Source organism: Eleutherodactylus coqui, chromosome 10, assembly GCF_035609145.1.
Source record: "Eleutherodactylus coqui strain aEleCoq1 chromosome 10, aEleCoq1.hap1, whole genome shotgun sequence".
Taxonomy (NCBI): domain Eukaryota; kingdom Metazoa; phylum Chordata; class Amphibia; order Anura; family Eleutherodactylidae; genus Eleutherodactylus; species Eleutherodactylus coqui.
Genome location: NC_089846.1, coordinates 19,505,005 through 19,611,114, shown reverse-complemented (window position 1 = coordinate 19,611,114; position 106,110 = coordinate 19,505,005). Strand labels below are relative to the sequence as shown.

Sequence of the window (106,110 nt, the reverse complement as noted above, 5' to 3'; positions counted from 1 at the left end):
GCATCTCAGCTAGTAGTTCAGGACTGATATTGAATTGTGGACAAGGCCCGGGGACATCTCCTCTTTAAATTCTGTATAGTGCTGTTGAGAAGTACATAAAAGGTTACTTATTAATATTACGTCGTCTTCTATGGAAATTCTCACTAAAAACTCCCCAAATCCAAAACATTGATATTGTGTAAAACAAATATACAGCAAAAAGTGAAAGAACCGACCTTCACCTGGTTGGGTAAATACACAATGATCACCCGTCGGTGGCATCCTAGATTAGCATTTCCCTTTGATTGTGAAATGGTCATTGGGGGAGGTTGGAGGGGTCACTTGGGCATTACGGGAAGTGCGGTCAATATTAGGATACTCTCTCTGTTTGCAGCAAGGTTAGGGATTAATAAGCTTTGCAGGTATCGGCGGACGGAAGACAGAAAGCACTATGCAGGTGTTATCGCAATTTACACTGTATGTCTTCAGTGGGATCCTGATTGTGTCTTGTCAGGAAGATGCCTCATGTCCAGGTAAGAATAGTTCCAATATCTCCATGTATATGAAAGGAGAGTGAGGGGTAGATAGGGATATATGGGAACCGAGAGAGATCTGAGAAGGAAAGATCTAAGAAAGAAGGATCGAGAGATCTGAGAAAGATCGATCGATGAGAGACAGAGATGATAAGATAAATACAGTACTTTTAGGCAGCTGTGGAAAAAATGCTATAAAATAAAGCCCCATTTACAAGCAAAGATGATCGCTCAAAATCATTCAAAAGATAGGGTGATTGAAAGCTTGAGCAATCATTTTGCATAAGCTGCTAATGCCCATTAGCAGATTATTAGCTTCATTTGCATGTAAATGAGCCTCCCTTCGCTGTATGCAGATAACAGAAGGTGGTCTGTTATCTGCATACAGCCCATTTGTTCTCCCACTGGACTGCAGCTGAATACAATATGTGGTCCCTGCAATCAGCTGCCTGGCCGAACGATGGATTTTAGACTCAACTAAAAATCATCGTTCGGACGAAAAGACAACAATGGTAGCATTTATACGCAACGATTATTGCTCAAAAGGCATTGTTTGAGCGAATTTTGAGCGATAATCGTTGTGTGTAAATGGGGCTTTAGAATGCTTTCAAAATTAGAAGTCGTAATTGTTTATTTTTGTCAATTACCAAACTGCAAAGTGACTGAACAAAAGAGAAATGTAAATTACATCAATATTTGGTGCGATCGTCCTTCACCTTCACAACAGCAGCAGTTCTTCTAGGTACACTTGTACAGAGTCGGGGATTTGGCAGGATTATAATCAGGAGGTATGATTTACCAATTATACTAACACGTGATAATGATCATTTTTATAGGTAAGTTGAAATACAGTCAATAAAGGGTTGTTCAAGTTATGTAATGGCATCTTAACAGGCCCCCCATGGTGTAAAATAACAAGCAGCTGAAACCGCTTCCCACTCGTCCTCCGCCGGCAGCTATGGTCTCCAATGTGCTGTCAGCCTGTGACGTCCCGTAAACCTGCTGCTGCAGCCAATGACAGCGTTCAGCGACTATTGCCAAATACTGATGTGATTTGGATTTCTCTCTTATTCTGTTACTTTGCATTTTAATTGACAAAAATAAACTATTAACTGCTCATTTACACGAGCGTAATATGCAGCGTAATACGCAGTGAATACAACCCTTAGATTTCAATGGGTTCATTCACAGCTGCAAACTTTTATGCGACTTTCGGTCGCATGCAAAAAAGCACAGGATGTCCTATCTTGTTGCATATTATACACCGCAATAGCCCATCAATGGGATTTCGTGTTTTTTCTGACATGCCTAAAAAGATTGCAGATAAACAGAAAAACGCAGGGCAGCAGCTCATGAATATACTGCATATTTATGGACCGAAATATGTAACAAGAGGACATCCGTTATGTTTAGAGGAAAGCAGGTTTCATCACCAACACAGAAGGGGATTCTTTACTGTAAGAGCAGTGAGACTGTGGAACTCTCTGCCTGAGGAAGTGGTGATGGCAAAATCCATAGAGGAGTTTAAAAGGGGACTAGATGTCTTTCTGGAGAGGAAGGATATTACAGGATATAAATCTTAGGTTAATTGTTAATCCGGGTTTACAGGCAGGTAGGAACTATTAGGGGTTGATCCAGGGATTAGTCTGATTGCCATTAGGGAGTCGGGAAGGAATTTTTCCCCCAAAATGCTAATTGGCTTCTGCTCTTAGGGGTTTTTTTGCCTTCCTCTGGATCAACAACACAGGAGGATAGACAGGCTGGACTAGATAGATATTGTCTTCATTCGGCCTTACGAACTATGTTACTATGTTTCTATGCATACGCCCGTGTAAAGCACCCTAACGCCTCTATTTTTGAAAGCATTCTTGTTTTGCTGCACTTTTCCCACACCTGCCTAAGACTTTTGCACAGAACGATGGATGGATTAGATGTAAGCCCAGGTTGTTTTCCCGCAGGTATGACACCTATACAGTAATATTGTACCTCTATGGTATTATTAGGATATGTTCAGGCCGCAGAATCTGCTGTGGATTTTTCTGCGTGGCAGACATCTTCCATTGCAGATTTTTGACAACGTTATATTAATTTTTGGCCGCAGATTCGCACATGGATCTAGCCTTTTTCAGACCCGGATTCCGCGCACATGCGACATGTCACTTCTCTATTTTTTTGACAATGCGGATTTCAAATCCAGAGTGGGAAAATTTGAATCGAATGAATAGGATGTGAATTTGGTGCAGATTGTGTTACGGCACTCTGCCCCCCCGAGTGCCAAGTGGGATGCCCTGATCTTCCCGCACCCCACTGTCCCTGCCTACTTGCCTCGGCCCTGGCTAACCCCAGGCGGACAACTGGACGGCGGTCCCTGCTCTGGCTAGGGACCTGGCGGCTGACAAGCAGGAAACTACCTAATGGGGGGGACAGAGTGCCGACAGAGGAGGCAGATGAATCAGACCAACAAAACTGACAAGGCTGGAGATGGAACTCGTAGGCCAACTGGCAGGGTGCTGGATAGCAACTAGTACTGACTGGGCCAGACTAGATTAGAGGCAAACAGAACCAACACAAACAGACAGAGTGATAGGGGACCAGAGGGAGCTGACCGACAACTAGGGACTGACTGAGGGGAACCACAGACAGACTGGCTAGGTGCATGCAGAACCAATAACTGGCAATGAGCTCAGTTCACTGCCAGTCTTTTAACCACAAGGTTCCGCCCAGGGGCGGAGAGTGGGAGGAGGCAACTCCACCCACTGCTGTATAAGAAGCACAGAGGAGTGCGGGCGGCACCCTACGGGCGGGCACGCCCACGCCGCCGCCCACTGGCCAACCCAAGCTGCTGGGATGACCTCGACACAGGGCTCCAGGCTGCTGGAGCCGACGCCGGAGCGACGCGCGCCGACCGCGGGACCCCATGCCGCACTGTATGGTAACATTACCCCCCCTCTGACGGGGGACCTCCGGGCCCCCGGAAACTCGACCAGGCTTATCCAGGCAAAGGCTGTGAAAACGCTGTACCAACCCGAGAATGTGACCCTCCTGAGCGGACACCATGGACTGATCCTCAGGACCATGACTTCGGTAGTCTGTGGCTGCCCCATTTCCTTCAGGGCCAACCATTGACATATCGTCATGTTTCAGGTCGTCTTCCGAGTCAATGTCCAACCATTCGCCACTGTCTTTTGACCCATCCTCGCTACCAATGACGCTGCCTTCAAAATCTGAGGCATCTCTAACTTTACAATCACTGTCATCTGAGCTATCATACTCCAAAAAACTCTTCCGGGCCACCAAATATTGTACGGTTCCTGGACCCCGGCAAGAATCCAGGACCTCCTGGGCCTTGTGTTCAACTTCATCACAGACCAGGGTGGGCGGCGGGGGACCGGAGGTGGGCATCACCGAAGAGACAACAGGTTTCGACAAAGACTTATGGCACCCCGTGCGACCCCTCCTTTTGCGATTGCCAGAGGACCGGTACCCCTTCTGTTCGACTGAGCAGGGGGGAGGGGGAGCACGATGGCTATGGCAGGACGGCCCCCACTGGGTTAGCTCCCCAGTGGCCCAATCGAATTGGGGGTTGTGCAACGCCAGCCACGGCCTCCCTAGTACCATGTCTACCGACATTTTCTCCATCACCAGGAATGATAGACCTTCCAAATGGCAACCCCCCACCATGAGTTGTAACACTGGGGTCCTCCATCGTACCAAGCCCGAAGCAAGAGGAGTAGCATCAATGCTAGCAAAACGAATTGGCGTCTTCAGCGCCACAAATTCAGCCCTCAGGGGCTCAACGAGACGCATGCTTATCAGGTTAGCAGCTGCTCCGGAATCAATAAACGCCTGCCCTAGGCGGGAGAAGTTCCGGAATCTAACCTGGCAGGGTATCAGAAGTCTAGGACGTACCTGAGGTCCTAGGCGACCCTCCCTGCAATCGCCTAGGACTGGAAGTCTTTCTGCCGTTTCAGACTGTGGACGCTGAGGCCTCCAGGGGCAAGTTATCACCCGATGTCCAGCTTTCCCGCAGTAGAGACAGAGATTATGTAATAACCGAATCCGGCGTCGCTCCTTGGGGTCCAGCGGGTCCAGTTCCATAGGTTCGGGAACAGAGACTGGTACGGACGGGGAGGGAACAGGACAAATGACCTCCCTGACTCTATGGGTCGGTCTATCTTGCTTCCCAGCCCTGAGCCTCCTATCTGCCTTCACTGCTAGCTCCATAGCCTCCTTTAAGGACCCGGGAACGGGATGGGAGATCAACAGTTCTTTGACCGCGTCTGAGAGACCTTGCATAAAAACGTCTTTCAGGGCGCTATCGTTCCATGCAGTATCACCCGCATAGCGTCTGAAATTGGAGCAATAATCCTCCACACAAAGCGACCCCTGATGCAGCGCCAGCAACCGCGCAACCGCCAACCCCACTCGGTCTGGTTCATCGAAGATACCCCCGAGTTCCTGAAAAAAGGAGTCCACCGACTGCAGGGAGGGGGAACCCTCGGGAATGGAAAAGGCCCAAGTCTGGGCAGAGCCCCGCAGCAGGGACATTATAAGCCCGACCCTCTGGACCTCCGAGCCGGAAGAACGGGGACGCATCCGAAAAAACAGGCGACACGCCTGTTGGAAAACGAAAAACTTGTTCCTCTCCTCAGAGAACACCTCGGGAAGAGGGCACTTGGGTTCGGGACAGGTAGAGGCGTTCTGCTCCTGCGACAACGCCCACTGCTCCTGGGCCACCATGCGGGCTGACAAATCCCAGATCACCAGCACCAGGTCTTGCAGCTGGTTTGCAAGGGCGCTGATCGCCGCCATGAAAAGAAAAACAATATTTTAAGGGCCAGTTATTATGTTACGGCACTCTGCCCCCCGAGTGCCAAGTGGGATGCCCTGATCTTCCCGCACCCCACTGTCCCTGCCTACTTGCCTCGGCCCTGGCTAACCCCAGGCGGACAACTGGACGGCGGTCCCTGCTCTGGCTGGGGACCTGGCGGCTGACAAGCAGAAAACTACCTAATGGGGGGGACAGAGTGCCGACAGAGGAGGCAGATGAATCAGACCAACAAAACTGACAAGGCTGGAGATGGAGCTCACAGGCAAACTGGCAGGGTGCAGGATAGCAACTAGTGCTGACTGGGCCAGACCAGGTTAGAGGCAAACAGAACCAACACAAACAGACAGAGTGATAGGGGACCAGAGGGAGCTGACTGACTGAGGGGAACCACAGACAGACTGGCTAGGTGCATGCAGAACCAATAACTGGCAATGAGCTCAGTTCACTGCCAGTCTTTTAACCACAAGGTTCCGCCCAGGGGCGGAGAGTGGGAGGAGGCAACTCCACCCACTGCTGTATAAGAAGCACAGAGGAGTGCGGGCGGCATCCTACGGGCGGGCACGCCCACGCCGCCACCCACTGGCCAACCCAAGCTGCTGGGATGACCTCGACACAGGGCTCCAGGCTGCTGGAGCCGACGCCGGAGCGACGCGCGCCGACCGCGGGACCCCATGCCGCACTGTATGGTAACAGATTGAGGTGCAGAATCTGCACCAAAATCCACTGTGTGAACATACCCATCATGGTATAGTATTTCTATTATATCTTTGCTTATCTAGCTAATACCTATGCTCTGCCACGTAACAGCAGTAACTTAAGGAACACCATTCTCTCCTTAGAAGTAAAGGTCTTCGAGATCGGGGATCTCAACCGGCTAACTGTTCTGCAAGGATGTCCTGGACCTCAGGGTTTACCGGGTTTGCGTGGACCACCGGGACCCATTGGAGTCAAAGGTATCCTGATACAGTACATAAATGCTGCCTTATTTGTAGATATGCTTAGTGTGATATTTGACCCGCTGGTTATATCCGTTTTTATGACATTGTATTGTAGAACCCTGAAGTGATCTCAGTTTCGGGGTCAGTAGAAAACCATGGTGCCCATGCCCTAAAATGCTGCCATACATTTTTATTATAGGTGAGGACACATTTCATGAAATGACAACTATTAATATGGATTCTGTTTTATTTAGGACAGGAGGGGTTAGTTGGAGACCCAGGACCCCGGGGAGATAAAGGTAAAAACGACTGATGGAAAACTGCTTGGCTTTGGTTCAATAGGTCTAATGATATATGTTTTACTCTTAGGTGAAAAGGGGGATCCTGGTGAACCAGGGGCTCAGGGACCCCCAGGAAATCAAGGTAATGTGAACCATAATAGATCCTTACCTACCTAGACTGGACACAACCCTAGAGTGAATGCCTGCACCAATGGTCTCCATCATATAACCCTCCAGCTGTCACAATTACCGATCCCCGAATGGATGGAAGTTGCAGTTTTGTAAGATCTAGAACTCTAGGGATCTAGATCTTATATCTGCTCTATACTCTGGCACATACAGGAATTCCATAAAGTCAGGTCTGGATTATAGGATGGATAAATGGGGGTAAACATTCCTAGGCCTCAACCTTCAAGAGGCCTCCACCACACTCATCAAGACAAGGCAACTACTGTTATTACTGTGCCAACATTTAAGTAAAGATCTGACATAATGGGGGACATTCATGTAACTGTTCACACTGGCTTCTGGTGTTTAAAAAAAAAAGGCTTCTTTGCACAAAACTTTTGCACCATTTGGTGGTTTGTGCCACCTGACACTTTCCTGAAAAGGGTGTGTGGCTTGTCGGAGGGGGCACGGCCACCCTAGATTAACATTTTTTAAAACTGGACCGGCATACACTTCTGTGAAGGCACACACAGATGCCAAGATACACCTAATATATAAAGAACAGGAGTGAACCTAAGAAGGCATTGGTACCTTAACCCATTCCCGCCACAGGACGTAACTGTATGTCCTGGCAGAGGGGTACTTAACGCAACAGAACGTACATTTACGTCCTGGGGATAGCATGAGATCTCTTATGATCCCCGCTGTTAACCCCTTCCCTGCCACGATCTATGTAAATCGCGGCATGTAAAGGGCTCACAGAGGGAGCCTTGCAATGAAATCGCAGAGAGCCCGATGGGTTGCAATGGCAACAGGATGCCAGATACAGGCGTCCTGCATTGCCAGTGCCTATGATTACTAATACAAGCAATAAGGCATTGCAGGACAGAAGTCCTGCAATGCTTTATCATAGGCATCATAGGTGTTATTGTACAAATTCCCTACAGGGACATAAAAAAGTGTTAAAAAAAAGATAAAACTAATGTAAAAAAATTAAAAAAAAACCTTTTTGGTGCATTTTCCAATATTAGCATAATTTTAAAAAAAAATTAGAATCCAACACATTTTTGGTATCGTTGTAATCGTACCGACCCGCAGAAAAAAATTATTGTGTCATTTATGCAGCATTATTAATGCTGTAAAAAAAATCTATGGCAGAATTGATGCGTTTTCTCTCCCTGCTATTATAAAAAAATTTATAACAGTTTTACAATATAGTCTTATGTACCCAAAAATAGCACCAATAAAAACTACAATTTGCCACGCAAAAAACAAGCCCACCTCAATGGAAAGATTTAAAAAATTATGGCTTTTGAAAAATGCAGATGAAAATCTGCCAAAAATCATCGCACTGATCATGTGAGCAGCCCTGGCCAATCAGAGAGCAGGTATAGTGCATTGAAAGACTGGGAATTAGGTAGTCTGAAGGTTGTCAGCCATCTTGGACAGCTGAATACAGAACCCAGAACCAGTGGATCAGAGGGTCACCAAAGAAAAACAAGTGCAGGTAATATACCCCCACCCTGGTCCTGGGACGAAAACTTTGTCATGAAACCAGAAGGTTGCTTTAACAGATCAGTCACACATATTGACATGTCTACCAAGTTCCAACCTCCTAGCTGTTTTAGTTTTTTAGTTTGGCTATTCTAGCCATCTTCACCTCACAGGAGTTGTGGTGAGCCCATTTTCTGACTCCCAAAAAGGCAGCCTGGAAAGTTCCCTTAATCAAATTGACACTGTTGTATGAATTTCTCCCACTGCCACCTCTTGGGGTCAGACCTTCCAGAGTTTTACTGTAAAGAACCCTTTCCCATAGTGGTAATATAGGTTCCTTTCCTTAACACGTCGATGATCTATTTCTTGATTGGGGTCTTTAGATATAGATAATAGGAAAACTAAATTATCACTCTCCACACTGCAAGCTTAAATTGTACTCGAATTTTCAACAAGTTTTCTAAAATGCACAAGGTTCTCCTTACTTGCTCATTTGCTGCTGTTTGCACCCTGCTTCACATCTGTTAGATCTGATTTTCAGGTAGTCTTCCCCATTTTTCTGTTGCCCTGCTGTCTGTAATCCACTTTCATGTAGAAAAGCTAGCATTCAACCAGTAGTTCACTGTCCTGCACTTTCTTGCCCTTACTTCCCTTGCAGCATTGCACAGTCTGTGATCCAATCAGCAGGGGGGCAGTAACTGAATGCCCATCCTTCTGTTCTCCCAGGACTATTTAGACATTCTCATTTTCACAGTGACTGCAGATGTCAGCCTGCAGCCTCTGAGTGCACAGGAGTGCCCCTGTGAAGATAGCTCCTCCCCCCATTGCCAAGGAAACATCTCTGCATCCTTGTTCCTAAGAAGCTCTGTACCTAACAACAGGCAATTGATTGCAAAGGAGCTGGAAGTTTCGGCATCTAGTTGCAGCCACTTCAAATGTGATTTACTGTGTTAAAACAAGTAAACTTTTAATGCAAGTATATGACGGAAATAACAAGACTGACACAAGCTAGTAGATGAGCAGAAGTTGTCTGAAACGTTAGTGTCCCTTTAAGTGAATACCTTTCCAGGCTGGCTGTACATTTTGTAGTACTTACTTCTTTTTATTTGTGCGCAGGAGACAGAGGACCTCCCGGAAAACCAGGAGTACCAGGTACAGATGTCGGGGGTCATGTATAGGTAACGGAGGAGGGAAATCTCAGGTTACTGACGTGTTTGACATTTTACATTGTTTTGTATGCTTCAGACAAAGTTTGCCTATTTTATGTGGTTATTTGCTGTGTCTGTGCTCACTGAGCCTTGCAGTCACATACTAGATGTTTATAGCAGTTTTAAGGGAGTTGGTCAGCTGGAACATGCTGTCCAAACTGCAGGCATCATGTGATGTAGTAGGAGGGCCTGAGCAAATTGATATATAGCTTTATGGGGAAAGATTCAGCATAACTTGTTTTATGCATTTATATCCCTGCCCATTCTGAGCTGAACAGTCCAGTGGGCGGTCCTATCAGTGATTGGCAGCTGTGTATGGCTGGGGCAGCTGCCAATCACTGATAGCTCCGCCCACTGGACTGTTCAGCTCACAATGAGCAGAGATATAAATGCATAAAACACAAGTTCTACTGAATCTTTCTCTATAAAACTATATATCAATTTTCTCAGCTTCTCCTGCTCTATAACATCATGCCTGCAGTTGGCACAGTAGGTTCCAGCTGACAGACTCCCTTTAACACCCCATTTCAGGTGGGTCTTATAGCTCATGCATCTTTTTATAGTCAATCGGAACAGTAAAATTCTCTATGCTGCCAGCTCCCCCTAGTGCCAGTTGACAACAGGCTTTACAAGAGATACATCTGCTTTGCCTATTTCTAGAGACTTCCATACAATCTGGGAAAATAGGCAAGTATTGTGCAGATGTGTATGATCATGTATGAGCCTTCCACCAAGTTCTGCTATGAACCTTCAACATACAAGCCTTCCAAAACCCAAATGATTTAGTGGTTTGCCAACACGAACAATTAGGATGGATAAGTACGCAGTATGTCATGGTGGCATTGATATCTGTTTATGTGGTTTTCACACTTCCTCCAGGTGAAAAGGGTGACAAGGGTGCCACGTGCCCAAAGGAATTTAGTGGTAAGTTCCTGACATTGATGGCATCTGTTGCCAGCCAACTGGCAGAAGAGTTCTTGTTCTGGATGTGCGTGACCACAGTGACCCTATCTGTCCATCCGCTATGTAGGGGCCAAGAACTGTAAAGAGCTGAAGGACATCGGCTTACACCTGACAGGATGGTATACAATATACCCTGACGGCAGGCGACCCTTGGCAGTTCTGTGTGACATGGATACAGATGGGGGAGGCTGGATTGTAAGTTATTCATACACTCGGGCACATTTATTAAAACTGGCCTTTCAAAAAATGTACCATAGTAAGATGCATCTAATGTAAGAAGGGGCCATGATTCAATACATTAGGCGCATCTTGAGCCATCCATGTACCATAGAAAGAAATCTATGTCAACTATGAGTTGGAGTAAATTTCTGGTATACTTGGTATTAATCATACTTAATCTTTTTGGGTCAGGTGGACATGCCCACAGCTGATTAACCACGCCCATATATACACAAAAAAGATTGTAAAGATGCAATAAAAAGCAAAAAGTACCAAAAGTGTGACTTTTATTTTTAACACTGAAAGTCTGGGGCAATTGGGGTAATAAATCCCTCCCCCTCCCCTACAATGTCTTTATATAGGATACTTGCTAAGTTTTTCATGTGCTCAAATTGGGTCCAATGATGCTTTGCAGCTTCTCCTTTTAGCGGAGCTTCTGCCCTGGGTAGACAATTTTATTTCCATCTCACTCCTGTCCACATATTACCATCGCCTGTAATGGAACCATCCCCTTTGTACATAACTTATAATACTACATGTAGTGCAGTGTGAATCTCGCCTTGATGTCTACCTGCCCTTTATCTTCCCAGGTGTTTCAGAGACGTGTTGATGGTTCGGTGGACTTTAATCGTGACTGGAACACCTATCAGGTGGGGTTTGGTAGTCAGCTGAGTGAATTTTGGCTTGGAAATGAACATCTCCATCGCCTCACAAACTCAGGTAAACTCATTGGTGGGTGAAGGACATGATTAAAAGTGTGTTGTATCTTCTGTAGTAATTTGGTGCTCAGGGACACCAGTAACAGGTCATCAGATGACTATTGGAAGTGCAGTATAGTGCAAACTTTTATCACAACTCCCTTTTTAGATGGCCGCCAGCAAATTTTAAGTGGTTCTCTACTTGTCATCGAAAGACTGCGTCACGGGTAGTTGGTGCCGTGATTCAGGATGTGATGCAGCAGATGGAGTTACAAAAAATTACAATATTTATTTACAAATGAATGAAAGTGAATACTATTCTAATAATAAAAAAGTAAGTAACGTGTTCTGCAGACTCACCTACAGCTAACGAAATGCTAGGATTTATAATACATTAGACACAATATGAACTAACAGTAATGCAGGAAACAGCATCAATAATGCTGTAAGGAGTTCAATTCTGGTAAACAGAAATACAAATCACATAGTCCATACTTTACGAGGTTAACGCTTTACTACTCGCAACACGGTCCACTTAGAACACCATGTTTGCATGGTGAGCTTCCATTTCCAGCACCTGGAACTCCTTCTTCTCTCTCCTGCTGGGCCATGACACAGTCATAGAGTTGGGCTTAGTCGTGGCACTTGGAGCGCCAAAGCACCTCACCCCTGAACAACCCACCTGCCTTGTCCATGGCAAGAGATAGAGCTGAAAGCGGTGGAAGTGGCTGCTGTCACTAGTGAGACGAGGTGCGGGGTAGCACTCTTCCCTCTTACAACTGGACCAAACAGAACCCAATGGACTTGGTTGGGACTGGGCAATGAAAAAAACAATGGAACTTTAAGCAGCTGTGATTATTTCTTGCAGGGTCATATCAACTCCGGTTTGACTTGGAAGACTTTGAAGGCAACCGAACCTACGCCACATACAGCCATTTCAAAATTGAGTCAGAGTCTGACCAATATATTCTGCGGTACGGTTCTTACACTGAAGGAACAGCAGGTAAGAGCAACTTCCAGTCCCGTTCACGTATAACTGTGCTGGAGATTTACCTTATGAATCTGTTATTTCAATATCCTTAGTAGATGCATTGAGGGTTTGGTCATAATTGATGAGGAATTTGGGGCTATAAACCAGCAGCCTCTCATTGTGGAAAAGTGAAGGAATGGTCTAGCAGTAAACAATTAAAATCCAATTCTTTATTACATCACAGTTAAAACCATGTAGTCATCTCTAATCTTACGTGTTTCAAGCCAGTACGGCTCCTAATCCTAATGGATGGTCGTCAGTATAGAGCTGTATTGGGGTGATGGCTTCTTGCTATGGTGCCGTTTTATTAATGAGCCTGAGTTTAGAGAAAATAGAGATGGATTTGAAATGAATACAAATCTCAATATTTTCCCACAATGCTTTCTGGTGACATTTTCAATTGGTTTTAACCAAACAGGCATTCTCAAAATGAAATATTTTGATACACATATTAAAAGGATTTTCAAGGAAAAATATTATTGATGATGTATCCTCAGGATAGTTCATCAATAGTTCATCGACTGTGGTCTGCCGTTCCTGACCCTGCCTGATCAGCTGATCGGGCGCCTGCTGACAGCGCCGTAAATACACAGGGGTCGGAGCGGAAGTGTCTCGTTCTTTTGGACTCAAACACCCTAGTCCTTTAGCGGTTAATTATTCTGATGTTTCCCTTTTTCCAGGTGATTCCCTAGAAACACAGAAGGATCAGGCCTTCTCCACCCGCGACCAGAACAATGACAAGTCTAGTCGAGCTGAACAAAGCTGCGCCGAATACTACAAAGGAGGCTGGTGGTTTGAGTCCTGCCATTTCTCCAACCTGAATGGGGAATACCTGAGGGGCAAACACTCCACCAAAGGAAAAGGGATCATCTGGTACCACTTCAGAGGAAACTTTTACTCCCTCAAGTCCTCAGAAATTAAGTTTCGACCCATTCAAAAATAATCGGCCCTCGTCTGGACAGTGCGGTCAGATTCTGGTTAATGTGTAGATTAGTGAGCATGTAGAGACCACAGAGATACTCTGTACAAAGACATATCAGTATCGTCGCCCCTAAGACGGCTATGGGCATCAGGACGGGGGTGAAGAAGTGCAAGGGCAAGCAAGTAGCGGGCAACTACTTCTCACTTAGGAGGCTTGTGAAGCCTTTTTGCCATAGGTGCTGTGTGTCCCTCTCCCCTTTATGTGCTGTAGTCAGTAAGGTTGACAGATACATGGGACACGGTATATAACCAGGTGAATAAATTGTATGACATGCATTTAACATTCCCACCCGTGTGCTTGATTCAGTTTTCTATTGGAACAGAATCATAATTGTGCTTCATTTATAATATGTCTCTTTGTTGACCCCAGCAACCAATCACAGCGCAGCTTTCACTTTACCACAAGAGTTTAAGAAATGAAAGCTGCACTGTGATTGGTTGCTATGGGCAGCAGGCAGTCTTCAGGCTGATTTACACGCAACGATTATCGCTCAAAATTCGTCCAAACGACAGCTTTTGAGCGATAGCTATTGCGTGTAAATGTGTGCTCATCGTGTACTTACTTGCACTCGTCGTCCATCACTGAGTTTAGCATAAAAGTAGTTGTCCCTGATAAGAGGGACGGCATGCTGCTTTCTCCGCAGGCAGCGCTGACAGCATTGTAAGCAGCCTGCTGCCTGCGGCAGAACAAAAGCAATGTATTTAGAGAACAGGCCACCTGCTGTTCTCTAAATACATGCAAATGAAGCTAGTTAGCTACTAATGGGCTGATTAGGCCGTTAGTAGCTAATGCAAAATAATCTCTCAAAACTGTCAGTTTCTGATGAATTTTGAGCGATCATCTGAGTGTGTAAATGGACCTTTAGACTGCTTTGATGAATGAGTGTCAATCAGATTACTCATAACTGTCTAAAAGAAAATCTGACTTTGTAGCCCGCAGCAACCAATCACAGCACAGATTTCATTTTGTATTCTGCTTTTAAAAAATTGTTGCTATGGGCAACAAAGGCAGGTTTTCTTTTCGACAGTTTCATAAATCTGCTATTATGTGGAGAATTTACAAAGTCTTGGGTCTCGAATGCCATACTTAAAAAGGGATTTTCCATGGCGATCAGTGCCGGGATACAAGAGGGTTGGAGTGAAAGCCGCTACTTTGACCCCTGTGTAGCGGTCGGCACATGTAATTGCAGGCGGGGATCCCATTGATTTCAATGAGAGATGTGCCTGCAATTACAAGTGCTGGCCACTACATCAGGGTTGGAGCAGCGAGCTGCATCTGAAATTACGAGTGCCGGCCACTACACAGGGACTGGAGGGTCATTCTAAGGGTGGTTTCACATCTGCGCTCTGGGTTCTCCTTTCCTGCTACATTCAAGGAATAGAAAAGAGGAATCCCCACGGCCGAACACCTCTGTCTTTGGACAGAACCGAACAGCATCGGGCGGACCCCATTGACTATAATATGGTCTATCCACTTTCCGACTAGCTGCCTGGCTTTTGGGCAGAAGGAAAAGTTTTGCATGCAGCGCTTTTTCTTCTGGTGTTTTCAGTCGGATCAGTGGTGAACTCTCCAGCGGGATGCTCCAACGCAGAGGTTCACCTGGGTTACGCCGGTTTCACCATTGATTTAAATGAATTCTGCCATCCAATAGGTGGCGCTGCAGAGGTATTGTTCCATCTTCCTTACTTGCATATATTTCGAGAAGAGCATGCATGGCCTTATAAGTCCTCTCACTCACCTCTTAGGTGTCTACACCTCTTTTAGGTGCTCTCCTATAGGAGAGATGAAACCCCTCCCGAGTACATCCCACAGCACAGCTTTGATGATTAAATATATTGATTGCATATCCATTCATTCAAGTCTACAACTGTTATATGCAACAAAACCATAAAACACAACAAACATGAAGAAAGACGTGCACACCCAAGATATCATATAATATGTAATGGCTTAGTAACCAAAAAGAAGCTACGCACAAAGAACAAAAGGGAGGCTGGAACCGGAGCCCGCAGGACAATAGGTGGAGGCGAACATGACGGGGTTAACGGGGAGGAAGGGGTTAATAGTTTTAAAAGTAAACAGGAGAGTATGGGGTAAAAGGGGAGGGGCTAAAAGGGGGGCAGTGAAGGATTATGGGTAAGAAAGAGTGCGAAAAGAGCGGGTGGAGTCATTCCGGGTGCAGCAGAGGAAGAAGAAGGACCTGGAGCCGGACAGAAAGAAGAGTGAAGACCTGAGACGAGTAAAGTAAGACCAGCGGGAGAAAGGAGAAGGACAGCGGGAGAAGACCGGAGGAAGAAGACTGTCGGGAGACCGGCGCCGCACAAGGAGCCCAGCAATGGTACCTCCAGCCGGGTTGCCCCCCGCAACGGCAGGCGGGGGGGAGCAGGGCTGTGAGGAATCCTGCCCGGCTGAGTAGCACAGCGTGCAGCTCAGGTGCCCGTGCTGGAAGGGGGGCGGGGCCTGCGGCTGCACAGTCGGCTCCAGGAGCAGTGAGAGGGGGGGGCCGTTCCAGCATCGAGAGTAGCAGAGAGGAGCGCCCCTGCCCCGGCTCGTCGAGGGGATCGGGGGAAGCAGTTAGCCGGGAGTCCAGAGCTGCAGGTGTGGAGCAGTGTGGACTTAGTGGGGGGGCCGGCCAGGAGGCCAGGGAGCAGAATAGGGAGCAGAGGATGGAGCACAGAGGGGGACAGCGGCAGGCTGGTCCGGGAGATGTTCCTAATGCCGGTTTTTTGAGTTCCAGCGGGGCGGCTGCGCGCGCAGCAGAGAGGCAGCAGTCGGCAGAGGAATCGGATGGACTGAGCGGGACGTGGATGGACTCCAGGACGAGACGCCAGGAAGACGGATCGGCGGCTGGTGGGCGGACAGCACCTATGCAGCCCGGTGAGTTACCCATGCTACAAAACACTTGCAATGTGGTTACTAGATCTGTGCCCGCCGGGGAGAATTTGGGGGTAGGCAGTGGTGGCGTCAATTTTTCCGGGGCGCGTGGGGGGGACAGTGAGATGAGGGCACTGTTAGGTTGCATGTGGGAATTTCTGCGGAGCAGGAAGTGTGGCCTGCCGGATTGCCTGTTTCGGCGTATAGCACGCCGTGTAGTGCGTCGACCGGTAGGGAGGTCTCAGTGACGGGAGCCCCCGCCGGGGGGACTGGGGGAGAACAGGCAAGGGGTAGTGGGGGGCCAGGCATTGGACCGTCGCCGGTTGTGGCTTGGAGTAGCTCGCTGCCAGCAACATCCAGTAGGGTGAGTACTCTGTGTGGGAGCTCGGTAGGGGTAGAGGAGTCGGCGTCGGGGGTGGCGGTTGCAGTTCAAACAGAAAAAGACGGGGAAGCGGTGCGGTTGGATGATAGGGCAAAGGGTGAAGTATATGTGTGCTTCGAGGGCCCCTTAGGGGCCCATTTAAAAAAGGAGGTTAGAGAGAAGATATGGAGGGATGAATATGTTGAAATATTCTCCCTCCTGCCTTTGGAAAAATTCAATTTGGACAAAGGCAAAAGGACGGAATACAAAAAGGAGGAGGAAGAAAAACGCAGGTGGCGTTTAATTCCTCAGACTTTCAACAACTGGTTACAGGCTTTCGCCATCTTGGCGAGTGTGATAGGTGAAAAGGCGCCGGATAACTGCTCGGGCCTTTTCTGTTATTTAGACTCAATAGGCGAAGCATATCGAGTGTACGGGGGTCAAACCTGGCTTAGATACGATGAGCAGTTTAGGCAACGGAAGGCAATAAGGCCGTCAATCCGATGGGACCAGAAGGATATCGGTTTATGGTTATGGGTTATGGCGCCTAGTCGATATGGACAGTCCTTTCATGGGGGAGCCGGGCCATCAGGCCTGGACTCTATCTCTCATGGAGGAAACCAAGGGGGACAGTCAGGGAGTAATAGGGTCGGTTTGTGTTGGCAATTTAATGAGGGCCAATGCAAATTCGGGCAAGGTTGCAGATTTAAGCATATCTGCTCCCATTGTAATGCCGGGTCGCATGGAGCATCAAAATGCTTCAAGAAAGGAAAAGGAAAAGCCCCAGGGGGGTTTGGAAAAAGGGACGACGCTGGTGAAACTGGAAGGGATGGTCAGGTTCCTAAATAGGTATCCTGACAGGGAGAAGGCCACATTACTACTGGAGGGTTTTCGGGACGGGTTTCACATTCCGCCCCCGTTGCACGAAATTCCATTCTCGACGAGGAATTTACTTTCGGCCATGAGGAATCCGGAGGTGGTTTCGGAAAAACTCGCGAAAGAAGTTAGTTTAGGTAGGATGGCAGGTCCTTTTCAGGAGCCTCCCTTGACGGATTTTGTGGTGTCTCCTCTTGGAGTAGTCCCCAAGAGGGAACCGAACAAGTTTCGGTTAATACACCATCTTTCTTATCCAAAAGGGGCATCAGTGAATGATGGCATAGACCCCGAGATTTGTTCGGTAGTTTACACATCGTTCGACGCGGCGGTACACTGGGTGAGAAGATATGGGAGAGGGGTGCTGTTAGCGAAGGCTGACATTGAGTCAGCTTTTCGCCTCTTGCCAGTGGCCCCGGACAGCATTCGCTTACTGGGCTGCTTTTGGGATGGAAAGTACTTCGCTGATAGGTGTTTGCCCATGGGATGCTCAATCTCGTGTGCATACTTTGAAGCCTTCAGCACATTTCTGGAATGGGTAGTGAAGGACACTGCAGAGTCGCAGTCAGTAATCCACTACCTTGATGACTTCTTGTGTATTGGACCAGGGGAGTCGCCAGTGTGTGCGACTTTGCTGGGAACATTACAGTGGGTGGCCGAGCGCTTTGGAGTACCATTGGCACCTGGTAAGACGGAGGGACCCACGACTTCCCTTCAGTTTTTGGGTATCTTGATTGATACCGAGGCGATGGTGTGCCAGTTACCGGAGGACAAGCTGAAGGACTTAAAAAGTGAGGTGGAAAGACCCCGGGGATTGCAGAAAATTACGCTGAAAGGGCTCCAGTCATTATTGGGCAAGTTCAATTTTGCTTGCAGGATAATGCCTATGGGGCGGATTTTTTGTCGGAGAATGGCGTCGGCCACAGCGGGGGTTCGAGCCCCGCATCACTACATTAGATTGGGGAGGAATGTAAAAGGGGATTTGGCAGTATGGTCGTCATTTTTAAGGAAATATAATTGGAGGTCCATGATCATCTCAGAGGTGAGTGAGAACGTGGATTATGAGCTTTTCACGGACGTGGCGGGGAGTGCTGGATTCGGAGTATATTGCCAAGGGCAATGGTGCGCTGGGGAATGGCCAGAGAGATGGAAGGTGGAGGGTATCATAAAGAATCTTGTGCTGTTGGAATTGTTTCCAATAGTGGTGGCCGTTGCGCTTTGGGGCGCTCGTCTTTAGAATATGAAGGTGAGGTTCCATTGCGACAATATGGGGGTGGTACAGGTGATTAATTCCTTGACTGCTTCCTCCCCCCCGGGTGGTGAATTTGTTACGCCACTTGGTTTTGGAGGGCCTGAAGCTGAATATTTGGATTGTGGCGGTGCACGTACCAGGGATAAAGAATTCAATTGCGGATGCTCTTTCTCGTTTTCAGTGGGAGCGATTCAGGACCCTGGCCCCAGAAGCGGAGGAGCAGGGGAGGACGTGCCCGTCTCATCTCTGGAGTGTGGTAAGAGAGCAGTGGGGCACCTGATTGAGAGGTCACTGACTCATGGTACCAGAGCTGCTTATATCGCGGCATGGCAGAAGTGGGAAGGTTGGTTGGGACATCTTAGGTCAGGAGAATCGGAGGAGGATAGAGTGGGGGCGTTGTTGAGGTGGTTGGGAAAGGTAGAGCAGGACAATATTTCGGTGTCGCGTGTTAATCACTTTATGGCAGGGGTGGCGTTCGGGTGTAAATTAAGGGGTTTGGGGGACATAACTAAGAACTTTTTAGTTAAGCAAGTGTTAAAGGGTTTTAAGAAGGGAAAGGAAAGGGTTGATTCTCGTATGCCAGTTTCGTTTGAATTATTAGAAAAGATTGGGTTGGTGCTGGAAAGCATTTGTGGTGAATTATTTGAAAGATTGTTATTCAGGTTAGCATTTTCATTAGCCTTTTTTGGGGCATTAAGGGTGGGGGAGTTGGTTTCACCCAGTAAACTGATTGGGGGAGGTTTACAGATGGCGGACGTAACAGAAGTTGATGACCATCTGGAGTTGTTTATTCGGCGATCGAAAACAGATCAGGCAGGGCGGGGGCAGTTGGTTGGGTTGGGGAGGGTTCATGGTGCAACTATGTGCCCCGTGAAGGCGTGGAAGAATTATATTAGGGTAGCGAGCGAGAGATTGGGCCCTTTACTGCAGCACGAGAGGGGTCAGTTTTTGTCACGTTTCCTGTTTGCAGCGGTCTTTAAGAAGGCGCTGCTACAGTTGGGTCTGGATGGCTCACAATTTGGGACTCGTTTAGAGTGGGGGCAGCTACGGAGGCAAGGGTACAAGGGTTACCGGGAGAATCGATTAGGAGGATAGGCAGGTGGCAATCAGGGTGGTATAAATTGTATGTGCGTCCTCAGTTGTTGTAAAAGTTTTTGTGGAGGGGGGGTAGTTTTTTAAAAGGGGAACTGTTCAATATTGTTTTTCTTTTGTTGCAGGTCCACAATCGGCGTTAGTGTGGATTATGGGGCACTCCTATGTGCATTGGGGGGCAGAGAGAGCTAGCGTTAGGCAAGATGGGAGGCAGTTGAGGTTCCCTAGGTCTGAGGCGGTGTTGAGGTGGATGGGAATTAGAGGGATGTCGTGGTGCAAGGTTTTACACGAATTTCAGAGGATGGTTAGCCTGGACAGGGTCCCGGACATAGTCGTGGTGCACGCCGGGGGTAATGATTTGGGTAAGAGACCATTTAGGGACTTGTCGAGAGATATCAGGTATGATATCTTAAGACTATTGGCGTCGCATCGAAAATTGGTAGTTGTTTGGTCAGAGATAGTGCCAAGGAGGATTTGGAAGTTCGTTCCGTCAGCAAAAGGTTTGGACAAGGCGAGAATCAAACTTAACAGAGAGGTTTCTCGCTTTGTCGGTAGGAACGGGGAAGTGGCAGTGCGACACATTGATTTGGAGGCTGGCACTGGGAATTATTGGAGGCAGGATGTGGTTCATCTAAATGAAATTGGGCTGGATTTGTGGCTAGAGGCGGTGCAGGAGGGAATTGAGCGCGCCTTGGTCTTGTGGAGGGCGGCGCAGGCTTGAGGGCTCAAGCCGTGCTGGCTGTGGCGGTTAGGGAGGGGTCCTTGGAGTCAATATAGGAGGGGGGGGGGGAGGCAGGGGTAGTAGAGTTACCTCCTCCCCCCTCCGGTTCGGATTAAGTAGTAGGTGGGCAGGTCGCCTCTTGGTTTGACAGGGGGTTCCCTGCAAAAGTGGTTGTTGTTGCTAGCCGGGGTATGGCTAGATAGCCCCGGGGTCGGGAGGTAGGCAACTCGAGGCGAAGTGGCGAGTCTCCTGAGTCAGGTGATTAGAGACGGGAGGCGTGGTTTAGGAAAAATAGGGTCTCCCGAGTCAGGTGTTAGGAGACGGGAGGCAGTTACACCTATTTTTCCTTGGTTGGTGAGGCGACAGATAGTTTTAGTTGGGAGCTCCAAGGATCTCTCCAAAATAGTTTCGGAATAGGGTTAAAAAAGTGTATTTATGTTATAATGTTATGTTGTAATAAATTGGCTGCTGTGGCCAAAAAATTAATCCAAAAAGAAGTTGTCGGTGGTTATTTTAGATAAGTGGGGAAAAAAAGGGGGTAATGGGCTACAGCAGACGACTCCGTTGTACCAAGTCAAGCACTTGAAGTGGTCCTACTGCAGTATTTGCCCATAATAAGACTTTCAGGGCAAATTAATAGTTATGGGGTGTTGAGAAGACAATGTAGATGTGATTATAATACCACAAGGACATGCTCTGGATGTGATTATGAGTGAGCGTACTCGCTAAGGTAAACTACCCGAGCGAGTAGTGCCTTATGGAAGTACCTGCCCGCTCGTCTCTAAAGATTCGGGTGCCGGCGGGCGAGAGAGGGGAGGAATGGGGGGGATTATAAAAATAAATTACAAAAACATAACTGACCGAGTCCATCTTAAAATTTCCTTTGCCTATCTTGTCGCATGGTTTGTCTCTAATGCATCAAACGATCTCCTAAGAATTAACCATATAAGTGCAGGCTTATCTTCATTTATAGATTATATTGTTCTTGGCTCCAAGATAAATGGAGAAAAAAAAACTGCACAAGAAAAGAAAAAGAAGAAGGAAAAAGAAAACGGGGTTGCTGAGAAGAGGTCAGGTATAACCATTCCATGGTCAGTCCGATGTGTCTACCACTTTGTAGATAATTTCAATCTTAGTTTCCCTCTTGTTGAGCTATTAAAGTTTATGCAAGTTTATGGAATTTCATGAAAACAGGGTCTCGAACTCCGTGGAGGACACAAAGTCCAGCCAAGACTGCCATATTATTAGGAATTTCTCTGTCTCTCTATGACGTTCTTCCATGTGGCATAGTTGTGCCATTTCCTGGTGCCATTCACTCATGGAAGGCACATGAGTCGTTCGCCAGGGACGTGGGCTGGATGTGATTATAATACCAGAAGGGGGCATTCTGGAAGCTGATTATTATATTGCAAGGGAACACTCTGGGTGTGATTACTATACCAAGAGGGGAAGAATGTGAATCTGAAATGACAAAAGAATGCAGAATACATAAGCGACCACCTCAGCTAAAGAAATGCTTAGATCCAGGAGTGAGTACTCAAGAAATCTTAATTGTGACCTAATTAACATGATGAAAACAGAAAATCAACTTAGGGCCTCATTTACATGGGCGATGCGTTTTTCGACCAGCCACATTGCGGCTGAAAAATGTATGTATGAGAAAAAGCTGCAACTAACTCCCGGCCAGATCTTTCATTTTCTCACTCATTCACATGGCCGGGTGCGGCGTCTGTGCGCCGTGGCCCGGCATTCTGTTGGCCAGGGAGAAATCTACTAAACTTCCTCCCCCTACTTTGCCGGCAGCTCCTGGCAATAGAAGCTCCTATAGAAGCTCCCTATGGGAGCTGCCAGCAAAGGGAGGAGGAGGGAGTTTAGCAGTGCTAGCCGTGCTGATCGCAGTCAAAAGATAGGGCACGGCCTGTCTTTTCTGGCCACGTATGAAATGCTAGATTCAGCAGCGTATGTGCTATTTTTTCTGGTCGTCCGATTTTATGTGGCTAAACATCGCCCATCTGAATGAATGCACTGAAATCCTACACTTCAGATGGTCGGGATTTTAGGCCAATATTGTTACGGCACTCTGACCCCCGAGCGCCAGGTGGGGTGCCCTGAACTTACCGCACCCCACTGTCCCTGCCTACTTGCCTCGACCCTGGCTAACCCCAGGCGGACAACTGGACGGCGGTCCCTACCCTGGCTAGGGACCTGGCGACTGCACAGATGAAACTAACTAACGGGGGACAGAGTGCCGACAGAAAAGGCAGATGGAGTGACCAAACCGAAAATACAGAGCACAAGGCAAGCTGGGAGAGGAAGCTGACGAGCAAACTAGAGAACTGACTGAAAGAACTGCAGACAGGACTGACTAGAAGCTGACAGAACCAATAACTGGCAGTGAGCTCAGGTCACTGCCAGCCTTATAACTACAAGACTCCGCCCAGGGGCGGAGAGTGGGAGGAGCCAACTCCCCACTACTTCACAAGAGAGGTGGAGGAGTGCAGGCGGCACCCTACGGGCGGACACGCCCACGCCGCCGCACACCGGCCGCCCCACGTCGCCGGGAGAGACCTGACGTCAGAGCTCCAGGACGCCGTAGCCGACGCCGGAGCGGCGCGCGCTGACTGCGGGACCCCGCGCCGCCCTGCATGGTAACAGACATTTATACAAATAGCCGCGAAAAAATGCTTATCTGAATAAGGGCTTAAAAGAACCTGCAGCACTATGAGCGTCATAAACTAAGTTATAGGGCTCAAAGGTGGTGACATGTTCCCTTTAAACAAACAGAAAGTGTTGCTTTTTGTTTTGTTCAATGGTGTAATAGAGAAATTTTGTGATTTACAGGAATACTAAAGTTGACACAGTACAAAGTGCAGAAGATCAGGGAGGACTGCCAAGAATGAAGAACAAATAAGTCCTAGTGCAGTTTATAAAAGTTTTCATTTCGTGAAAAAAAGTAAAATAATGAGACAGTGGGTATCACTTATGCACAATCCGAATATCATTTATGAATGAGGACAGTGTGGCTAATAATTATGGGGACGGTGCTGCTGACATATATGAAAACACTGTGACTATCACTTATGACGGTAGTGTGAATGAGGGCAGTATCGCTATCGCTTATGGGGGCAGTGCAGCTGGCACAAATTGTGGCTATCACTTATGAAAGAAGTGTGGCTGGTACATATGAGGACAATGTAGGTAACAGTTGTGAGGGGGTCCTGCTATCTGGCGCAGGGTTTCTACAGTGATCTGGGACAGTGTTGATAGCACAGAGTTTACGAGAATTTCTCATATAGGATCGAGCCCACGTATGCTTTTAGTAACAAATTTTAATGACATGTAAAAAGAAAACAGATAAACAGTTTAAGTCCCATTCTGGAGAGGAGTTTGCCAAAAGTCCAGCAACCACATATCGGATCTATTAAAATCCTTAGCCAGCAACCAGAGTTTCAGTAAAAGTTCTCATTGCCTGTGTAACGAGTTTCTCAAAAATGCCACAAGTAATGTAGTCTCTCACCGAAGGGACAAAGGGTTTCAACAAGGACTTGTGGAAAACCCTATGCACTTTCCACGTGGCTGGCAACTCAAGTTCGTAAGCGAGCGGGTTAATTACACGCGTGATGGTAAAAGGGCCTACAAAGAGCAGCGCAAGCTTTAACCCCTTAATGACGCGGGCATTTTTCTTTTTCCATTTTCGTTTTTTCCTCCCCCCTTTAAAAAAATCATAACTCCTTTATTTATCCATCCACGTCGCTGTATGAGGGCTTGTTTTTTGCGGGACGAGTTGTATTTTTCAATGGTGCTATTTAAAGTACCATATAATGTACTGAAAAACTTTTAAAAAATTCTAAGTGGAGTAAAATGAAAAAAAAACGACATTTTGCCATCTTTTAGTGCGTCTTGCTTCTACGGCGCACAAATGGCAACAAAAACGACATGATAACTTTATTCTATGGGTCGGTACGATTACTACGATGCCAAACTTGTATAGGTTTTTTTTACTATACTCCTCTTTTTTTTTTAAAGACATAAAAATTTTTTCAATTATTTTCTGCGGTCATTTTGTGCGCGCAATAACTTTTTTATTTTTTCGTCGACGTAGTTGAGCAAGGTTTCATTTTTTGCGGGATGTCCTGTAGTTTCTGATAGTACCATTTTGGAATACATACGACTTTTTGATCGCTTTTTATTGCGTTTTTTCTGGGAGACAGGGTAACTAAAAAAATGCATTTCTGGCGTTCTTCATTTCTTTTTTCGAACGACGTTCACCGTGCGGGAAAAATTATGTGGTACTTTGATAGTTCGGACTTTTACGGACGCGGTGATACCAAATACATATTTTTAATTTATTATTTAGATTTTTTAATAATAGATATGGCAAAAGGGGGGTGATTTAAACTTTTACAACTTTTTTTTTTTTTCAATTAAAAAAAAACTTTATTGATTTTTTTTTTACTTTACTTTGAAGTCCCCCTGGGGGACTTTAAGATGCGATGCTTTGATCGCTCCTGCAGTATGACGTAATGCTATAGCATTACGTCATATTGCTTTTTGACAGGCAGCCTATGAAGCCACCCCACGGGGACGGCTTGATAGGCAGTCTGCTAAGGCAGCCCTGGGGCCTTTCATTAGGCCCCCGGCTGCCATGACACATGCACGGCTCTCCCGATCTCACCGCGGGGGGGCCGTGCGGGACCCCCGAACATCGTTCGGGGGATTTAAATGCCGCTGTCAGAATTGACAGCGGCATTTAAATGGTTAATAGCCGCGATCGGCCGCGCGGCCGCTCGCGGCTATTGCCCACGGATGTCAGCTGTTATAAACAGCTGATGCCCGCACTGTATGAAGAGAGGTTGCATCGCAACCTCTCTTCATACATACCCCGACGCTCCATGACGTACCAGGTACGTCATTGGTCGTTAAGGGGTTAAGGACGGGACCTTCAACTTTAGGTTCCTGGATGACAGATACACCTTCTGACCCACCCTGTAAGGTTCAGAAACTGAGAGACTTCTCCTACTGCGTAGCTGCATGCGAGACCCCACTACCTCTAGATTCTTTTGTACTTCCTTCCATACCCCCTGCAGCACATCAGTGGCGACATCAGCTGCAGGACAGGCAGACGGGGTAGGAAGAGAAGTCAGGAAACAAGGATGCTGGCCATAAACTCAGAAAAATGGAGAAACCCCAGTGGAAGAACTGGTGCGGTTGTTCAGCGCAAACTCAGCCAACGGCAGAAATTCAACCCACCGATGAGCCTTCTCGCTTGCAAACAGTCTTAAATATTGCACCAAATCCTGGTTCTTCCGCTCAGTTTGACCATTAGTCTGCGGGTGGAATGCTGAAGAGAATGAAAGCGAAGTCCCAAGGTTTCTGCAGAAAGCCCGCCAAAACTGCGCCACGAACTGAACCCCGCGATTGGAAACAATGTTCTCAGGAACTCCATGGAGGCGAACAATTTCTTTAACGAAGACCTGGGCAAATTCAATCGCCGAAGGAAGTTTCTCCAACGCCACAAAATGGGCCATCTTAGAAAAACGGTCCACCACCACCAGAACGGTGGTGAACCCTTGTGACTCTGGCAAGTCAGTAACAAAATCCACCGAAAGGTGTGACCAGGGGCGCGACGGCACAGGCAACGGTCTCAGAGGACCCTCCGGACGCCGCCGGCGATTCTTGCCACGAGCGCAAATAGAGCACCCCCTTACGAAGTCACGTATCTGACGAGACATGCCACGCCACCAGTAGAGCCTGGAGCAGAGATCCAGAGTCCCTTGCACTCCCGGATGACCCGCGAAAACTGACGAGTGGGACTCTTCAATAACCATGAGACGTAATGATTCTGGCACAAACCATCTGCCCTCTGGAACCCCTGGTGAAGCGTCCTGCTGAGCACTCTGAAGGCGGGGAATGATACCAGAGTTCACAGCCGCAACCACAACCCTAGGTTCCAGGATATTTTCGGGAGGCAGCGACTCACATTCTGGCAACCCAAAACTCCGCAAGAGAGCATCAGCCTTGACATTCTTAGCCCCCGGGAGATACGTCACTACGAGGTTAAATCTAGAGAAAAACAGTGCCCACCTGGCCTGACGTGCAATGAGTCGCTTAGCGTTGGCGAGATATACTAGGTTCTTATGATCAGTGTACACCGTGACGGGATGTCTAGTGCCCTCAAGATGGTGACGCCACTCTTCTAAGGACCACTTGATTGGCAATAGCTCTCGATTGCCTACGTTGTAATTACGCTCTGCCAAACTGAACTTTCGTGAGAAGAATGCAAATGGACTGTAGCCAGCCCTCCCGCTAACCACCTGAGACAACACAGAGCCAGCCCCCACCTCAGATGCATCAACCTCCACGAAGAAGGGGCATAGCGGGTCAGGTTGGACGAGCACCGGGGCGGCCGAGAACGCCCTTTTGAGATGATCGAACGCCTCCAGGGCCTCAGGTGACCATCTTACCAAGTCAGCCCCCTTCCTGGTAAGGTCGGTCAACGGTTGAGCGATGACTGAGTAGTTTCTAATGAACTTGCGATAGAAATTCGCAAAACCTAAGAACCGTTGAAGTGCTTTCAGATTACCTGGTCGGACCCACTGAGAGATAGCTGCCACCTTATCCGACTCCATTTGCACGGAAGTCGGCAAAATTACGTACCCCAGAAAGGACACTTGTTGAGTGCCAAACAGAAATTTCTCCAATTTGACAAACAGCTGGTACTCACGTAACCGGGTTAGTACCAACCTAAGGTGCTGCACATGAGAGTCCCAGTCAGGAGAATATACCAGGATGTCGTCGAGGTAGATGACTAAAAACGCCCCCAGGACGTCGTGAAAGACCGCATTCATAAACCCCTGGAAGACAGCAGGGACGTTACAAAGACCAAATGGCATCACAAGACATTCAAAGTGTCCCAACGGGGTATTGAAAGCCGTCTTCCACTCATCCCCCTCGCGGATACGGATCAAACTATAAGCCCCTCTTAAATCTAGTTTAGAAAACCAGTGGGCTCCCACCACCTGATTCAGGAGGTAAGGAATCAGAGGCAGAGAGCACTGGTTCTTGACTGTGATCTGATTCAAGGCCCGATAATCTACACAAGGCCTCAATGTCCCATCCTTCTTCTCGACAAAGAAGAGACCCGCCCCAGCAGGGGAACGGGATGACCTAATATGATGTTTGGCCAGGGACTCCGTAATATAGACCTTAAGAGCTTCGTGCTCCCGCCTGGATAAGTTAAAAATGGCTCCCTTAGGGATGGGCTTATTTGGAATAAGGTCTATCCCACAATCCCACGCTCTGTGGGGAGGCAGGGTCTCTGATAGGCTTTTAGAAAACACATCCCGGAAGTCAGACAAGTATTCCGGAATGAGCACGTTATCTACTGAGCAGAGAGGAAGGGGAGCAAGATGGCTATGGCAGGATGGTCCCCAATGAGTCAGTTCCCGGGTGGTCCAATTGAATTGGGAGTTGTGCAACGCCAACCACGGCATCCCTAGTACCATGTCTACCGACATTTTCTCCATCACCAGGAAGGATTGTTCTTCCGAGTGGAGAATCCCCACCGTGAACTGTAACACTTGGGTACTCCATCGTACCAGGCCCGTAGAGAGAGGGGTAGCATCAATACTAGTAAAACGAATTGGCGTCTTCAGCACCACCAATTCAGCCATTAGGGGTCTAACGAAACACATGCTTATCAGGTTAGCGGCTGCTCCGGAATCAATAAACGCCTGCCCTGGTCGGGAAAAATTCCGGAATCTATCCTGACAAGGTACCAGAAGCTTAGGAAGTACCTGAAGTCCTAGGCGATCCTCCCTACAATCGCCTAGGACTCGGAGTTTTCCGCCGGTTCGGACTGCGAGCGCTGAAGTCTCAGGGGGCAGGTTATCACTCGATGTCCAGCTTTCCCGCAGTAGAGGCAGAGATGATGCAACAATCGAATCCGGCGTCGCTCTTTGGGGTCCAGCGGGTCCACCTCCATTGGCTCGGGAACAGAGACTGGTAAGGAAGAAGAGGGAACAGGACAAACGACCTCCCTGACTCTACGGGCCTGTCTATCTTGCTTCCTAGATCTGAGCCTCCTATTTGCCTTCACCGCTAGCTCCATAGCCTCCTTTAAGGACCCGGGAACGGGATGGGAAATTAACAGGTCTTTTACCGCGTCCGAGAAGCCCTGCAGGAAAACGTCTTTCAGAGCGCTATCGTTCCATGCCGTATCACCCGCATAGCGTCTGAAGTTGGAGCAATAATCCTCCACACAAAGTGACCCCTGATGCAACGCCAACAGCCGAGAAACCGCCAACCCTGCTCGGTCTGGTTCATCAAAGATACCCCCGAGTTCCTGAAAAAAGGAGTCCACCAACTGCAGGCAGGGGGAACCCTCGGGAATGGAAAAAGCCCAGGTCTGGGCAGAGCCCCGCAGCAGGGACATTATAAGCCCGACCCTCTGGGCCTCCGACCCGGAAGAACGGGGGCGCATCCGAAAAAACAAGCGACAAGCTTGTTGGAAAACAAAAAATTTGTTCCTCTCCCCAGAAAACACCTCGGGAAGAGGGCACTTGGGGTCTGGACTGGTCGAGGCGTCCGGACCCTGCGACAACCCCCGCTGCTCCTGGGCTGCCATACGAGCTGATAAATCCTGGACCACCGGCACCAGGGCTTGCAGCTGGTTCGCGAGGGAGCTGATCGCCTCCATAGAAAACAGTTTTAAGGGCCAGTTATTATGTTACGGCACTCAGCCCCCCGAGCGCCAGATGGGGTGCCCTGAACTTACCGCACCCCACTGTCCCTGCCTACTTGCCTCGACCCTGGCTAACCCCGGGCGAACAACTGGACGGCGGTCCCTACCCTGGCTAGGGACCTGGCGACTGCACAGATGAAACTAACTAACGGGGGACAGAGTGCCGACAGAAAAGGCAGATGGAGTGACCAAACCGAAAATACAGAGCACAAGGCAAGCTGGGAGAGGAAGCTGACAAGCAAACTAGAGAACTGACTGAAAGAACTGCAGACAGGACTGACTAGAAGCTGACAGAACCAATAACTGGCAGTGAGCTCAGGTCACTGCCAGCCTTATAACTACAAGACTCTGGCCAGGGGCGGAGAGTGGGAGGAGCCAACTCCCCTACTACTGCACAAGAGAGGTGGAGGAGTGCGGGCGGCACCCTACAGGCCTACACGCCCACGCCGCCGCACACCGGCCGCCCCACGTCGCCGGGAGAGACCTGACGTCAGAGCTCCAGGACGCCGTAGCCGACGCCGGAGCGGCGCGCGCTGACCGCGGGACCCCGCGCCGCCCTGCATGGTAATAGACATTTATACAAATAGCCGTGAAAAAATGCTTATCTGAATAAGGGCTTAAAAGAACCTGCAGCACTATGAGCGTCATAAACTAAGTTATAGGGCTCATAGGTGGTGACATGTTCCCTTTAAACAAACAGAAAGTGATGCTTTTTGTTTTGTTCAATGGTGTAATAGAGAAATTTTGTGATTTACAGGAATACTAAAGTTGACACAGTACAAAGTGCAGAAGATCAGGGAGGACTGCCAAGAATGAAGAACAAATAAGTCCTAGTGCAGTTTATAAAAGTTTTCATTTTGTGAAAAAAAGTAAAATAATGAGACAGTGGGTATCACTTATGCACAATCCGAATATCATTTATGAATGAGGACAGTGTGGCTAATAATTATGGGGACGGTGCTGCTGACATATATGGAAACACTGTGACTATCACTTATGACGGCAGTGTGAATGAGGGCAGTATCGCTATCGCTTATGGGGGCAGTGCAGCTGGCACATATTGTGGCTATCACTTATGAAAGAAGTGTGGCTGGTACATATGAGGACAATGTAGGTAACAGTTGTGAGGGGGTCCTGCTATCTGGCGCAGGGTTTCTACAGTGATCTGGGACAGTGTTGATAGCACAGAGTTTACGAGAATTGCTCATATAGGACCGAGCCCACGTATGCTTTTAGTAACAAATTTTAATGACATGTAAAAAGAAAACAGATAAACAGTTTAAGTCCCATTCTGGAGAGGAGTTTGCCAAAAGTCCAGCAACCACATATCGGATCTATTAAAATCCTTAGCCAGCAACCAGAGTTTCAGTAAAAGTTCTCATTGCCTGTGTAACAAGTTTCTCAGATCCAACTCAGATCCAATCCATAAGCCTGAAGAAGAACCCTGCATTGGTTCGGAAGCTCGCTATTATTACATCATGTTGTGAGGGTATATGTACACTACCGTTCAAAAGTTTGTGGTCACCCAAACAATTTTGTGTTTTCCATGAAAAGTCACACTTATTCACCACCATGCGTTGTGAAATGAATAGAAAATAGAGCCAAGACATTGACAAGGTTAGAAATAATGATTTGTATTTGAAATAACATTGTTTTTACATCAAACTTTGCTTTCGTCAAAGAATCCTCCTTTTGCAGCAATTACAGCATTGCACACCTTTGACATTCTAGCTGTTAATTTGTTGAGGTAAGCTTGTGAAATTGCACCCCACGCTTCTAGAAGCATCTCCCACAAGTTGGATTGGTTGGATGGGCACTTCTGGCGTACCATACGGTCAAGCTGCTCCCACAACAGCTCAATGGGGTTCAGATCTGGTGACTGCGCTGGCCACTCCATTACCGATAGAATACCAGCTGCCTGCTTCTGCTGTAAATAGTTCTTGCACAATTTGGAGGTGTGTTTAGGGTCATTGTCCTGTTGTAGGATGAAATTGGTTCTAATCAAGCGCTGTCCACTGGGTATGGCATGGCGTTGCAAAATGGAGTGATAGCCTTCCTTATTCAGAATCCCTTTTACCCTGTACAAATCTCCCACCTTACCAGCACCAAAGCAACCCCAGACCATCACATTACCTCCACCATGCTTAACAGATGGCGTCAGGCATTCTTCCAGCATCTTTTCATTTGTTCTGCGTCTCACAAACGTTCTTCTTTGTGATCCAAACACCTCAAACTTGGATTCATCCGTCCACAACACTTTTTTCCAGTCTTCCTCTGTCCAATGTCTGTGTTCTTTTGCCCATCTTAATCTTTTTCTTTTATTGTCCAGTCTCAGATATGGCTTTTTCTTTGCCACTCTGCCCTGAAGCCCAAAATCCCGCAGCCGCCTCTTCACTGTAGATGTTGACACTGGTGTTTTGCGGGTACTATTTAATGAAGATGCCAGTTGGGTACCTGTGAGGCGTCTGTTTCTCAAACTAGAGACTCTAATGTGCTTATCTTCTTGCTTAGTTGTGCAACGCGGCTTCCCACTTCTTTTTCTACTCTGGTTAGAGCCTGTTTGTGCTGTCCTCTGAAGGGAGTAGTACACACCGTTGTAGGAAATCTTCAATTTCTTAGCAATTTCTCGCATGGAATAGCCTTCATTTCTAAGAACAAGAATAGACTGTCGAGTTTCAGATGAAAGTTCTCTTTTTCTGGCCATTTTGAGCGTTTAATTGACCCCACAAATGTGATGCTCCAGAAACTCAATCTGCTCACAGGAAGGTCAGTTTTGTAGCTTCTGTAACGAGCTAGACTGTTTTCAGATGTGTGAACATGATTGCACAAGGGTTTTCTAATCATCAATTAGCCTTCTGAGCCAATGAGCAAACACATTGTACCATTAGAACACTGGAGTGATAGTTGCTGGAAATGGGCCTCTATTCACCTTTGTAGATTTTGCACAAAAAAACAGGCATTTGCAGCTAGAATAGTCATTTACCACATTAGCAATGTATAGAGTGCATTTGTTTAAAGTTAGGACTAGTTTAAAGTTATCTTCATTGAAAAGTACAGTGCTTTTCCTTCAAAAATAAGGACATTTCAATGTGACCCCAAACTTTTGAACGGTAGTGTATATATTGCCATATGTTCTTTATGCTTTTATACCTGTATGCAAGTTCTATTCAAAGCTAAAATGAGAAAAACTTATATGTCGCCTTACATCAGATATTCCAAAGGCCTTGCCAGGCGAAGACAAAATGTACAGCAAAGAAGAATCGGACAAGGCCGCGTGTACTTGGCCGTTTTCCCAGAAGCGCCATATCAAGATGTTCAACTATGCATCTGAACTTTCACTGTCTCAGGCCGGAAATACGGACTTCCCATATATGGTTATGCTGTGAATTTTAGCCAATGAGCCCATCACCCATTTCTAGTGATGAGACCAAAGGGTATAAGATCTCATGTAATCTGTAATAAAGGCGCAGCGCAGTCATGTCCCCGTGTAAGGAATTATACCAGACCTCCGTGTGGTGTTTTCTTCTTTACCGCCGGCAGCGGGGCAAGTGGGGTGGGCCTGATTGGTGCTGTACTTAGAATTTCTCTGACATTTGGTGCCGAAACCCGGGACGACAAAACCGGAGCCGTGCAGCCCCGTCCATCCAGATCCATGCCACGGAGAAGCCGTCCTGCTGCAAACCGAGCCTGATCAAATCACAGAACTCCAGGTAAGACCAGCATATATTTATGTTGTGTTTTACACTGCGAGTCTTGCAGCAGGAGGGACTATCTGTGTTTTGTGACCGGACGGGTTGGGTTAAGAATTCTACACGGTAACTCGTGTGGGCTTCGGGTTTGCCGTCATGGACCACTGACCGTGATTTGCGCACCAATCGCTCACCCAGAAACTAGTCTGTAGTCTATTTGTTGCTAAAGTCCGTAGCGTTTTAACGATAGTGAAGGTTGTTTGTTGTATCTGCAGAATTTTTTTTTCTCTTTCTTTTCATTTAGTCTCACAAGAGAAGGGACCCTCGGTTGTTTTTCCAGTATATAAGGGGCTAACAATTTGAAAATTAAGAGAGATGCATTCTGTGAGGCTGGTTCCATAGGAGAAGGGACCCTCGGTTGTTTTGCCGGTATATAAGGGGCTGACAATTTGAAAATTAAGAGGGATGCATTCTATGGAGCATGTTATTATTATTATTGTTGTTGTTGTTCTAATATGCGTAAGACCTTATTAAAGAAGACAGAGCCCCTCAAGGGCTGCCGCCGTGCGGATCAATTGGTGGAGGAGAGACAGGAGTTCCAATGTGTAAAATGTAAGAAAACTTATGAAAATGTGTGACATCGACCCGCACGGTAGATTACAGTATGGTGTCTGGGAGGAGGTCTTTAGGACCAAGAGGCGCCTTGAAAGACCAAGGTTTGCTAGAAAGTGCTGGAGTGAGAGAGAGAGAGAGAGAGACAGTCAGAGAAAGTTAAGTATGTACACGTATTAAGAAAGTATCCGTAAGTGAAATGTTGGAAAGTACAGTAAGTGATCAAGAGGGTGACGGGAGAGTGTCTATTGAAGGTTATATTGGCAGCTAGGTAGGGAGAGAAGTATGGGAAACAAGCAAAGTCGAGAGGAAAGTTACAAAGCATGTGATTTGTTGGCAGAGAGAAAGAAGAAAAGGTGTATAATACAAGATAGATAATAGATATAGATATATATGTGTGTATATATGTATATACTGTATGTGCAAATAGTTAACTGAGCTTGCTTTTAGAAGAGAAGGGTTTGTTTACATGTAGCTACAGTCTGTGTCTCGTTTTCAAGGTCAAGCGATAACAAAGCAGAGAAAATGAAATACTGACCCTGGAAAATATCTTTGCTTGCTTAAAATGAATTGAAATGAATTTAATTAATTATACTGTCTTAGTAGGCAGGAAATATAGCAATTTCTAAGATATATTCTTACTTATACAGGGGTTGAAAATGAATGTTGCAAGGTCCCAGCATATGTGTTATTTATGAGTTCAAATGCAGGCAATAGTTAAGCTAAAACAACTCTATTCAGTCTGTGTTTCATATTCGTAGAGAGATAACACATGTTTTGAAAAGGTGGGAGCTTTCAGACTTCACTTTTTGTTCAGGGTCACAGACTGGGAAGGAAGAAAGGCAGGGGGGCTGAAAGATACCCACAGATTCTAAAATACTTCAGCGTTTAATACAGCATATAATAGCTTCAGTACATAAGAAAGATAGAATGTCTCAGTCACTCAGCAAACTTTTTTTCACATAATTTGTCAAAGATAGCGCTCATTCACAATCTCATCTCAATAGAATCATGTACTTTATAACATTATAGCACTCACCTCAATGTTTTTCAACTGATGTATGTTTGTTTATCAGTTTTTTTTTTGTCTGTGTATCTGTATGTACTGGTACACCTTCAATAGGGGGTGACGGAGCAGACTTGAGCGCATGGATGGATGAGAGTTAGTGACCCGTGTTCGGGCTATGGTGAGTGTGTGATGCAGATATTGACTAGGGATGGAGGTCCCCCCCATGCATGGGACTTTGCTTGGTTGTGGTGTAGATGCTTAGACTGTACAGATGAAATGAAGCTGTGAAAAAAGACGCAAGGAGCCAATATCGAAGGGGTGGAGCTAGATGATGTAAAGGACGTAATGTTTCATCCCTCTTGTCCACCAGGGAGGGGGTGAGGATCTTGAGCAGCTAGTAAAAGTTTTTTTTTGTTTTTGTTTTTTTTCTCTCTTAAATTTGATAAGACATTGCAGGCAGGATCAGACTAATAATGAATTTGCTTAAAGGGATATCACATTTCCAATATTAATAGGTGTTTGTAGATTATTCTGCCCTGATGTAACTCATGTCTCTGTTATTGGTGCTAGCATTTTACAGGCCTTATCTGCATCCATCAAATATTTTTACAATGTTATACTACCTTGAAACCGGGTACTCTTGTTCCAATTGAGTACCCTGGTTTAAAGGGGGGGAGGAGAAGGCATAGGTGATCTAGTTATTGCAAATCAGCCATTTTTAAATTTTTTGCAAGCCATTTTTAAATTTTTTGCAACAAGGTTCTAATCTTTTTGAAATAGAATATCAGCCTGATTGTCTAGCAGTGATGCAACAAGAAAATTTAAGTTTTAAAAAGTTACTGAAAGCCCTTGTTAATAATGCATATTTTGAGTTGTTTTTTATAGATGGTACCAGAGGTGATTGACGACTCCACACTGGATATGCAGTGGTCACACAACAAGATGTCCTAAAAGCAGAATGCCTCCGCATGTCGCAGTACAAGAAGCGGAACTAAAAGCACTCACGGAGGCGTGTAGAGTGGCCACAGGTAAGACGGCAAACATTTACACTGATTCCCGGTATGCATTTGGTATAGCTCATGATTACGGCCCAACATGGAAGGCCAGACGTTTTTTTTACCTCAGCAGGACAGCCAATTCCTACACCGGAGAAACAAGAGGCAACGCCATCACAGGCCACACAGCAAAGGCAGTGGCCCACAAGCCGTGGAAGAAAAGAAGAAAAGAATTTGACAAGAACTTTGGACTTTAACAATAACTTTGGACTTTGACTAAACTTTGGACTTTGATAAAAACTTTGGACTTTGATAAAAACTTGGACTTTGATAAAAACTTGGACTTTGATAAAAACTTGGACTTTGATAAAAACTTGGACTTTGATATGCTAAAGACTTTACAGTTACAAGCCAGCAAGGAAGAAAAGGAAAAATTGACTAAAAAGGGACGGCGTATGGTGAACAGTCAACAGAACTTGCTTACCATAGTCCCTGTGCCCCATGATGGCCCAGCTGACGCACGGAAAGACACACCGCTCAAAGCAGCAATGATGTCGACGCTTGAACAAGGACAGGTGGCTCCTGGGTTTTCTGTAGCTGCTGCATCATTTGTCCAATTTTTGCATGATCTTTGCCGTAAAGCAACAGGGCAGAAGTAAATTTGCCCCATAACACTTGCCTAGACCACTCTACCCATTTCAGGGATTGCAAATTGGCTACACTCAGCTCCCACTTGTTGGGAAGTTTTGAATATGTGCTTGTTGTTGTTGATGTTTTTCAGGTTGAAGACCTACTCTGTTACCAAAGTAAATAAGCAGGTAAACGCATAGAAGCTCATGAATAAGGTAATCTGCAGATACGGGGTACCGGAAGTGATTAAGTCAAACAAAGGTACACACTTCACAGGTGAAATAATGCAACACATCATGTCTGCTTTGGGTATATTTCAGGCTTTTCACACACCCTACCATCCGCGGAGTAGTGGGAAAGTAGATACAAAAGACAATAGAGGAAATGGGTAAATCTTGAATTGAGTGTCTCCCATTAGTTTTTCTTTTCTCCGGAGGGTACATGCCACAGTAACTGAGTTTGGGGAATGATTTTCTTGTTAATTTTGTCATAGGCCTCTCCAAGGAATTGTCAATAATGTATCCTGCAGTCTCTGCTTTTCTCCCAGGTCCTACAGATGAGTGTCACAATCTGAAACCAGGTGACAGGGTCTATGTGAAAAAGTTTGAGAGAGAAACCCTGTTTGAAAGGTCCTTACCAGATGTTGCTTACCACCCCAACTGCAGTCAAGCTCGAAGGAAAGCCCACTTGGATCCACACCTCGCACTGCAAAACGGCCCTGTATATCCTTTACATGCTATAATGTGGTACAATTCCTCTAACACACACTTTTGACTACTGTACACTAGCCACCTGTATCAGGGATCAGAACAAATTAATACAAGCAAATGTGCAATATGAAGACTACACTGAGGGTGAGAATCCAACACTGCATCATGCTAAGAGAGAAGTTGATGCTCCAGGTGACAGGTTTGATCCACATATATACATAGATGCAATAGGAGTGCCAAGGGGGGTGCCAGATAAATTTAATTCTAGAGATCAGGTTAAAACAGGTTTTGATTTCTTATTTTCTATTGTCACTGTTAATAATAATGTAGATTGGATGAATTATATCTATTACAATCAGCAGAGGTTTGTAAACTACACCAGGGATGCTTTGAAAGGGTTAGCTGACCAGTTAGGGCCCACTGCATCCATGGCGTTCCAAAATAGAGTGGCCCTGGATATGATTTTAGCAGAAAGAGGTTGGGTATGTAATTTCCTTTATGTGTATTATCCCTTTGATCAAAAAGAGTATGAGTAAGGGACTGGACAATATGACACCAACATTTCCCTTGCTTGAAAAAGATGAAGAGCCAGTTCCGATAGTGCCAACCACGTACGTTACCAGAAGAATGGAGAAATGTACTAGTGCTGCGCCTGCCCCGGTCTCATAAGATGGACTGTCAGTGGACTTCCCATTTGCCTAGGGATAGTGCAGAAGACCTTAGGTTCCGGCGAGGGCACACCCTGTGGGGTGTTAACTCGTACAGATAGAGGGTATGGATGCCTGGAAATAAGCCCAGGGAATCCATGGCCTCCTTCTGAGGTGAGGTAGGGATCCCCCCCTCCTAGGAGTAGGGCCTTATGGGCAGTGGAGAAACCCTGACGCAAGGGAGAGGCGACCGAGGAAGAGTGCAAGGTCTGATGCTTGATCTCCATATAAGTTTTTAGGGGGGTTTGTGAGGGTATATGTATATATTGCCATATGTTCTTTATGCTTTTATACCTGTATGCAAGTTCTATTCAAAGCTAAAATTAGAAAAACTTATATGTCGCCTTACATCAGATATTCCAAAGGCCTTGCCAGGCGAAGACAAAATGTACAGCAAAGAAGAATCGGACAAGGCCGCGTGTACTTGGCCGTTTTCCCAGAAGCGCCATATCAAGATGTTCAACTATGCATCTGAACTTTCACTGTCTCAGGCCGGAAATCCGGACTTCCCATATATGGTTATGCTGTGAATTTTAGCCAATGAGCCCATCACCCATTTCTAGTGATGAGACCAAAGGGTATAAGATCTCATGTAATCTGTAATAAAGGCGCAGCGCAGTCATGTCCCCGTGTAAGGAATTATACCAGACCTCCGTGTGGTGTTTTCTTCTTTACCGCCGGCAGCGGGGCAAGTGGGGTGAGCCTGATTGGTGCTGTACTTAGAATTTCTCTGACAATGTATTTTTGTTAGCCATTAAAAGGTATCATATCTACAAGATTACGTTGTTTCTCTTGCTGAGAACAATCACGAGTTTCTCAAAAATGCCACAAGTAATGTAGTCTCTGGTAGCTCTGTATAACATCAACATTGTTGGGCAAAAGGGAGGGGAACAAGAAGGCAGAAGTCTCTCCAATGCCTGTATTCTACTCAGCTTTTATTCTAAAAAAAAGTCTTTGCTGTCAAGGAACTCATACCCATAGGGCTAATCCTGCAGACTGTGATTTTTCTCACACCAGGGAGTATCCCCTGATTTTCACTCCACAGCATGGTTGCACAGACTCAGGGGACAATCCCCAGCTACACACAGACACAAAGGACTATCCTCAGCTCCCTACAGTGCAGCATAGCTGCACAGACACAAAGGAGTATCCTGAGCTCCCTACTATTAGGAGGAGGCTCACCGCTGGGGACGTTGGTCCTCGGCGTGGGCATGCTGGCTGTCCTAATGCTGTTGGTGGTCGTGCGGGAGTCGCTGCTAGGGGTTCCCATGTGCTAGTGGGTGCTCGGGCTGTTGTGCAGTGCGGGTCCTGCCGCGGGCGAGTCTGCACTGGCCGGGCTTGGGGTTCCCCTGTTAGGAGGCGTGGTTGGAGAGAAGCCAGATTTGTAGCATCACCGACTGGCGCCTCATCACGCTCTGCCCCGCCGTAGGTGGGGACTTCTGTATTTAGCTCGGCTGACATTGGAGCCCAGTGCCAGTGTTTGATTTGGTCCTGTCCAGCTAACACCCACTACATCTGTCTGTCCCCAGTTCTTTGACTCGGCTATTCCCTAACTCTGAGGTTTTGTGTTTGTCAGTTGTTTTTGTTGTTAGTTGGTCTTCTCTGTCCCTTCTGTCACGGGGTTCCCCTTAGTGCAGAGTAGGGACCCAGTTGTCACCCTGGGGTTTAGCCCAGGGGGGCAAATAAGCAGGGACAGAGGAGATGGCTGATGTAGAGACTTCCGTGCCCCCTGGTTCCTAACCAGTCCTGACACCTACACTACAACATAGCTGCACAGACACAAAGGAGTATCGTCAGATCGACACACTGCAGCATAGCTGCACAGACACAAAGGAGTATCCTGAGCTCCCTGCACTACAACATAGCTGCACAGACATAAAGGAGTATCCTAGGCTCGACACACTTCAGCATAGCTGTACAGACAAAAAGGAGTATTGTAAGCTCCCTACACTGCAGCATAGCTGCACAGACACAAAAGAGTATCATTAGTTGGACACACTGCAGCATAGCTGTACAGACACAAGGGAGTATCCTCAGCTTCCTACACTACAACATAGCTGCACAGACACAAAGAAGTATCCTCAGCTCGACACACTTCAGCATAGCTGTACAGACAAAAAGGAGTATTCTCAGCTCCCTATACTGCAGCATAGCTGTACAGACACAAAGGAGTATCCTCAGTTCCCTACACTACAACATAGCTGCACAGACACAAAGGAGTATCCTAAGCTCCCTACACTACAACATAGCTGCACATACTAGCTATTTCCTGTGTTTTCTTCATGCTCTTGTTTCCTCTCCTTTTTAAAGTCACAAAAAAGGACAAATATCTGACCCAGCAGAACATCAAATGAACAATAAAACAGTCAGCAACAACCATACCCCTCTTACACTTACCCCCTCCTTTTGCCTTTCCCATCCTCAGGCAAGGTGCCCAAGTACTTGAACAACGAACATTAACATTAAGTATAAAACAACATTTACACTGGATTATCAATGCTTGGGCTGCCTTGGCTTTCCAAAGGAGACACGAGGCTCTATATATTCTGGTGATCTGACCACCCTGCTGCTTGGCAGCGAATACTGCGGCATTCCAGCTATGTAGGGTGGGGTTACCATCCCCATCTTTTGACCATTCTTGCGCAGCAGGGTCTATAATTTCACGTTTCTGGAATTGGTCAGTCATCCATCCATTGTCTAAGCAATAGCTCCGGCTCCGGGTCCTTAGTTTTAGTGGCAGCTGATTTCATTTTGTCCATCTTCGGGGGCCATGAACAGTCAAAATAACAGTATCAAACTCCCATTACACTATTAAGAGGGCAATATAGTTAGTACATATGAGGACAATGTAAGTAACAATTATGGGGGGAGTGTGGCTAATAATTCTGAAGACAGTGAAGCTGGCACTTTTTGGGTGCAGGCATTTATGAGTATAATGCATCGGTGGAAGCCAGGAGTTGTACTTATTTAAGGTTTCAGGATGTTGGAATGCTTACTGACTCATAATTGTATATCTTTTTCTTCAAGTGTTGGGGCGAAATACTGGGAATCATTGGCGCAACTATAGGGGGTGCAGGGGATGCGGTTGCACCTGGGCCGTAGAGCCTTAGGGGGCCAATAAGGCCTCTCTTCTGTATATAGGGAGCCCACTACTATGAATAAAGCATTATAGTTGGGGGCCCTGTTACAGGTTTTGCATTGGGGCCCAGGAGCTTCAAGTTACGCTTCTGTGTTAAGGGGTTAAGAGAAGTTGGTTGGCCCCAAGATAAGCTTTTGCACCCCGGCCGATGATCCTTCAGCTACGCCTCTGCTGGGAATTGTTGAGGTTTCACCACCAAGCTGATAGCCTATGGTATGTATGCTAACAGAGGAGTCAGTTTATCTGACCTTGTTATGTCTCTAAAGATCAACACAGGTTGTTGGTCTTTTGTCATCAGTTTCCACCTAACGAAAAGCTTAGTGTTTTCCAGTAGAAGGGGTCAGAGAGCACTGGTCAGTCCTATAAAATCTGCCATGCCACAAGCTAAAATCAGACGAACTCAAAGAAGGAGCCATGATCCTCTCACCACAAAACCTACTGTGCCTCCTACTTGGTACAGTCTTTATCTGCAGCCGGGCAGAAGACTCCTGCCCAGGTAAGCGCCATTCACGTGCCTACTTCTTAATGACATAAGTTTTATGCATATGTGGCTCCCTGTATTTATGTGGACTGAAACTGTTCCATTAACCCCTTGAGTGGCACGCCCGGAAGTTTTCCAGGACGAGCTCCACTGCCCATAGTGATATAGCCCGGAAGATTTCCGGGCTATGTATCACTATGGGAGCTACAGAGCACAATGCCACACGCTGTGGCATTGTGCTCTGCCTGCACAGACCCACACAGAGCAGTCAGGCAATTTGAAATAAGAAGCAGGGAGATACTGCCGATCTGCCCGCAATCTCCCGTTTTTAATTTCAAACCCCTGCACTAGTCTGTTTACAGGTTGCCATAGAGACCATCGGCTTGTCAGAAGCAAGCAGATGGTCTCTGTGGCAGGGAGAGCTGGTGCTTGGTTGTCAGAGGACAGCCAGGCACCAGCTCTTACAGCAGAGATCAGAGAAAACCTCCGATCTCTGCTGTGTTAACCCTTTACATGCCACGGTCTATGTGACTGCAGCATGTAAAGGGCTGACAGACGGAGGGGGCTCCCTCTGTCAGAGGCCAGCCAGGCACCAGCTCTTATAGCAGAGATCAGAGAAAACCTCTGATCTCTGCTGATGGGTCTCTGTAGAAGTCCCCTAAAAGGACAAAAAAAAAAAATTTTTTTTTAAAAGTTAAAAAATTATTTAAAAAAATTAAAAACACTTGTCTCCCTTTACTTTGTAAAAAATAAAAAATAAAATTACACATGTGGATTTTGAAATAAGAAGCTGAGAAATATTGCCGATCTGCTGGCAATCTCCCGCTTTTAATTTTAAACTCCTGCACTGGTTTGTATACAGTTTGCCATAGAGACCATCGGCTTGTCAGAAGCAAGCCGATGATCTCTGTGGCAGGGAGAGCTGGTGCTTGGCTGTTAGAGGACAGCCAGGCACCAGCTCTTACAGCAGAGATCAGAGAAAACCTCCGATCTCTGCTGTGTTAACCCTTTACATGCCGCAGTCTATGCAACTGCAGCATGTAAAGGGCTGACAGAGGGAGGGGGTTCCCTCTGTCGGAGGACAGCCAGGCACCAGCTCTTATAGCAGAGATCAGAGAAAACCTCTGATCTCTGTTGTGTTAACCCTTTACATGCTGCAGTGTATGTGACTGCAGCATGTAAAGGGCTGTCAACATTGGACCCCCGGAATGTGAACAGGGGGTCCTGATGGGTCTCTGTGGAAGTCCCCTAAAAGGACAAAAAAAAAGTTAAAAAATTATTAAAAAAATAAAAAACACTTGTCTCCCTCTACTTTGTAAAAAATAAAAAATACAATTACACATGTGGTATCCCTGCATCGTAATGACCCAGAGAAGGAAGTTAGTACATTATTTAACCCCTTATGGACACGGCCCTTTTTTCTTTTTTCCACATTTCTTTTTTTCCTCCCCCTGTTTAAAAAATCATAACTCCTTTATTTATCCATCGATGTCGCTGTATGAGGGCTTGTTTTTTGCGGGACAAGTTATATTTTTCAATGGTGCTACTTAAAGTACCATATAATGTACTGAAAAACTTCTACAAAATTCTAAGTGGAGTAAAATGAAAAAAAAATTACATTCCGCCATATTTCAGTGCGTTTTGTTTCTACAGCGCACAAACTGCAATAAAAGCGACATGATAACTTTATTCTATGGGTCAGAACGATTACTGCGATACCAAACTTGTATAGTTTTTTTTTTGCTGTAGTACTTGTATTTTTTTACAAAGACATTTCATTTTTTAAAATTATTTTCTGCTGCATCTTCTGCGCAATAACTTTTTTATTTTTCCGTCGATGTAGTTAAGTGAGGGCTCATTTTTTGCAGGATGTCCTGTAGTTTACGTTAGTACTAATTTAGAATACATACCACTTTTTGATCGCTTTTGATTGCATTTTTTCTGGTAGACAGGGTGACTGAAAAAGTGCATTTGTGGCGTTCTTTATTTTTTTTCGGACTACGTTCACCGTGCGGGAAAAATAATGCACTACTTTGATAGATCGGACATTTACGGACGCGGTAATACCAAACATGTATTTTCTTTTATGATTTAGATATTTTTTTATTATAGATATGGCAAAAGGAGGGTGATTTAAACTTTTATTACTTTTTTTTAAAGTGTGAAAAAGTCGTGAAAAAGAAAACAACTATTACATTTTGGTATTGACATTATCGTACTGGCCTGTAGAATTACTTTGAGGCCTCGGTCACACAGGCGTTTTTTACCGCGATTTGCGGATCGCATGACAGATGTGCATCCGCAAATCGCGTGACCGGGGTCGAAAAATCGCCCGAAAAAAATGCTCCTAGCCGCGTTGCATTAGAAACAATACAGCCGGCTCCATTGAAAGCAATGGGCTGCGGGCGATCTCACGATGAATTTTCGGGAAGGGCTTAAAAATATAAGCCCTTCCCTGAAATTCATCCAGAAATGTGTAAAAAGTAAAAAAAAAATATACTCATCTTGTCCCGGCAGATGGAGTTCAGCCGCGGCCGGCCGGCAGTTCTCCTGAACTGCTATGAGTAGTATTCAGCAGCCGGGGATTTAAAATCCCCGCCTGCTGAATGAGCTGACTCTGATTGGTCACAGCCCTCACCAATCAGAGGCAGCTCTCACTCACCCATTCATGAATTCCTGAATGGGTGAGTGAGTGCTGCCTCTGATTGGCTCAGCGCAGGGACCAATCAGGGGCAGCTCTCAGCTGTCATTCAAAATTGTACATGTTCCAAAAAATTAGATAAATGAAGACTGGAGTTCATCCCACAAAAAACACGGCCTTCTAGAGCTCTGGCAATGGAAAAATAAAATTAATACGGCTTTTGGAATGTGGCGACACAAAAGCAAACCTTTAAGAAAAAAAAATGTTTTAAATGTACAAAAATAGCAAAACTTAAAAACCTGTATAAACTTGGTATCGCCGGAATCGTGCTGACTCAGAGAATAATGTTATCACACTATTTATTCTGCACACTAAGCGCCGTAAAAATGAAATCCAAAAAACAAATAGCAGAATTTTGTTTTTTTCCCCCAATCTCCCTACACATTGTTTTTACAAAAGTTATGCAATACATTATATATACCCAAAAATTATGCTATCAAAAAGTACAACTTGTCCTCCAAAAATAAAGCCCTCATATGGCCGTGTCAATGGAAAAATAAAAATGTTATGGCTCTTGGAACGCGACTGCAAAATTAGTTGAAATTAAATGATTGGCCCATTTAAAAACCTGCCCTGGTGGGTCTGACAGGGGGGTAAGAAACCCGCCACTCAAGGGGTTAAACTGTCATGCAGTGTTCTAGACAGAAGAGCTTACATCCAACATAACAGCAGCCAGTAACGTCACTGCAAGCGGATAAACAGATTTGTCTATTCTTACATTCACTGTTTAAAAAAAAAACAGTTGCAACTTGATTCAGTCCCTCCCCATTGTCAAGATCTAGACTAGACAATCTTGAAATCCGCAAGATTTAACTCTGCTGCATGTTAAATCTGTTGAATTTCAGGATGATCCAGTCTAACTTTCTAACACCTTTTAGTTGGCTTAGTTTTTGACAAAAAGTGCATCATTTTGGGTGAATTTTAGCGCATAGTGTCACATTTAAGTCATGCCCCCTTTTCTATAAAAGGACGCCCCATTGTGGGACACAACTAAAAAAGAGTCCAAAAGTGTTTAGAACACAGTAAATGTCAGGCAAAGCACGTTTGACAGTTTTCTTGCCCAATTTGCGCAAGAAAACTGTTGAATTTTCAATAGTAAATAAGCTCTTCTTTGTAACCGCCATCTTCCCTGGGTAGTATATGAAGGTCTTTAATGTAGGAGGGTCAGAGGGCTTCCTTCTACTAACTTAGGATATCTTAATATTGAGTATTGGAAATGGACTTCAATTCAGTCAGTACCAGCCTTAGGTTAGATGGTTAGATGATTTGTTTCTGGTGCCCCCTGTCATAAGAGAAAAAAAACATATAATGCACTGATAGCAGCATATAAGTAGACTGCCTTGTACAGAAAATCTGCGGGCCAATAAAAATGCCTTTTTTAACTTTAGCATTACTGAGCTATGGAAATTGGCTTCTGAGTGTTACATTCATGTGGGCAAACAAGCACAGGGCCCACATAAACGTGACCCAATGAGTACCAATTGGGTACCAACAGAAAACTGACAGATGGACAGACTGTGAGGTAATAGACAGAGCTGGCACTCAAAATATGGAAGGGGAAACTGAACCTGTGCTGAAGGGAAGATGGGGAGGCCCTACCTAACAGCGGAGCGATCACTCCGATAAAGGCGGCCCCATGCTCGAACCTCAGCCCTGGCTCACCCAGAATAAGTGGTACACGGAACCAGGACAAGTACGGACAATCCAAATGCACAAACAGGAAACTGACAGATGGCAAATACACTTGCCACTCAACCTGGCACGCTAAAGCAGATGATGAAAACGACCGATTAGTTTGTGCATTGTCCAATGAACTTAAGCTGCAAGCCTAGCGATCAAGGGTCCTTGTGTCTTGCGGTCCCTTCTCTAGCAGGACATATAATCAGGCAGCACAGGATGCAAAACACACCGCAAGCTGCAAAGCAAGATGTCTAGACACTACATACACAGCAAGCTACAGGGAGAGATGACACATACACAGGCAGAAAAGACTGAGGAGATCCAGCTTCCTCTTGCAGAGGGGCTGGAGTATATATATACACTCAGACCCAGGGGATTGGCTGACCAGAGCAACCACACCCAGCCAGCTCAATTAACCCCTCACCTGTGAAGGTGTGCACCAGGAAGCCTGTATAACAACAGGTCCCAGATACACAACCTAACACTAAGGTACTGAAAAGCTTCTCCACCCTGGTTCATCCCCTTCACAAAGTTCTTGAGTCCAAGTTTTATGTGTAGAGGGGGCAAAAGAATTTAGTTTCTTTCTATCATGCTGGACATTTGTCTCTCCGGGGCAGAGATTTTCCCTTGGGAGACAGACTTTTATCTTGTAGTGAGAAGACCTATCCCGATTGTCCCACTGACACAGGAAACAGCAGTACTTTAGTGTATCCCAACTGCATGCCCAACAGTATTGCAATGACCTTCGAGTCTCCACAGATCTGCATTTTTTTATTGTAATATATACATATCAATTCTAAGATTTAAGCATTACGGTATCTGATTTACATTTTAGTTATTGAACTATTTTACTATATATACTTCTGTTTATTTAATGATTTCACGCATCTAACCTTGTGGATCTGAATAAAGGTACATATATTTAATAGGGATGAGCGAGTATACTCGGTAAAGCACTACTCGTCCGAGTAATGTGCTTTATCCGAGTATCTGTTTGCTCGTCCCTGAAGATTCGGGTGCCGCTGCGGCTGACAGGTGAGTCGCAGCGGGGAGCAGGGGAGAGCGACCAGGAGAGAGGGAGAGAAAGATCTCCCCTCCGTTCCTCCCCGCTCTCCCCTGCAGCTTCCCACTCCGCGGCGGCACCCGAATCTTTCAGGACAAGCAGAGAGATACTCGGATAAAGCACATTACTCGGACGAGTAGTGCTTTACCGAGTATGCTCGCTCATCCTTAATATTTAACTTAAATGGACTACATCTCACAGTCAAAAGCTAATTCAAAGTTTTCAATGTCATTTTAATTTCTTCCACGATGAAATACCTATTTTCAAGTCGGAAAGCTTTTCACTGTTGACCAGTGTAATTGGGTGCTGCCTTAGCAGATAGACCAAAACCCAAAGCCCAACAGTAGTGAGGCAAGAGGAGATCACATCTGCCTGCCTGACAAGAACCAAACTCAGAACATAAATAGCAATTGCGCTATAAGATATAATGTGGGTGTAGTGTCTTACTGGCTTTGAATAGGAGCCACGGGTATAGTAGCCGAGCGGAACTGGGGAGTAGTCAGGAGGAAGCTGGAGGTCATCAGCAGGTAGGCACAGTTGCAGTACAATGGATGAGGCGGAAAGCGTAGTCAGGTGGAAGCCAGGAGTCGTTATCGGGTAGTCTTTGAAGAAATAGCAAAGGAACAGGTAACGTGGAGCTTGACTATATGATGCTATGAAGCAGAATAATCACACAAGGTAGGAGTGGCAAGGCCCAGCTTTTATAGAGTCTCAATTAGTGGCAGGGTGGGGCCAGGACAGAGAGGCAGGAACTAGATTAGGAGAAATACAGAACAAGGCTAGGTTTCAGTAAAGGAACTGTCGATGGCCTAGTGGAGAGAGCTTCCGACTGGTTATAGGTTCGAGCCCTGACAGTGAGTGCCAAATTAGGTGTAGTTGGTACGAACTCGAAAAATCAATACACGTAACACATGACATGTGTTCACCAATATGATTCTATCCAAGTTTATCGTTCAACTGTTTATATATTATTTTGAGGAGAAACAACACCCTACAGAATGCCAATCACAAGAATAGCAAGATTTGTGATAACAAACAACCAATTGCAACTAGTCTTCATATCAATCTATTAGTATTTAACCAATTAACGTTAACCCATGCACAAGCGGTTTGTTCTCAGCTAATATTTCAGCTCAAGGCTCCCATGTTATCTGGCATCTGTTTATGGCTAAGGAATGTCAATAGACAGGCACATTTCAGTGTGCCAAATTATTCTTAGATAACTACTTATTCCTGTTTTCACTACATAAGCATAATATGAGCCCAGTGTGTATGTGGGGGAGATTTCTGTAGATCTTCTCAGTATGTCTTATAAGTGAGTTTTTACTGAAATACAAAAAAAAACACATTAATATAAAATATAGTTTCCTTCACACTCATAACATAAATACAGCACCAGAACCAAGCTCATAACATCAAAGCAGTAGTAGAACTATGGGATTGTGTCGTGGGGGCTCCAATGGGCTGACAGTGGCACCTTGGAACATGAGAGGGGACATGACAGAGCCAAGAGGAGAATGATTCATGTAGCTCCACAAGATGTTGCTGTACAGAGGAAAAAGATAATTTGGCTGAGAGAACCTAAGGGGAACAAATGCCCCTATCCTACATCTGCTTGGTATTTCCTCTACAATATAGTGGCCAGTGCCATGTGCAACAACAGGGACCGCACATAGAAAAGGCCAGCCGTGCTTTCAATATTGGAAAATTTGACAACCCTTATGTTTTATCTCCTAACAGATGTGCAACTTGTTGGTTTTGGGGAATCAGACAAGTTGGCTATTCTACGGGGATGCCCTGGGCCACCAGGACCTCCAGGGCCACCAGGGCCACCAGGAATACCAGGATTTCCAGGATTTCCAGGACCTATAGGACAGAATGGTAAATTAAGTAAATAAGTAAACCAGTCAAGAAGAAAAGTAACCTGTTTATTTTTTATAGTTTGGATGTACACCTTATCTGCACATTGGAAAGTCCCTGTGTTCTCGGCATTCACTGTTACTGTATGGTTTCTACATGTGGCAGCTAGTGACTGTTATTACTATGACCTATATTTTCCACATTAAACTCCTCCTTTATGTCCCAAAAAAGAAAAAATACACCAATGGGTGCTGCTTCCCAGTGCCACAGGATAGTGTACCCTCTATCGGATACATGTTAGTATGTAAGGTGCCCTGGAAGCCACATGGCCACTGTCCAAGCAGCTGAGGGATCAGCATTCACCTTCCTGACACCCCTTCCCCCTAACTAGGGAGAAAATATTTTTTTCTCTACCCTCGACCACCAGTGATGTTTTCATTAACGTCTTTACTGCCCTAGACTACCAGGAATATTGACATTAACCCATTCACTAAAAAACTATTAAATATATTAACCCGTTCACTACAGAAGACTATCAGATGAAATTGATATTAGTGATTACAATAACGTTATATTCGGTAGCTCACATGTGACATGCCCTCTGACTGGAGTCATTCATTTTTCCTTTTCTTCTCCATCTGTACCACCATGGCGACTTCTCCCAGCCACAAACTGTTTCCGCGGAATTTGGCTGCTTGCTTTTACAGAAATCTAAACCAATAATGTAATCACACGCTACATGGTTCATTACCACTGTACCCAATTCCTGACCGCAGACACTGATGCCAGGGACTTGAAGTGAAGAATGGATAGACAGGAACACAGAGGGGATTGAAAGAAACGACGAGACAGAATCTGCACCAAGAAGCGACAAGTGACATCTTTTCTTTCCGAAAAGTTCCAAACATTATAGACTTTAGCGCAGATTCCCCTTGAATGTAATGACATGTGGATTTGCCATAGACTTTGACACGGAATCATTGGCAAATTCAGCAGCAAAAATCCTCCATGTGAACAAACCCTTAAGGTACCTTTATATGGGACAATTATTGACCGAGTACTTGCTTGAAGAAGAGAAAGCAAACAACAGTCGTCTCATGTAAACACGGTCTCACTTACGATTTGTCGCAGAAGTAATAATGAACGATCCTCACTCGTGTGAAGGCTTGCAACCAACACTCTTCAACGCTTCGGTCTGTTGAAGCTCCTGCAGTTGTCACATGCCCGCTGAAGTCAATGGCTGCCCTCTGTGGTCACGTGCTGTTCACACACCCAAAACAGCTGAAGTCAGCGATTAATTTCAGTGGTCACGTGAGCGATGAACAGCACATGACCATTACAGAAGTTTCTGAAAATTGCATGGTTTTGTAATCCATTATGAGAAATATATGGTCACTGATATTTAATATTACAGTTTATGTACAATGATTGTTTTTTTTAATTAGGTCTTCCAGGACTGACTGGGCCACAAGGGATAAAAGGTTAGTGTCATGTGGTCGCCTTCAGAGTGCATTGATAAGTGCTTCAAAGACATGTCGACTTCCTATAAGGACCTCGCTATAACAGCTACCACAATCATGGAATCATAAAATGGTAGAGTTGGAAGGGACCTCCAGGCTCATCAGGTCCAACCCCCGGCTAAGTGCAGGATCACTAAATCATCCCAGACAGATATTTGTCAAGCCTTTGTTTGAACACTTCAATTGAAGGAGAACTCACCACCTCATGTGGTAACTAGAGATGAGCGAACGTACTCGTTTCGAGTACTTACGCACCCGAGTACCGCCATTTTCGAGTACTTCAGTACTCGGGTGAAAAGATTCGGGGGGCGCCGGGGGGCGGGGAGAGGCGTGGCGGTGCGGGGGGTAGCAGCGGGGAACAGGGGGGAGCCCTCTCTCTCTCCCTCTCCCCCTCACTCCCCACTGCTACCCCCCGTGCCGCCACGGCGCCCCCCGAATTTTTTCGCCCGAGTACGGAAGTACTCGGAAATCGCGGTATTCGGGCGAAAAAGGGGCGTGGCCGAGCACTTTCGCTCATCTCTAGTGGTAACCTGTTCCACTCATTGATCACCCTCACTATCTAATATCTAATCTGTGTCTCCTCCCTTTCAGTTTCATCCCATTGGTTCAAGTCTTTCCTTGTACAAATGAGAATAGGGCTGATCCCTCTGCACTGTGACAGCCCTTCAAATATTTGTAGACAGATATTACGTCTCCTCTCAGCCTTCTTTTTTGCAAGCTAAACATTCCCAGATCCTTTAACCGTTCCTCATAGGACATGATTTGCAGACTGCTCACCATCTTGGTAACTCTTCTCTGAATTTGCTCCAGTTTGTCTATGTCTTTTTTAAAGTGGGGTGCCCAGAACTGGACACAGTATTCCAGATGAGGTCTGACTAAGGAAGAGTAGAGGGGGATAATGACCTCACGTGATCTAGACTCTATGCTTCTCTTAATACATCCCAGAATTGAGTTTGCCTTTTTGGCTGCTGCATCACATTGTTGACGCATGTTCAGTCTATGATCTATTAGTATACCCAAGTGTTTTTCACATGTACTGCTGCTTAGCCCAATTCCTCCCATTCTGTATGTGCTTTTTTCATTTTTTTTGCCTAGATGTAGGACTTTGCATTTCTTCTTGTTAAATACCATTCTGTTAGTCGCTGCCCACTGTGCAAGCTTTTCTAGATCTTTTCGAATCCTCTCTCTCTTCCCTAGTGTTAGCTATCCCTCCTAGCTTTGTGTCGTCTGCAGATTTGATCAGTTTCCCATCAATTCCCTCCTCCAGATCATTTACAAAAATGTATACCAGCACTGGGCCTAGGACAGAGCCTTGTGGATCCCCACTTGATACATTCTTCCATTGGATGTGAAGCAATTTATGACCACTCCTTGAGTACGATCACTCAGCCAGTTGTAAATCCACCTAACAGTTCCCTTATCAATCCCATATTTGGTCATTTTTTTCAATAAGTATGGTATGAGGTACTTTGTCAAATGTTTTAATAAAGTCAAGATATACTATATCTACTGCATTTCCCTGATCAACCCAGTCGGTGATTCTGTCATAGAAGGAAATTAGATTAGTCTGGCATGACTTATTTGTTACAAACCCATGCTGGCTCTGGTTAATTACTCCATTTTCATCCATTTCATTTTCCTCTAATCATTTTCCACAATAATCCTCTAATCCTTGTGAAAGTATTAGGGTGCATTCAGAAGAACGTATATCGGCTCGGTTTTCACGCCGAGCCAATATACGTCCTCTTGTGCATGGGGGGGGGGGGGGATGGAAGAGCCAGAAGCAGGAACTGAGCTCCCGCCCCCTCTCTGCCTCCTCTCCGCCCCTCTGCACTATTTGCAATGAGAGGAGGTGGGTGGGGGCGGAGCTAAGGTCCAAGAATTAGCCCCGCCCCCATTCCGCATCTCCCCATTGCAAATAGTGCAGAGGGGTGGAGAGGAGGCAGAGAGGGGGCGGGATCACAGTTCCTGCCCCTGGCTCTTCCATCCTCCCCCCCCCCATGCACAAGAGGACGTATATTGGCTCGGCGTGAAAACCGAACCGATATACGTTCATGTGAACGCATCCTTAAGATGACATGTGTTACACCTGTTATTCAAGGATCACTATAGTTGAGTCCGAAGCTTGTGAAGGCCCATTTACACGTAACGACTATTGCTCAAAATTCGTTCAAACAACCAAAAATGACTGATAATCGTTACATGTAATTGCGAGCATCGTGCACTTTTCGTTTGAACGATGATTTTAAAGTATACTTAAAATCCATCGTTCAGCTACTAGGAGATAAAAAAAAACACATTTATCTCTCAATAGACTGCACGCTGTTATCTACAAGAGTGTTAGCAGATAACAGTGTAATCTGCTGTCAGCTGTAAGCAAAACAATGCAGCTGTTTGCATAGCTAGGCATGTGATTAATCACACACTGGGCTCTGCAAACAGCTCCTGGAGGCCCCTTTACATGCAAATGAAGATGATAAAGTGTTAATGGCCATTAACACTTTATGCAAATAGATTGCTAAATCTTTCAATCTTTCAGTCATTTAAAAAATTATCTTTGCGTGTACGTGGGCTTTAAAGCCACATGTCCTTGTTAGTGAGCTTTCAGAATTTTTTAGAGACTAGATTTAGTCATTGTATCCACATTCCTTACTCTTATCAATGTAGTTATTGTAGGCACAGGTCACATTATGTATTCATTCATCAGAATTCAACTGTTGTGTTCCAGGGATTCAGAGACTAAAAGGTAAAGTCATAGACTGATATTTTGCATTTGCAAAGATTGTCTGTTATACTCACTTTCTTTGTACTATTGTATAATGTAACCAATATCAAATGAAGAGAGACTAAAATGTTATCTTTCTCCTTGTGCACAGGAGATAAAGGAGATCCCGGCTCTCCGCAAGATTTGCATAGTAAGTGGCTGATTTCTCGTTAGGTACTCTGTCGGGTCCCGTGTTTACACAAGTCAGCGATTCCTTAAAAATCGGTCATTTGAGTGATTTTTCGGCCAAAAGTTGGCCCGTCTTAAAGTGCCTTAAAGATGCAGATTAGTGAAGGTCCAGGTTAAAGCCAATGTAAAGATGGACAGAGAGCTGAGACAGTAGATCAATGTATGAATCAACCAACCAAATTAGGGTGATTTCATATCTCTTCTGGAACTTCTGGAGACAGGGCTAACATTCAGTGACTGGTACAATATATACCCTGAAGGAAGTCAAAGTCCCTCAGCATGATGGTCTAAAATTGCCAAGCATTAAACCATTATCATCCATAAAAAAAAAGTAAACTTTATGGTTTGAGCAAACTGGGCTCCCCCCTTACACATGATCCAGGAAAGCTTAGTCTGGTGCAGTGTTCCCCAACTCCAGTCCTCAGGGCACCCCAACAGGTCATGTTTCTTGGATTTCCTCAGTAATGCACAGGTGATATAATTATAGTCAGTGCCTCAGACATTGCCATAGGTTTTCGTACTATAGGATATCCTGATAACATGACTTGTTGGGGTACCTTGAGGACTGGAGTTGGGAAACACTGTACTGGTGTAATGAACCAAGCTAGAAAATTACGTTTCCACATTAAACTCCTCCTTTATGTCCCAAAAAAGAAAAAATACACCAATGGGTGCTGCTTCCCAGTGCCACAGGATAGTGTGCCCTCTATTGGATACATGTTAGTATGTAAGGTGCCCTGGAAGCCACATGGCCACAGTCCAAGCAGCTGAGGGATCAGCATTCACCTTCCTGACACCCTTTCCCCCTAACTAGGGAGAAAATATTTTTTTCTCTACCCTCGACCACCAGTGATGTTTTCATTAACGTCTTTACTGCCCTAGACTACCAGGAATATTGACATTAACCCATTCACTACAAAACTCTATTAAATATATTAACCCGTTCACTACAGAAGACTATCAGATGAAATTGATATTCGTGATTACAATAACGTTATATTCGGTAGCTCACATGTGACATGCCCTCTGACTGGAGTCGTTCACTTTTCCTTTTCTTCTCCATCTGTACCCCCATGGCGACTTCTCCCAGCCACAAACTGTTTCCGCGGAATTTGGCTGCTTGCTTTTACAGAAATCTAAACCAATAATGCAATCACACGCTACATGGTTCATTACCACTGTACCCAATTCCTGACCGCAGACACTGATGCCAGGGACTTGAAGTGAAGAATGGATAGACAGGAACACAGAGGGGATTGAAAGAGACGACGAGACAGAATCTGCACCAAGAAGCGACAAGTGACATCTTTTCTTTCCAAAAAGTTCCAAACATTATAGACTTTAGCGCAAATTCCCCTTGAATGTAATGACATGTGGATTTGCCATAGACTTTGACACGGAATCATTGGCAAATTCAGCAGCAAAAATCCTCCATGTGAACAAACCCTTAAGGTACCTTTATATGGGACAATTATTGACCGAGTACTTGCTTGAACGAGAGAAAGCAAACAACAGTCGTCTCATGTAAACACGGTCTCACTTACGATTTGTCGCAGAAGTAATAATGAACGATCCTCACTCGTGTGAAGGCTTGCAACCAACACTCTTCAACGCTTCGGTCTGTTGAAGCTCCTGCAGTTGTCACATGCCCGCTGAAGTCAATGGCTGCCCTCTGTGGTCACGTGCTGTTCACGCACCCAAAACAGCTGAAGTCAGCGATTAATTTCAGTGGTCACGTTAGCGATGAACAGCACATGACCATTACAGAAGTTTCTGAAAAAGGCATGGTTTTGTAATCCATTATGAGAAATATATGGTCACTGATATTTAATATTACAGTTTATGTACAATGATTATGTTTTTTTTAATTAGGTCTTCCAGGACTGACTGGGCCACAAGGGATAAAAGGTTAGTGTCATGTGGTCGTCTTCAGAGTGCATTGATAAGTGCTTCAAAGACATGTCGACTTCCTATAAGGACCTCGCTATAACAGCTACCACAATCATAGAATCATAAAATGGTAGAGTTGGAAGGGACCTCCAGGCTCATCAGGTCCAACCCCCGGCTCAGTGCAGGATCACTAAATCATCCCAGACAGATATTTGTCAAGCCTTTGTTTGAACACTTCAATTGAAGAAGAACTCACCACCTCATGTGGTAACCTGTTCCACTCATTGATCACCCTCACTATCTAATATCTAATCTGTGTCTCCTCCCTTTCAGTTTCATCCCATTGGTTCAAGTCTTTCCTTGTACAAATGAGAATAGGGCTGATACCTCTGCACTGTGACAGCCCTTCAAATATTTGTAGACAGATATTACGTCTCCTCTCAGCCTTCTTTTTTGCAAGCTAAACATTCCCAGATCCTTTAACCGTTCCTCATAGGACATGATTTGCAGACTGCTCACCATCTTGGTAACTCTTCTCTGAATTTGCTCCAGTTTGTCTATGTCTTTTTTAAAGTGGGGTGCCCAGAACTGGACACAGTATTCCAGATAAGGTCTGACTAAGGAAGAGTAGAGGGGGATAATGACCTCACGTGATCTAGACTCTATGCTTCTCTTAATACATCCCAGAATTGAGTTTGCCTTTTTGGCTGCTGCATCACATTGTTGACGCATGTTCAGTCTATGATCTATTAGTATACCCATTGTTTTTCACATGTACTGCTGCTTAGCCCAATTCCTCCCATTCTGTATGTGCTTTTTTCATTTTTTTTGCCTAGATGTAGGACTTTGCATTTCTCCTTGTTAAATACCATTCTGTTAGTCGCTGCCCACTGTGCAAGCTTTTCTAGATCTTTTTGAATCCTCTCTCTCTCTCTTCCCTAGTGTTAGCTATCCCTCCTAGCTTTGTGTCGTCTGCAGATTTGATCAGTTTCCATCAATTCCCTCCTCCAGATCATTTACAAAAATGTATACCAGCACTGGGCCCAGCACAGAGCCTTGTAGATCCCCACTTGATACATTCTTCCATTGGATGTGAAGCCATTTATGACCACTCCTTGAGTACGATCACTCAGCCAGTTGTAAATCCACCTAACAGTTCCCTTATCAATCCCATATTTGGTCATTTTTTCAATAAGTATGGTATGAGGTACTTTGTCAAATGTTTTAATAAAGTCAAGATATACTATATCTACTGCATTTCCCTGATCAACCCAGTCGGTGATTCTGTCATAGAATAAATTAGATTAGTCTGGCATGACTTATTTGTTACAAACCCATGCTGGCTCTGGTTAATTACTCCATTTTCATCCATTTCATTTTCCTCTAATCATTTCCCAAAATAATCCTCTAATCCTTGTGAAAGTATTAGGGTGCATTCAGAAGAACGTATATCGGCTCGGTTTTCACGCCGAGCCGATATACGTCCTCCTCTTGTGCAGGGCGGGGCGGGGATGGAAGAGCCAGGGGCAGGAACTGTGCTCCCACCCCCTCTCTGCCTCCTCTCCACCCCTCTGCACTATTTGCAATGGGGAGATGCGGAATGGGGGCGGGGCTAGTTCTCGGACCTTAGCCCCGCCCCCGTCCTCCTCCTCTCATTGCAAATAGTGCAGAGGGGCGTAGAGGAGGCAGAGAGGGGGCGGAAGCTCAGTTCCTGCTTCTGGCTCTTCCATCCTCCCCCCCTGCACACGAAGATGGCGTATATCGGCTCTGCGTGAAAACCGAGCCGATATACGTTCATGTGAATGCACCCTTAAGATGACGTGTTACACCTGTTATTCAAGGATCACTATAGTTGAGTCCGAAGCTTGTGAAGGCCCATTTACACGTAACGACTATTGCTCAAAATTCGTTCAAACAACCAAAAATGACTGATAATCGTTACATGTAATTGCGAGCATTGTGCACTTTGCGTTTGACTGATGATTTTAAGGTATACTTAAAATCCATCGTTCAGCTACTAGGAGATAAAAAAAACACATTTATCTCTCAATAGACTGCACGCTGTTATCTACAAGAGTGTTAGCAGATAACAGTGTAATCTGCTGTCAGCTGCAAGCAAAACAATGCAGCTGTTTGCATAGCTAGGCATGTGATTAATCACACACTGGGCTCTGCAAACAGCTCCTGGAGGCCCCTTTACATGCAAATGAAGATGATAAAGTGTTAATGGCCATTAACACTTTATGCAAATAGATTGCTAAATCTTTCAATCTTTCAGTCATTTGAAAAATTATCTTTGCGTGTACGTGGGCTTTAAAGCCACATGTCCTTGTTAGTGAGCCTTCAGAATTTTTTAGAGACTAGATTTAGTCATTGTATCCACATTCCTTACTCTTATCAATGTAGTTATTGTAGGCACAGGTCACATTATGTATTCATTCATCAGAATTCAACTGTTGTGTTCCAGGGATTCAGAGACTAAAAGGTAAAGTTATAGACTGATATTTTGCATTTGCAAAGATTGTCTGTTATACTCACTTTCTTTGTACTATTGTATAATGTAACCGATATCAAATGAAGAGAGACTAAAATGTTATCTTTCTCCTTGTGCACAGGAGATAAAGGAGATCCCGGCTGTCCGCAAGATTTGCATAGTAAGTGACTGATTTCTCGTTAGGTACTCTGTCGGGTCCCGTGTTTACACAAGTCAGCGATTCCTTAAAAATCGGTCATTTGAGTGATTTTTCGGCCAAAAGTTGGCCCGTCTTAAAGTGCCTTAAAGATGCAGATTAGTGAAGGTCCAGGTTAAAGCCAATGTAGAGATGGACAGAGAGCTGAGACAGTAGATCAATGTATGAATCAACCAACCAAATTAGGGTGATTTCATATCTCTTCTGGAACGTCCGGTCGGAGGTTCCTTCACAGACATGATGCAAAATACGAAAAGAAAAAGCTGGGGAGCTGGGATAAAAGCTTGAATGGAGCAGGAAACCAGAAACCCCGACGCAGATATGAAATCACCGTTATCCATGTGTGTACTATCAAACCAAATCTCAAACTCCTTTTAACTGTCAGAGAGCTGGAAATTAACATATTATGGTCTTATAGCTTCCACATTTTCTTCTTTTTACTTGTTCTTGTATCTTACAGAAGCACGGGACTGTAAATCACTCCTGGAGACAGGGCTAACATTCAGTGACTGGTACAATATATACCCTGATGGAAGTGATCCGCTACGCGTCCTTTGTGATATGCACACTGATGGGGGTGGCTGGACTGTATGTATTTCTTCTATTTTCACAAATTGTAAGAGAGTAACTAAAGGGACAGAGGGTAAGAATTAAAACGCCCAAGCCAAATTAAAATAGGACTGTCCTAAAAGTATCGGTTTGCAGTACAGATGGATGAGGCAGGTAAGGTAATCAGAATGAAAGCCAGGGTTCAGCATGGGAGGTCTCGGTTTGCAGTACATATGGATGAGGTGGGTAACGTAGTCAGTAGGGAAGCCAGGGGTCAGCGACGGGAGGTCTCTGTTTGCAGTACAGATGGATGATGCAAGTAATGTAGTCAGAAAGGAAGCCAGAAGTTGGTATCAGGAGGTCGTATTGCATGTAGCAATAGCGGAGGAGCAGGCAGAAGTAGAGCTTCATCAATTAATGTTGTGGAGAAGAATTATAACACATTGGTGCAGTGGCAGGGTCAAACTTTTATAATGAGCCCAATCAGAAACAGAGGTGGGGTCAGGACTAGGATGTAGGATGGCTCAGTAGTGAGAGCTACCAACGGGAGCGCAGGAGGTCCCTGGTTCGATTCCTGACACTGGTTCTATACCTGCACCAGGGAGAGGGTCATGGTGCCCTTATCCACCATCATGGGCAAGAGAGTCATTGGTTTCCCATCACCTAAGTCTGGCCACAGCAGAGCCAGGGCAAGCCCATGGGCCATTTCTTTAAAGTAGCTTTGAGGGAGTGACAGCCAGTAGCAGTGTCAAGGATAGTGCTCATAAGAAGACATCGGTTTAATGCTTGATATAGTTTTATTTTACAAGTAAAACTAGGCTGATTTGGCTGCAGAGTTCTTTCAAAATCCGATTAACGGGATGCAAGTGCAAAGTGAAACAACAATAGGCAAGGCTGTACTTTAACTTGTAAAAGTCTATGAGCCGCTAAGAACAGCGTTAATAGGGCAAAGTCTATGGGCACTGTGTAGTGTTCTGAGATGCCTAAGTACCTGAGTCATATACCAATGATGGTAAGCAGGGTTGTTAAAGTTCTGGGAGTGACTGCTCCAACTCCAAGTTCAGAGGCAGACGATACTCTGATTTCTGTCAACCGTAGGGCAGAGGATGCTTGTAACCCATTGGGGACGGCTAGCTTAGAGAGCTGCACTCTTAAGCTCCTTTCTTCTTTAGGAATCCGATAATTCTGTCACCTTCCCGGAAAGCAGTCTGGTGTGTCAAATGAGAATGAGCGGCCACACCCCAAAGTCCCTCAGCATGATGGTCTAAAATTGCCAAGCATTAAACCATTATCATCTATAATAAAATATAAACTTTATGGTTTGAGCAAACTGGGCTCCCCCCTTACACATGATCCAGGAAAGCTTAGTCTGGTGCAGTGTTTCCCAACTCCAGTCCTCAGGGCACCCCAACAGGTCATGTTTCTTGGATTTCCTCAGTAATGCACAGGTGATATAATTATAGTCAGTGCCTCAGACATTGCCATAGGTTTTCGTACTATAGGATATCCTGATAACATGACTTGTTGGGGTACCTTGAGGACTGGAATTGGGAAACACTGTACTGGTGTAATGAACCAAGCTAGAAAATTACGTTGAACATGGTGGAATTTCATAACTGCAATAATATAACAGCGAATGGTCCACGTCTCAGTATTTGTTTCTTTCTAGGTCTTCCAGAGACGTTATGATGGTTCCGTTGATTTCCTACGTGATTGGGAGTCTTATAAGAATGGATTTGGTAGCCGTCTATCTGAGTTCTGGCTAGGAAATGAAAACATTCATAAGATAACTTCATTGGGTAATGACCGAACATTGGGCTTTCTTATGACAGTGGCAGGGGAATAACAATAGGAGATACCATGGGTGGGCCCATCATTGGGAGTCCTACATACTTATTCTGCACATCAATGGGGTTGCAGCTCCCAAATTTCCATCATTGTGACCCTTATGATAAGTCGCCTTCAATAGTGTTGACCAATTATTGAAATAATCTCGTCGGAGATGACCAACTCAATTTAAAAAAATAATTGTGCATTGGGACTCCCAATTCCGACCTCCAAAGATCAGGTTCTCTAATTTGGCCTCCAAAATATTCCTTGAACAACATAGCTAAAATAGGAAAAGTAAATGTACTTACTCGTCCTCTCCACTGTGGTCCTGACATTTGTTGTGACAGATGATGTCATCAGAAGTCAGGTGATTGCAGCCAATCAGAGCTTGTAGTGTCACCATTTGTTCTCCTGGCATCAGTGCTCAAATCCTGAATGCCATGATGCCAGAAGTTTGGGAATGTGATGCTGCATCATCTGTCACAACCAACTTCGGGACCACAGCAGGACTAAAGCGCTGGATTGTGGCGGTAGAACATGGGTAAGTACATTTCCTTTCTTATTTTAGGATAGTGGGCACTAAAGAGTGCATGTTTTCCGGTAACCGGACAATCCCTTTAGGTGTAATGTATATCCAGTATGTAGTAAGTTCTCAAGTACTTAGGAACTTTTTGTAAACTAATTCTTCTGCTTTCATCACAGGGACATGGGAGCTCCGCATTGATCTGCAGGACTTCGATGGTGTAAACTATTTTGCTAAATACAGTTCTTTCAAAATAATGGGAGAGGCCGAGAAATACAAGTTGGTTGTCGGGAAGTTTATCGGTGGTAATCTAGGTAAGGAGGACTATTCGTGTAATTATGGCTGTGTGCATAGATGTGACTAGTGCCGATGCAACAAAACGATAGCTATAGAGCTTGTGGTTTCAAACCCAGACCCTTAGGCTGGGCTCACACGAGCGGATTTGAATTGCGGATTCTACGATGGCTGTCCGTGAGGAAGATCTGGGCTAAAATGAGGCATTGAAAGGCATGTATTTTTAAATTTTCCTTTATACTCGCGGGTACAAATTGCGTAATCCACGAGCGGAAGAAAAATCGCAGAATGATTTATTTTATCGTAGATTCTGCGCGCACGGCCTCCTTTGATGTCAATGGATGCATGCGTCCCGTAGCCAATTCGCAATTAACATTGTGGATGAGTGGCGGAATTGCTCGTGAGGTGCTATGACAATACATGAAAGAGAGAGAATACACTGCCTCAAAGAGAAAACGGCACACCATGAAGAGATGCTCGAAGTAAGACAAAAGTCAATGCATAGAATTACGTTCTGAACAATCAATTTTAATTTGAAAGCATTACATGTCTCCTGCGCCCCAATAAACAACAGGATCAGTAAGTAGTGGGGCCACCATGTTGGGCTATACAGTCGTAAACGCGACGTACCATTGATTCACTGAGTGCTCGAATCCTGTCCTGGGGTGGTACTGACCATGTGGTATTGACTGTAGTCTACAGTCCATCTTCACTACAAGGCTGTGGCAGAGCATTCACTCGATGTCCAATCGTTTCCCACAGATGCTTGATTGGAGAGAGATCTAGGGACTGTGCTGGCCAAGGAATCACTTGGACATGCTTGCTGCTGATTACTGTTTGGGGCCACACAATATCCTGCTGGAAAAGGGCATTAGTTATGCCCTAAAGATATGGTAGTGTGACGGCTGAAGGGCCACTTCATCATAACAATGTACAATCAAGGTGACCATGATGCATACCAGAGGTAATCAGCTGGTGATATCGATGGCACCCCAAGCTGTGACTCAACAGTGACGAGTTGTGTGGTGCAAAATGGTAGAAGTATCTGCCTGATTGCTACTGCGCCTCCAGACCATCGCTTGGCGATCATCATTACTGAGACAGAATCTCCATTCTTGGCTAACATCACAGTGTGACATTCATGGCACCAGGTAGTTTCACGACAATAGTCTTTACAATCTGAACGAAACTGCCATTGTCAATATCGGAGCATCCAAGTCTTTCCATACGCTCTGTGGAATGTCGCCAGCTGTGAATTGGGGAGCCGCTACTGCATAACGGTAGATGCGCCGATCTGCTGTGACGTTCATCTCAGTGCTCCGGTACCACTACATTTCGTTCTGCTAACCACCATTTCCATATTCATCCAGTTGCGTTTCTGCCACGATACAACGCAAAGACCAACCGACTGTATGTAGCCTTATGATGAAATCTTTAGTAAACTTGACCGTTGGATGAAATGGCTCTCGATGGAGTATTAGAGGCATTTTCATTCCTTTATGCCTATTGTGAGGGATTAGCATTAGGCTAGGTAGCAACCTGGGCATCCACAGCCAGAGACAGTGACACTCGGAATAAAGTTCGTAGTCCAGGCTTCGCCTGGGTTTATTTCAGCACAAAATACAGCAAAACAGAAATGAACACTTGCTCGTCTGAGCACTCACTATACATAGACCGGCCCTGACTACTCACTTGAAAATACGGCTTGCTGCACACAGCCAGTCCGGTCCTCAGACCTGCAGAGGTCTCACCACCTCTCCAAGGTGTGGAGGTTAGGGGCGTCTCCCTGTTAACCTCTGAACTTCTCAGCCACACACTGGGCTAGCCGGGCTCCTAGCTCTATTTGCAATGGGGAGAGGCGGGGCTAATTCTCGGAACCTCGCCCCGCCCTGTCCCGCCTCCTTTCAATGCAAATAGTGCAGAGGGGCGGAGAGGAGGCAGAGAGGGGGTGGGAGCTCAGTTCCTGCTCCTGGCTCTTCCATCCTCCCCCCCCCTGCACACGAGGACAACGTATATCGGCTCGGCGTGAAAACCGAGCCGATATACGTTCGTGGGAATGCACCCTCAAGGGATCATTTTGTATAAACTACTAATGGCCACTAATGCCTATTAGTAGCTTATTAGCTTAATTTGTGTGCAAATGAGTCTCCCTTTGCTGTATGCAGTTAACAGCAGGTGGACTGTTATCTGCTTACAGCTCCACTGTTCTCCAGGCGGACAGCAGCTGAAACAATGTTATCAGCACTCCCACGGAGAATCACAGTGTGAGGTCCCTACTATCAGCTGGCCTGCCAAACTATGGCTTCTATGCTGAACTAAAGGCCCATTTACACACAACGATTATCTCTCAAAATTCGCTCAAAAGCCATCTTTTGAGCAATAATCATTGTGTGTAAATGTGCCCATCTTTCACTTTTCTACCGAACAATGATTTTTACTTCAGCATAAAATCCATCGCTCGACAGAAGAGCTGATAGCAAGAACTTGACGCTGTGTTCTGCCCGTGGAGCTCTGATTACATTGTCTCTGATGGCAGCTCCGTCGCAGGACAAAGGGAATGTATTCAGAGAACAGATCACCCACTGTTCTCTGAATATAGCTCCTGGTGGCTCACACGCATAAACGAGCTACTAATTGGTACTAATTGCCATTAGTACCAATTCATAGTTTATGCAAAATGATCGTTTAAAAACCATCTTTTGAGCAATCATCTGTGTGTGTAAATGAGCCTTCGGCAGAAAAGCAAACGGTGGAAGCATTTACATGCAACGATTATCACTCAAAAGCCATCGTTTGAATGAATTTTGAGTGATAATTGTTGTGTGTAAATGGGCCTTAAATCTTCATGGCATTACATGTTCTCTTCATTGCGTGGCATTCTCTCTGTGAGGCAGTCTGTACGAATTTAATAAAATCACCGGCCAAGCTAAAACAACACACGGAACACTTGTATACAACCCTCTGGTATAGACGCACCCAAGCATTTGCATATACCTGCTATAGTACTTTGAACATAGACAAAGAAGAAAATAACTTTTTTGGAGGGGTGAATATGGCGCAATGTTTAGACAAAGATGACTGTCATATGTGTTTTCACCAAAAGAAAATTTAGCTTATTGATAAGAACCAGCTTGTAAACACGTTTCGAGGAATATGAACCTCTTCCTCAGTACTTGCTGGAGATGCACTACATGATTACATATAAAGCCATGTAGGTGGGAAGTGGGACATGATTCGGGTATGAAGTACAAAATAGTGAAATTTGAGGAAAATAAAAAATAAAATACATAAATAAGCACATATACAGTTCAATAATACTCAGAATCAATTAAATAGCTAGAATATAAGTATTAAGAAATGTAGACATAATCATGATTAAATTACTACTGAACACTTTAAAAAAGTAGTAAACATCAGATATAATATTTTCATCTGGGAAAAAGCTGGAAAATCTATGCTTTGGGACACTATATCCCAATGTATGGCATGGAAACTTCCTAAAAGAATGGCAGCATGAAATTTACTCATATCTGTTATGTATTTATAAATGGCTAATTATTAGAGATGAGCGAGCATACTCGCTAAGGGCAATTACTCGAGCGAGCATTGTCCTTAGCGAGTACCTGCCCGCTCGGGAGAAAAGATTCGGGTGCCGGCGCTGGTGAACGGTGAGTTGTGGGAGTGAGCAGGGGGGAGAGAGAGATCTCCCCTCCGTCCCCCCCCCCCCCCCCCCCGCTCTCCCCCGCCGCTCCCCGCCTCCCGCCGGCACCCGAATCTTTTCTTCCGAGCGGGCAGGTACTCGCTAAGGACAATGCTCGCTCGAGTAATTGCCCTTAGTGAGTATGCTCGCTCATCTCTACTAATTATTGTTACAAGTTTTTAGTATTAGGCCTCCTGCAGACGGGTGGGTCGGATCCCATTGTGAGAATTTTCGCAGTGGGATGCGAGCCGTGCCCCTGCAGTGACCCGGCACTCACCTCTTCCCGGTGTCTCGCTCTGCGCCGACTGTTACACAGCCGCACATGGGCAGACCAGAGCTGGCGTGTCACCAGTGACGTTTCTGTGCGGACAAATGCGAGGCTCTCACAGAAATAGGACATGCCGCGATGTGTTTATCGCGCAAGTTTTCACGCGGTCAAATCGCGGCTGTCTGCATGGGATTGCATTATCTAATCCAATCCTATGGCAGCGGGTACGGGCAGAAATTCGGCGGGAAAACCCACCGCAGAATTTCCACTTCTGTGCATTTGGCCTTAGAGACATTCATGAAATCATCTCTGCAAAAAGATTTAAACCGTGCATGAAGTGAACATTGCAACAAAATGTCTCTTGATGAAGTGTAACAGCTATTAGAAAAAAAAGAAATTATTAAAAGTTTAAGACCCCCTCTTTTCCCAGTCATCGCATCAAAAAAATAAAGAAAAACTTTAAACATTTCAAAATTGGTATTGCTGTGTCTGTAAAAGTCCAGTTTATTAACCCTTTGCAATCCAATTTTGGATTCAGGGTTTCCTAGGGGGCTTTCTCTTTCTGCCATTATACAATGGCGCCATCTGCTGGCTAGAGCCAGTACTGCGGTATGGGACATGTTAGAGAGCCCCCCCCCCCCCCCCCCGACAACAGAGTGGCCAGTAATATACAGTAAGAATACCCTGCTGGACGTCTTAAGACATCGGAGCTTTACAGCCTTCAATCAGAATGTCTTCAGATGTCAGACAGTGGATTGGAAAGGGTTAAAGTACCACATTATTATTTCCGCATGGTGAATGCTGTCAGAAAGAAAATCCACCAATGCCAGAATTGTGCTTTTTTTGGTCACCAAATCTCCAAGAAAAAAATTAAATAAAAAAAGATCAAAAAGCCGTATGTACCCCAAAACGGTACCAATAAAAACTACAAGGCACCTTACGAAAAATACGCCCTTGCACAGCACCGTTGACAGAAAAAAAAATGGTGTGGGGTTCAAAACATAGCAACAGAAATTATGGTTTTTAAGTAGTACTACATAACAAAAACTATATAAATTTGGTATCACCCTAATTGTACTGACTCACAGAATAAAGGTGATTTCATTTTTACTGTACCGTGAACGCCATAAAAACAATCCCCCTCCTCATAAATGGCACAATTGTGTTTATTCCATTTTGCCCTTCTTAGAAATGTTTGAAAGTTTTCAAATACATTATCAGGTACATTAACCCCTTCCCACTCCAGGGCGTAAGTTTATGTCCTCGCAGAAGGGTACTTTCCCCAACAGGGCGTAAACTTACATCCTGGGGATAGTGCGAGATCATAAGAGATCAGGCAGCGGGAGCCGGCTGTCAGTGAGAGCCGGCCCCCTCTGTTAACCCCTTCCCTGCCGCGATCTATGTAGATCGTGGCATGGGAAGGGTTCACAGAGGGAGCGCGCTCCCCCTGTGAAGTTGCCGGGCTCTCGCGATATAATCGCAGAGAGCCCGGCTGGTTGCTATGGCAACAGGACGCCAGATCCCGGCATTGCAGGAGAGAAGTCCTGCAATGTCTTATCACAGCAATCATCGGTGCTGTGCTGTAAGTCCCTCAAAGAGACACAAGTGGTGTAAAAAAAGATAATAAAAATGTTTAAAAAAAAACTTTTTAGGTGCTTTTTCTCATATTAGCATAAAAAAGGTAAGAGAAAATTAAAATCCCACATATTTGGTATCGTCACGTCCGTAACCACGTGTACAATAAGTTGCACATGCTTTTTATTTTGCACGGCAAAAAGCGTAAAAAAACACTAAAGAACTGAGGCAATGCTAAAAATTAGCATTTTGCCTCCCAAAATTTGCAATAAAAATGATCAAAAAAGCCGTATATTCCCCAACATGGTACCATTAAAAACTACAGCTTGTCTCGCAAAAAATAAGCCCTTACAAAGCTCCATCCATGGAAAAATTAAAAAGTTACAGGACTTTGAATGCAGCGATTTAGAAAAAAAAAAATGATTTCCAAAAAAAGGGCTTTTTATCGCCGAAAAGTAGAAAAACATAAAAAAATATAAAAAATGTTGGTATCGTTGTAATCGTACTGTTCCGCAGAAAAAATGGATTGTTTCATTTATGCTGCATGATTGACGCTGTAAAAAAAAAAACAGAAATCTATGGCAGAATTGATGCGTTTTCTCTCCCTTTTATCATAACAAAATAAAAAAAGTTTTACAATATAGTCTATGTATCCAAAAATGGAACCATTAAAAACTACAGCTCGCCATGCAAAAAACAAGCCCTTATACGGCCGCGTCCACAGAAAAGTCAAAAAGTTATGGCTTTTGAAAAATGGAGATGAAAGTCCGCAAAAAAATCGTTGTGTCCCTAAGCCCAAAATAGGCCGTGTCCTTAAGGGGTTAAATGGTGCCATTGGAAAATACAAACTCTCATATAGCTAGGTCACTGTAAAAATGTAAAAGTTAGGATTTTTTTAAAGGAAGAAAAAAAAAATGGCTGCAGCGAGAAGGGGTTACCCTGTGAAGGTAAGTGCACACTTGATGGCCACGTCTTATTCATAATCTGATAAATATTTATGCTCAAGGAGTGGGGGGGGGTTTGCTATGGCGCTCAACCCTCACACTGGATGACTGGCCACAGGGGCGTAACTATAGGGGATGCAGAGGATGTGGTTGCACCCGGGCCCACAAGCCTTAGGGGGCCCATAAGGCCTCTCTTCTCCATATAGGGAACCCAGTACTATGAATAAAGCATTATAGTTGGGGGCCCCGTTAAAGATTTTGCATTGGGGCCCAGAAGCTTCAAGTTACGCCTCTGAGTGGCCGGCGCATAACTGCCTGACTCGTACTAACGACTGTCGCTCTTGTGCTTTCACATAGGAGGTATAGCCATTCAGTAAATGGATAGTGGAACACACTGGAGATCTCTTCCAGCCACCCGCTTCCGTTCACTGTGAACAGGCAGTTGTTCCAAGATTGAATGACTCCTGTTTACACTGAGCGATAATTCACTCACGATTCAATTCACTGAGCTGAAATGAAGCGGACTGCGACTAATGAGCGTTTTCTCGCTCACTATCGTCGGTTCCCATGTTTATACCGGACAGCTATTGGTAAACACAAAAAAAAAAAAAAAGCTCTTTTGAGCAATATTTTTGGCCAACGGCTGGCCCATGTAAAGCCATACTTACACCCTAGCTGTGTTGTCAACCAGTCATGGAATTCACTATAATATACTTCTATCCTGGTCTAGGAGATTCTCTGTCGTACCACAATGGAATGATGTTCTCCACCCTGGACCAAGACAATGAGGCTCATGATTTAAACTGTGCGAATGCCTTCAAGGGAGCCTGGTGGTATAATCTGTGCCACTATTCCAACCTGAATGGATTCTACCATCCTGGGAAACATGAATCCTTTGCTGATGGAATTAATTGGAAAGCAGGAAAGGGTTATAATTACTCCTACAAGAGATCTGAGATGAAAATCAGACCCACGACATAAAGGAAAGGTGCTCAGTACTCAGGTCATCCACTTCTGTAAAGTTCCCAAAAAGTCTGTCTAGTTGTTTTTAGTTATCTGCTACTAGGAATGCTGGGTTACAATCAATGAATGCCGTAATCTGCTCGCTCTTGGTTTGAGAAGTCACATGCTTATTTAAGCATGTGACCACTGTGGCCAATCCCTGGCCCCAATGGGTACTGAGATGGGAAATTGGCTGCAGTGGTCACATGCTTCAATGGGCATGTGACCACTGGACCTGGAAGTAAGCTGAGATCGGAGACACGCAATAGGTGAGCTCTTTATTAATTTTAAACCTCCTCAATACTTTTCAACTCTATCCACATCCAGAGGACATACAGTAGAAATTGGTGCTGTTGTTAGGGGGCTCTGTGCCACCAGGGAGCCCGATGCAGATGTACCATTATCCCTATAGTTAAAGTGGCCTGTGTTGGGCCACTTTTCAGAAAATTGGACAAGAAGAAGGACCTGGCCTCCTCCTCAACATGTTAGCAAGAACGGTACCGTAGATGCGTCCATGTGATCTTTCTTGATGCGTCATCTCAGAAGGACTCAGTGCATACGTATAACACATGCTGTCTTTCAAGCGCCCCACGTGCATGCATACCAAACGGGCTGCTATGGAGCACTTGGAGAGGAGGTCCCCAGTCCTGGGTGGTCCCATCATCTTTGCTGTTGGATGGTGAAACATTGTGCAGGACTCCCCTCTTTAATTTTGGAAACAAGTTTGTGGGTATTGGTACAAGCTTCATGGAAAGGGTTTGGAGGGGGAAACGAACACCAGACCCTACTGTCCTGGGTTGCCAAACCTAACCCCATTTTGGTTAATTAATTATTTACTGATTTTGTAATGGTGAAAACATATTAATTAAGTCTTTCAGCATTACATTCATGTATGAAGTCAGGAGCCAGCATGCTAATCAAGCCTTATATTGCCATAACTGTAACCCTCTAAAACAGATTGATATACACATGGGTAGACCAAAAATGGAAGTAACGATTAGGGGGAAGACAAGGAGGGTGGGGAGAACACATAAGGAAATATTGGGTGGGGGACTGAAGGGAGTAAGACTTTACATATTGCTTATCATGTAAGTAAACTTGAGTTGGAAAATTAAAATAAACTCTACTATTGACCTGATCTTAAGCCCATTTTGATCTTTGCTAAGTGGCCCCCTCTCTACACCACTGGCTGCCAATTCATGGAGTTTGCCGGCTGCTTTCTATTATGGCCTGTACTGGATCACCATGCACTCCAGTAATGGGATCGGGCTATGTGTTGTTTGTAAACTGTATATAAGGCACGTATAGATTCGCAAGCAAAACCTGACACTAAATACAAAGCCCCTATAGGGGGAGTCATCTCTTTGCGAGCACTTTAAATTTACACGACATATCGGCAGCCCGCCAGACCACCCACCTACCTACCTCAATAAATAAACAATACAACGGTCTTTATTGGAAAGTGACAACTTTATTATATTGTCCATCTTCTTAATCCAACCTGGAAACTTTAATGTCATAAAGAAGAAAACTCAGAAATACATGTTACATCATGAGATATTCCTGCAGCGGAGTCCGTGACAGCATGTAACTTACAGCAGCATCTACACAGAATGACCCCTTTCTCAGAGTCACCCATCTAGTAGCACCTTGGACCTCCTTTGGCCTTCAGAGCCGCAGCAGTTTGTGCACCACTGAAGCCTTTAATTGGCTGCAGTTAATCTGTGATGTTCCACATACAGGACACCAAGATGTACTTGCTTGACCTATCTTATTAATTCCACAAATCAATTAATTGGAACCTATTACCAGGTATGGCAACAATAAACTAACTTATGGTACTTATACAACAGGTTCCGTGGAATCCGGGGAGTTATTTCTGTTACGATCGTGTGGGCAACTAAGCACAGGGCCCACATGATCATGACCAAAGAGATATGTATGGGTTTCAGGCAACTTGCCCTGAGCTACTAAGAAGAATGACAAGGCCCTGCCTGAGCGGAGACATCGCCCTGATAAATGGCGGCCCAGTGGTCTTCGGAACTGGGCCTTAGCTGCACCTAGGAACCATGCCACCAGAACACATTAACATGCCACATGACAGGGACAGAAAACACAGCATAAAGCAGCCAAAATGCAACCACTCGTAACAGATAATGAGCTATATATAAATACCAGGTATTAGTTGACATTTTGATCAAAACATGGAAGCTAGCGGGCCACTTCACGGCTCCTGGCTATACGGCTAGTCCCTACAGTAACCAGGAGTCCAGCGGCACTGGACACAGTTCACACCGCAAGCTGCAGCAGCACAGACAACCGAACCCAAGTCCCACCGTAAGCTGCAGCGGCACAGACAACCGAACCCAAGTCCCACCGTAAGCTGCAGCGGCACAGACAACCGAACCCAAGTCCCACCGCAAGCTGCAGCGGCACAGACAACCGAACCCAAGTCCCACCGTAAGCTGCAGCGGCACAGACAACCGAACCCAAGTCCCACGGTAAGCTGCAGCGGCACAGACAACCGAACCCAAGTCCCACCGTAAGCTGCAGCGGCACAGACAACCAAACCCAAGTCCCACCGTAAGCTGCAGCGGCACAGACAACCGAACCCAAGTCCCACCGTAAGCTGCAGCGGCACAGACAACCGAACCCAAGTCCCACCGTAAGCTGCAGCGGCACAGACAACCGAACCCAAGTCCCACCGTAAGCTGCAGCGGCACAGACAACCAAACCCAAGTCCCACCGTAAGCTGCAGCGGCACAGACAACCGAACCCAAGTCACATCGCAAGCTGCAGCGGACAGACAACCGAACCCAAGTCCCACCGCAAGCTGCAGCGGACAGACAACCGAACCCAAGTCCCACCGCAAGCTGCAGCGGACAGACAATAGAACCCAAGTCACACAGCAGGATACTGACTTACAGGCACTGGCTTACAGGAGACTACAACATATAGTGCAAACCACACAGACTCCTGCAAAAGCTTACATGCACACAGATGAAACTCACAGCAAGTCCAAGTGTCCTCAATACAGGGGGGGATAGACAGTCAGCTACCGTGCTGACATAGGAAACTGTGTCAGGGATCCACCAACTGACACACAGACAAGACATAAGACGTTTGGAGGCCGCACCTGTCAGGGGAAGGGAAAAGGGAGCTGCACGTGCTGCAGACAAGGACTACAGGTGTCCAAACCGTCTTTAGGGAAGCAGAGAGACACAACAAACCTACATGCAAACACAGATCTGAGTGGGAACAAGACAGATACATCCAAACAGTACAAGACCAGCAACAACTACTGACAGGAGCTGGGTTTATATGTGCTGCAGACTAAAGGGGATTGGCTGCTGGAGAGTACTACACGCAGCCAGCTCAATTAACCCCTTCCCGCTCCAGGACGTAGAGTTACGTCCTAGAGTGTCAGGGTATGTATGAAGAGAAGTCGCGGGGCGACCATTCTTCATACAGCGCGGGCGTCAGCTGTTTATTACAGCTGACACCTGCGGGCAATAGCTGCAATCGGCCGTGCGGACGATCACGGCTATTAACCCTTTAAATGCCGGTCAATACTGACAGCGGCATTTAAATTCCCCGAACGATGTTTGGGGGTCCACTACGGGCCCCCCGCGCTGAGATCGAGGGAGCCGTGCAGGTGTCATGGCAGCCAGAGGCCTTCTGAAAGGCCCCAGGGCTGCCTTAGGAGACTGCCTATCAAGCCATCCCCGTGGGGTGGCTTGATAGGCTGCCTGTCAAATTGCAGTATGACGACATACTGCAGGAGCGATCAAAGCATTGCATACTGTAGTCCCCTAGGGAGACTTAAAAGTAGAGTAAAAAAAAGATCAATAAAGCTCTGTTAATTGCAAAAAAAAGTAATAAAAGTTTAAATCCCCCCCTTTTGCCATATTCATAATTAAAAAATCTAAATCATAAAATAAAAATACATATTTGGTATCGCCACGTCCGTAAAAATCTGATCTATCAAAGTAGCACATTATTTGCCCCACACGGTGAACGTTGTCTGAAAAAAAAAAAGAATGCCAGAAATGCACTTTTTCAGTCACCCTGTCTCCCAGAAAAAACGCAATAAAAAGTGATCAAAAAGTCTTATGTATTTCGAATTGGTACTAACGGAAACTACAGGACATCCCGCAAAAAAATGAGCCCTCACACAACTACGTCGACGGAAAAATAAAAAACTTATTGCGCGCACAAGATGACCGCAGAAAATAATTGAAAAAAATTAAATGTCTTTGAAAAAACAAACCGTAGTAGGGCGCCTTCAGATGACCGTATATCCGCCGGGTGCCGACATACGACGTCCCTCTCTGCAGGGGGAGGAGGCTGGAAGAGCCGGGAGCAGTGCACCGAGCTCCCGCCCCTTGCCACTATATGCAATGGGAGGGGGCGGAGCTAAGTTCCAGAACTTAGTCTGAAGGCGCCCGTACAGTAAAAACAAAACTATACAAGTTTGGTATCGTAGTAATTGTACTGACCCATTGAATAAAGTTATCATGTCGTTTTTGTTGCAGTTTGTGCGCCGTAGAAACAAGACGCTTTGAAAGAGAGCTGAATGTCGTTTTTTTTCATTTTACTCCACTTGGAATTTTTTAAAGGTTTTTCAGTACATTGTATGGTACTTTAAATAGCATTATTGAAAAATACAACTCGTCCCGCAAAAAACAAGCCCTCATACAGCGACGTCGATGGAGAAATAAAGAAGTTATGATTTTTTTGAAGGGGGGGAGGAAAAAACGAAAATGGAAAAAAAAGGGTCCGCGTCATTAAGAGGGTTAACCCCCACCTGTGGAGCTGTGCTGCTACCGTAGGAAGCTTAGTACTACAGATCCCAGCAGCACACCCTGACAATTTCTTCTACTCACCCGGTTCCCCGATCCAGCACTGTCACTCCCGGAAGTCAGCGCAGACCGTGCAGCCGGACCAATGATTGGCTGCAGTGGTCACCTGACTTCCGTTGTTAACACAGACCAAGAGGACCGCTCAACTGTAGCAATAACAATAGGCCAATAGGGGACACTATTACTAATGAGGCCACCAATATGAGGGACACTACTATGGGGCCAATATAGGGGATGCTATTACTTTAAGGGTCACCAATATGGGAGTCACTATTACTACTGGGGCCACTAATATAGGGGGTCATTAGTACTACACGGAGCGGATTTGCTGCGGAATTTACAGTAGTTGTAGCAGCAAGTGGATGAGATTCTGAAAATCTGCACAAAACCCGTGTGGAAATTGACATGTGGTGCGGAAATGAATACCGCAGCGTGTCAATTTTATCGCCTTTTCCACTGCAGATTTTAACTCTTTTCAATAAGAGGGGGGTTTCTTACAAAAATATGTGATAAAACCCAAAACAAATAGTATGGGTAATGAGTCTGACATTTTTATCACAGAGGTAAAATCATGATAAACCCCGCCTCCTGACCACACCTCTTTGTTCCTGGAAAAATATGGTCACCTTAGCGTAGAGGACTACTTAAAGTAGTCCTGGATGTTCATGAGCAGCTCATGAATATCCAGGACTACCTTACAGGGGTTTTGTCATTAGGGAAAAAAAATCAATACTTACCTATTCCTCCCCGTCAGTCTTCTTACCGCATCTTCTCCTCACTTATCTTCTCCTGCCTCTTGGGTCACCTCACTGGAAGCCGGACGATTCCTCTTCTTCCGGTGACAAAGCGTCCATTCTCGGCAGTCTCCTTCCTGCAGGCCATTGTAGGTTATGTCACTAGTGACGTAGCGTTCACAGCCTAGCAGGAAGTGCCGAGCCATATGCTTGCGGTGAGGTGACCCGGGGGACTGCAGGAGCCAAGAGAAGATGGGTGAGGAGAAGATGTGGTAAGAAGACTGACGGGGGAGGAATAGGGATGTATTGATATATTTTTTTTCTAATGACAGAACCCCTTTAAATAGTCCTCCTCTATGCATGTACTGGTACTGATAAAGTGCAAGTTTCTCCAAAAGTACTGCAGAGATCCACACAGCAGACATATCACTGTAATCAGTGCGACGGGCGCTGCCTTATGCTGTCCTCAGAGAGGGTGCAAAACATGGTGACAGAGTCCCTTTAACCCTTTCCAATCCACTGTCTGATGTCTAAAGACATTCTGATTGAAGGCTGTACAGCTTCCGATGTCGGAAGACGTCCAGCAGGGTATTCTTACTGTATATTACTGGCCGCTCTGTTGTCAGGGGCTTCTCCAGCATGTCCAATACCGCAGTACTGGCTATAGCCAGCAGGTGGCGCCATTGTATAATGGCAGAAAGAGAAAAACCCCTAGGAAATCCTAAATTTAAAATTGGAGTGCAAAGGGTTAAGTATAAATGGCCGTAGCATACAAATGGATTGCCGACTACGCTATTCTGTGTGGCATGAATGCTGGAAATGAACAAAAACCTGATGAAGTGGGGGCTTTATTGGTCTTTGTTTGACTAATGGAAGTCTATGGTTCCTGCTGGATGTCACTTCCGGCCTTCCAGACAGAACTCGGGGCGGAAACCAGGAATGGAGACTGAAATGTGGTGCGAATGAACCCCGAGCCACCGATGTGGAAATGTGGAACCACTTCTCATAATATCTTCCGGCTGACAACACTAGTAAAGAATAGTTCATATAAGATAAAAGAAGCAACAAGTGACAGTTTCTGTTCCATTCTGGGACTTTTTACTCCACAGTTTGCCAGGAGATCCTGAAGACATTATTATTTATACACAAAACTCCCCAAATAACTACAAGACACAATGTAAGCCTCAAGTACAGAAATATGTCACTTCATGATGACAGTCAGTTTTACAGACCTTGTGCAAGAACCTTGTCCTGTTCTCAGGTGTCATATTCCCGTAGACCTTACATAGCCTGAGGCTTGGTCTCCGACAAGATGGCCGCCACAGGACATCAGACACTAGAGGGCGGACGTTCCTCTCAGTGACGCTGCGGCACGTTGGGGGCGGGGCTCATATATAAGAGAACGCGCAGGCGCAGCGGCTTCCTCTTTGGCTTCGGCGAGGTGAGTGAGGCGGCGGGCGCGGGGCTCCTGTCTGGCGGGGTTTGTGGTCTCTCCGCTCACCGCTTGTTTTTCTCTTCGTCCTCTGTAGGTTGTAGCCGCCACCATGGGCCGCAGACCCGCCCGTTGGTAAGTGATGATCGGGGAGGCGCCGCCGCCATGTGCCGGGCTAGGCCCGGACACGCGTGGATGAGGCCTGATGGATGTGACTGGAGTGACGCAGGCCGCGGCCTTGTGTTACATAGCTGTAGTCCCGGTCTATAGGATGACGTTACTCCAGTCATCCGGCTGTGTGGGGTTTTGGTGTATATCGCTGATCTCCAACCTGGTACAGAACTACAACTCCCAGCAGGCAATGCCATCCTGTGGCTATCAGTGCATGCTGGTACTTGTAGTCTGCTAATGCTGGCTAAAGAGATCAGGGATGCTGCTGCTTGTGATTAACCCCTTAGTGATGCGGCCCTTTAATTTCCCCAACCCATTAAATAAGTCACTTGTCCCTTGCCGGTTTTATGTGATGAGGTGTATTTTTAAAAGGTACCAAATGTACTGAAAAGCTTCTAAGTTGTGTGAAAAACGGACAGGCCATAGGCAGACATGCATCCCAGCTTTTGGGGGGCCTTCAGGAGGCTCCTGGCTGCCATGACACCCAGATGGCACCTTCCCGTTATTCCCCTTGGTGTTGGCACTGGAAGCCCCAGCTCAATGCATTGACTTCTAATTTTATAATGGGCAGACTACCTGGCACTGCCAGTCAATGTACTGAGCATCAGCTTCCAGCGCGGACACCGAGGGAGGTAAGTACAACACTTACATCCCCGAACTCAGCGGGTCACCTACTGTCAGTCCACAGGCTTAGCTCGTAGGGTTAGCTCAAAGTAGCTGACAGTCTCTTTAAATACTAGTGTCAGAATTGGCACTGATTTTTAAAGGGTTAACCGCTGCAATTGGCGTGAGCTCCGATCACGGCCGTTGTGGCCAAAGACAAATGGCGATGAAGTCGGCAAGGCAGCAGCCATTGGGGCTTATTCACACAAACGCACTTGTACAGTGTTTTAAGATTGCAAGATTAGCGCGTGCAATGCGCCAAGAATGGAACCCATTGATTTCAATGGGCTTGTTCACATGAACGCATTTTGCGCAAAAAACATTATACAGCTTGTCCTATTTTCGTGCATTTTGCACATATTAATTTCCCATTGAAATCAATGGCAGCAGCATGACCCTGGGGTTTTTTGTGCGCACATACGCTTACACCCGTGCGAAGCTGGCCGTAGAAGGATGCAATCCATTCTACGTATCGGCAGACAGGACTTGTAGCAATGAGCGGACCCTACAGCTATCGGCATAGATACAGGCCCTGGCTGCAGCTTGTGAAATGTCAGTGTGAGGCTGATAAAGGCTGTCGTGGCGCAGGCAGTAAGCCTTCCTGGTGGTATGTCGTCCTGCAGGGTCATCTAATAAGAGAATTGGCATCAGGGCAGACTGGTATCTCGATGGCCTTGTGTAACCCGGACTCATCTAATAACAGGACTTCTTGTGTTTAGTTACAGATACTGCAAAAACAAGCCCTACCCGAAATCCCGTTTCTGTAGGGGTGTCCCAGGTGAGTGAAGACCTGTAAGTGTGTGTTGGGGGGGAATGTAAAGCAACCAGTGCTGTTGGTGCAGCGCCGGTCCAGGCTGGCGCTCCGGGGACAGATGGGGCCGCGCTGGTTTTTATTAACCTTTTTGGATTACTGCGTTCGCTCCATAGAAGAGGATTTGTATACGAAGCGTTACATATAAATAACAGGAATTCACTTGTGACTCCATGCGACAATCTGGATCCGCATTGGCTTGGGGGTTCAGTGCACCATAGGTGGGGGTACATTTCCCTCGGGTGGCACTTCAATCACCATAATCACTATCCATCATTTTTGAGTTGCTCCATACTCATCATTGTAGTCCGCAGCGTCAGCCTGATGTACCGTATGTGCCAGGAGCTGTCACTGACTTACTGTGTATCTACATCATGGCATCACTGTTTACTCTTCCTGCTACTATTCCCAAGTGCCCCCTGTTACAGTACACATCATATACACCTCTACCCCCTTACTTATGGTTAGTGGGGTCTGGCGGGACACTGGAGATGGAAGCCATGCCCTGCCCCATCACACCCTGCACATATCATTGTCCAATATGTACCAAGAATCATGAAGGACGAGTGATGCGGTAGCATCTGCATCCCTCTGTCGGTGTCGCTGGTTAATACATTACAGCTGCCGATGTCGCCTGCGCCGTCTGTCCTCCATGTTTCCCATCTGGCGTTCTAGCATTTGCGCCAGTTGGCATTTATGACCAATAACTCCTGCTTTGTCTCAAACGTCTCCTTGTTGTCCCTTCTAGATCCTAAAATCAGGATCTTCGATTTGGGTCGTAAGAAGGCAAAAGTGGATGAGTTCCCACTATGTGGTCACATGGTCTCCGATGAATACGAGCAGCTGTCATCAGAAGGTATGTGGGTGTCCATGAAATCTGGTGGCTATTGAAGATGTCCCCTTAATTAAAAATCATAGATCCACATTGGGGTATTCTAGGCTTCCATGTCGGACGTTTGGAGAGTCTGTGGGGCTCTTAGAGCTGCTTTGATGACTTTAAAGGGGTTTCCTGGGACTAAACTATTAAGGAGCTATCCTCAAATAGTTAATGGGGGTCCATTGCTTAAGACCTACACCAGTCAGCTGATTGAAGAGGCTGTGGCGCTCGGGTCGCCTCCATTGCTTCTTCTCAGGCCTGTGACGTTTCCTTCATGTGGTCTGAGAGCAGTTCAGTCCTAGTCAAGTGACTGAGACTAAGCTGCTATATCTGGCACAGCCTGGTATACAATGTACAGCCTGGTAGCGACTGAAGTGCCAGCAGCACTCACCCGAGCCCCGTCACTTCAATCAGCCGATTGGTAGGGATCATGAGCTGCAGGCGCTCCCCGATCAACTATTGATCTGTCTGGAATTGTTACCCATGAAGTGGGGGTTTGCAGAAAACTTTAGACTTGCAGCTAATTAAGCCGACCAGCTTCTGCCCTGATCACAAGCTGGTGTGCAATGGCTGCATACAGTAACATCCTTGGCTGTGTATGTGCTTTGTCTGCCGTACAAAGTGCTCTAAGGGACCTTGGAGACAGAAGTTACTTGAGGAGGACTTGCCCTTTAAGATGTAACTGGATGGTTCTCTTCCTTAGCTCTTGAGGCTGCCCGTATCTGCGCCAACAAGTATATGGTGAAGAGCTGTGGCAAGGATGGTTTCCACATCAGAGTGCGTCTTCATCCATTCCACGTCATCCGCATCAACAAAATGTTGTCCTGTGCCGGAGCTGACAGGTAATGTGCGGCTTTATCCGTAGATTGCAGTTAATTAAGCCGACCAGCTTCTGCTGCAGTCAGATGGTGGTGTGCAATGGCTGCATACAGAGACCTCCTTGGCTGTGTATGTGCTTTGTCTTCTCATACAAAGTGCTCTAAGGGACCTTGGAGACAACAGTCCTGGAAGATGCAGGATGTCTAATGCATGCGATTCTTCTCACAGGCTCCAGACTGGTATGCGTGGTGCCTTTGGGAAACCTCAAGGCACAGTGGCTAGAGTCCACATTGGACAGGTGATCATGTCCATCCGCACCAAGACCTCAAACAAGGAACATGTGGTTGAAGCTCTGCGCAGAGCCAAGTTCAAGTTCCCTGGACGTCAGAAGGTAAAATAGATGCCATTTGCTTGCATTTTGTCTTGGGCTAGAGCTTTACTGTGACTTCGGCTACAACGCGGATTGCGCAATTGTAGATTGCAGTATGGCTATAGATCGCAGCCCTACAACATCGCACGGTAACGGAAGGCAGTGAAGTTGTGGCTCACAGGTTGCTCTGACCTGCTGATCGCAAGAAATCCAAACTCGCTGGATTTCTTGTGAGCAACAACCTAAGCACACGGACTTCCATTACTTCATGGTGTCGCAGGGCTACGCTGCAATTTTTGGCTATATGACTCGTCACAATCAGTCGCCGTGGAGCTGTAGCCTTATTGAGAGATGGCTGCACACTACAACCTTTGACTGATCTTGTACCTTTTTTCTCCCATCAGATCCACATTTCCAAGAAGTGGGGATTTACCAAGTTCAATGCAGACAATTTTGAGAACATGATTGCTGAGAAGCGTCTCATTCCTGATGGCTGCGGTGTGAAGTACATCCCTAACCGGGGTCCTCTGGATAGATGGAGGGTGCTGCATACTGTGTAAGGGGGCGGCACATCTCACTGGTCCTGGTTCTTTGGAGATCTTGTATCATTAAAGTTCTAATTACAGTAATCAAACGTTGCCTTCATGTTATTGCTGACAGACATCTTGCAGGGGTGATATTATAGGGGTGTACCGGCCTCTAGATAAAACAGATTTATCCTATTTGATCATCCCAGAACTATGGCTGGGTTAGGCCGAATGCACACGGGCAGAATTTCGGCCTTTGCACGCTGCCATAGGATTGCATTGGTTCATGCAATCCTATGCAGACAGCAGAGATTTTGATTGTGGAAAACTTGCGCGATAACCATTGCGGCATGTCCTATTGGTAGGACATGGCTGATGCGCCGACTCTGCGCCGTGCGCCGGCCGGAAGATCCACAGCACAGTCGGACAGGTAAGCCGTGGGTCACATCCCACTGCAAGAATCTCAGTCGAAATCTGACCGTCTGCATTATATGGAGGGAATAGGGGCAGTTGCTGAGGGGTCTCCACCAGATATCCCTAACAGCAAGCCCAATTTCTCCAACTATAGAAGGTTTATTGCCAAGAGAAGCGGCTGCTTGACCTGACTGGTTCTACCAGAGGTTGGTTACACTACCTTGGCATTGGGAGTACAATTTACTGAACTCTGTGGGACCTGCAAATTAAAGGGGTTGGCAGTTTTTAAATATGCATGTTATATCTTCTAAGTGACCTTTCATATTAGTGGATATATTGAAAAATTGTACTTGGTGCCGTATTGGTGAGCCCTGTGACTGCTGATTGATATCCCTGACATATGAAGGGCATATACAAGCTATTATATAGAGCTTGTATATACCTGTGAGCAGAGGATGCAGTCGGCCCACGATGGCCAACTTTATCAAGACATTGCACCTGCATATGATCCTCCGTTTGTCTTCATAGAGAACCTAAAGAATGGACAATTTTTTTTAATGCTGGGCTGATCATAAGGTGGTGTTAGATACGGCATCTCTTGGCAGCAAAACCCAGATGGAGTGATGTGTATGGGTGCAGTACACAAACACTAAAATACACAAATATGACGGCGACCCTTCCCAGTACAGGTAACCAGACATGCCTGTAATTAAGAGCAAGAGATGCCCTTCATCTTACAAGGGCAGAAATACTTTATTAGATTTACAGTAAAGGTATTGAAGCCATGATCATAGTTCTCTGTCCAGACGAGGATCGGCACGGAGATTCACTTCTACTGGAAAATGGTCGCTCACCTCCAGAGCCTGAAGAGGGAAAATAGTTTAAAGGTATTTGTGGAGAACATCATTTTACATTCTCCATCAGCAAGTTGCCCATGCAGGACCATATTCTCCCTCTCTCAACAGGTACGTTCATTTCTGCATCATCCTACTCCAAGCTGAACTGCTATCTCCCTCTGCTTAAATCCTCTGTGCTGCTTGCTTGCTGTGAATTGTGTATTTTGCATTTCATCTGTTTGCATCGGTACGTTCATTTCTGCATCATCCTACTCCAAGCTGAACTGCTATCTCCCTCTGCTTAAATCCTCTGTGCTGCTTGCTTGCTGTGAATTGTGTATTTTGCATTTCATCTGTTTGCATCGGTAAATGAAACTTTACTTTTAGTCATTTCTGCCATCCACCTCCCCCAAATGGCATCTTTCACCCATCCTTGCTGAGATGCTTTCCTTATCTAAGGAGAGCAATAAATTTCACCCCCCCCCTTTTGGTCATTAGGTTTGCAATGCTAAAGTCAGCTGGCCAGTCAATTGGAACCTGATTAGCCACTCCCAGCTGTTTCCTAGTCATACCTTAAACTTTTACTATAATATCAGTGTAAGCATGCATGCCACGCGGGTGGCTGCCACGCGAATATAATGCTGTTATGAAGTATGCTGTAGAAAGTATGAGACAGTTTGCTGTAGAAAGTATGAGACAGTTTGACCATGGCAGTTCGACATGGTAGGAGACAGGTAGGCCACAAACTCTGCCTAAATACTTTGCACTTCAAAGCTATCGCTAATGCTGTCACCTCTGTTCTCATTCTTGCTCTCAGTTTCAGAACTTCTTTCAAGTGCCCACCTCTGGGGCACTCTATACACATTAGCCCCTCTCTCCTGTCCTCGCCTATGCACAGCTCTCATGCACTCTTTACCTTCTTGCTTAGCCTCAAACCCCCTAGTGCCACTAACAAAAATAACAGCTGCCCTCATAAATCTCCTAGCCATCTGCTAACCCTCTCTATCCTGCTGCTACTAGCTGCTGGGGATATCTCTCCCAATCCTGGCCCACCCTCCACTGCTCCTAGCTATTACCCCTTACCGGGCTCACCAATAAAATCCCCAAGCCCAACTGATAGCCCATGCATAGCCTCCCCTGACTCCTTTAAATGTGCCCTCTGGAACTGCCAGTCAGCATGTAATAAACTCCCCACCATCCATGACTTTTTTACTGCTAAATCTTTAAACCTGCTAGCTCTAACAGAAACGTGGATACAGCAGTCTGACACGGCCTCCCCTGCTGCATTGTCTTACAATGGCCTGCAGTTCTCCCATACCCCGAGACCAGATGACAGGCGTGGCGGAGGAGTAGGTGCTCTTCTTTCCCCGAAATGCACCTACCAGGTCATCCCCCCTGTACCCTCACTCACTTTTCCATCATTTGAGGTACATATGCTACGGCTTTTCCGCCCGCTGTCCATGCGAGTAGCAGTTATCTATCGCCCCCCAGGTGCTCCTCGCCTGTTTTTGGACCACTTTGCTGCCTGGCTCCCCCACTTCCTATCCTGTGAAATTCCAACCCTCATCTTAGGTGATTTTAACATCCCCACTAATGACCCTATGTCCCCTTCTGCCTCTAAGCTTCTTTCGCTCACCTCCTCCCTTGGTCTCTCTCAACTCACAGCCTCTCCCACTCACAGGGATGGCAACACTCTTGATCTGGTCTTCTTCCGTCTCTGCTCTGTTTCCAACTTCACTAACTCCCCTCTCCCACTCTCGGATCATAACTTCCTCTCTTTCTCTGTCACGCTCCCTACCATCTCTCCAGACCCACCTACCTACAGTACCTACAGGAACCTTAAGGCCATTCACACCCAGGACTTTGCTGAATCCCTACAGTCCTCTCTGTCCCCCATCTCTCTCCTCTCCTGCCCCAACCTGGCTGCCGCTCACTACAACACCGCTCTCAAACATGCCCTGGATGAAGCAGCGCCCCCCAGAACCCGAGCCATTCGATGTAGAACACAGCAACCCTGGCTCACACTCATACACGCTTCATCCGGCGGTGCTCTAGAAGTGCTGAACGGCTGTGGAGGAAATCGCAAACGGCACCAGACTTCCTCCACTACAAATTCATGCTCAGAACCTACAACCTCGCCCTCCACCATGCCAAACAAGTCTACTTCACCTCTCTAGTCTCCTCATTATCGCACAACCCTAAACGGCTCTTTGATACTTTTCACTCCCTTCTCAGCCCAAAACCGCAGCCCCCAGTGACGGAGCTCAGTGCTGAAGAGTTGGCTGCTTACTTCAAAAAGAAAATAGACGACATCCGTCAGGAAATAACTTCCCAATCCCAGACTAGCCCTGACCCTAGTCCTGTCAGCACTGCATCTAGCTCCTGCTCACTGTCTGTACTCAGACCAGCGACAGAGGAAGAAGTCTCCAAATTGCTCTTCTCTGCTCGCCCCACCACCTGCGCTAGCGACCCTCTCCCCTCACACCACCTCCGTTCCTTCTCCCCAGTGGTCATCTCCCATCTCACCACTATATTCAACCTCTCTCTGACCTCTGGCATCTTTCCCTCTTCTTTCAAACACGCCATCATATCCCCACTGCTAAAGAAACCGACTCTGGACGCGACTGATGCTGCCAACTACAGACCCATCTCAAACCTCCCCTTCATCTCCAAACTACTAGAACGCCTAGTTTACTCCCGCCTTGTAAGCTATTTATCAGAGAACTCTCTCCTAGACCCCCTACAGTCTGGCTTCCGACCTCAACACTCGACAGAAACTGCCCTTACTAGGGTATCCAATGACCTACTGACAGCCAAATCGAGGGGCGATTACTCCCTACTGATCCTCCTCGACCTTTCTGCAGCGTTTGACACTGTTGACCACAAACTCCTCCTCAGTATGCTACGCTCCATTGGCCTAAAGGACACTGCCCTCTCCTGGTTCTCCTCTTACCTATCTGACCGCTCTTTCAGTGTCTCCTTTGCTGGCTCTACCTCTCCTCCTCTTCCCCTTGCTGTTGGGGTCCCCCAGGGCTCGGTCCTTGGCCCCCTTCTCTTCTCTATCTACACAGCCCCTATTGGACAAACCATCAGGAGTTTTGGCCTCAAATACCACCTGTACGCTGATGACACCCAGCTATACACCTCTGCCCGTGACATCTCTGCACCCTTCCTCCAAAACATCACTGTCTGTCCGCTGTCTCTAACACCATGTCCTCTCTCTACCTAAAACTAAACCTCTCTAAAACTGACTTACTGGTATTTCCACCCTCCACTAACCGACCTCATCCTGACATCTCCATCTCAGTGTGTGGCGCCACCATAACTCCTAGACAACACGCCCGCTGCCTTGGGGTCATATTTGACTCTGATCTCTCTTTTGCCCCCTACATCCAATCTCTGGCCCGAACATGTCAGCTGCACCTCAAGAACATCGCAAGAATCCGCTCTTTTCTCACTGTGGAGACGTTAAAAACGCTTATTGTCGCCCTCATCCACTCCCGGCTCGATTATTGCAACTCGTTGCTGATCGGCCTCCCCTGCACCAGACTCTACCCTCTCCAATCCATCCTGAATGCGGCAGCCAGGCTCATCTTCCTGTCCAGCCGCTACTCGGACGCCTCTGTCCTGTGCCGGTCACTGCACTGGCTGCCCGTTAAATACAGAATTCAATTCAAACTCGCTACCTTCATCCACAAAGCCCTCCACAGTACAGCGCCACCCTATATCGCCTCCCTCATCTCAATCCATCAACCAGCCCGGGCTCTCCGCTCTGCTAATGAAACCAGACTGAGCGCCCCTTTAATTCGAACTTCTCATTCCCGCCTCCAAGACTTCTCCAGAGCAGCACCGGTCCTCTGGAACGCACTACCAAAGGCTACCCGAGCAATCCAGGACTCGCAGAACTTCAGGCGTGCTCTAAAAATGCACCTCTTCAGGGAGGCATACCGCATTCCCTAAACAAACCCCTCTGTACTCCGCCTGATAACATGCTCCCTGACCTACTGACTGCAATCCCTGCTAGCCGTCATAAACCGCTCCTGCAGTCATACCGATTCTGCCGTCACACGGCTAAATGTCTGACCATTGTCTATGTGTATAGCATCGCTCACTCTCCACCTCGCCATACTGTGCACATGTCCAGCCCCTTTACCTTCTGTATCACCCCATTACTTGTAGTATGTAAGCTCGTTGGAGCAGGACCCGCACCCCTATTGTTTCCATCAACTGATTACTATATGTAACCGTGGTTCTGTAATGTTTGTATTTTGTCTTTCTGTATTCCCCCCTGTCTATGTAAGCGCTGCGGAATATGTTGGCGCTATACAAATAAAGATTATTATTATATTATTATCTATAGCCACAGGGGGCATATAAACATAAGCACTGTAAGCCCCCAGCAGTTGAGGATGAGCGCTGTTCAGTCCGAAGGACATTAGTTCTAGATGAGCAGAGCTTGTTCTAATTTAAACTGTAGCTCCGGGGGGCGGAGCCTGGCCGGAGATGTAGAAAGTCGCACCTCAGTGTAGCTCCTGAAAGACCCGACAATCCCATCCTGAAAACGGGACCCAGAGACAGCGAACAGCAGCGGAGGCACAGCAGCAAGCTCCGGAGGTGAAACGAGTGACAGCAGCAATAATGGTGCGAGGCAAGGAGCGGGGAAAAGCAGAAGAAGCCGGCGGCCGGCAGAGGCAAGATGGCGCCGGCGGGAGGGAGCCGAGAACGCTCATACCGCGGCTCAGTGTAAATAGTGCAGACACTGCACGCAAACTGGCCAGGGAAGAGGGAGGCAGTAAAGAAGTCCCCATAAGCCCCAAGCAACAAAAGGGAGACACAGGGGAGCAGGAGAGTTTGCAGAGAAGCACGGAGATGGTGGGGGCAGGAGGGGAGGAGGAAGTCACCGGCACAGCATACACAGAAAGTGGGAGAGACAAGGAGAGGGCAGACAAAGCAAATACACTAACGGAGCCTGTTAAACACAGCAAAGATAAAGTCAAACAAAGCAGTCCACATGCTGTACAAGACTCTGCTGGAAACAGGCAAGAAGCCATAAATCATGCCCACAATAATAATGGTGCCAACACAGAAAAACATCACGCAAGAGACAGCATGAACAGTACGAGCAGCCCAGACATCTGCATGCACAGCGCAAAATATGCAAACACGCCAGACAGCCCTACACGAGACACCTATCAAAGTACAGAAGATGCTGCCAAAAAAGACCAAAGACAGGAGGGCGATAGATGTGCCAGAGAACCTACACTGAAAGAAATCTTCAGCGAAATTACTAAAGGCAATGCGTTACTGAACAACCTTAACATGCAGATGGGGGCGATGCAAAGTAATGTAAACCTGCTACGGCAAGATATGAGGAAAATATCAGAGCGTCTGACAGAAACTGAACAACGTAGAAGACGCAATACAGCCGATGCAACGAGACGTGGGAAAAAATCTGCACGACATACAATACCTACAGAACAAAGTAGATGACTTAGAAAATAGGTCAAGAAGGAACAACGTGAGAATTGTGAGCCTCCCAGAAAAGACGGGAGGAAGAAACGCAGCAGAATTCTTCGAAACATGGCTGCCCGAATTGTTCGGAAGAAACACCCTAACTGCGATGTTTGCAGTCGAAAGAGCCCACCGCGTGCCGACACGACCCCTCCCCCCGGGGGCTCCAGCCAGACCGATACTCATCAAAGTGCTGCACTATAGAGACCGTGATACCATACTCCAAAAGGCCCGCGAAAAGGGTGAAGTTCAATACAACGGCGCGAAAATCTCCTTTTATCCAGACTTCTCTACGGAAATACAAAAGAAGCGAGCAACATTTATAGAAATAAAAAGACGGCTGCGAAACCTACAAGTGCCCTATGGGATGTTGTACCCGGCTAAACTGAGAGTGGCGGCGCTGGGTACGACACATTTCTTCGAAAACCCAAAAGACGCAGGTCACTGGATAGATCAAAATGAAGAACAGATCCGGAGGGGAAGATCGCCGCGCAAGTCACCATGAAGAGGCTGCACCCAAAGTAATGTGCACACAAAGGGAACCGAAAATTTTTTGAAAGGAGCTCCTGGGACGACAGGATGCATCGTGTAGGAGAATGGAGGACTGGTACCCCGATCCGATGAGACAACGGATCAGTGAGTTATGTGTTGGGGATGTTTGTTGTTTGGTCTCTCTCTCGCATAGTTGGGAAATACTAGATAGTATACAGTTAAAAGGGATAAGGTTAAACGATAGAAAAATGGTTCAGGGAGGGATAAGGGGAAGAAATGTTAATGTAATTGTACGGTTGAATAGTATACTGCAAATAACGAAAATCTGCATTGCAAAGGTGAATAAATGTATGTATTGGCGGATGTGGGGGGCCAAACCAAAATGTTGCTGGAGAGGCCCATTGCGGAGAACAAATAGTAGTACACATACACATATACGGGGAGACATGGGGGAGACACAAATATTGAGACGGGGGTCCTCCCAGTGCGACTCACTCGCAAAAACAAAAAGGGGTGGTAACACACAGAAAATAATCCTGCGAAAAACAAAAAACCCAAAAAATGAGTAGTAAGATCAGGGTCGTATCGTGGAACGTGAGAGGTATGAGCGACCAGACAAAACGATCAGCAATACTGAAAGTCATTAAGGAACAAGGCCCGGCTATTATATGTATGCAGGAGACGCACCTATCAAAAGAAAATACGGACACACTCAAAATAGGAGGGATGGGACAGAGCTTCCACTCCACACACACCAGGTACTCCAGGGGGGTTAGCATAGTGGTTCACAGACATATACCGTTTAAATGCCTATCACGAAAAATCGATCCGGAAGGCCGCTTCATATGCCTACACTGCAGAATATACAATTATACATGCATTATAGCTTCAGTATATATCCCGCCACCATACAATAACATGACAATGCGGCAAGTTATAGGATTCATAGCAGACAAACCGGACATCCCAGTCCTTATCATAGGTGACTTTAATTCGGTCATTAACCCTACACAGGACAGACTAAGGGCAGGAAGCGTAAACGAAGAAAGGAACCTAACACCATTAGGTAAACTAATAAAAGAAATATCATTAATAGATATATGGAGAACACGGCACCCCACACATAAACAATATTCCTGCTACTCATCCACACACCAATGTTTATCTAGAATAGACCTAGCGGTAGGGAATATCCAGATATATAGAGATATAACCCTGATAGAATATCTGCCAAGAATGGTATCTGATCATTCCATACTACGCCTGGACATACAACATAGCAACACCGATAGTCACCCCCAAAAGAGATGGAATCTGAACTCGCACTGGCTAAATATATTAAACAAGGAAATAGTGAAAACGACACTAGAGGAATATTTTACACTAAATAAGGGTACCACAAGCATGACGGTCTGCTGGGAGGCCATGAAGGCATATATGAGGGGGGTATACATACAACAAATCACACAGGCGAAAAAGGGGCATAGAGATAGAGGACAAAAAATACGAGACAAACTAAAAGAATCGGAAGAAAACTATATAAAAGAGAAAACAATAACAGCACTCAACCTATGGAAACAAGCTCAAGAGGCCCTTAATAATTACGTACTAGACACGGCGGCAATTAAAAACGGGTTCCGAAAACAGACATATTACGAGGAGGGAGAAAAAACGGGACATATGCTGGCAGTTATTGCGCGAGCACAAACCAGCCCCACGTATATCATTGAACTAAAAGACGCACAAGGCGAGATTGTCAGGGATACAACAGCCATAAGAGAGATTGCACGTGAATTCTACTCCTCTTTGTACTCCTCGAAACTGGAAAAAACGGGGGAACAAATCGAGGAATACTTAGCGGACATAGGAACACGTAAATTGTCGGAGGAACAGAGAGAGTTCCTTGATGCACCAATAGACTTGGAGGAGATGCAGGAGGCGGTAAAAGACATGCAAAATAACAAGGCCCCAGGGGAGGATGGTTTCCCAATAGAATTTTACAAACAACACGCAGACACCTTACTACCACAACTTCTAGAGACATGGGTGGGGGCGGAGAAGGAAGGGGAACTGCCACAAACAATGCGAAAAGCAAAAATAATAATTCTGCTAAAACCAGAAAAAGACCCCCTGTCGATGGATTCGTATAGACCAATATCGCTGTTAAACGCGGACGTCAAAATTATAGCAAAAGTTCTGGCAAAGCGGCTAACACAAGTGACATCCACCTTGGTGCACCCAGACCAGAGTGGATTTATACCAGCAAGATCAACGGCAACGAATATCCGTAGGGTATTTCTAAACCTACAAATACCCGTAGATAACGCCGGAGATAGAACCATATGCTCATTAGACGCGGCCAAGGCGTTCGATAGCGTCGAGTGGCAATACTTGTGGAAGGTATTAGAAAAAATGGGCTGTGGCCCAATATTTGTGCAAAGGGTAAAACTTCTATATGCTGGAGCGGAGGCGGATGTGACCATTAACGGGGGGTCCTCAGAAGCCTTCCCACTACATAGAGGGACAAGGCAAGGGTGCCCACTATCGCCACTGCTGTTTGCGCTTGCAATAGAGCCCCTGGGATGCAAAATTCGAGCACATCAGGAAATAGTGGGATTCAGAAGAGGAAATATAGAGGAAAAAATCGCTCTATACGCAGATGACATGTTATTATTCTTAGGGGATGGGGAAAAATCCTTGGAAACCGCGATGCTAGCAATAAAAGAATTCGGAGCCTTCTCAGGACTCACCATCAATTGGACGAAATCCGAAATACTACCGGTAGATACCCCAGGTATGCAAATTGCTAATAGAGAACTAACCCTGAAATGCACCCCAATAATTAAATACCTGGGAGTTAAAATTACGAAAAACGTCAGCGAATACGGGAAAATAAACCTAGAACCACTTATGGAAAAATGGAAACAAAAACTTCACATATGGCGGAAACTACCCATGTCAATCATAGGAAGAGTGAATCTAATAAAAATGATATGGATGCCCCAACTGCTATATCTAATACACAATTCCCCACACTGGATAACACAAAAATTCTTCCACAAGGTCAAGGGATTATTTAGAGAGCTCATATGGAGAGGGAAGACACCCAGGATAAAATTGGAACTATTATACAACTCAAAAGAAAAGGGAGGACTAGCTTTGCCCAACCCGTTCTCGTATTTCGTGGCCTCACAGCTGCAGCATCTCAGGGGATGGGAGACAGAAGAGACACAAGATGCTAGTTTTAGAATTCTTAAAAATTTTTTCAGGGGGTCACACCTGCTCGAAACCCTGGAACGTGGAGCGTTTAAAAAAAAAACGGTCAAAGCGCCCCCACACTAACAATGACACATAAAATATGGTGGAAGACCAGAAATATGTTCAATATAAAAAGCTGCACCCAGCATACCCCCATATGGAATAACCCACACCTGCCAGAAATCAACAAGCTAAGAGGCTTCCAAGGGTGGAAAGACAGGGGAGTCAGGAGAATGGATCAGATACTGGAGGGGTGGGAACTAAAAACCCTCGAGCAGATAAGACAGAATTACAGCATCCCCAATAGTGACTTTTACAAATATTTGCAGCTTAGACACGCTATACAAGCGGAAAAAAACTTGACAGAAATAGCAGTGACAACTAATATAGTAGCGGACATAATAGGAAAAGCCACCACCACAACAGGGAAAATATCTGTACTATATTCCCACATACAGGACACGGTTAATGCACGAAACCCGATACTAACAAAAGCAAAATGGGAAGCAGACATAGGACCCATTGAGGAGTCGCACTGGGAGGAAATACTGCAAATGACACCCCAGTTATCTCTGAGTGAGTCACACAGAGTCTCACAAATATTCCTAATACACAGAGTGTACCGCACCCCGGCCTTCTTACACAATATAGGAATGAGAACCTCCCCGATATGTGTAAGGTGCAAAACCCACACGGCGGACCTAATCCACATGCTATGGCGTTGTCCGAAATTGCATAGATATTGGGTGGGAATAAGAAATGCAATAAACGCAGCATTTGGCATACGTATGGACTTTACACCATACGTGTGCATCCTGGGATACATACAAGACCTAGCGTTGGATGACCATGAAAAACTAGCGGTAGCTAGACTACTGTATATAGCCAGAAAAACAATAGCCCAACGTTGGTTGGATGAAGGACCACCCACGCTGGGAGAATTCAAAAACAAGGTCAACCAAATTTTACCGTGGGAAAGGAGCATATATACTAAGCGCAAGACCAGCCAAAAATACCAGGACATTTGGCTGAGATGGATACACGCCCAGAGTAACAGTGCTGGACCAAATGCATAAGTGGAGTGGTGAGCCGTGTGGGGAAGCACCAGTAAACCGAGGATCTAATAGGACATAACAAAGCATGTAATTGATATATACAGAGTTTATTAGGAAATGTAGAATAACTTACAGACTCGCTACATAATAAAATAAAGCGGTAAGGATCAACGAGATAGGATGGGAAGGGAGGGATGGGAGAGAGAGAGACCAGACAAGGGGCAAAGGATATGGCGCCGCCCCGTGTATGTAACAAAAAATAACCCTGAACCAGTAAAAGAAAACAGCAAGAGGACAAGCAACAAAAAGACCAAAGAAGAAAACAAACAAGCAATACAAGAACTGTTACTATTGGCTACGATAAAGCACATTGTTTAATTAGAGACAGTTTATCCAAAGAACTGAACACTGAGAGAGAGATCTTAGGGGGGGGAGGGAGAGGAGGAGGGGGGAGGGAGAGGGGGAGGGGGGAGGGGAGGGGGGGAAACCAAAGTTATGTAAGAAATGTTTTAATAATATGTAAAAGGTGAAAAAAGTTTAATAAAAAATACTTTAATTAAAAAAAAAAAAAAAGTGATAAGGTCCCCCCCTCCCGTAACTTTAACACTACTTTTGGGGTGTTAAATTTGTTCCACCCCTGTGATGCCCTGGTAGATGCCCTTTACCGCTAGCGGGTGGCTCTGGCTCCTAAACACACCGCCCCGCCTGCATCACATTGGAGGTAAGTTACTCTCGGTCCACGCGGTAAGTTACAGTGTTGGGAGAGCTTTAAGCAATACAGCTGGCTTGGATTTCATGTGCCAGTCGTCGTGACTGGCATGCCCTGCACTTATGGCTGGTGTGTTCCTAGCTTATGGGCACCTCATAAGGTAAATGCAGGGTCATATTTACAGACACTCGCCTGTTCGAGGCATGTTTGGCCCTTGTGTCTCTTGCGCACTAGCTGCGTATTTACACGTGGGGGGAAATAAATGCAAGAAGGAGCCTTTGATGTGCAGATACGCACTAAATCTGTGTTTCATGCGTATTTGCTGCATATTGACTCAGTCCCATTCATTTCTATGGTCTCTTTCGGTCCAGAATATGGACTAAAACTGGACTTTTTTTTTCTACATGACTGAAAACTGATGAATATGCATTTGTGAATAAACCCGTTGAGATCAATGCGTTCTATGGACTCAGTGTTGTGTATAATATGATGTATGTTTACCCCCATGTAAATCAGCCCTTATACTGCAGGCAGTCAAGATTATCTTTAAGGGTGCTTTTAAATGAGTGTTTTCCGCATTATTTCTGTGAGTCGCACAGGTAAAGAACCCATTATGTTCCATGTTTGCATTCCCTTGTGCCATCTTTCTCGAAGCGTTGCAAGAGAAAAATTGCATGTCCTATTTTTAAGCGATTTCTTAATCTCCCATTCTTCCCTTATAGGAACAGAAAAGGAAGAAAAAAAAATTGTATTGCGCTTGTGAGTTTCATGCAAATGCTTTTTACACACTGAAGAATGGGTGGTTTTCACACACTTGGGCTTCTTTCACACAAGCGCATATCGGCCAGTCGTTTTCACAGCCAGCTGATGTACGCTACGTTGGGAGTGAAAAATCTGGTAAACGGGCAAGACAAATCAAACGTTTGTGCGTCCGTTCATATGGCCTAGTGAGGCCGGCGCAAATGCGCTGAGCTCACCAGGCCATTGCCCATTTCCCCTCCCTCCCAATCGCCGGCTCACCGCTCGTTCTGTGCAATGGATGGGGGCAGAGCTAAGCTGTGGTCCACCCCGCCTCCCATTGATGGCTATGGACAAGGGGTGGGATGTGGGCAGAGCTAAACATCCACTCTCCATGCCCCTTGTCCATAGCCATCAATGAGAGGAGGCAGGGTGGACTGGCACTTGGCTCTGCCCCCTCCCATTGCACAGAACAAGCGGGGAGGAACGACAGGTGAGCCTGCACAGGGTGGAGGAGAACAGAGGGAGGGAGTTAAGCAGCGACCGCCGTATTCCAGCCCAAAAGATAGTTCCAGGACTATCTTTTGGGCCTGATGTAAAAATGCCCGACGCTATATTGGCCGGTCGGGCGTTTTTACGTCTCAGAAATACGCCCATGTGATCTGATGCATTGGAATCCAATGCATCAGATCACAGCGCAAGACGGACAGCCAATACGTGCTCATGTGAAAGAAGCCTTAAATAAGTGCAGCAAACTGACTGCAATGTGATTTTGTTGTGTAACGCTTCGTACTTGCATTAAAAAAAATGCAGGTGTGCAAGTGCCATATCGGTCTGAGTTTTGCTTGCCGGTGTATATGCACCTTTACTGAGGCGAACCCATACAAGATGGTAAATGCAGCAGTTCTACAATTTCTTAGACATATATTTATCCACCCTGCTAACTCCACCTCCATAAAATGCCTCTTACCTCCTCTTCAGATAAACCAAGTTTCTTCTTGAAATTAAATGGTTTTGCAGAACGCGGTACAATCCCTTTAAGAAGCTCCTCCCCGTGGACCACAATTCTGGGGATCACAGACAAACAGGTGATCGCTACATGATACAATGTCTCCTCCAGACACGTGAACGCATGCATCACATGGTGTATGCAGGTTTTGGTCGCGTACACACACTGCCTATATACATGACCGAACATTGCACTTGCCTGTGTATTTCACACTGTATTTGTGCGTACACAGAAGGGCCCACTGCTCTGCACATGCACGATACGTATGCAGGATTTCTGCATAGTCACGGCATATTTATGCTAGCCCACTCCCTTCCATGGCATATTGTGGTGCGTAGTACGCGCCAAAAGAGGACATGCTACATATTTTTTTGTGCAATCGAAGATGATGTAAAGAAATAAATCTGCAAGTGTGAACGAACCTCCTGAAATCAATGGGTTCTGTTCATGGTCATTTGTGGCGCAAATATGCTTGTGTGAATGAGGCCTTAGTCCAGTTTCACACCTCGTATACAAGCTGCAGAGTCCACGACCAACTACAGTACACTGTAAGTGAGGGCGGTCTTAACAAACCCAATTCACTCACTGGGGAAAAATTCTGCTGCACATTTGGATCATACTGAAGGTTTTCAATAGAGCGAACGTACTCTGCCGAACTTGATGGTCGTTCGAGTATTCGCGTACTTGATGGTGCTAGTTACCCGAACGAGCATCAAGCCGTGTTCGACCCCGCCCTAGTTTTTGGCTCCTCCCCGCTGTGACGTGTCTGTTTTGGCCCTGCCGAGAGAGAGAGAGATCACCATTTTACATTAACATGACCCTAAGAGCGGTAGCTTCTGTTCTTCCAATCTTAGGCCTTTTTCACGCGGGCTACAAAATCATCGCTAAGAACCCATTGGAAACCACGGGCTTCACATACAGGCGTTTTGCAGCCCGCGTGAAAGATGCCTAAAACTCGGTAGATTCACTGAAGCAGAGAAGTCTAAGAATAAATCTGACACCCTTCACAGTATAGACACCTAAATCAACTTTATTAGAAAATATAGTTAAAATGTGTGGGACTAGGACTGGCAAACGTATATATAACAGGACAACCGATCAAGTCAGTCAATGACAAGTCACCAAAGGTGTGTGACCAGTCAGAGTTGAGTCGATCTGTACTTGACAAGGTGCTAAATTGTCTATCCTAGAGGTCAAATCTCCATCCGTGGGGTTGGTGAGTATTAAGATCGTTGGTTATGATCTACTCTATAATGCAGTATTCCCCAACTCCAGTCCTCGGAGACCCCAACAGGTCATGTTTTCTTGATTTCCTCAGTATTGCACAGGTGATGTAATTATTGTCAGTGCCTCAGACATTGCCACCGGTGTTCTTACTATAGAAGATCCTGAAAACATGACCTCTTTCAGGACTGGAGTTAGGAAACACTGCTATAATGGATACTGTGAGCCAGAGCGCCCACCGGTGACGGATGTGTGCAAAACACATAGCGGCTACTAATAGAAAATAGAGTTATCCAACTATATGAGACCTCACAATAGAGTTCCTTTGTGATGAAATATGTGAGCCACGACCCACAGGTTGTGCGGGCACTGGGCTGTCAATGAAGCTAGTTTAGTAAATTTTATTAATTAGTGCTGCAGAATGTTTAGAAGGGTTAAACTGGGTGACAGGTTCCCTTTAAAGTGGATATAAGAGATTAGAAAAGAAGTGCGCCGCTCCTGTCCATGGCTGCATCTGGTATTGGCGCTAGAATGGAGCTGAGCTGGAGTACACAACGCAGCCTATGGATAAGCATGACGCTGGTTCTGGAAGAAAGCAGCTATACTTCTAACCTGTATTCAGTACTCTTATGCCGTGTTAAGACTGCAGGAGTTAGGCCTTATGTCCACAGGTGGGTCAGAATCCGTGGGCAGGAGCCCGCAGTGGAATCCCACCGCCGAGGACATTATTTTACCTGTTCTGGGTCTGTGCGGGTCTTCTGCGTCCCAGATGGATGTTCCTTCTTCTGCATGGCGGCACATGCGCAGTAGGAGTTTTTTCTTTTTCAAACGGGATCAGCGGCACATCTGCAGTGTCAGCTGCGGGTGTGCCACGGATCGGACGACTGCCATTGACTTGAATGGAAGCCGTCAGTGTGGGATCCGCAGAAAAATAAAGCATGCAGCAATTTGTTTTTCAGGACCAAAAGGTCCACAACACAAATCTGCAAGCTTAACCCTTTCCAATCCACTGTCTGACATCTGAAGACCTTATGATTTAAGGCTGTACAACTCCGATGTTGGAAGACGTCCGTCGGGGTTCTCTTACTGTATATTGCCAGCCTCTCTGCCGTCGGAGCCTATCCAACGTGTCACCTCATGCAGTACTGGCTTTAGCCAGCAGATAGCGCCGTTGTATAACGGCAGAAAAAGAGTAAGCCCCCTAGGAAAACCAGGATACAAATTGGATTGGAAAGGGTTAAATTATTTTGCGGGCACTGATTCCCTATGGGCGGCTTGATTTGCGGATATCCTGCGCAGGTTCTGCAAATCAAACCCACTCATGGACATGAGGCTTTAGTCAGTGTTTTGCATTAGTACTTCGAAGCCAAAATCAGAAATGGGTCCAAACAATGGAAGAGGTGCAGAACTTTCCATTATACTTTTTCTCTGTAGGTTCCATTCCTCGTTTTGGCTCACAAATGCTGCCATGTGAAGGAGGCCTTACTACCAGTAGGAGGGGCTATGACAACCTTTAATTTATGTTCATGATATAGAAGGTGATCGCTGGTAGTTAAAGGGGTCTTCCAGGACTGTACTATTGAGGACTTATCCTCAGGATAGGTCATCAATAGTTGATCTGTGGGCTCCACCGGTAAGCTGTTTGAAGGGGCCGTGCTGTGACCTCTTTATCAGGCTGCTGATGTCACATTGATCACTCACATGGCCTGAGAGTTACTCAGTTGCACTCAAGTGAATGGGACTAAGCTACAATACCAGGCACAGCCACTATATAATGTACGGCGCTGTGCCTGGTGTGGACTGAAATGAAGGTGGCACTTCAGCCAGCTGATTGGTGGGGATCCTGAGTAGCAGACCGACCTGAAATCCTATCCTGAGGATGGGTCATCGATAGTGTAGTGCTGGAAATTCCCTTTAAATGAATTAAATTGTACAATTAGTAGAAATGCTGCAAACTAGTGTATTATGTAGGGAGCGCCGAGATTATGGAGTAAAAAAACTACACAATCATCTCCTTTAAATGGCATCTAACTTGTATTGACTCCCAATTCCCCTCTCCTAGAATTACCGGTCATATGCGCAGTGCGTCTTCTGGTTCACCGTTGTATCATCTTTATCGCCAATCAACCAGTGGAAAGTGTCGCTGCTCCTGAGCTGAATGTTCCTCCATTCCTCAGCCGTCACATAGCCGCAGGCAGCATTCAGGTCTCCGAGGAGCATAAGACTCTGGAAACAGGATAAATGACAGTGACTAGAAGAAGGTCAACTGTTTTAACGAGCCTCATTGTACAGCCGCTAGACTCTGTCAGTCAGATTTTACCCCCCATCTACCAATAGTAACCTAGAAGGTGGAAATATAGACAGAACCCAAGCATAACCTTTATTTTATGGTCTGTACCCGTAAGGCCCCGAAACTACAGCCTATGCACACACGTCCTAAGGCTCACCAGCGTGTGGTCTCACTTTTGTGAGATTTGGAGCTCAATGGTGCCCCCTTGATTTCAGTGAAGGACCCCGGCTGTTTAAGGGGTCCATACAGTGGGCATTGTGTATCTTGGTGCAATAGTAGCACTATTTTTCTTTTTCACTTGTTCGACCCACCTCAATTTTCCAGCGGCTTTTCACCTGAAGCATCACCTGTAAGAGTCTGTTAATCTCACTGGCTGCTTTACTCGGACATGTGTGATGAGACAACAGGGCAAAATCTTTGATAACTGCAAAAAGTAAAAAACAAAAAGTTAATAGAATCCAGTAGCCAGTGTTCTAATGTTGTCAGAGGTTGGCGGTAATACTACGATCAGGTCTAATGTTAAAGGAGATGTCCCGCGCCGAAACGGGTTTTTTTTTTTTTAAACCCCCCCCCCGTTCGGCGCGAGACAACCCCGATGCAGGGGTTAAAAAAACCACCCGCACAGCGCTTACCTGAATCCCGGCGGTCCGGTGACTTCAATACTTACCGCTGAAGATGGCCGCCGGGATCCTCTATCTTCGTGGACCGCAGCTCTTCTGTGCGGTCCACTGCCGATTCCAGCCTCCTGATTGGCTGGAATCGGCACGTGACGGGGCGGAGCTACACGGAGCTACACGGAGCCCCATAGAGAACAGCAGAAGACCCGGACTGCGCAAGCGCGGCTAATTTGGCCATCGGAGGCCAAAAATTAGTCGGCACCATGGAGACCAGGACGCTAGCAACGGAGCAGGTAAGTAAAAAACTTTTTATAACTTCTGTATGGCTCATAATTAATGCACAATGTATATTACAAAGTGCATTATTATGGCCATACAGAAGTGTATAACCCCACTTGCTGCCTCGGGACATCTCCTTTAAATATAAAAGGGGAGAGGTGCGGAGGCCGGCCGTTGCGGGCGAGACCACGGGGTTCTCAAGATGACACTTTCAATAGAGGGCTAAATTCTTCATGAGGATTCATGCGTGAAGGGGAATTATGAGAAATCTATAGCAGAAATAACACTACTGACCTGGTGACCCCCTCAACACTAATTCAGGGACCAAAAAACCTTCATTCCCTTATCAGTGACTATTTAAAGATGCTAGCATTTCTGTTGAAGTATTCTTTTAAGTGCAAATTATTCACATCCATGTCTGTGCCTTGTCATAAGTGTGTATATATATGCATGCTTCTTTGGATCTATTTAATTTAAGCCTGAAGAAGAACCCTGCGTTGGTTCGGAAGCTCGCTATAACATCATGTATTTTTGTTAGGCATTAAAAGGTATCATATCTACAAGATTACTTAGTTTCTCTTGCTGGGAACAATCACATTTTGCTCTACTGGCTAACACGGTGCCAAACTTTTTTCATTGTAACTCTGTTACACACACATGTTCTTCTAGGAGACACTTTCCTTCTTGTAATCTAGGTGTCCTCAGTCTAAGTTATCTGTAAGACGATCCCCGGGGGTATGCTCCTGACATGGTGGTTTAACACGCAATTCTTGCCTTTCATTGCTTGCTAGTTACTCCTCTCAACTTGTCATAGCAGGAACCATTACACTTAGCTTCTGTCCCCACTGAGGAAAAAACATCCCACGGTAAATGAGATGGGCCCACGGCTCTGCGCAGGCAGAAGCTAAAGCGAGCTTCAGCCTCCCGCTGACACGTCCTCCACCGACTACATCTCTTCACTTCCTCTTGCTCACTCCTCACTAGGCCTCGCCTCCTAACTTCTACTAAACTCCTCCACTGCCCCCCTCAACAAACAAGTTAGGTAGGACAGATTTGCCACAACAAGGCTTGTTAACACTTACATAGACCATGGATCAACACAAGTACACACAAGACAGTTAACACAAAGTGGACATACATCTACTCTAAAGACACCCCAACTCTGGGTCACTACAGAGGGAAAGGGGAGGGGGGGGGCTCCAACATAGCAAACCTGTGGTTGGAGAGTGAAAGCGGACAGCAAAGGGTTCTCTTGCAAAGGCTTCTGGGTGGTCTGGATGATCCTCCACATACTGGTACCAGTCTATCACCTTCACAGTGTCGGCTCTGTTGTGTAAAAAATGTCACAATTACAACACAGGAAACAAAATCAAACTCTGACAGTTAAAGGGATTTCCACAGGATAGGGGATAAATGTCTGATTGTTAGGGGACCGACTTGTGAGACACCAGCGATTCTAGGAATGGCACCCCTTAAACACCCCCCCTCCCCCATGTGAATGAAGCACTGGTGTGCATACTGTCGCTCCAGTCACTTCTATCGGATGGAGGAAGATTGCCAAGTGCTTCGATCTCCAACTGTCCCATAGAAGTGAATGGAGTGGTGATTGAAAATGTGCGTTGTTGCTGCCTTCATATGGAACAACCTGTGGATAGGGGATAAATGTCTTTGGTAACACCCAGCGACGCTCTTCCAATTAGGCTTCTACCTAATTGTTGTTTTTTTTTGCTTTTCTCTGGATCAACATTGGGGGATAACAGGTTGAACTAGATGGACATATGTCTTTTTTCACCCTCATACACTATATGTTACTATGTGAATTTAGACTGTGAGACCCAATGGGGACAAAACCCTATGATGTGCATCGCTACAGAATATATATGTGTACAATAAATAGAGATATGAGATAGATTATCTACCTCTGCTGTACCTGTAGATAAAGACAAACTGCTCCTTGTAGCTGTTTCTCCCCAGTCTTTTGCTCTCCAGGTGTTGGTAGCGATGGACACTGTCAAATCTAGAAAAGGATGAAATCATTCAGGACACTGGGAAACCATATATGTAGTCACACCCTGCGCATCACACCCTTCAGCTTCCAATATATTATATGGGGTCCACTAGTCACCCATCAAATTTCAGATCATTCGCCCAGTAGTACTCACTGCATGAAATGCAGCATTTGATTGTTTACTACTATTTTAGGCTACTTTTACAAGGGCCGATAGTTGTCCGAGTGACTGTTCAAAAGAGCGATTACAGGTGACTGTCGTTCTGTGTAAACACGGGACCTGACACAGCAAGTGAGCGAGAATCATTAATGTGTTGGAGTCGCTTGCTTTACAGTTCACCTAAAAACAGAGCGACTGTTGGCCTGTGTAATCAGGCAGTCATTCATCTTTGAACAACTGCCTGTTCACTGTGAATGGATGCGGGCGGCCGGAAGAGATTTCTGGTGGGCTCTGCCTCCATTCACTGAGGAACTATTGCTACTGTGTAAAAACACAGCAACGATAGTCGTTGGGACGGTTGCCGGGCACTTAAGTGCCAGACAGTCGTCCTGTTTCAAACTACCCTTAGTGTGATTGTTCTCAGTAAGAGAAACCAAGTAATCTTGTAGATATGTTACCTTTTAATGGCTAACAAAAATACATGATGTTATAGCGAGCTTTCGAACCAACACAGGGTTCTTTAATGAATCTCTGAGTTGTTTTTTTTAACGTTAGTGGAGATTATGAGAAAACCAGAGCAGAGGTAATACGCTGACCCCATAACATCAATTTAGAGTCCATAAAACTTTCACATTCCTTGTCACTGGACTAATTAAGTATTTACTGTTATCCCTTTCTGGTTTTGTATCTAAGTGCTATTAATCACACCGTGTCTGTGCCCTCTTATCCTGGACTGGAATTTGTTTCAAGTGCAAATTAAGCACACTATGTCTGTGCCCTCCCATGTGATCATGTGTATATGTTTTTAAATACGTATTTAGATCTGTTCCATTATGCCTGAGGAAGAACCCTGAGTAGGTTTGAAAGCTCACTATAACATCATGTATTTTTGTTAGCCATTAAAAGGTCTCATATCTACAAGATTACGTGGTTTCTCTTACTGAGTACAGTCACACTTTGCTTTACTGGCTAACACGGTACCAAACATTTTTCGTAGTACCTTTAGTATACTGTACGGAACAATGACCACCATCTACTTTGGTTAGCTTGTGATTACCTGTTGAGCTCATTCACAAGAGCAGGAACCGCTTCTCCCTTGGAGTCTCTCACTTCTTGGATGACACTAATATCACAGCGAGAGAGAATCTATAGTGAGAAGAGAGTGATGTGAGAATGTCACTCAGATATAAGATGATCACTCAATCTAGAAGATTCGGATGGATGGACAGATCAGACAGACAAGCAGATGGCCCTCTGGACTTACCTGGATTTTTGCATTGATCACTAGTAATATGTACGTGCCAATTTTTGTGACTTTTTGCAGGCATATGTCAGGCTTCACCATGTTGTTGAAAATGTGGGTGGGTCCTAGCTTTAGGGAGTGTGGCCACGTGCGGCCTGACACATTTACTATCATGTACGCCAGAAACTGGTATATAATGTAGCACAAATTTACACCAACTCGGAGCTAGCATAGGTTTGGATATGCCTCTCGACCGTATATCGGCCAGGTATTCACGCCGGCCGATATACGGCGTCTCTCTCTGCAGGGGGAGGAGGCTGGAAGAGCCGGGAGCAGTTCTCTGAGCTCCCGCCCCCTTTCTGCCTCCTCTCCACCCCCTCTCCGCCCCTCTGCACTATTTGCAATGAGAGGGATGTCCCGCCTCCTCCTCATTGCAAATAGTGCAGGGGGGCAGAGAGGGGGTGGGGAGTTGGCGAAGAGGGGGTGGGAGCTCAGAGCACTGCTCCTGGCTCTTCCAGCCTCCTCCCTCTGCAGAGAGGGACGCCGTATATCGGCCGGCGTGAATACGTGGCCGATATACGGTCGTCTGAATAAGCCCTAAATGTGACAAATGTATTAAGAAGCTTGTGCCTCTTAATACCGATGTAGCAGTGCTAACGCATCTCGCGTTGGTGTAGCGTGGCTAGCTATTCAAAATGAATGGCAGCAGCCAATCTATGGAAATTGTGTAGGAACATCCGCCATGCCAAATGTCTGCTTTAAAGATGTTACATCTATATATTTGTCAAAGGGACGCCAGAACATAGCTTACTTAGACTGACATATGAAACTACGACCTAGGTAAATATGCCCCATTGTAACTAATAACACACAAGCAGTTGTACCGTTCATTTATTTTATTGAGCACATTGAATAATCATCCACACTGCAGGGAGAAAAAGTAAGTGAACCCTTTAATTTATTAACTTGTAGATCCCTTTTTAGCAGTAATCACCTCCACCAAACATTTCATGTAGCTGTAAAGATTTGTACAACATTGAGAAGAAAGTTTGGACCATTGCTCCCTGCAAATGTGTTTCATTTCATCAGTATTTCTGGGATGCCTTGTGTGTACAGCCCTCTTAAGGTCATGTCACAGTATCTCCATAGGGGTAAGGTCCGGACTGTAATTTGGCCATTCCTTCCGATTGCCAGATTGGAGTCAGGAAGGTTTTTTTTCTCCTTAAATGGGGAAAATTGGCTTCTACCTCATTGTGTTTTTTTTGCCTTCCTCTTGATCTATCTACATTGGGGTTTAATAGTTTGAACTGGATAGACATATGCCGTACATGCTATGTTACAAATCTTTTTAACCATCCTTTAATTGTTTTTCTCGTGCGTTTTGGGTCATGGTCTTGTGCCATCATCCAATGTCTCTTTAGCTTGATGTCATGGGTGGCTGCCCTTACAATCCTCTGTAAGATGTTCTGATGCACCTTAGAGTGTATCATTCCCTTAAAGATCACAAGGCGTCCAGGCCCTGATACGCAAAACAGCCCCAAACCATGATGCTCTTTCCACAAGGCTTTGTAGTTGAATGATGTTTTGATGTCTTCAGTGTTTTTTCCTCTAAACATAGTGTTATACATTTGTACTAAAACCTTCCATTTTTGTCTCATCCATCCATTGAAGATTGTGGAACATCCAGATGATCTTAGGTAAACTTGAGATGGGCTACAGTGTTATTTTTAGACAGCGGTGGCTTCCTTCATGGTGTCCTTCTATAGTCAGTGTTTCTCTAATAGTGGACACATGAACAGCAGTTTCTGCAGTCTGTATAGTCTTTATTTATATCTTTTGCTTGGGTTTATCCAGGTGTAGATAATTTGTCTAACCAGGGACTAATGTACACCCAGGGCCTTAGTAATTGGTTTGTAGCCTTTTTCAGCTTCATGCATCTCTATAACACGTCTTATGGAAGTTCTTTGCATAAGGCATGGCTCACACAAAGCAGTCTCCCTTGAGAAGAACAGAATTGTCAGTAACCAGGCTTTGTGTGCCTTTATTTAATGAGCAAAGCACCAGTAAAACAGCATTTCCAATCTCATCTTCTTAAATGAACACATTTTTCCAATTAGTTCTTGGATAACTCATCAACACAGAGGTTCACCTATTTTTGTCCTGCACTGTGCTCAATAAAAGACATAAACGGTACAACTATTTCTTATCGCTTACATTGTGTCGGTTTAGAATTGAGACTTAGATAACAATAAGACCACATGTATTAGTAATCAATGCAGATAAATGAGATAGATTCAGGTTCACCTACCTTCACTAAGATGCCCATAATCTTCTTGTTGGATGCTTTGGCTTCTCCAAAACTCTTGATATTAAAAGCACAGATTTTGAAGGCGGCTGAGACCTGCAGGCCCAGCATTAACAAGAGCACCACGTAGGTTTTCATAATGTCACTGAAGAAGCAACAAAGCTATCATATAAGTTCAGAGCATATATCGTAGTTAATAGGGATGTGTACCCATAAATAATAGCACTCACCTGCCTGTTCTGTAAAATCTTATCAAAAGGGTCTGGAGAATATTCCTAAAGTATCATGAAGGTCCATCACGAAGTTGCCATTGAGAAGAAAGGATAAAGCAAAAAACATACAGGGCCACTCCGGTCAGCGAGGTCTTTGAGGGCTAGGAAGTTGACCACAAGTATCTGAGTCTATGGTGGCGATAGCAGAAGTTCCTTCACTGGAAATGTTATAAGGTCCCTCAAAATCAAGAAGGGTTGAAGCAACACAAGACTACGGTCAATGAATGACTGAAGAGGGTAGCTAAAATTCTGAAGACCCCAGGAGATGAGACCCAACAAGATGATGAAGCAGAACAGAGATGCAGCCTTCGATCTGAAGCACAAAAGTATTATAACACCCGCACAATGTGGGAAAGATGTGGCTGCTGTGTCAGTGCTCTGTCAGCAGGGACCTGGCTCTGGAACAGAAGAGACTGGACAATACATGCAGCCGGTGGACAATGTGCTTCAAAAATTCATACATGGGACCTGTCCTGTGACCACCTGCTGCTAGTGGCCCCGGGCCCCTCCTCACATCAGGATGTCACTTGTTATTTTATTTAGCTTTTTTAAATACTGCAGTCCCATATGGTATAGATAGATATGAAAACATAGCAGCTGTCTTCCAAAAACAGCACCACACCTGACCACAGGCTGTGTCTCGTATTGCATCTAAACTCCAATTAGGTGAATGGGGCCAAGGTGCAATACCACACATAACCTGTATACATGGTTGGCACTGTTTTTCCATGTCCAACCTTGTTTCTCTAATCCTGAGCAACGCCTTTTAAGAACCTAAAAGCACATTCAAGGGCTCCACCCACTGGAGGATGTTGCTATTTTAACCCCTTATGGACCAAGTACAGTAAATTTATGGCGCTTGGTCCTGGGCTTTAATCCTGTTCGATAGTAAAAAAAATATGGTGCACAATTAAAGCTCCTGCAATCTAGCAGGAGTAGGTCGGGTCTTCAGCTGTAAATCACAGCTGAGGACCTGGAGGAGAAGTGCTTTTTAACCGCTTCTGCCTCCTTTCTTGCAGGCTAAATGGCGCTCAATAAGCGCTATGTAGTGAAGAGAGAAAGCGCAAGTGTTACTTCCGCTATTCGACCTGGCAATCATGTGACTGCAGACCCATAGGGTTAAAAAATACCCCTATATGTCACAGAAATAAAAACACAGCAAAAATAATTTTGGTAGCTGAAGAAAAAAATAGGGCAGTAAAACCTCTACATGGGTAAAATGCCCAAAAAGTGTCTGGTGCTTTAGGAGTTAGGAAAGCTATGACTTGCCAGGTAATATAAGAAACAGAATTAAAAAGAAACTGTACTCTTTACAAACTTGCAACATGTCAGGTGCTGAGAAATGAGGGGGCTGCAGCACTCACTTCAGCGCTGTGCCCCTTTGGCTGTCTTTGTTTCTCGCCAGCTCTTCTTGACTGCTGAAGACAGACGCATTGATGTCTATAGGGCTCCGCTGCCCTGGAATCCCACCGATCAGCTGATTGAAGAGACCGCGATATTCGGGTGAGCACTGCGACCTCTTCTATGGCCCCCTGCACACGGGCGGAAATTCCGCGGCAGGATTTCACGCAGAATTTCAGCCCGTGCCTGCCTGCATAGGATTGCATTAGATAACGCAATCCTAGGCAGACAGCCGTGATTTGTCCGCGTGAAAAAACACACGTGGAAAACAAATCGTGGCATGCTCTATTGCTGTGCGGGTCTTGCAGAGGCCGCAGGCCTCTGCAGGGGCACGGGACCGCATCCCGATGCGAGAATTCTCGCAGCAAGATCCGACCCGGCTGTCTGTAGGTGGCCTAAGGCCAGTGATGACAGTCCATTTAAATGAATGGGACTGAGCTATAATACCAGGCACAGCAGCTATAAAATGTACGATGAATCATAGAATGGGAGAGTTGGGAGGGACCTCCAGGGTCATCGGATCCAACCCCCTGCTCAGTGCAGGATTTACTAAATCATCCTAGAATGATGTCTGTCCAGCCTTTGTTTGAACACTCCCATTGAAGATTAACTCATCGGCTTCTGTGGCAACCCGTTCAACTCACTGATCACTCTCAAAAGTTTTTCCTAATATCTAATCTGTCTCCTCCCTTTCAGTTTTATCTCATTTCTTCTAGTCTTTCCTTGTGCAGATGAGAATAGGGCTGATCCCTCTGCACTGTGACAGCCC

At 45.8% G+C, this 106,110-nt stretch overlaps 4 protein-coding genes and 2 non-coding genes across 10 annotated transcripts; 5 read left to right on the top strand and 1 right to left on the bottom strand.

The window, feature by feature from the left end:
* Positions 1 to 372: 372 nt before the first annotated feature.
* Positions 373 to 13,552, top strand: LOC136579695 (ficolin-1-A-like). Its single transcript, XM_066579752.1, has 10 exons — positions 373 to 512; positions 6,183 to 6,296; positions 6,536 to 6,580; positions 6,651 to 6,704; positions 9,341 to 9,376; positions 10,312 to 10,356; positions 10,463 to 10,590; positions 11,205 to 11,334; positions 12,181 to 12,315; positions 13,023 to 13,552. Exons 1-10 carry the CDS (start codon positions 431 to 433, stop codon positions 13,283 to 13,285), a joined length of 1,032 nt encoding a protein of 343 aa, XP_066435849.1. The 5' UTR covers positions 373 to 430; the 3' UTR covers positions 13,286 to 13,552.
* A 1,948-nt stretch (positions 13,553 to 15,500) lies between these two features.
* Positions 15,501 to 69,392, top strand: LOC136580148 (ficolin-1-A-like). Of its 5 annotated transcripts, XM_066580475.1 has the most exons (13): positions 15,501 to 15,662; positions 16,062 to 16,201; positions 18,866 to 18,940; positions 21,471 to 21,572; positions 48,397 to 48,537; positions 49,962 to 49,997; positions 52,913 to 52,951; positions 54,862 to 54,897; positions 57,495 to 57,533; positions 58,030 to 58,157; positions 59,788 to 59,917; positions 60,651 to 60,785; positions 67,983 to 69,392. In XM_066580475.1, exons 2-13 carry the CDS (start codon positions 16,132 to 16,134, stop codon positions 68,231 to 68,233), a joined length of 1,182 nt encoding a protein of 393 aa, XP_066436572.1. In that variant the 5' UTR covers positions 15,501 to 15,662; positions 16,062 to 16,131; the 3' UTR covers positions 68,234 to 69,392. The 5 variants fall into 5 exon arrangements, with proteins under 5 accessions (XP_066436572.1, XP_066436570.1, XP_066436571.1 ...); XM_066580473.1 differs by having other exon boundaries at positions 15,501 to 16,201; XM_066580477.1 differs by lacking the exon at positions 15,501 to 15,662 and having other exon boundaries at positions 16,140 to 16,201; positions 21,471 to 21,567.
* A 5,872-nt stretch (positions 69,393 to 75,264) lies between these two features.
* On the top strand, positions 75,265 to 79,627 carry RPL10 (ribosomal protein L10). Its single transcript, XM_066580472.1, has 6 exons — positions 75,265 to 75,417; positions 76,836 to 76,894; positions 77,676 to 77,783; positions 78,508 to 78,646; positions 78,852 to 79,014; positions 79,398 to 79,627. Exons 1-6 carry the CDS (start codon positions 75,395 to 75,397, stop codon positions 79,551 to 79,553), a joined length of 648 nt encoding a protein of 215 aa, XP_066436569.1. The 5' UTR covers positions 75,265 to 75,394; the 3' UTR covers positions 79,554 to 79,627.
* Positions 78,319 to 78,452, top strand: LOC136581180 (small nucleolar RNA SNORA70). Its single transcript, XR_010787053.1, has one exon. It is a non-coding gene; the product is annotated as a small nucleolar RNA SNORA70 (small nucleolar RNA).
* On the top strand, positions 78,671 to 78,805 carry LOC136581182 (small nucleolar RNA SNORA70). Its single transcript, XR_010787055.1, has one exon. It is a non-coding gene; the product is annotated as a small nucleolar RNA SNORA70 (small nucleolar RNA).
* Positions 79,628 to 80,681: 1,054 nt separating the features above from the next.
* LOC136579694 (deoxyribonuclease-1-like) lies at positions 80,682 to 103,806 on the bottom strand. Its single transcript, XM_066579751.1, has 8 exons — positions 103,672 to 103,806; positions 101,178 to 101,266; positions 99,883 to 99,969; positions 99,166 to 99,278; positions 97,368 to 97,480; positions 96,835 to 96,992; positions 93,504 to 93,600; positions 80,682 to 80,797 (listed from the first exon to the last, which is right to left on the bottom strand). The coding sequence occupies exons 1-8, from the start codon at positions 103,804 to 103,806 to the stop codon at positions 80,723 to 80,725; spliced, it is 867 nt and encodes a 288-aa protein (XP_066435848.1). The 3' UTR covers positions 80,682 to 80,722.
* Positions 103,807 to 106,110: the final 2,304 nt, after the last annotated feature.

What these genes read in the sequence shown, in the direction of transcription:
- LOC136579695 (XM_066579752.1), top strand. Translation starts at nt 431, where the DNA reads ATGCAGGTGTTATCGCAATTTACACTGTATGTCTTCAGTGGGATCCTG. An exon ending in AGGACCCCGGGGAGATAAAG is followed by an intron (nt 6,581 to 6,650) that starts GTAAAAACGACT and finishes TTTTACTCTTAG; the next exon opens with GTGAAAAGGGGGATCCTGGT. An exon ending in GTGCCCAAAGGAATTTAGTG is followed by an intron (nt 10,357 to 10,462) that starts GTAAGTTCCTGA and finishes TCCGCTATGTAG; the next exon opens with GGGCCAAGAACTGTAAAGAG.
- LOC136580148 (XM_066580473.1), top strand. Translation starts at nt 15,991, where the DNA reads ATGGAGCACAGAGGGGGACAGCGGCAGGCTGGTCCGGGAGATGTTCCT. An exon ending in TGGGCCACAAGGGATAAAAG is followed by an intron (nt 49,998 to 52,912) that starts GTTAGTGTCATG and finishes CCTTGTGCACAG; the next exon opens with GAGATAAAGGAGATCCCGGC. An exon ending in TCATAAGATAACTTCATTGG is followed by an intron (nt 59,918 to 60,650) that starts GTAATGACCGAA and finishes CTTTCATCACAG; the next exon opens with GGACATGGGAGCTCCGCATT.
- RPL10 (XM_066580472.1), top strand. Translation starts at nt 75,395, where the DNA reads ATGGGCCGCAGACCCGCCCGTTG. An exon ending in GGCCGCAGACCCGCCCGTTG is followed by an intron (nt 75,418 to 76,835) that starts GTAAGTGATGAT and finishes TCTTGTGTTTAG; the next exon opens with TTACAGATACTGCAAAAACA. An exon ending in CGAGCAGCTGTCATCAGAAG is followed by an intron (nt 77,784 to 78,507) that starts GTATGTGGGTGT and finishes TCTCTTCCTTAG; the next exon opens with CTCTTGAGGCTGCCCGTATC.
- LOC136579694 (XM_066579751.1), bottom strand. Translation starts at nt 103,806, where the DNA reads ATGAAAACCTACGTGGTGCTCTTGTTAATGCTGGGCCTGCAGGTCTCA. An exon ending in TTATGGGCATCTTAGTGAAG is followed by an intron (nt 101,267 to 103,671) that starts GTAGGTGAACCT and finishes TTCTCACTATAG; the next exon opens with ATTCTCTCTCGCTGTGATAT. An exon ending in TTGGTTTATCTGAAGAGGAG is followed by an intron (nt 80,798 to 93,503) that starts GTAAGAGGCATT and finishes TTCCCTCTTCAG; the next exon opens with GCTCTGGAGGTGAGCGACCA.